At 41.8% G+C, this 144,179-nt stretch overlaps 2 protein-coding genes and 2 long non-coding RNA genes across 5 annotated transcripts in view; 1 reads left to right on the top strand and 3 right to left on the bottom strand.

Moving 5' to 3' along the window:
• Nucleotides 1–25,166, top strand: part of epas1b (endothelial PAS domain protein 1b) — an 81,340-nt gene extending 56,174 nt beyond the window's left edge. The window contains exons 7-17 of one of the 2 annotated variants that reach the window (XM_049600223.1): nucleotides 2,709–2,815; nucleotides 9,192–9,339; nucleotides 10,472–10,677; nucleotides 10,895–11,115; nucleotides 11,491–11,604; nucleotides 12,640–13,160; nucleotides 13,349–13,445; nucleotides 14,641–14,734; nucleotides 14,816–14,986; nucleotides 17,500–17,573; nucleotides 19,640–25,166. In XM_049600223.1, coding sequence (XP_049456180.1) covers nucleotides 2,709–2,815; nucleotides 9,192–9,339; nucleotides 10,472–10,677; nucleotides 10,895–11,115; nucleotides 11,491–11,604; nucleotides 12,640–13,160; nucleotides 13,349–13,445; nucleotides 14,641–14,734; nucleotides 14,816–14,986; nucleotides 17,500–17,573; nucleotides 19,640–19,648 — 1,762 coding nt within the window. In that variant the 3' untranslated portion in view covers nucleotides 19,649–25,166. Of the gene's footprint in view, nucleotides 1–2,708; nucleotides 2,816–9,191; nucleotides 9,340–10,471; nucleotides 10,678–10,894; nucleotides 11,116–11,490; nucleotides 11,605–12,639; nucleotides 13,161–13,348; nucleotides 13,446–14,640; nucleotides 14,735–14,815; nucleotides 14,987–17,499 lie in introns of both variants that reach the window. The other variant, XM_049600222.1, reaches the window with a different exon arrangement.
• Nucleotides 25,167–30,235: 5,069 nt separating this feature from the next.
• LOC125903358 (uncharacterized) lies at nucleotides 30,236–43,143 on the bottom strand. The gene is made up of 3 exons (XR_007451295.1): nucleotides 42,960–43,143; nucleotides 40,671–40,826; nucleotides 30,236–30,302 (listed from the first exon to the last, which is right to left on the bottom strand). It is a non-coding gene; the product is annotated as an uncharacterized LOC125903358 (long non-coding RNA).
• A 9,743-nt stretch (nucleotides 43,144–52,886) lies between these two features.
• LOC125903357 (uncharacterized) lies at nucleotides 52,887–53,941 on the bottom strand. Its single transcript, XR_007451294.1, has 4 exons — nucleotides 53,797–53,941; nucleotides 53,607–53,694; nucleotides 53,376–53,483; nucleotides 52,887–53,002 (listed from the first exon to the last, which is right to left on the bottom strand). It is a non-coding gene; the product is annotated as an uncharacterized LOC125903357 (long non-coding RNA).
• Nucleotides 53,942–60,375: 6,434 nt separating this feature from the next.
• bean1 (brain expressed, associated with NEDD4, 1) lies at nucleotides 60,376–124,926 on the bottom strand. The gene is made up of 5 exons (XM_049600231.1): nucleotides 124,289–124,926; nucleotides 109,597–109,719; nucleotides 77,468–77,671; nucleotides 76,878–77,019; nucleotides 60,376–63,358 (listed from the first exon to the last, which is right to left on the bottom strand). Exons 2-5 carry the CDS (start codon nucleotides 109,619–109,621, stop codon nucleotides 62,965–62,967), a joined length of 765 nt encoding a protein of 254 aa, XP_049456188.1. The 5' UTR covers nucleotides 109,622–109,719; nucleotides 124,289–124,926; the 3' UTR covers nucleotides 60,376–62,964.
• Between the last annotated feature and the right edge of the window lie 19,253 nt (nucleotides 124,927–144,179).

The following is a 144,179-nucleotide window of genomic DNA, read 5'->3' as shown; positions in this document are numbered from 1 at the left end:
TTTCTCCCAGTCACTCTCATCACTAATCCATACAACAAATCATTATTTACAGATTCACATCTCCTGACAGATAATGGAGATAACTGCGAGAGTTACAGAAAAATGTTATCAATCATAGATAATAAATAATGTCATGATAAGAAAATCATACAAAAAATGATGGTGTGCAGAGAAATTTTTATAGAGAAACATTCTCTATTTTATGCTGCAAATATTTGTATGTGTTCAATGATCTTTTGGCAGTTAGGTTTAAAGAAATATTAACATGATGTTAAATTATTAAGTAGTAAAAATGTGGACAGAGAGTTAATTTTATTTTATTTAAGATTTTTTTTAATTTGCTTTCACCTAGGACAGTCTATGTGTGACGGGTGGGAGAGAGGGCATAGAGCACAGCAGCCGCAGGCAGGAACCAAACCCGCGGCTGCTGTGACAGGGGCATTGCCTTCATATATGGGACATCAGCTCCAACCACTTAACCAGCGGCCACCCTGGAGAGCTCATTTTAAGTCTAATGTTTGTCCTCTTTAAAAATAGCCATTGGTGTGATGTGGGGGAAAATTAAAACAAGTCATAGATTTAATGTTAGACTGCTGGGGTGCCTTCAATCTGAAAACGGTGGGCGCCATTTTGCTATGGTGTCCAGGTTGATTCCTTGAAACAGTGTGAAACTGTGTGCAATGGGCTTCTCATTCGGTGGATGTGTCAGAGGTGTACCCAATCAGCAGCGACGTGTATACAAACCAAATTCTGGTAGATCTTTACTTATTAAACATACAGTTTTTCTTATGCCATGAAACAGGGTGGCCACAGGTCCTTAACGTTTTAAAATGTGTTAAATACATGTATACAAAAAAAAAAAAGGCCTTAAAAAGTATTAAAGTGTCTTAAATTCGGATTGAAGGGGTCTTAAATGTTTTTTAGTCACATCACCGATGTCATTTTTATTCTTTGACACAACATCTATATGTGCTCAATGCTCCTAGATGACGCAATGCATCTGCATCGTTAAACTAGGACATGCAAGCTATGGAAAAATGGGAAAATGCAAGTGTAGGGACAAATAGATTAAAAGAGTAAAAACAATTACTCGTTGTGATTAAAGCCAGGGCCTGGAAATGTTTATGAAGCAAACTGCGCCGTATGTCCAAGGTGTTTCAAATGTGGTAAAATGGGGATCAGGGAGGTGGAGTCTCACATGCAGAGCCATAAGCACAGAAAGTATCGTCAGGGTCATTTTTACTGTTTATTTTGAACTGACATCAATGCGTTTCCCTGGAAAGAGTATATTTTCGCTTTTGGTGTGTTTTTTCATCACAAATTTGGTCTTAAATTTTATTTAAACTCATTTTAAAAAGGTCTTAAAAGTCTTTAATTTAATTTGTTTACACCTGTAGACACTCTGATGAAGCCCCTTTGAATTGAATCCAATTAAAACTTGCTGTATTTAAAGGCAGAGCTCTTACGTTACACAACAGGATGTTCAACGTGCCGCTGTTTCTGTTTAAGTCAGCATTTTGCTACATTTTGTCGTGGCTCAATACAACCCTGGTTTAAAGCAGATGTAGATACGTACGTGTCATTATGGAGTCATTGCTGAATGCACAATGTAATAGCTATAGAATAAAGACGCCATCTGCATTTATATTGGTTTCCTATTAGCATCGCTTTCACTGTGCAGTTCTGTCGGCCACTGGGTATGATCCTCCAGGAAAATGAGGGCTCCATTTACGGCACAAAGGAAGTGTGTCAACCTTCGCACAACCATAACATAAAGAGAATAGCTCTTATTTTTCCCGAAAACCATCGGTGGCTGTTCCAGTTACCAAGGAGTATCAGTGGAAGTTCTTTTCAGTTACCACCATCAGCAGCAGAAACATAATTTGCACAGTTTGGTAAAACATCTGTAGGAGGTAAGACAGGTCTTTTGTGCAATCACAGGTTAAAATTTACAATAAAACACAATGGTATTGTTTTTTTGTTTCTTTGTTTACAAGCCAACCCGAACTCGTGTTATAGCCGCACACAACTCCCTTACTCAAGATCTATTTGGTAAACTTTCATCCTGCGAGGCTGGAAGATTTTGGTGGCTGGAGAAGTCGAATAAAATCACATTCAAGCCTCTAATTTAGGCTAAGCATGACGAATTTGTCTGCACTCTCTGTCCCAGTTCACCCTCTGTGGACTCTTATTAAACCTTGTGTTCAGGGGTCATTTCCTGTTGTTGGTTTGGATTATGTTCTCACAGCACAGTTTGTTGGGAAGAGACTCTCCTCTGAGAGTGAATAAAGCACTTCAGCTATGTTTGGTGTTAAGCCTAAAACCATTTATTTTCTAAATGACAAAAAAGGTAATGTACCTGAACGTTAAGGAGGAACCAGAATGTTTTTTTTTTTTAATAAAAGGGGAAAAGGAATTTTTAAAATGACGTAAGCCAGCAACAAAATCCTTATTAACAAAGAGAACTCGTGATGAGAGTGACGGAAAGAGATTAGTTGTTCCCAGAAACACAGGGAGGTGAAGAGTTCTTATTTTTGGAAGACTGTTCACCTCTCTGTTTGATTTCCAAATCGTGTGTGAAGCCTTTTGAAGTGCAGGATTTGTCTTTTGAGCAATGCATGATAGAAGAGAGAAGTTAAGATTAAAAACATGAAATCCTGTGCATTATTAAATGTGTGTGTGTGTGTGTGTGTGTGTTTGTGTTACAGGGTAACAGAGTTGATGGGTTACACTCCTGAGGATCTGCTGGGTCGTTCAGTCTACGACTTTTACCACGCCCTGGACTCAGACAGCGTCACAAAGAGCCACCACAACTGTAAGCACACACGTGTACACACTCAGATATAAAACTTGAATTGATGATAAACTATGACTTTTTTTGACATACTATTCTATGACTTTTTCGACATGCTACACTGACTTTTTTGACATGCTATACTATGACTTTTTCACCATGCTATACTATGACTTTTTCAACATGCTACACTGACTTTTTCGACATGCTATACTATGACTTTTTCACCATGCTATACTATGACTTTTTCAACATGCTACACTGACTTTTTCACCATGCTATACTATGACTTTTTCGACATGCTACACTGACTTTTTTGACATGCTATACTATGACTTTTTCAATATGCTACACTGACTTTTTCGACATGCTATACTATGACTTTTTCACCATGCTATACTATGACTTTTTCAACATGCTACACTGACTTTTTCGACATGCTATACTATGACTTTTTCACCATGCTATACTATGACTTTTTCAACATGCTACACTGACTTTTTCGACATGCTATACTATGACTTTTTCAACATGCTACACTGACTTTTTCGACATGCTATACTATGACTTTTTCACCATGCTATACTATGACTTTTTCGACATGCTACACTGACTTTTTCGACATGCTATACTATGACTTTTTCACCATGCTATACTATGACTTTTTCAACATGCTACACTGACTTTTTCGACATGCTACACTGACTTTTTCACCATGCTATACTATGACTTTTTCGACATGCTACACTGACTTTTTCGACATGCTACACTATGACTTTTTCGACATGCTACACTGACTTTTTCAACATGCTACTCTGACTTTTTCGACATGCTATACTATGACTTTTTCACCATGCTATACTATGACTTTTTCGACATGCTACACTATGACTTTTTCGACATGCTATACTATGACTTTTTCAACATGCTACACTGACTTTTTCGACATGCTATACTATGACTTTTTCAACATGCTACACTGACTTTTTCGACATGCTATACTATGACTTTTTCACCATGCTATACTATGACTTTTTCGACATGCTACACTGACTTTTTCGACATGCTATACTATGACTTTTTCGACATGCTACACTGACTTTTTCGACATGCTATACTATGACTTTTTTCGACATGCTACAGTTGCAATCAAAATTATTCAACTCCCATTGCATATTAGGCTTATTGGCAAAATGTACAATTTTTCAGCTGTTTGTAATAAACAAAGTAGACAAGAACAGTTGAAATAGTTTAATAAAATTAATATTACCATGGTTTTTATCCAAATTCAACACAAAATGCTACTTTTAATCACTACTGCAGTCTCAAAATTATTCAACCCCCTGTCTCAAGCACACCCGATGCAACTAATCACAATTATTCAACCCCCTGTTTCAAGCACACCTGGTGCAACTAATCAAGGCCTTCATTAGTTCAGGTGTGCTTGAGACAGAACACAGACAGTTGAAACCAGAAGTTTACATACACTATATAAAAAGGCACATAACCTTTTTTTTCTCACCGTCTAACATTAAATCAGACTAAACGTTTCCTGTTTTTGGTCAATTAGGATTACCAAAATTATTTCTATTTGCTAAATACCAGAATAATGAGACAGATCATTTTTTAGACAATTTTTTATTACTTTCTTGAGAGTCAGAAGTTTACATACACTAAGATTAGTATGCCTTTAAACAATTTGGGAAAGCCCACATGATGATGTCATGTCTTTGGAAGCCTCTGATAGGTTTATTGACAACATGTGGGTTAATTAGAGGCACACCTGTGGATGTATTTTAAGGCACACCTGAAACACACTGCTTCTTTGTGTAACATCATGGGAAAAAAAAAAGAAATCAGCCAAGACATCAGGAAGAGAATTGTGGACTTGCACAAGTCTGGTTAAACTTGGGTGCAATTTCCAGATGCCTGAAGGTGCCACGTTCATCTGTTCAAACAATTATACGCAAGTATAAACACCATGGGAATGTCCAGCCATCATACCGCTCAGGAAGGAGACGGGTTCTGTGTCCCAGAGATGAACGTGCTTTGGTCCGAAATGTGCACATCAACCCAAGAACAAAAGCAAAAGACCTTGTGAAGATGCTGGCTGAAGCTGGTAAGAGTGTGTCATTATCAACAGTGAAACGAGTCCTGTACCGACATGGGCTGAAAGGCCACTCTCCCAGGAAGAAGCCATTACTCCAAAGAAACATAAAAAGCCAGATTACAGTTTGCAAATGCACACAGGGACAAAGACCTTAATTTTTGGAGACATGTCCTGTGGTCTGACGAAACTAAAATTGAACTTTTGGCCATAATGACAATCGTTACATTTGGAGGAAGAAGGGGAAGCTTGCAAGCCTAAGAACACCATCCCAACTGTGAAACATGGGGTGGCAGCATCATGTTGTGGGGTTGTTTTGCTGCAGGAGGGACTGGTGCACTTCACAAAATAGATGGCATCATGAGGAAAGAACATTATGTGGACATACTGAAGCAACATCTCAAGACATCAGCCAGGAAGTTAAAGCTTGGGCGCAAATGGGTTTTCCAAATGGACAATGACCCCAAGCATACTGCCAAACTGGTTAGAAAGTGGCTTAAGGATAGCAAAGTCAATGTTTTGGTGTGGCCATCACAAAGCCCTGATCTCAATGCTATTGAAAATTTATGGGCAGAGCTGAAAAGGCATGTGCGAGCAAGGCGGCCTACAAACTTGGTTCAGTTACACCAGTTCTGCCAGGAGGAATGGGCCAAAATTCCTGCAAACTATTGTGAGAAGCTTGTGGAAGCATATCCAAAACGTTTGACCCAAGTCATACAGTTTAAAGGCAATGCTACCAAATACTAATGAAATGTATGTAAACTTCTGACTCTCAAGAAAATAATAAAAAATTGTCTAAAAAATGATCTGTCTCATTATTCTGGTATTTAGCAAATAGAAATAATTTTGGTAATCCTAATTGACCAAAAAACAGGAAAAGTTTAATCTGATTTAATGTTAGATGGTGAGAAAAAAAGGTTATGTGCCTTTTTATATGGTGTATGTAAACTTCTGGTTTCAACTGTAAATGCCTGGACTGGCTAGGGTTTTGTTGAGAGTGACGTTTGATTGCATGTTAGAAATATGGCTAAGTCAAAAGAATTGTCCAAAAAGTTCAGTGAAGAAATCGTTGCCTTGCACAAACAAGGAAAAGGATACAAAACGATAGCAAAAGCTCTGAATCTTCCTAGAGATACAGCTGGAAGCATAGTTCGCAAGTTCAAAGTCAAAGAAACAGTGGCTACACTACCTGGACGTGGCAGAAAGAGGAAACTATCAGCGGCTGCCACCAGATTCCTGAGGAGGCAAGTGTTCAAAAACCCTCGAGTGACTGCAAAACACCTGCAGCAAGACTTGGTGGCAGCAGGCACTGAGGTTTCAGTTTGTGCAATAAGGCGCATACTAAACACCGAAGGGCTCCGTGCCTGGACCCCAAGACGCACACAACTACTGACCTAAAAGCACAAGAAAAGTCGGCTCCATTATGCTCAAAACCATATAAATAAGCCACAGAATTTTTGGAATTCTGTTCTGTGGAGCAATGAAACAAAACTGGAACTTTTCGGGCCTATGGAACAGCGGTATGTCTGGAGGAAGAAGAATGAAGCATATGCTGAAAAGAATACCCTGCCTACAGTGAAGCATGGCGATGGCTCAGTGATGCTCTGGGGCTGCTTTGCTGCCTCTGGCACTGGAAACCTGCAGCATGCGGAGGGCACGATGGATTCAGTCAAGTATCAGGAAATCTTAGGTAAAAACGTTGTGCCGTCTGTGAGGAAGCTGAAGCTTGGGCATCATTGGACCTTCCAACAGGATAATGATCCCAAGCATACCTCAAAGTCCACCAAGGCTTGGTTTCAGAAGAAGAAATGGAAAATTCTGGAGTGGCCGTCACAGTCGCCTGACTTGAACCCCATAGAAAATCTCTGGTGGGATTTGAAGAAGGCGGTTGCAAAACGCACACCCAAGAATATTACTGAACTGAAGGCCATTGCCCATGAGGAATGGGCTGAGATTCCTCAGGAACGCTGTCTGAAGCTGGTGTCTGGCTATGCATCACGTTTGCAGCAGGTCATAACAGCAAAAGGGTGTTCTACTAAGTATTGAAGATGCTTGTCATGAAGGTGTTGAATAATTTTGAGACTGCAGTAGTCATTAAAAGTAGCATTTTGTGTTGAATTTGGATCAAAACCCTTGTAATATTAGTTTCATTGAACTACTTAAACAGTTCTTGTGTAATTTGTTTATTGCAAACAGCTGAGAAATTGTATATTTTGCCAATAAGCCTAATATGCAATGGGGGTTGAATAAATTTAATTGCAACTGTATACTATGACTTTTTTCAACATGCTATACTATGACTTTTTTGATGTAATATATTATGACTTTTTTCAACATACTTTACTATGACTTCTTTTGAGTTAGAGACACGTGCACACACACTTAATTAAATAAAAGTTATATTAATGCATGTCAAAAAAACTATGTATTACATTATAGATCCATGCAGGTGATGTTAGAACCAGCGCACCTCCCCTAGGTATGACTAAAAAAAAAAAAAAAATCAGGCTGTGTGTCTTTATAAGTTTTCTTTTCATATTTTTAGTTCCTTAATATGTGTGGTAAAACAGTCTGTTTGTGTGTGTGTGTGTGAGAGCGAGAGAGTACAGAGCAGGGGCATGGTATTAGGATGGCTTTATTAAATTAAGCGCAGCCATGGATGGCCTGATGAGGTTTGCACATCTGCTGCCACAAACACACTGGACAGGGGACCAGGTGGCCTCTATTACATTCTAATGACACGAGTGTGTGTGTGTGTGTGTATGTGTGTGTGTGTTTGCTAACAAGGCTCTGAAGTGTCATGGCTTTTCTCCAGTGACAAAACTATATCATTAGAAGCTCTGAACAACAGTGACAGTGCAAGAGGACAAGTGGTCATTTAGGTTCTTAAAGCCACACCTGCATCATAATGGCAGCATGTCTGTGTGTGTGTGTGTGTGTGTGTGTGTGTGTGTGTGTGTGTGTCTTTGCCTAAATATCCAGTTGCTACACCGGACCTTCCAAAAATATTGACCATTGTCCCCAGAGGCTTATCGTCATCAGACCAAGAGTCAGTGAGTTCAGAGATTGCTGCTACAGAATCTGTCATTGATTTGGTGATGATTTTAGTTTGACAAGTGCATCTTCTTAAATCATGTAGATTTGGTCTTTAAGAATTATTTGTCATGAAACAATAAATACACAGCATATATCAATCATGTAGGACGTTCTGGAAAATATTATTGTCGGTATTTTGAGGCTAAAAAACAAAATGAAGGAAATGACTTGAAATTAAGACCTGACAACTCAGGATGTCTACAGATGATGTGTTCTGTTGTATGTGGATTTAACAGTTTGTGAGTGTGTGTGTGTGTGTGTGTGTGTGTGTGTGTGTGTGTGTGTGTGTGTGTTCCTTCACTTCTGGTCCCAATCATCTGTGTCTACAGTCCTTAGTTGGCCAAAATCTGCTGAGATAAAGGCTTCTCTATCTATCTCTCTCTGTGTGTCGCATACACACAGACGGGCCGCTCTCACGGCCAACGTGACCAGCCTGTCGATCAGCACATGCTAACAGCGTTCTCTGCTACATGCAATGTTGCCCTGAGGTTCCTCAACACACACACACACACACACACACACACACACACACACACACAATCACTGGCCTTGTGCACACTCTCTGACCACAGATCTGCTTCTTTCCCACGCCAGTGCTGAACTTTGGACTGCAGCCAGAACATCTCCCTCTCAGCTCAAAGTCAAACATCCCACTTTCTCGTGCTAACCAACGTTTGGTTGATTTAACAGCCTTGTGGAAAATACATGCATGGATATTTACTAAATTAAAAAGTCATTTAAATAACCAAAAAACACAAAGCACATAAAAAACAGCTGTTCTGAGCTTTGACTGCAAATAGAAGAATAAAAAGTGAGCTCACGAACAGGAGGGTCAGTTTTCAGTGTTTACTGTAGTGTGCTGGCCAATGAAATGTAAGCACCTCATAACATCACACAAGATCAACAATGATAATTTTGTTAGTGTTCAATTACAATAAGAGCTCCCATGTGTGTTATCCAAACCTCACAGGAGCTGTAGATCTTTAATAATTGCTTTAGCTGAATGATAATACACTGGTCATTATTCAAAGGTCTTTAAAGGGTTTCATATGACTTAGCAGACGAGGAGTGAAAGGAGTTTTTACAGCAACATAAAACGTGGCTCAGCTCACACCTGAGTTGTCTTCATTTTCCAAACACAACAGCTCATTAACACGTCGCTCTTTCTTCCTCTCTCTCTCTCTCTCTTTGCAGTGTGTTCCAAGGGTCAGGCCGTGAGCAGTCAGTACCGCATGCTGGCCAAGAACGGAGGCTACGTCTGGGTCGAAACGCAAGGAACTGTTATTTATAACAGCCGCAACTCCCAGCCACAGTGCATCGTGTGCATAAACTACGTCCTCAGGTGAGCGCCGTCATCCAAGAGTTATGGCAAATGATAAGTGAAAAGATGCGTGAGTCAAAATCAGGTTGAATTTGGTCAAAAAGTGTCAATTGTTCTACATGTCTGGGTATCTGTAAACAGTCGTGTCACCTGTCATATGCTGGGCCAGTGACAGCCGTGGCCACAGCCATTGTGTTTTTGGGTTGTGCGTCCATCTATGTATTCCATTCCTTTAAAATTCTTCAAATTTGCACAAACTTCCACTTGGACTCAACAATGAACTGATTAGATTTAGAGGTCACCATGACCTCATCTGTCTCATTCTTACGAACCTGATATCTCAACAACACCTTGAGGGATTTTTTTTTTTTTTTTTCAAATTTGGCACAAACGTCCTCTGCGATTCAAGAAGGAATTGATTAAATTAGTTACCAGATGTGATAGGCCTGCAGAGGCCACGCTGGGGTTGTCCATCCTTCCCATTTTCATGAAATCAATATCTCAAGAACACCTTAAGGAACTTTAATAATTTGGCACGAACGTCCAGATGGACTCAAAGATAAACAGATTAGATTATGGTGGTCAAAACAGTGACCCCATAAAACATATTTTTGGGCCATAACTCAAGAGTTTACATACTAATTATGACAAAATTTCACTAATATGTCTGATAAATAAAATTATGACGTGATGACATTTTATATCCAAAACGTCAAAGGTCATCATTACTATGACATCATAAGGTTCTGCAAAAACACTTTTCAGGCCATAATTCAGTGTCGTATCTCCAGTTTAGGGGAGATATTTGGTCAGATACTGAATTAGTGACACTAATCTTGGTTGTCCACCTTGAAACTGTGCTGATTGTGTAGATGCTCTGTGCTGCCGGGGGGGAAGATGTGTGTGAAGCGTCCATGTTTTCACAGACATGGATGTAAACTGCAACTTGACTGGTTTACGGAGGCGCACAACTGTGAGGTGGTTATTTGAGTTTAAGTCAGTCATGTTTTTACCCTAAATGCTTAGATGTCTTTTTACCTGGGAATAACCAAAACATGGTTAACTCCAAATCCATCTTTAAGCTTTTTATACGCTCTGAGGCGTTCTCTGCACACACAACCCAACTCACTCTGCTCTGTCTCCAAACCTGCAGTGACATTGAGGAGAAGTCGATGATTTTCTCCCTGAAGCAGACGGAGTCCCTGTTCAAGCCGCGCCACATGAGCAGCTTCTTCACTGCTGGAGGTGCAGGCGTGACTGAGCCAGGAGAAGCCCTCTTCACCAAACTCAAAGAGGAGCCGGAGGATCTCGCCCAGCTGGCTCCGACACCTGGAGACACAATCATCAGTCTTGACTTCGGTCTGTATTTACTTCCATCCTCTGTTGGTTTCACTGTGTTAGAATAATGTCATGGCGACTTTAAATACATTTTAAATTTATTAAAATGTGCAACTACATACATACAAACCAGCATCATCTGGCGGTCTTGTGTTTGTCAACCCTCCCTCCACATGGCACATTTATTCTATATCCTGTCTTTTAACAACTGAATCTTATTTTGGCTTCTTTCTTGCAGATCGCCCTCAGTTTGAGGAGCCCCAGCAGCCAGCAGGATACACCCAGGCTTCCTCTGCAGCCATGCCCCCTCCAGGGCCTCCATCGTGGGCCAGTGAGAGCCACAAGCCTGCTCAAGCCACATCAGCTCCAAGAGACATGACTAACATGGCTGGTACATTTACCGTGCAGCAGAACCCGCCGCCCGGCAGCGCCACACCAAGCCTCAGCAGCTGCTCCACGGTGAGGACCAGACTGAGTGACTGAGTGTTAAATTGAAAGGAGTAATTAGTGAGCGAGCTACTGGTTGTTTTTTTTTTTTTTTCATAGTTTGTTCTTTCTGTGTTCAGTGAGGCCTGGGGGGTTAAAGTTCACTTACTGTGGGCAATGTGTGTGAGAATAACGGGGGTGGATATTTGGACGGCTCTTAGCAGTGAATAGGCCCTTTGTCAAACCTCATCTCTCGCTCTTTGTTTCTGTCTGTCACTTTCTTTTTACAATGTTCTGTCTCTCACATTTTGTCCCTTTTCCCCTGTGCTCATCATCTTGGTTCTGTCCTCCTCTGTCTCACACCATCCTTTATTCTCCTCTCCTCCATGCCCCCTCTCTCCCCTGCAGCCCAGCAGCCCAGGTGATTACTACAGCTCAGTGGAGAACGAACTGAAGGTGGAGCTGACTGAGAAGCTGTTTGCTCTGGACACAGATGGCAACAACAGTCCTGCAAACGCTGAGGTGTGTGTCCCATGAATATGCTTATGTCTAAAACTTTGCCCCTCTGTTAACAGAACATTAGTTTGATTTATGAGGCGACAATAACTGAATCTGACTGAGAGCTTGGTTTTCCTCGTCTCTCTTCCTGTTTGGCAAAAGTGTCTTTTAAGATGGGCAAGATTTTTCCCATGTTGAAGGACAATTTGTTATTCATAGGAAGTGGATCATTACTGCCTTTTTAAACATTCTCTGGTTAGAAATTTGTCATTTTAAACATTCTTTTCTAAGCAATGATGTTCACTTATCTAAACTATCATCAAAAAAATCACATCAATCTGCTTTCAGAAACCAAAATCTCGGTGGTATATGCAAACAAACTGCCTCTCTATTTTAAGAATCAAAATCCAGTTTATTAACAGTAGGTTTTAAAATACAAGGAACTGGCACTGGTAAATTCTGTGCTGTGCAGAAATGTCTTGCTGTAGCCTGGTACAGAGTTTTACATCTTAAAAATACATCTTTCTTTAGTTATAGGTATTTTAACAAAGATAATGAACCATCTGTACTTAAGTTTTTACATTTTAAAATTCTTTATTCATTACTCAGAGCATAGAATCGAAAACATAAACATTCTGTCTGCATTAAACGTATCAGGTAGGGCTTCTGTACACTTAACATACAGTGAGTCATAATGTCTTGAAGTCATCCAGAGAATCAGGACCCTGAGGCAATCTGGCACGCTGAGCACATCTGGTGCCTAGACCAGGCCTCTGTCACAGATCCGGGAGATCCGTCCCTGGACCTTATTTAAATTCAACGTACACAAAAACAGAAATATGCCCAGTGTGAATCACTTCAATTTAGTTGGGCAAGAGTCCATTTCAGTGGGGCTCTGGGCTGTATTGATAAGGCCAGCTGGAGTCTCTTTCTAGGTTTGAACAATTTTGTCTAAACGACATGAGTCTGCATTTATGTACCTCAAAATATGTACCAGTTCAAGAAGGCAAAAACATCAGCTGGGCAGCAGGGTAACATGCATGTCTTTATCTTCTCCAGAGGGACTTGAGTGACCTTGACCTGGAGACCTTAGCTCCTTACATCCAGATGGACGGTGAGGACTTCCAGCTGAATCCCATCATCCCAGAATCTGAGTCCCTGGAGGGAGGTTCAACAGGATCCATGGGGAGCAACAGCAGCCTGTCCCAAACACACCAGGCCAACCCACAGAGCTTCAGCAACATCGCCAGCCTCTTCCAGCCCCTGTCCTCTCCTCAGCACCAAGGCCACTTCCAACACCAGCAAGCTGCGTCCTGGGGTGCAGGGGAGAAGAGAGGCTCCAACCAGAGGACCTCAGACCCTCGTTTTATGAGGCAAGTGCACAGTCCTCCCTCAACGGGCTCCAGCTGGCGTTCATCTGCCCTGGAAGGGTGGCAGAATCTGCATTGGCCACCGGACCCTCTGTTAACCTACCAACAACAACAACCACGAGCCACCAAGGCCTGCCTGATGGACACTTTGTCAGGAGAGGAGCGCCCGTCCTGCCAACAGAACATGTCACACCTTATGCAGAAACAGAGGTGATGTAACAACCAACACAGTCACATTTTAAACCTAGAAATAAGATAAGAAATAGGGCTTTAAATACCTCACATATTTATACATGTAAACAAACAATGTTATGTTGATCCATCCTGTTAGTAGATCGACCATAGCTGGCTGTTTTAGCATTACATTTGAATGTGTGTGTGTGCTTGTGTGTGTGTAGGTCCATTGACAATTTTGTACAAGTCTACAGGGACATGAGTCCAGCCAGAGTGGCCATGGCCAACAGCATCAAGCGCTCCTTCAACCAGATGGTTGTGGTAAGTTTCTCTGATAAACATGCAGGAATTAATCTGTCCAGTTTCAGTTGGAAAAGGTCCTGAGAGGTCTTGAGAATCATTAGAGCATAAAATAGGGCAGATTATCCAGAGTAACTGTCTCATAGTGACAGGTTTGAGACAGTTTCACTTGTGTAAGATTCAGGGGAATTTAGAGGCATCTAGCAGTGAGCTAAATTATCCGCAGAGGTCTCTTCCTCTCTAAAACAAACACACCAGGGACTCATGTTTAACTTGTGTATGCAGGAAACAAGGCCTGAAAGAGGCGTACGCCACTTTCCATGCAGAAGTTGTGATCTATAAAAACAGACTTGATGTAGGAAACATTGACCCATGCTTACAAACATCTTAGAGACGTGATATTGTCTAATATTTTTCAGTTCACACCATTTTGGTTAATGTCCGTACGTACATTTTTAGTATGGCCCTATGCGCTGTTTTATAAATGAGACCCCTGGTGATTTAAACAGGTAAAAACACTAAATAAAGCAGTTTCACATTACAAATCAGTGTTTCTCCAACACTGTTTGGCAAGTCAGGTACAGGTTTGGTTTGTCCGTTCTGGGCTACTGTAGAAACACGGCGATGTAACGTTGTGGACTCCGTAGATGAGGACAACTCCAAAATCAGGGGCTGAAGTTGACAGCCACACTCACCACACTGCTACTAGTGCAACAACAGCCTGCTAGCATAAAGCCAATAAGAGTAATATAAATAATGTAGAAGACAATAAAGGCTACAGTTCAGTCAGGTAGGCTAACTCAGGCAAGGCTGCACTAAAGAATACTCTCTCAAAAGGAGAGAAACATCCCTCCAAAACAGCGACAAGGCCAATTAAAGAGATTATTTAAGGAACAGTTTGGACGCAGGGAACTTTTTTCCCAACAGCATTGCAGAGCAATCCAGTTCTCAAACATGTCTACTGGATTGATTTGAATAACTTTAAAGCACTTGACGTCAACACTGTGCAGCTGTACTATCTAGGAAAATACAAGTATCGGATCAGGACTCAGTATTGGCCGATTCTCAATATTAAATGACTCTGGTTGGGATTGGAACATCCCTAACATTTCCTTTTTTCATTATTTATACTTAAACAAAGCTGTGACGGGGAATTCACTCTTATTTTGTGGACAAAGGAGCTAATTAATTAATTAACCATGTAACTGTGTTTCAGGGTGAAAGCACGCCACCAGAAATCATATGGAAGAAGATGAGGGGTGACAGTTGCGTGGCCATGGATCGCTCCCTCAGTGCGGGATCACTGGCAGGTATGTGCGCAAAAACATGTCACGCTATCATCTGTTCCCACCAAGAGCTGTACCTGTAATCCCTCTGTTCCTCTGTCTCAGTGTCAGATATGGGCAGGATGATGCCAGGCAGCATGACCTCCTGTCTCAGCTCTCTGCAGCAACACAGAAAGTCTCAGTATCCTGGAAACGGGACAAATGAGAAGCCCTTTTCTCAAAAGAGCTGCAGCTACACAGAGTATAACATGCTGCCTTCCAACAAGAAGGGTGAAGGTGAGTTGATCTGACTTTACTCTTTACAATCCAGAGTTTTAGTGCCAAGAAGCTCAGATTACTATGTGATCATTTCAGTCTGTAGTTGTGTTGCTACAGTTGGTAACCTTTATGAATATAACTTTGTCACTATGTTCTGAAAGAAGTACATGAGACAGATGATGTTTGGAAAAAAAGTCATGTCCCTCCTCCTCCGATTGCTTTAATCCACTGTGGCTCATTGAAAACAACCAATCAGAGCCGAGGACTCCCTAACTACTTTCTAATTATTTTCAGATACATAATGTTAGTGTACTGTTGAGCTATAAAAAGCCAAAGTAGGTCCAGCCGTTTAAGTGAATCCAAAATGGCAGCCGGGTCGCAAACTTAATTATTTCACAGCTAAACAGTCACTGAAATGTTTCTGAAAAACATTTAAGGGGGAAATAGGAGCAGCAATATCAGAATCTTGATTCATATTTTATCAGCTCTGCCTAGTTTGACGGCAGTTCATGTTCGACAACAGTTTTCGTTCATATGCACAAAAGCCATTAGAAATGCTACAAGGCAATAGTGCAGGCAGAGGAGTAGGACTTTTTTCACAGAATATCAGTCTCATTTACTGCTGTGTTCATAAAGTGACACTTTCAGCAAATGTGAGAAGAATTGTTTTTCATAAATGTTTCCAACTGAAGCTTTAAAGGGATATTGCACCCAAAAATGAAAATTCAGCCATAATCTACTCACCCTCATGCTGAGAAACGCTCTGGTGAAGTTTTAGAGTCCTCACATCACTTGAGATCAACGGGGGGGGGGGGGGAGGCTAGCACACCTAATGGCAGACGGCGCCCCAGACTAACATCCAAGAACACAAAATTGAATCCACAAAGTATCTCCATACTGCTCATCCATAATGATCCAAGTGTCCTGAAGCCCCGACATAAAAAGTTGTTTGGAAAAACGTCATATGAACTCTGTTTTTAGCCTCACTGTAGCCTGTAGCTCTGACTGCCTCTCTGTGCTCCGCGCTCACGTGTGTGTGCTTGCACGAGACCAGCGAAAGCATGAGCTTTGCTCACCTGTGTTTACATCACGTGACACGTACACCACAGGGAGAGACAACAGTAACCACAGAGCTAAAAGATAATTTGCACTACGGTCTTTTAGCAAAGGACAGCCCAACATGTCTGAAGACTTTGAAATTGAGGAGGAACAGCATTTCTTTGTTGAGCCGTATTTGTTTGAGCCCGAGTATATGGACGGAACTCAGGCTACTGGACGAAGCAGCCGCCGCAGCTCATGAGCCTAACCCTCAGCCAGCCGCAGAATACCGGAGTAGAGCACTGGAAACCTGGTGGTGTAGTTGTTTCAAATGCAAAGCAATGCCAACGGATGAGGAAAGTCTTTGCTGCTCAGACTGGGAATTGGCGATGCCTGCACTTGAGAATCTGGACATCAGTACTGATGAGACTGCTGCTCTTCAAAGACCGTGCATCACTGATCACCCTGAGCGCGCACACGTGAATGCGGAGCACAGAAAAGCAGTCACAGCTACAGGCTACAGTGAGGCTAAAAACAGAGTTTTTAGCCTATCCCTTTAAAGTTGTATTTCATTAAAACAACAGAACTGCCAGTAAGTATATTTCAATCAGGTTCTTAAGCAAAGAAACTTAATTCATGTTTTCTCTGATTATTTTTACTTAGCCATCACATAGATGTTATTTTAAGGGATCAGTGTGTAAGATTTAAAGCGATATATTGGCAGAAACTTAATGTTTCTTTAGTGTAAAATGTAATTGTTGTGTTCTCCTTACCCTAGCATGAGCCGTTATTATCCACGTAGGAAGCAAGTCTTCGTTTATGGAGATCGCCATGTTCCATCACAGACGTTTCTACAGTAAACAAGAACAGAAACTGAACATTGGTTCTATTTAAGACTATTCACATTTTCATATGTTTAGAGAGGAAAATACCTTTTAGGATAATTCGGCTTTCGGTAAACTGTCTGAATGTTTGGTTAAGTTATCAGAAAGAAAAGGTGACTGCACATTATCATGTGCTGCACTAGCTGCCTGCAGTGACATGTCAAAGTCGGTCAGAAATACATGGACTCGTAACATGAAACTGTGTTTTTTGGGTCTGTTTGTTAAAGACTGAGAGAAACCTCTGCAATAGCATGTTGTGGGTGAGCCCCGAGATGCTGAATAGCGTCGGAGAAGCACTGATTTGTAATGTGAGACTGCTTTATTCAGCGTTTTTAGCAATTCTAATCACCTGGTCTGTTTGTTTTGGAGAAGAAGAAACCTCTGTGGATAATTTGGCTACTGAAATAAACTTTCTGAACAATGAACAGTGACGGATGCCACAAAATCCCCCTAAATTTTACACACTTCACCTTCAAGAAAATAAGGTTTTTAGATAATGTTACAGTCCAACATAACTTAATAGAATTGAGACTGTTACTGATGTCACTGCCTGCTTGTATTCAATCATTGGTACACACATTTTTTCACAGTTTTTCTTTCATTTTCTAGGCATTGCTAGTCGCTTGCTGGGCCCTTCCTTTGAGGCCACCTTTCTGCCAGAGTTGACCCGTTACGACTGCGAGGTAAACATCCCGCTACAGGGCAGCCTGCACCTCCTTCAGGGCTGTGACCTGCTGCGAGCCCTGGACCAGGCCACCTAAAGCCCCAGACTCAAATCTGCCATTGAACCGGACTTAATCCCAACCCTAAGCCTCAACCTGCAGCCTGAGACATAAAGTAGTACTCTCGAAGATTTTCATTTCAATAAGTGTCTGTTAGGTCACTATCTGTCGCTGAATGAGGTGGTGGTGACTGAGCCTGTGGCCCAATGATGAAAGCCCTTGCTTTTGCAGTATTACAAACAGGGTGTATGTGGCAACATTCCCAGAAGAATTCACAAGCCGCACATAGTCATTAATAATCCACTCACAAATACTCAGAAACATAAAAACACACACCGTCTCGGCTGTGGTAACCCTTTCATCTCACCAGCTGCAGAGCTCACAAAACGAGCTGATATAGAATAATTCACCAGCCTGGTTTCAAGCCTGAGTCTGCCAACAAACACACTGCAGTTACTGCCTATCACCATGGGTGCCACCAAAGACAACGCAATGAAGATCTTCGAGATTGTAACTTTAAGCCTTTCTTTACCTTCGTACCTCTGGGCCTCCTGAGAGCCCTGAGGCTAAGCTACCTATGGGGATTGGTATTCATGACCACATTCTGTTGCTGAGATATCAGGGTCAAGCCATTTAAACCCCTTTTTCCGCTCAACTCAAATGAGATGCAGGTCGAACAACAGTGTACAACCCTGCATTGAGCCGACCACACATATATAACATGGGTCACTCCGAGGAAAAAAAAGGTCAACGGGGGACAATTAAATGAGTAAAAATGATGCAACACTGTCAAAAACACACCCTGATTTATTGCAGAGCACTGGGTTTGGTGTAAATGCTCTGTGTTCCCGGGCCTTTGGTAAAAGGGGCATTAGTGGCATGGGATCCAATCCTACAACCTGTGTCTTATCCAGGCCCGGTCTCTGCCACAGACCTACACCCTGATATGAACTCTATGCAGCTCAGTTCCCAGACCTACCTTCTCTTTATTAGCTAAATCATTTGGCTCCGAGGAGAAGTACTATCTACCTAGACACTGTGTTCTTTCACTTTGTGTATCTGACCAGCAATTAGACCCAGCCCACTTTCCTAGTCCCAGTCTAAGCCTCAAGCAAAAGTTGGGTATCATGAACTGGTTCTGAACCAAGAATTCTTTACAAAGCATGCTCTTTGATTCTGCTTGTTGAATCCCCCCCCCAAAAAAAAGACGACTTAAAAGACACCGCTCCCAAATCACATAATGCTAGCTTAGGACATCTAATCTGTAAATGGCAATATTATGACAGTGTATTAGGGTAATAATAGAAATGTGATAATTTCAAAATTAAAGCTACATGTGCCATATTTGCTCAAACAGTTACTATATCTTGACAGTAGTACGTAAGACAGAAAGTCTCCTAACACCCAGTCAGAGCCAGGTGGAGTCCCTAATGCAGTGTCAGTTACAGCTCATGCAAACGCTCAAAGCCAAAAACAGCGTACATAACACAGACAAGAAGACAAAAGAGGACTTGTGAAAGTGAAAGCAAGCTTTTCACGCATCGTCTTCTGTTTTCTTGTCTTTGTCGTGTACGTTGTTGTTGGCTTTGAGCGTTTGCACGAGCAACGATTGACACTGCATTAGGGACTCCACCTGGCTCTGATTGGTTGTCGTCATTCAGGTGCACTGGATTCTAGCAAATGCCATTAGGAGCAGCAGGAGGAGCTAGAAAAACATGTTTTATCCCTCCATTATCCGTCTCAAGTACTACTGTCAGGACATAGACAGTTTCAGTAAATACGGCTTTAAAGTCGTAAATTTACAATTAAAAAAATTAAATATATAATCTGAGGTTAAAAAGTCATAAATTTGTAAGAAAAAACTCAGAAATTCTCTTATTTAAATTCACAAAATCTCTAGTTAATAATAAATAGAAACGACTGGACGTAAATGGCTGATTGCGGCTCAGATTTGAATATAGTAATACACAAGTTGCATGAACAGCCATGTGATGTTTTAACAAATGTATTTTGTTTGTGTCTTGCAGTTCACTTGACTCTGGTGTTTCAAAGCAGGAACGCCTGGCTGTTCAACCTCGTTGCCTGTTTGTATGTGACCGAGCAAATAATGCATCGACACATGTTTCAATAGTGCCAAAATATCTGTTAGCTGAGCAGAATAATGTGAGTCTCATGCTAAGCTAATTGCTATAGCAACCTGAAACCTGTCGGTGTCATGGGGGGGGGTGTAACCAGCCATATATACGCTCGATAAATATCTTACACTAATAAATATGTTCTTGGTCTTAAAAAAAAAAAAGGTGCTGTTGATCCAACCCTGCAAAGTGCAATGATGTGGTTCATTGCTGAAAAATGTAATTCACAAATTTATGACTTTATGATTTCAGAATTTAATAGAATCAATTTTTGACAATAATCTCAGAAATTCTGAGTTTTTTTTCATCAGAATTTCAGGCTACCCTCCTCCCCCTACTCCGGGGTTATCTTTTAATACTTACAGCAGCCTGTGTTGTTGTACCGCATAGACAGTATTTCTTTTTTTAAATCATAAAACACTTAATTATAACGGAGAGTCATCTTAAGATAGGTGTTTTTCTTTCAGTTCATTCTCAAAAACACCTGAGAATTTGCATTAATAAGCAGAATCAGAATACAAATGATACCCAACTCTGCTGGAGCCTTCTCCACATATACAGACAGACACACCTCTACAATCATCTACCTGCCTCTCTGCCTGAATCCATCCCATCTGAGTCACTATGACATCCTCACCTGCTCTGTTTGTTCATTCTCACAACTGGTGCACAGCAGCATTACTTCAGTTTGGGTCAAAATTAATGCATTTTATTTTAGTTCTTATAATTTGTCTTTTTTTTCTGTTATGAGACATTTTAGCTTTCTTCAGATCTCCCCACGTTATTTAATCCAAATCGACGGGATACTTTACAATATCAGCTTTGTTTCTCATTTATTTTTTATGTTCTTCTTACTCTACCTACAAGACTCTCATTTTTTGTGTCTAGCTCACAGACACACTAATAAACATATATTGCAATACATGTAGTCTACTGTAAGTTGAATATTGTTAAGTTTTGTTTTTCCTTTTTTTGTCTATTTTCTCTCCTTAAATCTGATTTATCTAAACTTGTTCCTCTCACGCTTTCTCGGTCTCTAGCGCCAAGTGATGACAGGGTTTTTCTTATTGTGCAATTATTTCATTAAGCTCGTTATAGCCAGCAACATAGCTCGCCTCATCATCAAACTGATAGCTTGTACAAATGATCTGACTTACATATTGTAGGCTTACACACTTCACACGATGTGACTTGGAAGTGGAGTGTACGTGTTATTCTTCATGATTAGGACGAGGCCAGTTTTTCTTGTAAGTGTTGACACGGAGCGGCTGCCCATATTAGAAAGCTTTGATACAGAATATTATTAGTCGACCTAATACACAATGAACTAGGAGCCAGGTCAGAGTTCTTATTTTCAACATGTAGACTGTAGTTTTCACCCAACTGATGTCAGTGATCACATCGACAGAATGCGTTGTATAAAAACAAGCTTTCCTCTCCTTTCCTGTACTCAAAGTATTTTTCTTATTCTCACTATTTTTTTGAGGTAATCGTCTTCGTGTGGTGACCACTTTAAGAGTATGAATTATAGAGCTTTGTCACATCTACGTTACGTATTTAAAAAGACAAAACTAATGTTGAAGATAGTGTTTTTAGTGTTTATGTGTTCTGGTACTTTGTCCTTATCTACGCCTGTAGATGCAGATGGATCAGATCTCTCGCAGTGCTGTTTCCTCTCGTGCTGTTTCTGTGTTGTGGCATTTTGTTCTGTTATTTTTTTTCCTCCAGAGTTTTATTCTTAAATATCCCTAAAATATCTATTGAATCTTTTGGCTGGGCAGTACTGTTTTTGTTCTTGCTTTAAAACTAAAAGATAACAGGAAAAAAAAAAGAGTTCAGATTAAAGATGAATATCAGTTTCACTTTTCAGATATGTAGCATTTTGAATATTGTAAAGAAGGTGAAGTTGCCACATAATTAATCACATAGTTTTCAAGTTGCATATATAAAAGCAATGGTGCTTTATAGACCATGTATGTGTCATTTTTAGAACCTGTATTACATCTCTTGGATCCACTAACACTATATTTTGATGTTCTCTGTTTTATGTTGTGCTGAAAGTTTCTTTAAAGTTTCTTTTAATCCGTATAAATGTGTCTTACGGTTGTCTCATCACATACTGAGTTTGCCCTTCAAGTGCACAGTGTGTTTCCTGCGACCCTGTAGATGACTTCCTCTGAACTCTGGGGGCTGTTACTGAATAAAACCCTAACTTGACATTGGATTTTAACACCTTAACTGTGTCTCTCAGCATTTGTCATTTAAAGGGATAGTTCAGATTTTTTCAAATGGGGTTCTGTGGGGCGCTTATCCATAGTCAGTGTATTACACACAGTAGATATCAGTTAGCACGCTCTTAGTTGTGCAGGGGCCTGCAACAAAACATATTATAGCCACCTAAAAAGAAAAACATCAATGTCAGTTAAGTGTCCACTATATTGAGAGTGTTTTCACTGCTTGTTTCAACAGAGGTGCTGTCAACGGCTTCAGTTCCCCATCTTTGCTCTGGTTAAAGCCACCAACCTCTTTGTGAGTCCAAACTAACCATGTCAAATGCCAAATTCACACAATAACACATACAAGCTAACTGATGGAGGCAGCAGTAGACCAGCAGCTCCTGTGTGCAGCGATGTTAAATCACAGTTTTTCTCAATGGAGTCTGGCTTTGAAGACAGCTTCATTACGGCTTCATTTTCCAGTTGAAAATCACTGTCTGACATTAGGGTGAAGCAGTGAGAATACTCTCAAGAAAGCATACACTTAACCTGATGCTGATTATTTAGATGGAACTTTTTTGAGTGGCTAAACCCCTTCTACTGTTTGTAATATACTCTCTATGGAAAAGTACCCCGTACAACCTCACTTCAACAAATCTGAACTATCCCTTTAACAACCAGCTGGCAGAGCCTGATATTAATGTGAAACTACAGTAGAAGCTTTGCATTTGTTGGGTCCACTTGCCTTTTGTAGTCAGTGTCACAGTTGGGATGATTTTCACAACAACCCCTCAGAGTCTGTAGCCAACAGCTCCTTCGTAGCCTCCTCTGATCGATCATTTAGATCCAGACAGAACAGCAGCCTAGTCAGGAAATATAAAATAGAAACCTTTTAGATTAAAGTAGAACCCACTGTAGACCCCCTGGTGATGACGAGTCAAAATTATTAAAAGGTTTTTAAGGATGTGGATTTCCCAGCTCATCACATGACCTGACTGTCTGTCGATGAAGCTGCTTGTAGGTGTTTTAGGTTTAGCTGAAAAAGATCTGACTGGACAGTGAAAGTTCTCCTGTGCGGGTCAGAGGGGACAGCAGTGTCCCTCAGAGTTAGTGCCTTGCTTTTGCAGACGCACGAAGCAAATTCGCCTGAGTTTTAGTTCGATAAATAGTGGCTCAACATGCTGCATGGCCTGCCTTAAAAACATGTGCACAGAAGCTTTAAAATTTGGCCATTAGTTCCTACTCAGTTACTGAGAGCACAGGAATGGAGTTCATTGGAGCACATGATAATTCAGATGTTTCGAAGGGTGAGAACCAAATCTGCTGTTTAAATAAATCCCAGTATCAGAAGTGAAAGGATGGTGCAAAGCTGTCTGGTAGCAAAATTGGTAACCAAAATGTTATAAGTGATGATAATACTGTCCAAATGTATGAAAATAAAACCCAGATTTTAAAGAGATTAAATGTTAACTACAAACAAACCAGCTAAGCAACCCAATCAACAGAGAAAAATGTTGGTTTTGTACGTTTCTGCACACCACTGGTATGTTACATTTGCTCATTGTTACGTAGCAGATCCGTTGAAACTTTACACTTCAACAGTGCTTTGTTAACATGGCAAGGTGTAGGCACAAAAACAATTGATTAAGGTTAGGAAAAGATCATGTTCTGGCTTAAAACAACCAGTTTTGGTGCCACAAACCCCGCTGGAAACGACCACTTACTGTGCTTCTGTCCCGGCAGGAAAAGCAGCAAATGTGACATATTCTTGATTTGCAGAAATGTACAATGCCAACATTTCCTCCTAGCGACATTTCCTCTAGCGACTGAGCTGAGCAAAGCCACGAGGTTTAATCAGACTGGAGATTGTTACGATCCTGAGAGAGGATGTGGGCACAGAAACAGTTTGAACAGTTACAGAGATGTGAAAAGACAAGATGTTGAGTAGAGTGACATTAAAAGGGAGATACATCCTGCTCAGCCTGCCCACTGACGCATATCTCTCAACTCCTCCAATCAACATCTTCCTCATCTGTTTCTGCTGCCACTCCTCCTCTCTCTGCACTTTCTTTTAAGACTTGAAAACCAAATTTTGTTTCCTCTCCTTATATGTGAGCGTTACTTGACACAAGAGGGCATTTTTAACACTGCTAACATTGGAAGTTCTTCCTGCACATTGAGATATTCCTATTTAAATGATTATTTATAGTATTTAAAGACTTAAAATTTATTTTTGCTCTGTATTTTAATCAATCATAAAAATCAAACTTAGATTAGGTTTCCCAGAAAAGCACCTTAAAGCATGTTCAAAGTTTTAAGTCATTATTATTTTCATTATTTTTTTGGAGACCAAAGAGGTTTTAGGATGACAATAAATGTTCTGAAACTTGCACATGGAAGAAGATCAGTACCTCAGATGGACTTTTTAGCAACTGATGAGATTTGAACTAAACTGTGTTAATGTATGTGAACAGAGTTGGCCAGATGGAAGTTGATTTAAATCAATCTAGGCAGAGGTGAAGTCCCGCTCCCATTTTACGATAGCTTCTGCTGCAGAAGCTTCAGCCAGACAATCTAAAGTTGATTAAAATGTGTATCGCTAGTCATTTTAACCACGACAAAACATTTACTGTATTTTTAGCATTCACAAACAACACCTCTCTGAGTCTTAAAGCTTCTTAGGAGGTATAGTTTTATATCTGAACAGAGGAACAGGCGTCAGCTATTTAGAAAGACAGAATAACTCGAAGAGAGACTGCTATCCAAAAATGGGCGGGGCTTCACTTCTCTATTTAAACCTCAGAAGGCTTATCACCAGTCCTAGTGCTCACACTGTGCTGCTTGAAGGGTTTCCCCCCCCAAAAAACAAAAAATGGCAAAACACGTCGGAGTTAATTCATTCACTGCACTTCCTCTTTAAAGACAATATCAGCATTTTTTCTTGTGTCTCGTGTGACAACAGGGTTTTTGTTTTTCCTTATGGGATCCATGTTGAGCTACGTGTATTCTGTTTTTGTCCATGTCATACAGTACAGTTATATTAGCTGATTCTTCATTTTTTTAATATGCTAAAAAATTCATATTGATCTTATTATTATCATATATTGTTATCATTGTTATTACTATATGGGGAATTTAACCCAATAAGAAGTTTGTGTTTCTGCACTGATATCTTATTATTAAACCATACTGATCTTACCCTCCCTTGGCTTCAGGTGTGATTTATGTCTGATGTTTTACTGATCACAGAGAAACTCACCCACGGAAAAATGAACATGGAGGCTATTAACAGTAAAACATGTTAATGTTTTATTGCTACCAGTCTCCAAATAATTACAGAAGCACGATGCTGGTTTGTAAAAATAATATTCAGTTTTACTGGACCTATGATGCAGTCATATTTTATATTCAGTTATACACATTTTTGCATTCTTTAAACATTTAGAACTTATTAAAGAGTTAAAGTTTGAATTTTATATGGTAAAAGCCTAAGTGATGTTACATATTTAGTGGGAAACAACAGAGGTACCAGTACAGAGCCCTGTGTCACCCCTCTAACTAAACTCTAGCATTGTATTAAATTGTTCCTGTTGGTAAAAAACCTTGGACCTGTAATCGTCCAATTTTAGATGAGCAGAAGGATTACATGCTTCTGTATAAACAACGCAACTGTCAGAAAAAGATATGGACTTGTTAGTTTCTGCAAACCAGGGATGTGTTACATTTCCATGTTATTATGTAGCAGGTATGTTTAAATTTTGGTTAAACACTTGGTTATGGTTAGGAAAGGATCAGATTTTGTCTTAAAATACCTGGTTTTGGGGCACAATGTTGCCTGATATCAGTCAGAATTGTCAACTGCGTTACAGTTGTCGACATTGTGTCCACTCGAACCAATTTCTGCTAAGGAGGAGGATCCAATTTCCCCTAACCAATCACAACAGATCCACATATCCATCTGAATCTAACATAATTTTAAGTCCACACTGACAGGGTGCCATGCCACCGTAACCATTTTGCTGGGTTAGTAAAGACAAAAGGATGATGTTGGGCGATAGTAAGAAGACATGTCAATTTAGAACAGCCTCGATAGCCTTATTTACAGCAGTCACCATTGTTGTAACTACTTCTCATTATCTGCTTGACAGCAGCCTGAGTCCCTCCTGGCTAATCGTTCCTCCACCTGCAAGGCTCATTGTTGTTTTTTTATTTTAACTGGGAAACTGCTGTTTCATGTCATGATGCCAGACACATCAGTCAACTCGAACTCAACATAGTGGGCGGACTAAAAGGTGCAAACCCAGGCAAGGCAGCAATGTCTCTGTAAAATCAACCACTTTGCGTGACACTATCCCTGATGCAAAAACAGCCATGGGGCCCATGCATTTATCTTCAGCAGACTTGACTACTATCTCTGTCTCTTTACAGATCTCCCTAAAAAATATCAATCAGACGGCTTCAGCTGATTCAGAGTCCTCACCAAGACCAAGAAAGTTGATCACATCACTCCATTTCTAAGGTCTTTACACTGGCCTCCTGTTTGTCAGAGAATCAACTTCAAACGACTACTGTTGGTTTTCAAAGCACTGAATGGTTCAGGGCCCAAATACATATCTGACCTTCTGCTACACTCCCAGGTCATCTGGGACAGGTCGGCTTTGTGTCAATACTAAACACGGAGAAGCAGCGTGTAGTTTTTATGCTGCACATATCTGAAACAAACTCCAAGAAAACTGCAGGTCTGCACCAGCTCTCACGTTAGGGGTCTGAAACGCTGCAAGAAACACAGCGACGGTTCCCCAAAACACACACGTTTGGTGCGTAAAAGTCACCTGAAACACAGCAAGTAGCTAAAAAACAACCCGCTGTGTTGTTTGCTGGTCTGTCTGCTTGGCAGACATCTTGCCTTGGTAACACACCATCCACCACCACCACCTCAGGAACAAAGTCAGCTCATATATTACTGTGTAAACGTTGATATATGTATGTAATGTGTAAATGGTTTGCAGAAACATAACAACATTGTGATTAAGGCTGTTTTTCATGGTTCCTGAAAAGATTTATCCAACATGCTGATGCTGAATGTAAAATCTTAATCTAAAAATTAACAGCGACACAGAACAAATTTTTCCTCTCAAATGAAGAGAAGAAAAAGTTTCCCAAAATGGACATGTACAGTACGTAAGTACATAAGTAATGAACATGCAACAGAAAGTTGTAGCTGATTAAACACACTTGGTTTCTTTCCACTCCTGGCTGCGTGCCAGCACTGTCTCACATTTTTTTCATCCATTTATCTCCCTTAAAATGTTACTGTGACAGGCCAGAGAGTGTGCTTACCAGATTATTCAAGTTTGCACAAGCAGGTCTGTGTGTGTGAGCCTGTGTGCTCTTTAGTGTTTGACTTGTTCCTCGGCCAGTACAGCGTTCAGTTCGAGATCATTTAGCAGTTTCAGACACACTAATTGAAGAACAGTCTGTTCCTACCCTTGAAAACTTTCTGTTTTACTTTTCCCCTCTAAATCTCACTGTTTCTGTGTGTGTGTACTTCTATCTTTATTTGCACCAATTTGAGTTTTAGATGTTAGGGGTGGGAACATTTCGTCTGGCCCTCTTTTAAGGGTCGTTTGAGGGTTAAGACATTGAAGTGCACACAGGTATAAAGGTTCAAATGTGTGTTGCTGTTTTTCTTCCTCTGTATTCATTCCAGCAACTACACAACTGCCATAAAACAAGAGCTCAGGTAAAGGATACAATGAAATAACCAAGTACAGTTACTCAAGTATTTTTAAGAACACCTTACCTGCAAAATGACCATGTCTATATCAATAACTCACTGTGTGTTACCTTAAAGTAGTAAAGAAAACTGGTTTTGTTGCACACATTAAATGGAAAACCTAAAAAATGATTTAATTCTTCATGAATTTAAGTAAATGGAGGCCTCGTTTAACAACAGCAAAATTATGTCAAAGCCGTTTGTAACTCTCACACAACTCGGGCAGTACAATTAAGTCTCTAATGTTACAACGCTAAAACGTTACAATATATAGGGGTGTGCGTAACAGTCCAAACTGTACTGACATGTTACAAATCATGACTTTTTAATAAAAATGCATGTTTGAAAGTGCTATAACGGGAAATATTAATAAAATCGAAAGGTAATCAACAATGTAAGAGACATTATGAAATTATGTAAAATCAATGCAATATTTAACACTTATCTGATGGGAACTTTTAGGCCTCTGTACTATGTGCCACAAAGCAGAAAGAATGTGAAATAATTGGCATTTTATGTCTTGTCAGGATATCACACTCACAAGTGCCTTACATGACGTTTACTCTCTGTCAGTGTGTAACAAGCTGTGAGTGCTTCACTTGATGTCAAAGGACATGACCAGATAAGATGGCCCAAACTGCTTTGTCACCCATCTGATGACGCTAGTTGAAGATCCCTGACCTCAGCAAGCATCTGACAACTCCTGTGTTCAGGGCTCACTGTTTGCACTCGGCTCATTCTTGACTGTTTGTGGTGAGTCCAAAGACCTTTTTCAATAGGAGTTGTGCAAATTTGCAGGAAAGCCCAATCAGTCTTTTTTCAGCATTGGCAGTATAAAAACAAAATCGGGGAGTGCAGCAAAATGCCGCCTACCTACTTTTGTTTATACAGAATGTGCCTTTTTCGGGGCAATGGGGGGCGTGAGCAAGTAACAAAACGTGTAGCTCAGCATGTGACGTAAACAGTGACATGGGAGGGAAGCCACAGCTGGTCAGTCCTTCCGCGATTCTCTCGTAAGTCGGCCCGTCCTTCACCGTCCCCGTCATCTGACGGTTAATGGCCTCTTCGTTTGCGAGGAAAGGGAGGGCGAGCAATTCCTTGTCTCCCCAGTTGCTCATCTTTACAGTGTCTGTCAGGTTTGTGTTTCCCTCTTGCTACTAGCTGCTTGCTAATTCTTGCTATCAGCTGTTTCCTGTTTATCCACCGCCAGTGGCTCGCACGTGCAGCGTCATCAACAGCTCCTCCCACAAGTCTTCAACAGCCCCTCCCAGGGCGGAAGGCCGTGTCGTTCTTTTTAAACCAAAAAGGTTCCGCCAATATGTCTACCCCTACATGGCGGAAAATTGGGCGCCTCGGATCAACTTGCCAATCCGGCTCTGTGCTTCTAAACGCTCACAGCTTGCCGGCAAAACGGCCAAACGTTCGCCAAAATCTGGCAGTGTAAAAGGGGCTCAAGTTTCTGACTCGATGTGTTTTGTCTTGTAGAAACTGCCACCACGGTACTGAGCATACGACTGGGTAAAGGAAACTTGGATTACACTGCACGAGTTGTGTGAGAGTCTGTAAATGAATGCTTTGATATAACGTTCACCTTTTTTTGGATTATTCGTTCACCGTGGAGGCATGCCAGAAAAACAAAGTTCTCTTCAGGAATTTAAGGTAACACACAGTGAGTAACTGAAATGCAAATTGTCTTTTTTGTGGGTGAAGTATCCTTTTAGGTGTAGTTGTAATACACTGGCCCTTTATCTTCACTACACTTAAGAGGAAAACATAATAATATGTACTCAACTTATACTCAACTTATTTGGTTACTTGCAGATTTTATTTAAAGCATAAAATGAGCTCATGTAGTATGATGCATTCTCAGAGTTGTGCAGATGGAGTTGCTGCCATGTTGTTGTTTTTCCCCCACCTTTTTAAATACTGATTCAAAAAATGTTTAAGCACTTTCAAAAGATTAATCATTTATTAATTAATCATTTGACAGAAGAGGAGACTGGGCCTGATGTATGAAGTTCAAGTGAATGATCTTTCAACAGCTCAACTGTGTTTGATTCTCAGCTTCAAAGGTGCCGTTATAATCATTTTAAATAAGGTACGGTAGTTTTAAACTTGTTGGTATGTGAGGCTCTAGTATCTGTCGTGAGCCTGTGTAGCATTGTATCTGTAATACTGTCAGAGTCGAAGCATCGATGTGAGCTGAAGGAAAAGAAAAGCCAAGAAGTCCATTTTGTTTTCACTCTACAAATGTTTGCTGTTGATTAAAAAGCTTTTTGATGAAGGTCTGGTCTGCTTTCCTGTTCCATGGAAAACATGTTTCAAAGCTTTAACTCCACCTTTGTATTGTGCTTGATGTTTTTGTTTTGGATTGTGACGCAAATCCTCCATTTGACTTGGATGGACGGACAGAAAGACAGACAGAGAGGCAAACAGATTGGCACAAATAAGCCAAAACTGGCACTGAAACAAAAACAAAGACACAGTGTCTCCCACCTTGTGTCTGCTCATCCAGGCACTGCTGGTTTTGGCAATTCAGGACACAACTTGGATCGAGGATAACCTGGAGAAGCAAACAAAACACAAAGTCAACAGACTATAGTGCCAACTTTTTTAGGTAGGCGTAGCTAATCATCACGGTAATGGGAACCCTCTGCTGAAGGCACTGAGAGCACCTGAAAACAATGCAAAGACCACGGTTGATGAGCCGACTGCCAACATGCGTGTAAGCTCAGCATTTTACTCATCTGGGAAAATGCTGGCAAAGGAAGCAAAAGTTTATAATCGGGTGCCAACAGATCCTGCTGGATCCTGCTGTCTGTTTGCCAACCAAAATGAAAGAGAAAAAAGAAAAAGCAGATGAAATTTTGTGGGGTTTTATTTGTTGTTCTTCCTTCCTCCCTCTGCAGGAAGACAGGAACCTAAACTTTACGGGCACACGAAAACAGGCACAGGGGACTTTCAGACTGCAATCTAGGACACACACACGTGTCTTGAATCCCTTTGTTCCAGCTGATTCAGAGCCTTTTGTTTCCCTCAGGTGGGGAGTCAGGAAAACATGGCGGAGGTAAAATAGGAGGAACCGGCGTCTCGGGCCGACCAGCTTCCTCTTGTTTCAGACATGGAGAGTCTTTATCCAGTGTCTGCTGCAGAACAATTCAGGCTGCGACAAAACCTTCGGAAAGCCTCCATGGTAACAAACAGTGCTAATATTTATGCCTTTCATGCGTCACACACTTCACAGACCTGCAAACTTTTGAATGCAAGAGGCGACATCATACTCTGCAAAAGACAGAAAATGGCGGCCACTGTGGCTGACACATTTGCTTCGCTCACCCAGCTCCACCGCTACAGGCCATGAGACTGCTGAATAACAACATCGAAAAAAAATTATATTGTATAATATTAGAATATTGTGATGAAAACATTGTGATAATATCATATCATGGAGCCTCTGGTGATTCTCATCCCTAATTTTTACTCATTATTTCATTACATCACAGCTACAATTCTGAGAAACATTAGACCAGACCCCCCTGTCAGTTGTTGTATAGAAAAAAAACCTTTTCATTTGAGAAATCAATAGCTTTCAATACTTTCCAGGACAGATGTGAGCTTCTTTGAGTTTGGAATAAGCCGATGAAACACTTGCTGTGTTACTACTGAGAAATACCAAACAGCCAGCTGAGAGACAGAAAAAGAAAAAGTGTCTCTGCTGAGTCACGCTGTGAGCTGACCCGGGCGTTTCTCCATCAAACCTCTGCTTTTCTGTCCACTCATATGTCTTGTTGTCCTTTGGGACCCCAGCATGTCTCGGGACAATTGTCCAATAAGCTGATCCAAGGACAGCTTGTTTATGTTCTGGTCCAATCCCAGGACACCGGGCTGTTTTGACTGGGACTGACCCCCTGATGCAGCTTGAATCTCACTGTAAACAAACATCCAGTTTCCCATGTTAGAATCACAGACTACTTCTGTTTGGACTCTGACATAGAAGAGCGCAGTCTACGTATGCAGTGTACTGAGTTTTTGACAATTTGTTGGGTGCATTCATCCTCCCAGAGGACAAAACCTTTTGGAAACTATATTTCAATTAAGCATTAAAGACTGAAAGACTGGTTCCCACTAACTCCCCAGTAAAATCTGTCTTCTTGAAGGCAAAACTTCCGCTTAAAAAGAACTGAGTGTCCAGCAAAGGCTGGTGTTCAGCGTTCATGTGGACACCAATCTGGAAATCCAATGGTTTAAAAAAAAAAAAAAACCTTGTGTGACTCGTGATATCACATTTTTCACGTCACTATATCACCGTGTAGACTAATCTGATGTTTAAGTCTATAAACACAATAACTGAACAAACGTTACTATTTCTGTGTGCACGTTTTGTAATTAATAACATGGTTATCGTAGATTAGCTGGGCTAACCGTTAGCTGTTAAGGTTAGCCATTAGCGGTGTCTGTAATAACCATAGACTGTATAAAAATAAGGTAATAACTCAATAAATGGTCCGTGAATAAAATATTTTTTCCAGCAGATATCTTAGTTACAACATGATTGAGCTTGCAAAGCAGTTTTGTGTTGCTATGTGTGGTATTTATTCAGTTATGGGAAATCACGATGTCTAGAAAGCATCAGTGGCTGCAGCTGACAGGGACAGCTAACAGCAGCAGCAAAGCTAACATCAGGACGTCATCTGTTAAAAGCCTCCCGTTGTCGGATACGACATGAAACTACTCCAGTTAGCTCAATCATGTTGTAACTAAGACATCCGCTGGAAAAAATATCTTTTGCACATTGACGAGACAGCGTTTTGGGTGGAGCGGTCGCTATGGACACGGAGCTTGCTGTTTCTGTAGGTACACATTTCCTGGGGACACCTGCATGTCTCGGCCACGCCCCCTCCATTGTAATTGGCTAAAGCGCACCATGTTCAAACTCAAAGCCCCGCCCTCCCCCCCTCTGTAGTCGTCTTTCACACAGGGCTGCCGACAGATTCTACAATGTAAATTGCAGAATCTGTCTTGAGAGATTACGTGGACACAAACTCCCCCTCACCGCAGTAGGACTTGTGTCCAGTTTTTGTGTCTGGTACTGGCAGCCATCAAACCAAACACACGAGGTACACACCATCAGAGTCCCCTTCAGGCTGGAGACTCAATATAATTCAACAGCACCACAAACTACATCCTCCAAAGTGGCCATAAAGTTGAATCAACTTCTCTGAAACAGCAAAAACTGAATGTAACAGCCTTAATGACGGATTTATAGCAGGACCTTTTGTCTTAGACTGCATTACTTCCTCCCAGGTGACATGAAAAGAACTGGAGACCAAGCAGCATGTCAACAGGTTTCCACAATTTCCCCTCTTACTCTACCTTTTAAAAGGATGCTCGGCAGCCCAGGCATCAGAGGAGCACACTGGCATTGTATATTTATGCACACCATGAATATGTTGCATGTTTCATATCCTATTCATGCATTTCATACAAGTGAAGCGTTATTGTTGGTTCATGTTACAGTAATAAGTTTCCCATGAACAGGTGATGGGAACATAAGCGGATCCTGACTTCATGCAAAGCTAGTGGGGGAAATGTACTCACAATGTATCGGCTGTTTGAACTACAGCTTCTGCTGAGGTACGGCAACACCACTCGGACAAACCACCCTTAGAAATTCAGTACACTGTAAAACTAGAATTGGTGGTAATAATTATGTCGATGATTGTATATATTTATTTCAGTGCTTTTGAAAACTGGGGGGGGGTCCCTAATATGGGGTTCCCAGCTGGTCCAGAAATGGGCTCCAGATTTCTCTTGAGGTCCGCACAGTTCAATGTATTCAGTGTCATACTTGCATTTGGCCATGTCGTAAAGCTAGTTTTCTGTCTCTGTAAGTATAGGGTGACCATATTTTGATTTCCAAAAAAGAGGACACTCGGCCCGTCCACGACATAGCCTACTTAAATGATACTCTCAGTTTACTCAAAGATGCCTTATCATTTTAATATATTTAAAATTTATATGTATGGATAGAAAATTCAGTTATATTACAAAATAATATCACTCAAAGACAGAAATTCAGATAGGCCTCTAGAGGGGACACATAGACACAACAGAGCGTGGCGATCCAAGCCCAACGGTACCCGACGGGTCGGGCCGGGTTTGGTCAAAAATGTAGAGCTACATTTTTGACCAAACCCGGCCCGACCCGTTATAGCTATATAAACTGTATTCGGGCTCAGGTCGGATTCGGTCAGCTTTCAGTGAAAATGTAGTGTAAAAATAAATAAAATCCTATTGTCTGTCCTGTTTATTGCTTGGGCACTGTTATTTACGTGACAACACCTGAACATAACACACACAGACACACATTGGCCGCTAGAAGCCTCGGACCTCCCGCTCCCGTCTCAAACACGGAGGTCTCCCTCTCAGCTGAGCACGCCCGGCCTGTTAAATAGCTTGTAACTGTAACAACTGTGTGACACAAACTCAGTGCTTTGGTCATTAAATAATGTCGGGCTCGGTTCGGGTACGGGAGAAATATGCGGCCCGTGCTGCACTCTAACACACACAAACACACGGAAAACCGGACATTATCATCAGTTTATAAACCCCCCCCCCCCCCGGGCGCCCCGGACGGGACGTGAAAAGTGGACATGTCCGGGCAAAAGAGGACGTTTGGTCAGCCTATGTAAGTAGGAAGTGGCACTTCAAAATAAGAGCTCTGTGCCAGAAATTCACTGTGCTTCAAAAACAAAGTGTGTTTTGTACAGAGTCACTTGCGGTCCATTCAACATAGACCTGCGACCCGCTTTTAGACCCCGACCCACCAGCTGGGGAACCACTGCCCTCTTGGTCTATAGCATTTGTGGATAATTTCCTGAATAGACAAAAAAGTAAAAATATCTCCTGTGGAAAATTCACACAGGTCTTCGGGACGCACCCGCCAGTAAACACATGGACACATGTATCTTCGGCACGCAGACGCGCGCGTCGTCAGTTTCAATGGCACAGTGCAGCAGTGAGAGCTCTGCAGTTCAGTTTAACACGGACAATTAACAACTTTCTCTTTCTCTCTTTTGATGTGTGTGCGTGAATGGTTAAGGTGAGAAGCTGCCCATGTTTCACTTCCTCACATCGCCCAAGCCGTGAGTTGCACATGTGCACGTGTGCTGTTGATGTTACACCATGTCAATCATACAGTGCAGCGGAAATTTGACCAGCATTTTAAATCAGCATGTTTTAGACTGACCGGCTGGTCACAGGTCATGGCCGACCACGTGAAAAACTGGCCCTATTCTGAGCACTGCTGTTTAATCGTGCAAGTTCAATATGTCAATGTGCCAGTGCATCCAGTGGCTTTTTAGGCACAAAAAGTGGTCTTTTTTTTTTTTTTCTTACTGGGACATCGCTGCTTTTCCTGCCGGGATTGCGTTCCACAAACCCGGTATTTTAAACCAAAACATGAACTTTTCCTAACCGTTACCAAGAGGTTTTTGTGCCTACACTTACCCACACTTTAACCACAGATTGTTGAAACGTTGTTTTAACAAATCTGCGACATAATAGCTTGCTAATTTAACGTATCCATGGTTTGCAGAAATTTACAATGCCAACATTTATTTCTGGCGACTGGGTTGTGTCTGACTCTGTACCACAGTGGTTCTGAACTGGTCCAGCAGTGGGATCCAGATTTATCCTTATACAAGCGTTTGGTCATGTTGTCGAGCTAGTTTGCTGTCTCTGTCAAGTAGCTCACCATTAGTTACTCATTCTACAACAGGAAACAACACTTCAAAATAAAAGCTCTGTGCTGGAAATTTACTGTACCTATAAATAAAGTGTGTGATTTACAAACTTGACATGTTGGCAAGTCACTTGTGGTCCATTCATACCAACCAGTCGGGAACTACTGCTGTAATATACTCGCAGAACTAATGTGGCTAGCTAGTGGATATTAGTGGGCATTCTTATGATATTATGATGCATGATAATCTCACCTGTTTGAAAAGGAGACCATGAATCTGTTGGATCTGTATTTATTCTATGGGCACACACAGTTTAACTGACTGTATCATAATCACTCATTTAGAATGTTAAATGGACCATGCAAAAAAAAAAAAAACATACAATATGGGTCCAGTGAAAAAACGTTTTGGAACCACTGGGCTACACGGTAAACACAAACCCACTTGACAGCCCCTTAAAATGTTCTATCTGTCCAACGCCTGATTCAAGCTTCTGCAAAGACACATGTCGACGTCTCTGTGGATCTGAACAGAGAACAGTGTTATGGGTAAACACTTCCCAAATCTCAACAACAGCCCATTGTGTGACCCTGATTTGTTGGGTTGTTTCTCTATCTGGGAAACAGACGTTTGTGAGAACAACAGCAGACCTTTATGAATCAGTAAATACAATTCGAGATGTGGGCGACACTGGAAACAGAGTACTCTGGCCCGTCTGTGATACAATGGCACAATGGATATCTTACATCATACAATTATTGACAAACGGATTGTCCCGTGTCTTTTTTCAGTCTTTGTCTTTCTGTGGGAATTCATTCAGAAATACAATTATTGGCCGAATCAAGCCTCTCCAGCTCACAATTGTGTTTTCAGCAATTGTTCTGATCTGGGAAGCACATGGACAAAAAGGGCGTTATGCAATGATTATTCAACCCTCCTTCAGTTTGACCCCTTTAGATCTCGGTTTGGCCTGATCAGGAAAAGAGCCAAAAATAAGCCTTGTGACAGGACGAGGTGGAGAGAGGATCAGCGATTATTCACTATCAATAAACAGAAAAACAACACACTTAGAGAGGATCCGACATCCCTCACTCAGAGCAAATAAATAAATTCTTTCCAATAATAAAATTACTGGTCAGGACAGATTGTGTTTTCTGTTCCTGTTCCTCGGTTACGTAAGTGATGAAGAAGTGTGGGACAGGACCAGGGCTGTACTGATAGTTTCAAGCTTTGTTAATGATGTTGATATTCAAATTATAAATGTCTTTTTTCATGTCTACTTATTCTGTTAAAACCTGGTATTTCTGCAAACTTACAGATACAGATTACACTAATATTGTAAGTATTACAGTATTTGTAGAATTAGATTCCGGTTAGGGATGCACCATACTGGATTTTTTGGCCGATATCCAATAAAACTTTTTTTTTTGGGCCAATAACCGATATAGATATATCCACTTTTCCCCACTTAACTTGAGTGATCATCAGGTCTCTTCTGTGGTGGAACTAACATCATATCATACATGCATACTCTCATTGTGATGGCCCACCAGGAGATGGAGACATGAAGTACAATACTGTTCAATGTATGTGACATTCATTCATTGTGTAAATTAAGAAAAAGAATGTTGGCCGATTATGAGTTCATTTTAAAGTTGATACTGACCGATACCAATGATGTGCCGATATTATCGTGCATCCCAAATGCAAGTGGTTGCTGTATAAGATTAGCCCCTTTTACACTGCCAGATTTTCAGTGAATGTTGGGCTGTTTTGCCGGCAAGCTGCGAGCGTTTAGACACACAGAGCCGGATTGACGAGTTGATCCGAGGTGCCCAGTTTTCCGCCTCGTAGGGTAGTCATACTGGTGGAACCTTTCTGGTTTAAAAAGAACGACACGGCCTTCCGCCACGGGAGGGGCTGCAGAAAACTTGCGGGAGGAGCTGTTGATGATGCCGCACCTGCAACCCACTGGTGGTGGACTAACAGGAAACTAGTAAACTAGTAGCAAGAGGGAACCACAAACCTGACAGACACTGTAAAGATGAGCAACTGGGGAGACAGGGAATTGCGCGCCCTCCTTGTCCTCGCAAACGAAGAGGCCATTAACCGTCAGATGACGGGGACGGTGAAGGACGGGCCGACTTATGAGAGAATCGCCGAAGGACTGACCAGCCGCGGCTTCCCTCCCACGTCACTGTTTACGTCACATGCTGAGCTACACGTTTTGTTACTTGCTCACGCCCCCCATTGCCCCGAAAAAGGCACATTCTGTATAAACAAAAGTAGGTAGGCGGCATTTTGCTGCACTCCCTGATTTTGTTTCTATACTGCCAATGCTGAAAGAAGACTGATTGGGCTTTCCTGCAAATTTGCACAACTCCTATTTAAAAAGGGCTATTGATTCCGACTCGTGCAATCCTAACATTTCAATAACTCCTACAACTCCTGTTGTAAAATCCAGAAGTTCAAATTTATTTTAAAAAAAACAAAACAAAAAAAAAACAAAAGATAGATGCAATAATTTCCAAAATTCTCAACAAGTTTCTATCAAACAGATGTTTTGCTTCAATTCATATTTGCTGGTGTGAAGCTTTTCAAAAACAACATTGTGTGGTCCAACAGCTTTTTATTTTATTTTTTTAGGGTGATAACGTCAAATCACCAGGAGGAATTGTCTGCACTGTATGTTTCTGCAAATGACACATAATTTACATTGGCATGTTTCATATGCATCATATTAACATTTCTAAGGTAGAGCAATATATGAGCTGACTGTCATGGGAGGTGGAGGTGGTGGTGGCAATTGACACCTGCCAAGCTGCAGACCACTGTTTGAGACCAACAAACAACAAAACCAGTTGTTGTTTAGTGAGTCATTGCCGTTTCCAGCAGCTTTTCACCCCCAAACCAGGTATTTTAAGCCAAAATATGATCTTTTTGTGTTTTTTTTTTTAACCTAAACCTAAACATACATTTAACGTATTCAGTACAGCCCTAGATACGGCTGGTCTCAAAGATGTAAATCTATTGATATAGTACAATACACGGTCATATTCATTTCTCTTTCTATAGTACTGCAGTCTGTAAGAGTTCTTCATAGTGCCTGTAGCCCACAGAGGGTGAATGTAAGATAACGTTGGCTTGTTGAGGCTAAACATGGCTTCAACTGAATTTTTTAATCAAAGCATTACTTTCAGAGTCTGTTAGTCATGCTTTGGGGAATTGCAGTCAGTATAACTCCAAAGTAGACACAGAAAATATGTTTTAATCTTTTTCTTTCTTTTTTGTTTTAATCATCTTTAAGAGTTTGTTTTACTTATTTTCTTTTTACTCCTATTTTTCATTATTCCATCTTTTGTTTATGTGAAAACATTTGAATTTGCCTCTCGGTCTATTTTTTGTACTTTTATAAAAGGTCAGCTGAAAGTACATTTAGGTATGTGCTGTTATGTGTGTGAAAGATGCAGTAAGTATGAATACAAGATTATAAAATATCAGAAAACAGTAACGAGGGCCAAAGGCTAAACGCATGACCTCATCAATCTGTTATCAACAGAGTAAGTTGACGATTAGATTTGTCCTTATCGACTGACCGTTTTAAACTGTTACTGCAAAGAAGTCAAGTCCTCACAGCAGCATTAACTGTGTGTGCATTCTGCATTTCTGATCTCTGAGAGACCTTTGGACCTTACGTCTGTCTGCCCTTTCCAACCTCTCAGTGACCCCGAGAGCACTTCCTGTGTGGAGGGGAATCGCACAGACAGATGGCAGAGACGCCGTTTCACCCTTCAGTGTGTGTGTGTTGTAGTGAAAGCCACAGACAGAGTAGGCTGTATAGCTTCCGGAGGGTAAACATCAGCTTTCTCATGAGAATGTTTTTCTGTTAACGGCTCAGACCTCTTCTGTGTGTGTGTGTGTGTGTGTGTGTGTGTGTGTGTGTGTGTGTGTTTGGTCTAGGCTTTTTTATACAAGTAACTGACATATGAACAGACTAAGAGTTCAAAGTGACAGGACTGTGCTGCTTCAGCTTCTCGCACAATCCACCTCTGAGTTACACAAACTTAGTTAATTGTGTTGCTCCGTTCAAACTTAAGAAATATCTTGGCTACAAAAGATCTTGGTCACAAGTTCATTAATTAACCTGTTTGGAAACGTATGTATCGCTGTCCAATTCCAATTATTATCCTTTGTAAAGGAGATTTACTTCATAGCAGGTACTAGTTTCTTTCATCCATCCATCCATTTTCAAAGGCTTATCCGAGACCAGGCTGCCAACAGGCTGAGCAAAGTACTCCAGACATCCCTCCAAGGCCAGATGAGATATATAATCCCTCCAGTGTGTTCTGGGTCTGTCCCGGGGCCTCCTGCCAGTCGCACGTGCCCACAACACCTCTAACAGGAGGCGCCCAGGAGGATCCTGATCAGATGCCTGAACCACCTCAACTGGCCCTTTTCAACACGAAGGAGCAGCAGCTCTACTCCGAGCTCCCTCCGAAAGTCCGAGCTCCTCACTTATTAGTCTCTTTCATATGTGGCACAACAAGAAACCTACAAATCAGCCATAACAGATCACTGCAAAAGAGAAGACCATCTTATGGACTGGGACAAGGCCAGAGTCATACACACCAAGGACAACAAACACTGACGCTGGATCAGGGAGGCTATTGAAATAAGGAAGAGGGGCCCAGGGACGATGAACAGGGACGAGGGGGCATACATGCTCTCCCACACCTGGAGCAGCGTCCTGGAGAAGCATCGGACGGACAGCAGGTGGCGTGACTGTCCTGTCAAAACTTACGGTGCCTCCCTAATATCAGCTGATTGACAGATCAGCTGATAAAGACGCATCACAACCACCACCAATTGACACTTCTGAGGAAGGCGGACCTTTCTGCCGAAAAATGTCAAGGTATGTAATATCCTAACATGTCTGAGATAAAAGAACAACTAAAGTCATTATATATGCTTATTGCTTTATGAAAGACAGTCAGGCTAAATTCGGCTAAATTAGGCTAACTAACCTCCCACCTGACAACCATGGGTCATGGCGTGTGCATCATACAGCAACTCAGTGTTTCCCATACATTGATTTCATTTTCATTTCATTGCAGAGTTACCCGCAGGCACAGATTTGGCCAGCACCAACCCCCAGCACCGGGTGTCACAGCAGTGTCAGGTCTTACCTGTGTAACGGCAGCAACAGAAAGTTTGCTGATCTGGTGGGCAGTCTGGGCTGCATGGTCTGCTGGAGCTGCGGTTTGCACTAGTAGAGTCTGGGTTGCTGCAGCCGCTGGCCGGGGCTCCAGAGCTGCTGCCTGCTCTCCTCCTGGCGAGGCAGTCTGTAGTGGCAGTGGACACACTGTGATTCAAGGTTTTAGCTAACGTTAGCTACATAAATGTTAACTTGAAGCTGCAACTACGAGTCTTTGGCTCCGGTTAGCAGAGGGCTAAACTAAAGTCAAAGATGCAGCATGTGCACGGCCCCTTAGACTCTTTTTGATGAGTTGCCTTTTTTCTGGGTTGCTCTACAGTACGGGCAGTTGTTGCTAATGCTAGAACGCCAGCAACTTTCTCTGCAGGACTCTCCCCCGTTGAATCAGACTTTCGCCAATGGGATGTGCACACACATCTGCATTTGTGAAACAGCCAGTAGGAGCGCCCTCTCTGTCTGACATGACCTGTGATTGGCCAAAGTCTCCTGACAAGAGCGAGACTTTCAAAAACCTGAAAACAGGGCCAAGAAGAACTGCAGGAGTCTAGTTTTCTCTCACCTGAATTAAAATATGTTCAAATTTTATCATCTGTTTTTTGTCCCAATACACTAAAATAAAGCTTCCTACCCCAGCTTCAACTTTCTAGGTGAATATAATCAGAGCTACTTCTGACAAGCTGATGCATCTGTCTGCAGATTACAGCACAGGTCACTTTAGCTTTAGCACGCATACAAACTAAGAAGGGTTTTGGTGCTGTGCCATTTACTACAAGTTAGCAAGGTACGCAGTTGATATTTATTCTGGAGCACAGTTAATGAGAATAATAATAAATTACTTTATTCTTTTCTTCCCCGCTCTGTCCCTGCTGTTGATCTTAATCTATAATTTATAACAAACACATTTTCATCACTGCACACAGCGATTTGAGATGATGAGATAATAATGAGAAACTTTCCTCTTGCTATGGACAACAGCTATTGCAGCTGTTCCTCTGTGTGATGCTGTTGTTCTACAGGCTGCAGACATGCTGAGGTTCATTCCCCTTTTCCAGATGAGTCTACAGCGTCATCTAGAGGACAGAAACATGGACTGCAGCAGAGCTCAAAAGGTCATCCTGACTGTTCTCTGGATCCTACCATGTTGTCTTTGATGGATCAGCCCTCTGATGATAATGTCTTAATTTTACTCATCTGCTTTCAGACAAAAAATACTTTTGACATTTAACCAGTACACACAGACTGTCTGAATCAACTGAATCAAATCGAGACTGAATCAAATCGGGACATCAGTAGTGATACCCTGCTCTATTACAGAGTGATAAAGAAATTCAAATTTCTGCAGAAATAATTGGTTTTGTTGGAGAGGAGGAAACTTCCCTTTATTCATTTTGGGTATTGGGCTTGATCTGAAGTATGTGCAAAACAAAATACTTGATGTCATGGCAGAGACTTGGCATTATAGAGCGGGGATACATATTTAGGCAGTCTGAGAGAACATGTCTTGCACTGTAACTTCAGCTGCGAAAGAACTGACTATGACAGGGGTTGCATATTTTGGCACACTGCCTGCCCAGCCTGGTAGGACAAGTACAAGCACTATATAAATGCATACATTATTATGATGATAATGCATGCGTCTAATGACACTGGTGATGTAGGCTACATGTCGAGTCAAGTAAATGTAATAGAGACGATGTGTTTAACTGATCACAGTGCTCCTGACGTCACAGTATCCAAAGTATCAAAGGGTTTGATCTCCTTCACGATTTCTTTCTTTCGTCACCTACTGAGCAGCTTATTGACGACATTCAGCACCATGTTTAACACCTCTAAATATGACCACAGAAAGTTTTCATTGTTATTACAGAGGTGTGTATTCTGGTCCAAGTGGAGAGGCCTCTGAGGCAGCATGAAGTAGGACACTAATAGATGCACCAATATAAGGTGTGCAGAGTGCAGAGTGATCCAGGGGGGCAGGTTGGACCCACAGGCCGTATGTTTGACACCCCTGCGACCAGAGATGCTGAGCACAGCTCCTGAGCTCCTGAGGCCTGTTTCACAAATCACTATCTGCAAACTGCAGATCCAGCTCCTGCAGCGCTCTGTCAGTGTTTGGTGTTTGTGTTGATGGCTCAGTGACACATGACACAATAAACATCAGAGGAAATGATCTCGTGCTGCAAACCGCAGCTTGCAAGTTGCTAATTTTGTGAAACGGTCCCCAGGTGTGGTGATGTTGCTGAGTGCAGGTCTGACTCACCTGTAGCTACAGGACTGAACTGTCACCCTCATGTTCCTGCTGCTGCCTCTCCTCCTCCTGATGCGGACACTATAGTTACTTCAGTCAAAGACAACACAAAGTGGATGTCGGAGCTCCAAAACTGTCACAGTCTAAGAAAATAACAGCTTGAACAGTCCGAGCGTGGCGCCGCCAAACATTTCCACCATTGCTCTCTCCCAGGTGTGTCGCATTAGTGACGTCAGTGATGACCCTCCAATCTCCTCTGGCACACCCCCAACCTACAATACAAAAAAAAAGTTTCTTAAAACTTATATTTATTCACTTTTTGATGTAACAGTTGTTTATTTTTGTTAACAGCAATTCTGTTAAAAAAATGAAATTATACAAACATAAAAAAATAATAAATTAAACCATGTTTACAGATTACACATTTTTATACTTACTTTCCCAAGGGAAACCATTTTGTTTAATTTGTTGAATTTATTTTTGAATACTTAATCCCTTCTTTATATTTAATTTAATTTAATTTTTTAATACATTCATTAAAATACTAAAGCCCCTGATCTGTATTTATCTGTATGAATTTTGTACTGATATAGGGTTGTAAAATATTTTTGTTTTGTCATGTTTACTGTATAAATTGTTAAATTCAGTTCTGCATTGCCAAAAAAGTCTGCTGAAAAACGTAACTAAATCATCTTATTTATTTATGTTGCATAAAGATCGTCATTTTGAAAGATGAGATGTTCCCAATATTAAATTGTTAATTTCATGTTATTTATTTATTTATTTTTTTAGATTAAATTAATTTAATTTTATACATTCATTTTTCAACACTAAAAGCTTCTATACTATAATGTGATGTTGCAGCTGCTGGTGTCTGGTGTAATGTCGCCCTCTGCTGGACCTCAGCAGGAACTACAAGCAGAGCTGCGACACTAATACACACAATAAACCACCTCACATTGAAACTTTTTTTTTTTTATCGTATTTTACTATTTTAATCTAAATGTATCCATGTAGTTTGCCCTCTTTTATTTTATTTAATTTATTCCTTTTTAAATAATAAAGCCATTTTTTAAAAATATCTGTGTACTTTTTAAAAAAAAAATATATATATTCCTTTTTAAGATACTAAAGCCCTTGTACTGTTTGTACTTGTATTTTTTTGCCAGCCATATTTACTGATATTGAGTTGTAAACAATTATTAATTTGTCACGTGCTGACTGTTTAATTCATTTTCAAATTACCAGGAGTTATTCAACACACATGAATAAGGGGATTTAGTTTATCTTCACTTTACTCTAAAATCAGTCAGTCTGCTATATTAGGTTATTTCAAAGTATTGTTTTAAATACTGAATCCTTTTATTTTATGTATATTGTATAAACAGTTAATTTAAAATGTATTAATTAATGTGTGTATTAGTGTCGCAGTTCTGATTGTAGTTCCTGCTTCAGTCCAGAAACCAGCAGCTGACAGGTAAAACTCAGTCAACTTTAAAGGTTTTGAAAAGGTTTTATCTTATTAATTATTTAAACATTTTGTCCTTTTACACATCTCAGAGGAAAATGTTACATATATATTATTACATAAATAAAATATCATACGATATGAAGGGATTTAGTGTAAAAAAAATAATGCATAGAATTAAATTAATTCAATTTTTGTGTGTGTGTGTGTATCAGTGTTTCAGCTCTGCTTGTAATTCCTGCTTCAGTCCACCAGAGGGCGACATTACAGCAGAAACCAGCAGCTGACAGGCAAAACTCATTCAGTCAACTTTAAAGGTTTTTAATGTTTTCGTTCTTCTTCTAACCGCTTCATCCTCTTGAGGGTCGCGGGGGGGCTGGAGTCTATCCCAGCTACATCGGGCGAGAGGCAGGGTACACCCTGGACAGGTCGCCAGACTATCACAGGGCTGACACATAGAGACAGACAACCATTCACGCTCAGATTCACACCTACGGACAATTTAGAGTCACCAGTTAACCTGCATGTCTTTGGACTGTGGGAGGAAGCTGGAGCACCTGGAGGAAACCCACGCCGACATGGGGAGAACATGCAAACTCCACACAGAAGGGCTCCCACGCCCGGGATCGAACCAGCAACCCTCTTGCTGTGGGGCGACAGTGCTAACCACCACACCACCATGCTGCCCCGTTTTTAATGTTTTGTTTTATTTATTTATTTTTTTTTTTTATCATTTTGTCTTTCACCACATCTCAGAGGGGAATATTATACTTTTACTACTGCATTAGATATAGATAGAATGTATTTAAATTGATCGATTATAGGCAAAATAAATGAAATAAGTGTGTGGAGAATAAACAATAAACAATACAAATGAACATACTTATGAAATAAACAAAATAAGGTCCTGCCCCTTTATGGCTGAACTCCCATAGTTAAAGTTAGGGTCACTGCTGCAGCGCTGACAGTGAGTCAGGATGAGTTATCTTCAGGTGGTGGGTGTTTGTGGAGCAGCCTGGAGGATGATCCCGCTGTGTGTTTACAGTGTGTGTGTGTGTGTGTGTGTTTTGTTGTCTTAACATGTCTGGATAACATGTGACCCACTGTGTATTTTCACAACAACACACAGAAAGGCAAAACACACCGTCACCTGCGTGAATGCTCATTTACAAGATCAAATAAAGATCAGCACAAAGTCAGAGGCTGCACTCTGGAGCTGACAGCAGCTGAGAGGAGAAAATAAAACAACAAGTAAGTACACTTTGTTTTATTTTATATCATATTAGATATCAGACATTAGGCGGACTTAAGATTATGGGGTCACAGTTGTTCAGAGCTGCAGCTAATAAATACTTTTTATTATTGATTAATTGTTTGAAAAATTGAAAAATGCCCATCCAAACTTCCCAAGCTCCTGTGTGACACCTTAAATCGCAAAAATTCAATTTACAGACATATATGACAGAGAAATCCTTCAGTTTCAGAAGCTGGAAACAGAAAATATTTGGCTCTCTTTTTTTCACCAAAAATGACTAAAACCATTGATAAATCATAAAAATAGTTGTTGATTATTTTTCTGTCAGTCAACTAATCGATTTGTTGTTATGACTCCATGAACATGTTGGATAAACATCCACTCCGCAGGCTGCACGTGCAAAGTATTTGTCTGATAGTAACACTACATATTTAAAGTACTTTTTAGAATAAATACAAAAAAGTGATATATATATATATATATATATATATATATATATTATATATATATGTATATATATATATATATACATATATATAGTCATGATATTGTGATTTAACAGCTGGTGTCTCAACCAAATGAGTTCATAACTATCACTTAATATTGATCTTTACACCTGCAGTAAACTGGGGGCCTGACTGAGAAGACCAGTATAACCAGTTTGAATATTGTTGCTGAGAAGTACAAATGAAAGAGGTACTGTATCTCCTTTATTTCTGCCTTCCTGTGTTTTTGTTTCTTTGTTTGTCTTAGAGGTGCTTCATAAAACTTAAAAGTTTCTCTTACTCCTTCTCTTACTAACAGATTAGCTGTTGCATGGAGGGAGGGATGAGTGCAGAGACGGAGATGGAGCAGGTTGAGTCCGGAGGCTCCGCTGAGGACCAGAGTGAAGACAGTCTGACACAACCAAAGGTAGCCATTAACACATGAAGTGACACACTGATAACTTCCTGTTAGTATCTCTCCACTGCAGATTAGAAAGGAAACGTCTGTTTAGGCACAAAGAGGAAATCTGGTACTGAAAATTTAGACTTTTAAATTTTCTATCTGTTTCACTGGAATTGTTTTAGGAAGCGATTCAGTCATGGAAGAAGAATACTGATCATTTACTTCAGTAAAAGGAGTAATACCACACTAAAATATAAAAAATATATATCATGTAAGATGCAGGCTAGGACAGTGTACACAGAGAGATATAACCAAGTGACTGGGATCATGTACAGGAACATCTGTGCCGAGTATAAACTAGAACAGTGGTTACCAACTGTTCCAGCCACGGGGTCCAGATTTATTCAAAGTCATTGGTTTACGGTCCACACAGTTCAATATATTCAGCGTCAAACTTGCGTCGGGCCATGTCGTTGAGCTCGTTCGGTCGCTAACACTACAGCAGGAAACAGCACTGGGGTCTGTTTACATTTGGCTGTCGCTCACGGGTCAGACACGTTGCATTGCTCTTATTGGTCTATCCAGTTGTGTCTGGAGGCAATTCGGTCTACACCAGGATGACACTTCTTGGAAACAGAAACTGAACTGAGGCTCCAGACTAATTCTAGTTATGCCGGATCTACAACACACTGAAGTGTTCTCTAGTCTGATGCCAAGATCAACAGAAGGACACTGGTCGTTTTCTGATCTCACACAGCTGCAGTTAAAGATAAACTATGCAGGATTTTCCCTGTAAAACAATGTGTAGACTCATACAGAGGTAATCCCTTCAATCATTATGTCCCACTCTCAGTGTGTGGTTGTGTATTTCTCTACCCTCTGCCTGTATTTTCTAATTTTCTGTGCTCGGGTAGTTTGTGTGAGTGTCCCCCCACAGCGCTCAGATGAGGTCGAGGCTTTATAAAAAGGTAGCAATGGGTTGCAAGACCATAAGCATGTCTGTGAAAGCATGGATGCTTCACACACATCTTCCTCGCGGCAGACAATCTATACAATTAGCACAGTTTGAAGGTAGACAACCAAAATTGGTATTTGACCAAATGTCTCCATTTCTGTCGCTGAGATATTGTGTATGTACGTTAAGTAATAGCCAGAATAGTGTTTTATGCAGAACATTATGATGTCACAGTGAAGGTGACCTTTGACCACTTCATCATTTTATCCGATAAGACATTTGTGTCAAATTTGTCATAATTAGCGTATGAATTCTTGAGCTATTGTGAGGTTGCACTGACCAACAAATTTTAATCAGTTAATTTGTGAGTCTAAATGGATGTTTGTGCCAAAGTTGAGGAAGTTCCCTCAAGGTGTTCCTGAGATATCTGGTTGCAAGGTCACAGTAACCTTGACCTTTGATCACCATGTTCTAATTAGTTCATTCTTGAGTCCAAGCAGATGATTGGGCCACATTTGAGGAAATTCCTTCAAGGTTTCTGGAGATATTGCATTCACAAGATTGAGACGAACGCAAGGCCACAGTGACCTTGATCTTGTCCTTTGATTAATGACTGCCAAAAATAATCAGTTAATCCTGGAACACGGCTATCACTGGCGCGGAGGCATAAAAACACAAATATAGGGGGGAAAACATAAGATAAGATAAGATAAGATAAGATAAGATACACCTTTATTGATCCCATAATTGAGAAATTCCAGTGTTACAGCAGTCAAGGAAAAAGAGTCAGATTAAAGATTTCAAAATTAGACTTAAAAAAAAAAAAGTGAAAAATGTGAAATCAGAGTGAATGTGGGGTTAGCGTGCATGTTTACAAACATAAACCACCAATTCTGCTGTTTTAGTCCAAGGACTTAATGCAGCTCAGCATGCCACGGTGATGCTGAAGCCAGAGACAAAGAGTCATAAATAATTTAACCGCTGACATGTCTTCACAACTAACTGACTGTCTGCCTAACTTGTTTCCCTCTCTGTCCAGTCCGTTTCAGGCCCTGAATTCCTCAGTCTGTCTCGCTGTACCCACTGCTACAACCTTCGCTGGGGGGACGACAGTGAGTCCAGCTCCTCAGCTGAAGACTCTGGATCAGAGGCGGACTGGGAGACAGAGGCAGAGTCTCGCTCTAGCTGCTCTGAGCTGGCTTTCTCAGAAATACGTAATATAAATGCTGAATCTGGAGGAAAAGATGGTGACGGAGGGGAGATGTTGGAGATCCAGGAAGCTAAAAACAAGAAAATGACTCCACTCATCAATTCTTCCTCCTTGCCGAATTCCCCTGTTCCTCACCTGACCCCTCTGTCCCTCCTGCCACACCCTCACACTGCCGTCTCCACCCTCCACCTGCAGGTGTTGTCCCAAAAACAAGACAACAATGATAACGCCTTCTACATTGTCAAACAGCAGCTGTCTGGGAGAGAGGAGGAGGAAGAGGTGGAGAAAACAGGGCAAAGCAAGGGAAAAGGGCAGGAAGGAATCAACAGTGTGGAGCGTCCACAGCCGTTTCAGTGGCAGCAGACGGGGTTACTGTGGCAACAGTGGTCACAACTAACATCGCAGCAACACCAGCTGTCATACCAACAACAACCTCAATGCTTTTCTCCTCCCATAGCTCGGTGTCAAAGGTCACCACCACCTCTGCACACACTTCCTGTCCCTTGTCCCTCGATGCTCCACACACCCCAACAGGCCCCTAATGCACCCTGCACAAATCTGCATGCACCCGGTCCACAACCCTGCTGGTACTGCTACAGAACGTACTTTCCTTATCCTCCTGAGACCCTGTGTCCTGCTATGAGGACATCACATTATGGGTTTCCCGGACCTTATACTTCATTCTTCTTGAGTTAGACCTGTTGTCCTTGTGCGTGGACACTTTTTGTGCCATCTAGTGGCAGTAAGAGCACAATACACTAATACATGTAAAAACAAGATGGCAGCCGTCTCTGCCAAGTCAGTCTGCAGCCAATCCCGAGACAAAGTGAACAAGGTCCAAAACCTGATCACATTTTATGATTGAAACTTGTTAAACTATGATTAGTAATGTTTGTAGTTTGATTCGGCAACAAATTTTAGCAACAGTAACAAGATAAGACACTTAAGTGCTCATTTGAAGACATTTTGAAGATATGAGGAATATTCAACTCGTTTGAGGACACTGGGACTATTATCGTTGACAATGTTTAGTGTTTAAACTTATCAGGTTCTAATGATCCCAAATAGTTGGGAGAAATTAAAAACGCATACCAAGCAAAAGTTCGGGTCTCAAAAGGATATGTATATATATATATATATATATATATATATGGAAGTAATTAAATATCTGCAAATGTAAACTAAAAAGATGCATTTAATGAAATGTTTGTACAAGAACCTTGAACGTACACTCAAGTTTTGTAGTTTGAAGTTCATTCCAATCCTAATTTAAAGTCCAAACTCTTAACTTGCTTATCTGTCACACTCACCTTACTTTACTGACATTAAAGTGACAACCTGCACTGTAGCTGCAGAGGGAGAGGCGGAGGGCTGAGGGAGGTCAGATGCTCCCAGAGAGGGGAGAGGGAGAAATATAGCTAAATAAGATGAAAATAGAAAAGAATGTCTCTGCATTTTATTTCTGTTTTCAGTGTTTAATTAAGGTGGGAGAGGCGGAGGGCTGAGGGAGATCGGACGCCTCCAGAGAGGGGAGTGTTTTCAGTGTTTAATCAAGGGTGGGGGATTGAGGTGGTGGAAGTTACTTTCTTTTGATGAGTAATTGTTGGCTATTTGTGACTCAGGTTTGTTTATTTATTTATTTCAGTTTGAAGTTATTTTTATTTAATATTTATTTATTTATTTCAGGTTGAATTTTTTATTTTATTTGACTCATACAGCCAAACTACTGTATCTACAGTACATTTGTTATTGCCAGTAAAAGTTGTCAAGTTAAATGGCAAGTTGTTGTACGGTCATTTTGTACCTATGATACATTTGGGATGGGGGCCTCCAAATAAAATTTCGCTTAGGGCCCCAATTTGGTCAGGGGCAGCCCTGCTAACATTATTGATGAACTGAAGTTTAGGGGACTGCAAAACTATATCGAAACATCCTTTTACAAATGCCCACACAAGGTGTGCAGCATAAACCAAGTGTCCTTTATCCAGTTGTACACTCTGTACTTCAACACTTCTAGGAGTTGCACGTGTGGCCCCGGGGCATGTGTGTTCTCTGCATGTTTAACTCTGCCCTTGAGTTGTTGAGGTGAGCTGCTCATCCATGCACCAGACTATTTATGCAAATAGTCAGTAGTAATATTTGAGTTAAAGGTGTTCAGGAAGTACTAAACAGATGTTTTCATAAAGTTTTGCTGTTGTTAAACGCAGTCTCCTTTTCACTTCAATTCATCAAGAATGTTTTTGGATTCTTTGTTCACCACAGAGACGTGCAAGAAAAATTAATTTTGTAACTGAAGTATTCCTTGAAATGTATTTTAATGCTCTGTGTTTCATCATCTTACATGTATATATCCCCTTGCTCACTGTTGATTTGTAATAGAAAAATAAAAGAATATTGTTAACGCTGAGGTGTCTGTCAAAGACTATTTTCTTTCCTGCTGCTTCACCAATCCACTGCAAAGACACTGTCATTAACAAGATAAATATAAATCTCGTAATAACCTCATGTCATCAGGTATTTATGACAATATTAGAAGAATATTTAAAAACTCTCACTTGTATATCCAACAGAAACAAAGCATTTGGACCATTGCAGCCACTGACATGAGTGGAAAAAGCACGTGACAGAGTTTTCTGTCTCTCTTTCACAGACCAAAGATAGACCATCTCCAACAACATACTTCATAAGTTAAGTTATAACAAATATAACTTTATTTCCATTGTCTCAGAGAATGCAGATATGTAGGATATGTTTTGAATGTGCAGAAAGTCCTGAACATGATCAGAAATCTGAAACACACATGAGCTATTAAAGTCCACTGAAATTAATGTATCCCTGAATAGGTGCAAATTTAAAGGTTATTCTCCAAACAAAAGACACAAATGAAGAGTAAATCACACCTACAGGTATGTTGACTCAGCAGCGATAACATTAAATGAGAGGAGTTGATCTCCAGGAGAATAAATATGCCGAATGTCTGAGAGCATTACTGCATTATATTCTATATTAGCCTATTTTCATATTTTAAAGTCACCTGAATTTTGTGTTTTTCTTCACATAAATAAAGAAAGTTCCACCCAAAATTTTCTGGGAAAAAGACCCTGAGACGCCCCACCCCCAATATGTGTCCCCACCAATGTTAAAATGAAACCAACACCCTTGCATGTCAATTAAATCTTCCCTCTGTAAGCACTTTTATTGCTCGGTATTTTATTTTGAACCGGAAACATAACTTTGGCACATTGCTTAAAGTAAAAAAACAACAACAAATAAAAAAGAATGAATGAGTCACTTTGACTAATCATGTAATAAAAAGAACACTCATATTTTAAAGTTTTATAACAGTCTCTTTCCACTGCCTCTACCTGTACGCCTGGACCCCCTCAGGCTCCCCCCTTTGGAGCTGGCTGGACCTGCGTCGGTCCCGGGGAAGATGACAGCAGGCAGTCCCGCTGAGGAGCGCATGTCGCCCCCTGCTGACAGCTGAAGAAGAACAGGAGAGAAGAAGAACCGGTGGTGGAACAATGTTGCGGTTCAGTTGGACGACACCGAGGAAGGGGGCAGTCTCTGACCGGCCAGCAGGCTGCAGATGGCGGCTACCGGCGACCAGCAACTTTCTTCAGGCCGAGGAGAAACACACTGATGACATGTGTGTAACTGTAACCTGAACATACAGCGACTTTAAAGTTTCCTGCTTGTTTTTCCGTCTCTGTCTCCTACAAACCTTCAGATCATGTCCCCAATAATTTGGCCCTCAACATACTGAACAGGTGTGAAGTGACTGAACTTAACTGTTGACAACAGCCGCAGTTTGTGAAGACATGATTGAGCCACCAGAGGGCGACAAATTAAAAGCCATGGGTTAATATTTATAAGGCTGTGTCATTAATGCCTCACTGGGTTACTGGGAAATAAAAAAATAATAATAATAAAAGTAAATAAAGAAATAAAATGAAATTAATTAAATTTAAAAAAGTAAAAACAAAATAAATAAACAAAAGTAAATGAATGAATGAATAATAGAGGTCTAAAATAAATGGCAACACATATTTATATATTGCAAATTAGCTAACTCGGTTTGTCTCTGGGTCTCTATCAATCTATCTATCTATCTATCTATAAGCTGTATGTATATAGAAACATAATCAACACAAAGACATATATGCAATTATTTTGTTTATTTATTTATGACATCTTTTGGCTGAAACAGTTTGGGGTTAAAGTTATGGGTCTGTTTTTAAAGCCATTTCCCTTCATCGTCACTGATGGACATCTTGTCCTGCAAAACAAGTTCAGAGCTTTTTGTTACAAGAACTATTTACAGTGAACACAACACACTCTCAAGTATGTTTCTGAGTTACTATCAGCTCTGCTGTGGAGACACAGAGAGGATTCTGCTTCTGAAACCCCCTCTCTGTAATGTACTACATCTGGTATCATCACATATTATAATTTACCTCATTTATGTGACAGCTTTAGTTACCTCTCAGATATTTACAAACAAAATATTTGATATTTATATAAATGATGATGCTGTGTTTGGATTTAATCACCTCAGATTATATAAAGCATTTAAAATGAGCTCCACATCAAACAGCTTTCACGTTAAAATACTGTTAATGCATGTTAATGCATGTTACCGCAATACTCACCATATTGCAAAAGGTTTAAAGTGTTGTTATTGTTGTTGTTATTGTTGTCCTTGGTCTTTGAGTTGGTTGGATCAGCCTCCCCTCTCTCAAAAATGTAATCTGGAATAACTGTAAAATGAGAATACAGGTGCCGTCAGTACCAAATCCACAAAGTTTTTGGTTTGTGCAACTCAAGCATATCGACAAGACTCAAACTAAGACGTTCTCACACAGGCACACACACATGAATACCTTTATGGTCCCTATGGGGAGCAGTTGGCATCGCTTGAAGCGCAACCACCAGAGCAAAGAGCAGGAGCACAACCTGAACTCTCATTTTCTAAAAGACAACACACAGGTTTAGCACAATCGTCTGCCAAGATTAACGATCCTTTTTTATTGTCTGTAAAAGCTTAAAAAGAGATTTAGAATAATAACTCACCTTCGCTGTTAAACGCAGCAGCAGGAGTCTGTGAGTCGGTCTTCAACAGGGAAGTTACAGTTTATGACGTGTCTGTTGTGACTTTGACAGAGACACCAGAGCGACAGGCCTGAGGCTGGGTGTGTCTGTGCCTCTGAAGCATCTCAACAATCCACCCGGTTCAGTTTTAGGAAAAACAGATTCCAAAAATAAATCTCTCACTCAATGCTCGTATTCAAAAGTACAGAGCGTTCAAAACAATTAACAGCTCACACTGATGTGGGGCTCAACTGAACTGACTGTGTTGGAGACACGCTGCAGTCAGACAGCATCAGTACAAAGTTTTTCACTGTGTAAAGATCATTGAATCTGAACTGAAACGACGACTATAAAGTTAAAGTGTCACGTATGTGCTTAAATCTTAGGCTTTTGACATTCATATCAGAGTGAATAATGTAGGATTCATTTATTTTCGTATGGCTATTTACTCTGAAATTAGATTTTTCTTTTTTAAAAAATGGTTGTGGAAAAAGAGAATAATTCAGTGTCAGCTTGCCACTTAAATATCGACACAATCACAACAACAAATGTTGGCATTGTACATTTCTACAAACCACAGATATGTAACGTTTCTTTGTGATTATGTGGCAGACATGTTGAAACTTTATACTTTATGTTTTGAAAACCTTGAGGTTAATGTGTGGTTGGGTTTAGATACAAACAACATTTGGAGGTGCTTAGAAAAGGATCATGTTTTGGCTTAAAATACCCGGTTTTGGTACCACAATTGTCTCTGGAAACAGCAATGACTCACTAAAACATCTGGTTTTGTTGTTTGTTGGTCTTCAACAGTGGTCTGCAGCCTGGCAGGCATCTCTCTGAAGTCTCAGGTGAAGTCACATGATATATGTTACGTCACTTAAGAAATGTTTATGATATATATGAAATGCACAAATGTAACAAATCTGTGGTTTGTGGAAACGTACAATGCCGACATTTGTGAACATTGTCCACCTGTTGCTGCAGGCAGATAAACACCCTGACAGGTCAGACTGCTTCTATGTAGATACAGTATATTCAGTTTGTGAAAGACTGCGCTCGGAGCACCTTCGCAGAGGTGTGTGGGCTCAAAGGTGTGTAGTGAGACACTCTGCATGTATAGCATGAAACTCTGTGTGAGTGTGCACCGTCATCTGAAATAATCATTCGCAAATGTCATCATAATCATCAAAAACCTGACAAATTGCCAGTATTATTACAAACACTAAGGTTTTATCAAGCTGATGATGTTCTCACGCACGTTCAGTTCTGCAACGTTGAAGCAAAAAATAGAAGAGTTTACTCTGTTTCAAGCGTTCCTGTTTTTGCACCTGTGTTTTGAGGTGACAGATAATCCGACTGCTGACAATAAGCTCTGAGAGTAAGATGCTGAAAAAGAGAGGAGCACATTGGGTCACCATGTGCTGGAAACTGCATGAGAAACATCAATGCTGTCAGATATCTGCGGCATAACAGCACACTTAGCCCTTAAATTACAGGACGATCGATGAGCCGTAATTATCAGTGACAGCTCAGTTCTTCATCAGGCCTGAAGGTCACACATGGCTACAATACAATGAATTCATTTGAATGTGTGTGTATGTGCGTGAACACGCAGGGTCATGAGAGGTTACCGGCGAAAACCTGCATTACATAACATAAACCAATGTGTTAACCCATGATATGACTCATCTGATTTATAAAAGGGAAAATAAATAGATTTATAAATGGAAGATAGTTCATATGCAGCTCTTAAATCACACATGTGAAATGTCTTTGTAAAGCATCAGAGCACAAATACTTAAAGTACGATTAACAACGATTTATCTCAACTGCAGAGATGTTGTTCTGAGACAAGGATAACAATGATTGTTTATCTGCACGGAGTACAGTAAGAGCAGTTTGTAGTCATTATGGTTTTTGTTTTAATGGTTCTGTTTTTGTTTGTTTTCAGGTCTTTTATTGGTCACATGGTGCATGTTGGTCCAAATAAGTTCTCTTTCCTTAGTTTCAAGCGTTGTTGTTGGTGTCTGGATCATGTTGGTTAAATTTTACCAGACTTCTCCTTCTTTTGGACCTTTTTCAGTTTGTTCAATTAACATAAATATGCCTGAATATATATGATAGAAACATTTAGGCTGCAGCAATCGACAAAGAAGTGAGCTCAGTCATTAGCCCCTTTTACACTGCCAGATTTTCGGCGAATGTTGGGCCGTTTTGCCGGCAAGCTGCGAGCGTTTAGACACACAGAGCCAGATTGGCGAGTTGTTCCGAGGTGCCCAATTTTCCACCTCGTAGGGTAGACATACTGGTGGAACCTTTTTGGTTAAAAAAGATTGAGACAACCTTCCGCCACAGGAGGGGCTGTTGAAGACTTGTGGGAGGAGCTGTTGATGACGCCGCACGTGCGACCCACTGGCGGTGGATAAACAGGAAACAGCTGATAGCAGGAATTAGCGAGCAGCTAGTAGCAAGAGGGAAACACAAACCTGACAGACACTGTAAAGATGAGCAACTGGGGAGACAAGGAATTGCGCGCCCTCCTTGTCCTCGCAAACCGTCAGATGACGGGGACGGTGAAGAACAGGACGACTTACGAGAGAATCACCGAAGGACTGACCAGCCGCAGCTTCCCTCCCACGTCACTGTTTACGTCACACGCTGAGCTACACATTTTGTTACTTGCTCACCCCCCCCCGCGCATTCTGTATAAACAAAAGTAGGTAGGCGGCATTTTGCTGCACTCCCCGATTTTGTTTTTATACTGCCAATGCTGAAAAAAGACTGATTGGGCTTTCCTGCAAATTTGCACACTTCCTGTTTAAAAAGGGCTAATGTCTTCTGTGATAAAGCACCAAGGCTGCACAAGTAGTAGAAATATTATCAAAACTGCAATATTGCCATGTGCAATATCAAAATCACAGGAGCTGCAGCAAAGGTCTTCACCCAGAGCTCGTGACAATAGGTGAGGGTTGGAACATAGGTGGACCAGTAAATGGAAAGTTTTGCCTTTTGGCTCAGCTCTGTCTTCACCACGACAGTACAGCACAGCCAAACCGCTGATCCACTGCAAGCTCCATTTTACCCTCCCTCGTGAACAAGACCCTGAGATACTTGAACTTCTTCGCTTGGGGCAGTAACTCACTCCCAACCCAGAGGGATCACTCCACTGTTTTCCAGCAGAGAGCCTCAGACTTGCAGGTGCTGACTCTCATCCTGACCGCTTCACACTTGGCTGCAAACCGCCCCAGTGCATGCTGGAGGTCACAGTGGGACGAAGCCAAAAGAATCACATCATCTGCAAAAAGAGATGCAATTTTGAGATGCACCTCTGCAGAGAATTGCATCTCAGAAACACCCACAACATCCAGAAACCTCCCAACTGCATCTATCTCGATTTACTCTTCCAGCAGTACAGTTAAAAACCGTCACAAAAAAGGCCAAAAACGTCATTTGGTCTGCTCCCTGCTGGACACAGGACAGACTCAGGATCTAAAAACAGATAATTATGTGTTAGGTGTTGTACACGTGTGTCTCCAGTTGATTCCTAATAGAGTGTTTGCTCAAAACCATTCACTCAGATTCATATAAGAGTTCAGCTTTATTCCTTCTTCTCTACAGAAGAAAATATCTAACAAAATCTCTAATACAGAACATAAAGAAACACACATGTCCTAATATATACATGAAGTCTGTTGTCTTGACAGACAAGGAAGGAAAGAGCGAGAGGAGATGGGAGGTGAGAGACACGTAAGATATTTAACACCTTTTACTTACAGAGAATGCACCCACGAAACAGTGCTGAGAAAAAGTCATGACATACAAACAAATGTGTTAAACAAGCAATGAGAAAATTACTTCTGTCTAGGTCTCAGTAACAAATACTATAACACCGACAACCCTCATCTTCACATTTTACTTTTCCTATAGTCTAATAAAGCATCAAAATACTCCTCACCTTTACACTGACGGTCAAGTCGGTCAAGCCGACCCAGCTGATCTTATTACTCAATGTGTAAAAACTCTGAATATGATATTGTAGCTCTGCATCGCCCCCTGCTGGTGTGTGATGGTAAAACTGAGTGTGTGTTCATTGTGTGAAGCTCTTCATGTGTGATGAGACAGTGTTTGTGAACATACATATGACACATGAATTCATTTATAACTTGAGCAACCTGGGAGAGTATGAGGGTTGGAAATATGTGTGTCAGGGTTACATTAAACGGTTTTTTTTTTTTTTTTTTTAAATTCCCTTTTCTGTACTAATGTTATTTTAATAACTCCTCACTCTTTATTGACAAATAACAAATTACAAATAAAATATGTCTTGAATCCACAGTTACGCAGAACGATACAAAAATTTGGGATGCTCTATTTTGGATTTTTGCCGATATCCGATATAATAATAATAATAATAATAATAATAATAATAATAATAATGATAATGATATTTTTCCCCGCCTAATTTTAGTGATCATCAAGTCTCTTCTGTAGTGGAATTAACATAATGTTATGCATGCATACTCTTATTGTGACAGCCCACCAGCAGATGGAGACATGGAATACAATACTTTTCAATGAATGTAATATTCATTCATTGTGCAAAATAAGAAAAAGCATGTTGGCCGATTCTGAGAGTTCATTTGAAGGCTGATTTTGGCAGATACAGATGATGTGCCGATATTATTGTGTGTCCCTAAAAAAATGAAATGCACTTTTGGGGAAGTGTTAGGAAAAAATGCATTATTGTTGATGGAGTTTATTCCAAGTTTGCAGGTTTGTCATTTGATGTTTTAAAAGCCTCTTACCCTCGACCAGAGGTCCAGCAAGTACCTTCTGACTGTCCATTTTAGGAACCCGCTACTAATTACTGTGAAAGAAATAAAATAAATGAATGGTTGATTGATTACACAGGAAGGTTAGGTTAAGGAAGTGATGGGTTGGTTGTCTGGCAACAATAAAAAGGCACCACAAAAGGCAGTGCAGTGCGCCTTGCGTTTTGCAACCTGCAACATGCTTTCCGGTGTGATTGGGGCCTTATTTGGACATGTATACAGCACATATATGTGTCTCAGCTGGGGTTTTACTGCAGTTTGCGACACACTGCCTCTTTCTAAATGGTCAGCTCTGTACATTTAACATGAACCATGTGGCCAACAGTTTGAAGGCTGCAGGCTTAAGATGCATGCCTAAGAGAAAACGACCTTTTGAAGAAGGTGGTTGAAGGAATGAAAGAGGAAGGCTGTGTGCACACAGTCCAACAAGTCCGCCCCTGGTGGAAATGTTTGAAAACAAAAACTGTTCCTCTTTTCCAAATTTCAGGTGATAAATGACATGTACGGACATGTGAATCAGAGTATTCATGGCTGCATGTGAACAGGAATATTAGTGGAATATTCATTGTCATTAGCCATGTAAACAACTTACTAGAAATATTGTTTTTTTTCAGCATAACGACAAACACTTAAGTATTTTGTGCACGTAAACACTGACTAACTTATGACTCTGCATGTCTAATGCAGGGACACTAAACTATGTCATGTGCAGTTAAAGGATAACTTCGGTATTTTTCAACCTGGGCCCTATTTCCCCATGTGTATGTGTGCGTATGATTCATAGGTACAACTCGTTTTAAAATTGGTTCAGTATTGAGGGAGGCGGATGCAGCCGGCAGCCGCGAAACGAGCTAAAACGGTAACGGGGGCAAATGCGTCCCCTATAAGTTTGCGCATTAAAAGTGCTTTTTTTCACCACTGACCAGTTCAGATCCCAGTGCTATCTCTGTAAATAGCATAGTCAGTGATTCCCTTACCTCTGGGCTGTGTGACGTCATCTCGTGAGAGCTTTGCTTCACTGTGTCTGTAGCTCTCTCTACTCGTGGGACAGCGGTTTTCTTGAGGAAGAGGTGTTTCGGGATTGGATGTCTTCTCTTCTTCGGCTGGCAGTAGTCATCTTGGGAGAAGTGAGCACTGCAGACCCGATGGTCTGCAAGGCGCAGTGTCTGGACAGGAGTGTTAGCATCCATTTGTAGCACAACTAGCCACAACTTCAGCATCTCGCCCTCCAACAAAGGCAGCCTATGAAAGCTGTACGGGGTGTTGCGCGACATCCTGTTCTTGCAATTCGGATAAGCACAAACACGAACCATTGTTTTCAATTTATGCAGTAAAACTCTCAGCTGTACTCCCGGACAACCAGCGCCACTCTGAGCGGCGCTCAGCATGGCTCCTGTGTTTTCTTCCAGCAACAAGCAAAGCTCTCGCGAGATGACGTCTCTCACACAGCCCAGAGGAGGTGAAGGGTCAGGGAAACGCTTAGTATGCTATTTACAGAGATTTCACTGGCGATCTGAACCGGTCAGTGGCAAAAAAAAGCACTTTTAATGCACAAACTTATACGGGACGCATTTGCCCCCATATCTACCTCGCGGCTGCCGGCTGCATCCGCCTCCCTCAATACTGAACCAATTTTAAAATGAGTTGTACCTATGAATCATACGCACACATACACATGGGGAAATAGGGCCCAGGTTGAAAAATACCGAAGTTATTCTTTAACTCGCCTGTAGCTGCAGACCTGAACCCAACACAAAGCTGATCACTGGAACAACAGGAACAGTCGACATGTTTCCCTCAGTAAAATCTGTCATCACAGCTCATTTAACAGGGATTCAGTAATGAGAAGATCTTCATATCACAGCAGCAACTGATACTTCGTGACATAACCAAACACACGACAGTGCAAAGCACAGAGTTAGTTGCATTGAGATTATCATATTATGGCTACAGTGTTCAAGCTAACAGTCGGAGGCCTGTCAGGCACGTCTTTAACACACACGCACAACTCGGATGACTTCCTGCTTCAGTGGTAAATTGTGATTTGTTGTGTACAGGTCGGCAGGATGACCAACACGCAGCTCATACTCAAACACTGCTCTGTAGCTTCTGTCTTTGTCAGAATATGTTAAATGATGTAACAAACAGAGAGCTGGGAGGTGATGGATCAGGGTGTCTGGCCACAGTGGAGGTACTCAGCTCTTGGGGACTTTTTTCCACTCATAATGCTGCCTGGATTAAACTTTTATTCAACTTGTCACCCTTTTACACACTCATGCACAAAATTAAACTAAACTATGATTCAGCTGTAGTAAAGGTTAGGAATCTGAAACCTCTCCACTGAGGTCAGGAAGAGTAAAATGTTCACTGTTGATGAAGACAGGACCGGAAGCTGTGATGCGCTACTGTGCACTTGTGTATGTGACCTTCATGCTGCTCCCTGTATAGACAGTAAATGCCTGTTGAATGTACTCAGTTTTTTAAATGTGCTCAGTCTAAATGTTTCTGAGATGCTTCACTTTTCCCCCTAAAATTCAATTTATTTGTTGTATTTGAACAAAGGTTTTGGAAAACACTGTTGGATTCTACCTGTTTCTTACATTTGGCCATTTGAAGAGGGAATTCAGAACTTCTCTTCTATTTTTGATTAGGAAATGAAACATTAGTCTCATCAGTGACTCATCAGTACATGTGAATTTGTTTACAATACCTCTGGGATGATTTACCCATTATTTAATTTGTCGGTCACACGTCGAAGTTTGGTCATGGACTTCCCATGTCGACATATGACGTCCAAGGTACCCTGGGTGTGTTGGTTGTTGATGTTCTGGGACGCCGTGTCAACTTCAGCCTGTTACATGCATTGTCTGTTTTCAAAATACACTTCTGTTTTCACAGGAAATGTACAGTTTGCATACAGTCTCTTTCAAAATAAAAGCACTACGGTACACTGCAAATTGACTTTTTTCCCTTCAACAACAAACGCACATGTGTATGTTTTACCAACACATGCATGTGAGTTTGGCTTTACAATCTCACAGGAAGTGAACACCGGCTGGTAAAAGTCAGTGGTTGTTGGACTCCTGTAGTGTGGACTTAATCTGGTTGAGGCTTAAATAATGATAAGTGGCCATGAGTACCACGTTTACACTGACATCAGTTTCTTTCTTTAATCAGAGGTACTCCACGTGTTAAGATGTCTGGAAAGCTACACCTTTTAGTGCAATAAAATCCCTTCTTAATGATAGTGAAACAGAGAATAAGACAAAGACAGAAGCATCCGTCTCTGCAGTAAACAGTGTGTTCAGGTCTACAGTTTAATGTGTAACTTCTCTGTTGCATCAACACGACCTCGTCAGGAGGACGGCTCTGAGCTACAGTTTGCTGCTGGGGTCCACTTACACAATAGTATATCAATGTACATATTAAAACCAGAGCCCTTGATAGAAAGAGTTGTGACAATTTGTACAACAGTGGATGAGTCTCCTCTCTGCTGATGACAGATGACAATGACTTGTATAACATCATCTTAGTGCCTTATAACTGGAAAAGTTGGAGAGTTGATGATTCAGTCTTCCCGTCCAGATAGTTTCCTAATTAGTTTGGATTTTATGATTACAACCATTTTATCACAAAGTCCTTCTTCTAACCACTAAAACAACCACACTGCTCTAAACGTTGACACACTACAGAGACTGGAGATCAGCAGTGGAGTTCCTACAACACAGGTGGTCATTGCACTTTCATTTAAAACACAGTTTAAATAGACTGACAGGTGAGGATCATACCAAAAGAAATGGGAGGGGGAGGGAGTACTCTGTGCTTGTGTGTACCTTAAACTACTCTAAATACCACAGACACTGCTTACACTCAGTTTTCAGCTTGCCGTCGTCGACAGTATGATGAACAGCATAATTCAAAAATGACACATGACAAGAAAGAGATTAAAACGTGGTAAAAACTGAACTAGACGATGGTGTTATTATAGGATGTGGGAGAGTCTTTGTCCAAGGGAGCATCGCTGAAACGACAAGCCTTTGTCTGAGAGAAGCTTCCAGAAACTTTACACAGTTAGTGAGTTCTGATTTTGTCCAGAAGAAACTGTAGTTAAGCTGGAGTCCTGGATTAATTTCAGTCCACTAGGAAGCTTTATTAGGTGTTAGCCGCTGTGTGGAAGAAGTGTACATCTCATGAGTGTTCACGGTTTGGTGTCACAGCTGCTCCTAACAGCCATTTTGTGCCCCACATCACAAGTGTTTGTTTAATTCAGCCAGGGACAACCAACAGCGCAGGTGAAAGAAACAAATTAATCGTCCTACGAGATCTGGTTCGCCCCCGGCTGCCGGGAGGTGCCATCGTCGCCCCGCTCTGATTGGTGTTTATAAAGGTCACATGGCATGAGAGGGAGGGGCTGCCCCTGCTGCTCGGCCAACACTGACTCATAAGGCGGCGCCGCCTCCAGAGGGAAGGAGATGGATGCGATGTGTTGGTGCTCGTGCTCCTGGAGTCCCGGCGGGTAGTGGGAGGGGGAGAACCAGGCAGCGCTGGCCGAGGTCTCTCCATAGTACGGAGATGGATCCAGACTGGTGTAGTCAGGCTGCTCCTCCTGATCTGCTCCTCTCTGACAGGGGTCCAACAGGGAGTAAGGAGGTGGGTCATCTGTGGGGATGTAGATCTGTGTCGCACCTGGGCCAACACACTCATCGTAACTACAGAGATAGAAACAAAAAGAAAACAGTCAGTGCTGTGATGGGACATTTCTGTTACTCTTTCTGGCCTGGATGGTGGCACCATTTTATGTTAGAAGAGCATCAGCTAGCAAATTACAGAGCAGCAACTCGGAGCAGGATCTTGGCCCCCCCCCCCCCCCCCCAAGCATCTACTGTGGAAGTGACATTTGTTATTTTGACTTCATTGGGCAAAATCCCATTATGACCTTTTAGCATATTGTAATTCAAGTGGTCTGAGAAAAATCTAGCCTGTGACGGAGACTTTGACCAATCGCAGGTCATTTCAAAGAGAGGGCCTTCCTATTGGCTGTTCTACAAATGCAGATGTGCGTGCATGTCCCTTCAAATGGTGAACATATGATTCAATGACAGAGAATCCTGCTAGGGAAAGGCAACTGGCAGCAACTGCTACACTGTCGAGCAACCTGAAAAAGGAAAATGGACTTGTCAAACAGACAGTCTGACAATAAACAAATAAAACCGAGGTGTTTCAGAGACATAGAGAAAATGTTACTAATAGTTCAGCCTTCTGCTGACTGGCTGTGGCTTCATGTTCACATTTATGTAGCTAACATTAGCTAGAGCTAGAGAGAGTTCTCTGCCTCACCTCACTACTACAGACCACCTTGCCGGGAGGAGAGCAGCTCCAAAGATGGACCCACATTCAGCGGCCGCAGTAAACTGAATCCAGCCAGTCCAATCCACCCCTGGAGCTGGGGTTTGCACTAGTAGTGAGTGAGGACAGTCTCGATTCACCGCCAGATCAGTAAACTTTCTGTTGCTGCCATTACACAGGTTAGACCCAGCACTGCCGCTGGCCACCAGCCTGCTGTGACACCCAGCCCTGGGGGAGGTTTGCGCTGGCCGAATAAAAGCCAATACAGCTGCTGACTGAAGGTTCATCTCCAGAGCTGCTACCTGCTATCCTCCTGGTGAAGCAGTCCACAGTGGCGGGAAGTGAGGTGGAAGAGCCATGGGTTGGCTAGCAGCTAATTTTTGTTTCATTTGTGGTCTGATGAACAGAGAGAGAGAAGGCAAGGAGAGGCTGAGTGAATGAGCTGCCGCTACAATGAAATCAGATGAAAGAAATCAGTGTACAGGATACACTGGGTTACTGTATGAAGCGTGTGCATATGCCCGTGGTCGTCTGGTGGGAGTCTGGGTCCAGAGCTTTGACCTGGAAGTTGTTGTAAAGTTGTCCACCATGGTACCAGTTAGCTGCTAGCTAACGGTAGCTAACTTGTTAGTCGATTGTTTGGTCTGTGACGTAATAGGTCAACTGCAAAAAAGGTCCAATGCTAACAAGCTGAAAGGGGACGTTTTGGCACCTATCGCAGCAGAGTCGAGACATACTTCGGTCAATACATTGATTCCCCTCCCATGCTTGTATACTGAGACAAGTACAGCAATCCAATCAAGCTATAACCATAGCTCTACTTGACTCTGCATGTAAACATACTGACTGTTCATGGCTCGGTTGTCTTGTGATAACGGCACATTAAGTTTGACATACTTGATGGGAATTGTTTGGTAAAATCGATGTTAAAATGCGACATGTTTCACCATCACGTGTATAAAAAAGAATTGATAAAGGCAGCAGCCTCTTGCTGCTCCCTGCATGCAGCCTCCGTCTTGCTGTTCTTGACAGAGTGCCAAAACGCTTCCCTGATGAACTCCTCCAGCAGCCCCAGAGGTTAGATTTCTACCAACATCCTCCCCCAGCCAGCCACAGAGAAGAGAGAGAGAAAAAATGGAACATATAAAATAGAAAATAGAATTAGAAAATCTTGGTGTGTGTGTGTGTGTGTGTGTGTGTGTGTGTGTGTGTAGCTAATGGTAGATGATGATGGAGGCAAAGGAAGCAGTAAATCAGTGTAACTCAATCAGCACAGTGGTTAACTCTATCAGTCTGGTACCACAGTGCTGCAGGTGTGTGTGTGTGCGTTTTACCCTGCCTTCTTTCTGTCTTTTATCTTTCTTTCTTCTTGTACTTTCTCCATCTCCTTCTCTACCCTCCGCGGGTGTGTGAGTGTGTGTATCCACTTGCCAGCCATTAAAAGCAGTGTTAGAGACTTTGAGTTTGTGTGTCTGTGGTTTCCTGTTCGATGTGCGTGTTTGCGTGTAAGAGAGCTATTTTCACCTCGATGTGAGGACAAGGCTCAGTCAGAAAGACCGAATATCCACTGCACCCACTGCTCTTCATCATACACTTCTCTCGCGCGCGCACACACACACACACACACACACACACACACACACACATAGAAGAGTACTGTTAAAGGAGACTGAAATAGGACTTGAGACCCTGTCTGTATGCCCAGTGATCAAAACACCTCTCACAGTCATCTCTACAAAGCAGTGTGTGCTCATTTCATTACTTTATTTAGGTAATAATTTTTTGGGTTTGTATCTAAACAGATGGAACAAACCTTTCTAAATAAAAACCTCAGCACCTGGTTTAGAGAACTGGCACTCTTTTTATACCAAGTGTGAACAAACCAACAGGGATATTCAGACACACAGGGGTCTGATGGTGACTGCTAATTGCGACGAAACTGACCCACATGGAGATTTAGTTACTTCCTCTTCTTTCAGGAAGTGTTTGTACTGCCACAATCCAGTCACCAGAAAAAAATGTTGGCATCGAATGTTTCTGTTGTAACTTTTTTACATTTTAACAAACAAACAAACACATTCTCATCCAAGCTTGTCAAATACCATCGCATCCATGTCAAACTATGACGTGCTCGGTACCCTCTTGCATCTGTTTTGGATGTTCTGGGATGGTTTGTTAATTCATGCTTGTGTTTTCTTAAAGTCAAATCAAGTCAAGTCAACTCCATTTATATATAACTTTAAACACAGAGTCGATCCAAATTGCTCTTAAAGGGATAGTGCACAAAAAAAAGAAAATCCAGCCATTATCTACTCACCCATATGCCGAGGGAGGCTCAGGTGAAGTTTTAGAGTCCTCACATCACTTGCAGAGATCCAGGGGGAGAGGAGGTAGCAACACAACTCCACCTAATGGAGGCTGACGGTGCCCCAGATTAAAACATCCAAAAAACACAGAACTGAAACCACAACAAGCAGTATGGAGATATTTTGTGGTTTCAATTATGTATTTTTAGACGTTTGAATCTGGGGCGCCGTCAGCCTCCATTAGGTGGAGTTGTGTTGCTACCTCCTCTCCCCTTGGATCTCTGCAAGTGATGTGAGGACTCTAAAACTTCACCTGAGCCTCCCTCGGCATATGGGTGAGTAGATAATGGCTGAATTTTCATTTTTGGGTGCACTATCCCTTTAAGCCCAGTTCAGACCAAGGATCTGCAATGAGATGAGTTGAAACTACTTGCAATGCTCTGTTCTGCAATGTTCTAAAAACCTGCTAGTTCACACCAAGGCAACTAGATGAGACGGTGTATCATCTCTAGTCAACAACTCTCTATACTTCCATTCTGATTTGAGATACTGGCTACAGCTGCATTTGTAGTTGTAATGAAATGGCAAAACACATAAACAAAATGAGCATCAGGTGGACTGTATTCATAATCAATATGCAACAATAATATAAGGTAGCAGCACCAATTAGTTAGTCAATGAGAATGTGTGTGTGTGTGTGTGAGGAGGCATAAGCACATACAGCAATACAGCTAGCAGTAGCAGCAGCGACCCACTGTCTGACACTGGCACACGTGAAATGGAAACAGAGAGCTCGGCGGCAATGGAGCACCTGCTGCAGCAGGCAAACACACCATCTGCGGTCACTTTGACTTGACCTGCAGGTGTTTACTACAAGTCGACTGGCTGTAGAAACAGGCGATGTGCTTTACGTTCTAAAACCAGCTGCTGGCCATTTGACCAGCTCAGTTGCAGTTGACATCATCAGCCGGCTTGAGTCAAGCTCAGACCGGCCAGTTCACACTGCTGCACATTTTGATACGTCCTAAACGTACATTTGGTCTTGTCGCGAATCTTTAAATCTCAGATTAAATCTTAGTCTTGAATCTCAGTTCTCTCACAGTGTGACATGGGAAGAGGAGCTCTTTGATATGAGAGGGGGTGAGGCCGTTTTAACACTTTGTAGACAGCTGGAGGAAATGAAGGCATGGATGACTTTCTCCAGGTCAGAGTTACAAAGAACTGATTTGAGTTTGGAGATGGTGCGCAGCTGCATGAAACTTAATTTTACTACTTGATTGATTTGTTTGTCAAACTTCAACTCCCATTCAAATTTGACTTGTCTGGCTCTAAGGGGAGGTAGCTCTGTGTGTCATCGGCATAACAGTGAAAAGATATACTGTATAATGTTTGTGAATAATGTGGCCTAACGGAAGTAAATAAATTGAGAAGAGGACTTGCCCAAGTATGGAACCTTGGGGTACACCACAGGAGATGGGAGGCAAGATAGAAAATGAGTTACTGACAGAGACAAAGAGGGATCTGTTGGATAAATATAAAGAGAACCAGTTTAAAGCAGAACCAGAAATACACTTAAAATACACTTCTGCACAGTTTCTGCTCGTCTTTTTCAAAAGAATGTTACAACATAGGTAACACACTTAGTTTTAAGTTCGATTTCCTTAAGTTTAGGCAACAAAAGTTGGCTTAAATTTCACACAGGAGCTGAACAGCAGGCTGCATGGTGAAGGTCCAGTGTTTATTTGACCAATCCATCTCCCCCTCAGCCCGTCCTATATGGACTTTCTCATTTTTTATTTAATGGTAGTTGCCAGTGGCATTGTCACAAACTGCAGTCAACCAGTGCGTATCATACCACCTTGGCAACTTGGCCTCATGTAGGTGACACACCATCCACCATCCCCTCTAACTCCCGATGACAAAGCCAGCTCATATCCTATGTCACTTAAGAAATGCTGATATGACACGTATAAAATGTACAAATATAAGGAATTGGTGGTTTACAGAAACCCACAATGCGGACGTTTTTTTCTGGTGACCGAGCTGACTGTCAGCCCTTTTTTACCTGTTTTTAAATTCAGTATTTCTACAGCTGTCTCCTTCTGTGAGACTCTTTTTTATGATAGCAGTTTTCTCCTAACACACACTCCCTAACGCCCCCAGGGATAGCTACAGTACAAAAATATTTATCCTGATTATTTTGTTTTGCTTTGGGAAATCCGACCTTGAACATTCATGCCAGTGTGACACATGTTGAGGTGAAAATTGGCGAGAAGGGAGCATGTGTGTTGGGTATGTCAGAGGTGTTGTAACACAGTGAAAATCTCTGCGTGTCTGGTCTCTCAGGAGTCACGAGCTCCTCGGCTCCCTGTGGCCCCCTGTGTATCTCTGCACAAAGCTCACACTAGATAATGAGTGTGTGGTGTTTATGTGTGCTCTGCTAACAAGTGTGAGTGTGTGTGATAGCTAGGTGTGGCTGAGTGAAAATAATTTGTCTCCTCTGAGACGCATGCTGGGAGTTACACAACTGCTTCTGTTTGTCCGTCCATCTGCATTTCTGCTTCATGTAAAATGACGGTTAAAACAAAATCAATAAGTCAGTCAGTTATTGCTCTGTGGCAGTTTCATGCTGCTGTCGAAGAAAATCCTTTACTAAAAAAATGTTAAGTTTCCTCTGTCCTCCTCTTCTTTTCCTTCCCTTCTTTCTTTGTCTCAGTCCTGCACCATCTATAAATAAAGCCTAAAGTGTGCATGTTGTTTCCTGTTGAAGCCACACCACCAGTAATTTCGTTTGGGTTTCTCATGGTCCTGCAAACAATATTCCCCCGACTCTGTAGCTCCATATTGGGCTGTTTTCTCATATAAACTCTGGACAATGACGGAGAATCTGAGTTGTTCTTTCACACATGTAGCACACAACAGGAGATGATAATTCGCCTACTGGAAAGAGTGTTTTTGGTGAAGTGAGTTGTAGCGCCTGGGCAGGACATGATGCAAAAAAGAAGATGGTGGATGAGGCTATCACTCATTCGTAGTGATGACTATATTTTCTGTCGGTGCTTGTTGATATTGGTGCTAAATGTTGTCAGATAAGTCGACATGGTGCAGTTGTTAGCATCCACAGGTCCACATTCGTATGTCCACGTTTGTATCCCACTGAGGGCAAAGTTGTATATGGTACTTACGTTACCTAAAAAAGACCAGTTACCGACGTATTTTTTGCGTATTGGCATCGACTTGGTACCGAAGTATCAGTTCTCATGACAACCCTATTCATTCATTCATCTTCTAACCGCTTCATCCTCTTGAGGGTCGCGGGGGGGCTGGAGCCTATCCCAGCTGACATCGGGCGAGAGGCAGGGTACACCCTGGACAGGTCACCAGACTATCGCAGGGCTGACACATAGAGACGGACAACCATTCACGCCTACGGACAATTTAGAGTTATCAATTAACCTAGTCCCCAATCTGCATGTCTTTGGACCAGAGTGCCTGGAGAGAACCCACGCTGACACAGGGAAACATGCAAACTCCACACAGAAGGGCTCCCACACGCGATATAAAGGCAAGCAGGAAAGCGCGAGCGTGAAGCAGCTACACTTTGTGCACAAAGATTCCACTGTTAGATCTGTTGGATCTGTGTCCAGCAGCAGAGTGAGAGAATGAGTAGGGAACATTCTGGGCAGATTTTTGCAGAACTTTGACAATGTGCAGTGAAAACATCAATTTCGCATGTCCCGGGGACTGCAAATGTGACTGCATGTGTTAAGGCAAAAACCACTTAATGGCTCTTTTTTGTCTATGCCAAATGCCGGATTTCGATGACTTGGAGACCGGGTTGGATTTGTACACCTACAATACACCCTGACCAGTTACAATAACCTTTAAAGGAATGAAAACAAAAGGTTTTTTGGGGAAACTTTAAGTTTGTGTAAAAAGTCTTCCTTTTATAAAATAATAATAATAATAAAACTAAAGGTAAGATCCTTTGTCTGGCTGCATTTTTTTCAGTGTTGGATAGGCAAATCTGTGTTGTATAATCATCAATTTTCATTTCATAAAACCATCACTGCAACCCTTCTCTAAAAATAACCCAGCCAGCAATTGCATTTGTCACCATGTTGTAATCAGGAAAACAGTTCAGTCAATATAAACACAATTTCTAGAGGACAGGCTTCTGCTACCAACAGTCAGCGTTGGTGTCTTTGAACAATGCCACAATCTTTCCCCACCTGAACGAACAATTTGTGTGGCTTAACTTTAACAGATATTTGTCATGATAGAGGAAGAAGTAAAAGTCAAATACACACAGATCATGAGAAAAGGAGGACCTCTGGCATGTTTTCATGCGATGGTTGTGACGCTCTACAGAGCTGGATGCCGGACAGCTCGAGATACAGCACGGACCATATGGTCTCTGTGTGCGTGTGTGTGGAAATGTGTTTACGTGTGTGTAAAGCTGGCATGTTCCTGCTTGCTACCACTGTGAGGTACTTGCCTGTGGAGCTGGAGAACCATATAGATGCTGCACTCACAGGTGTGTGTATCTGATTTCTCAGCATAAAGTAGCTCACAGGATGAAGCCCACAGCCACAGACTTCACATGTGAAGTAAAGTTTCAGATGACATTCAGCAGCTCAGGTTTCCTCAGATCACAGTGAGTCATGCGTCTCCTCTGACTGTACTGTACTGTAAACCTGCCTGCGCTGCATCTCTTTACATGTCTGTGATAACATCACTTTGATCCTACAAGATGACAGGATAACATGGTACACTTGTTCTGGAGATTTGATTATTGAGCCCTCTCTCTCTCTCTCTCTCTCTGTCCTCATCCTGCTGTCTGCTGTTATCATTTCATCTTATCTCTCACTGCTCCCTGACTCAGTGTTAAGATGCTGTGAGACATCCTGACCTGAGTATGCTCTTCTTGCCTTTGTCAGTGACACTGACCGTTGGTGTCATACAGTATGACACGGCAACATGTTACAAGCTCATTACTGTGACACGTCTGCTGCTGAGCAGGTCATTTATTTCTAGGATCTTTTCATACTCGTTATGCCAAGAAATACTGTGTGTCGACCCAATCACCAGAGTAAATGAGGGTATTGTATGTTTCTGCAAACCATGGATTTGTTGCATTTGCACGTTACAGGTTGAACTTCACGTTTCAACAATGCTATGGTTAATGTGCGGTTAGTTTTAGACATAAGAACTATTACATCGGGATCTGTAATATAAATGTCCGATTCACACAGGACAAGAAATCTCTGTGATTCTACCAGAGATGGGAGTGGTAACTCGGTTCGCGCCCTGGCGTCACCTCCCTGTCGGCATGTGTGCGCCACATTGCTTCCTTTATGTGTAATAATAATTAATGATTAGCCCAATATGAAATATTGCCCATGATCAGGATTGTGTGTACACAACCATTAGCAATATGGATTTACATTAGGCCTACCTAACACAACCAGACGTCTCAGACGTGTCCACTATCATGACTGCCGACAACACCAAATGCTTCTTCAAGCGCCTCCATCATCAGAAAAAATGTGGAAAGCTAGTTGTAAACGCGGAAATATGGTTGTAAACAGGATGTGACGAAATATTTAGATACATTTTGTTACAGAGGATCGCATTCGCACAGGATTAATATTACCTGAGGTATTTTCTCTGGATTGTTTTGCAGAAAGTAAAAGTCATGGTCATTTTTACTGACGTTATCTGTAAAGATTACAGACATGGCGTTCGGACGGGCCTAAAATCCCTGGTAATAATTACTTTCAATTCTAGTCAATTTGTGTGCGGTTGTGCTGCGTTCCGGCTCCGTCACAGCTGCGGCGCTCCGGAGCCCTCTGCAACAGATACACAGGACTTCTATTTTTCTAAGACGCTGGAGCACAACGCAGCAATTCAGCACGGAGCAGATCGTGCGGGGCAGGAAGTCGTGTACAGAAACAAAATAAAACATCCGGTTAATTTTCAAAATAAAATATGCAGTGTTCACGGCGGATCATATTTCCCTGCACTACACCTTGAAAACTACATAATGGGCGGAGGCAGGCCTGAAGTCAACAGGTCAGAGGTTTTCAGACATCATTTCACTGCGTTGACACCATGGACGAGGAGATGTTAATCATGGAGGTGCACCCAGATGTCTTCCTACTACTCCTCTGGTTTTGTGGTTCTGTTTATAGAAACTACATCTTGTTATATTGCGCCATTATGTGTGAATTCACAAGATCTCCTGGGTCCTCGTGACTCCCGCTGTCCAGCGCTCTGCACACAGTAAACGCAGCTGGTGGGTGTTGACAGACGGCGGAGCACGCAGCGGATAACCAGCGCAGCCGTTCTGCAACGGACACACATCCAGTGGAATTCCGGCGTAATTTTCAAGCCTTGAATTTGACATTTCAGCCGTAGCCACCGTTTTTTGGTACCAGAAGTGACCATATTTGAATGAGAGGGTGGATCTGACCCATAGATCAACACTCTGACCTCATGACATATTGACAACTGGTCATGGACTTTCATGTCCACATATGACGTCCAAGGTACCCTGGGTGTGTTGGTTGTTGACGTTCTGGGACGCCGTGTCAACTTCAGCCTGTTACATGCATTGTCTGTTTTCAAAATACAAAATGTGCAGTTTTTTTCCTTCAACAACAAACGCACGTGGTTGGGTTTAGGAAAAAACAGGGTTTGGCTTTACAGTCATACGGGAAGCGAACACCGTCCTCCAGGGTGAAAGTCGGTGGTTGTTGGATTCATCCACCACCCCACTCTCCCACCGTACTGGGACTTTCGCCCCCTTCACTTTCGTTGTGGTCCAGCTGCGTTTCCTCCTGACACTGCTGAATGACCGGCACATGCAAATGTGAAAGGATGTCTTTTTTCATGTCTGATGCCAAAAAGTCGCTGACTAAGTGCTGGTATTCGATGACTTCAGAGTGAGACCGGGTTGCACAGACTGTGGTGAAGCCTTGCAGACAGCCTGTCACAGAAGCAGTCACGTCCTTTAATACATGTAACTTTGAGCCTTAATAAAATGTATGCTATAGTTACATATAAGGCACTACAGTGGACTCAAGTACATCATGTCAACCACTGGCCAGGTGTTGCAAGCTCAACACAAATTTCTCAAAAACAAAATGGCCGATGGAATTCAGTAGACAAAAATCCCAAGCAGTCAACACACTAACTTTATCAACTTTGTGCAACAGTTTCCCTCGTCTTGCTCCCCGAGATTATCATGCAACACAAATCGGAAAGCAAGCAGTGTGTGTGTGTGTGAGCGTGTGTGTGTGTGTGTGTGTGTGTGTGTGTGTTTGTGTGTGAGCCAAAGCTTCTCCCTGAGAGGAAGCAGAAGCTTTCAGTCTCCACAGGTGAGCAGCTGATCCGTGAGTGTGACTTCTTCTGGGAGACAGTGTGTGTGTGTGAGTGTGTGTGTGTGTATGTCGGAAGCGCAACGTTCACATTCTCGGTAGGTGAGCTGTTGATCCGAGTTCTCTGAGTTTCCCTCAACCATCTGTGGCCCACACACACACACACACACACACACACACCCTGCAGAATCATCACATGACTGCAACTACCTGCTTGTTGACAGGGTACCAAACAACGACTTGTCAGCACTATGGTAAACAAAATGTGCAGTTTGTATTAATGTATGTATGTGTGTTTATTTGGATGTGTTTTTGTGTGTGTGTGTGTGTGTGTGTGTGTGTGCGTGCGTGCGTGCGTGCATGTGCATTGGCTGCTGTCCCATTGTCCGGGCCAGAGAGTCCGGCTCTCACACAGGCTGTCCAGAACGCTGTGGTTTCCTGCCAGAACACTGACGTAGCTATCTAGCTCCCCTCTCCTTTCTCCCCTCTTGTGTCGATGCTGTGGTGTTTAGCGTTACTCCATCTCATGTTAAACTGAAGTAAAGACACAGTATAAATGTAGTAATCTGCAGGGAGCTGCTTTAGTGCGTGGGAACATTTTCTTGGCCCATCTAAGGACCCTGCAGCACCGATAATCATTCAAACACATCAGCAAACATGAAGCCTGCTGCTGACCAAGTGTAATCCTGCTCCAGCACACCTTCAGCATCAGTTTAACGTGATGAATGTGACTTAAAACACCATGAATCAACATCAACCTTTACATATAGTACTGATGAGAACTGGTGATTACCTAAATTAGAAATGTGTGAACTCATCTGTGGCTTTCATGCTAAATTTGGGGCTATCCTAGCATGCTATTCAAAACTGACGGACATAAAAAGATTTCTGAGAAATTAAGTTGGTAAAAGAAAACTTTTAAATAGGAATTCATTTTATTTGCATTGATACTGATAGTCGTTCAGTTTGAGTCGAGGCGGCTGGTGAGCGAGGACATCGGAAAGTCAGAAACAATTGTCTCAGTCAGTAATGAACTCCTTTTTAATGAACAAATAGGAAAGATAAGATACGATCCAACCTCAGATCGATTCATCGGGGTTAAAGCGAGGGAATGTTTCTGAGGCAGAGAAAGGAGAATGAAACACACATACACACTGCAGGGGAGGGATGTATGTGAATTATTAAAGCTGCCAATTAGACCAGCTGACATTTAGATCAAAAACACCATGACATTGGCCTTTAGCGAGCGCTTTCTTTCTCTCGTTCTCTCCCTCTCTCACACACACAGTGCACAAACACTTATCCCTGCACCCTCACAAAGGGCACCAAAGGTAGCCGTGCTCCTTAATAACTGAATAAGCGGAGATGAAGGGTCAAGGCGAGTGCACAGAGAGCAGCGGGGGACACGGGCTGAACGGTCAGTTACGGTTTAGATTTGACATTTGACATAATTGGTGAGTGGTCTGCTCACTCCTTCATATACGGCAGCTGGTGGTGGGTGAGAAAATTCCTGCTGAAGATTTTCTTTTGATTCCAGGTAATTTTTTGAATATTTTTGCTCAAGTGTCACGTGAACATGAGCTGTTATATGATACCAACAGTGTCTGTCTGTAAAAACATAAATCTGCAGGGTAAAGTCAAGTGGACATGGCTCCAGATGCCACCTTTTTTCATCTGTACACTAAAGATGAAGTCACCACTAACAGCCGGCTAACTTAGCTTAGCACAGAGACTTTGATTTGAGGCTACATCCATACTGATCTAAACACATTCTGCGTATGTACACAGAAGATTCTAGTAATAGAAGCGTCCCAGTTACCATTTGTTGTCTAGTAGTATTAACCAATCATATGGGAACTGCAGCACGACGAGTTGGCTTTGTCATTAGCTTTTTCAAAAAGAAGAAATTGAATTTTTTAAAACAAAAAGAAATTGGTTTGTATAGATTAGGCAAAATGACTGGGGTACTGAAGAGGAAGTTTTGGCTCGGATATCCGCTGGCATCCACACGTGTACACTGGTCCTACGCGTGCTGATGTAAACAGGAAGCAGACGGTCTACTCTGCAGTTGGTTGCTCAGTTGCAGAAAATACAATGGAGGAAGAACAGCAATGGCAAAAAGCAACACCAGAATTTTTTTTGCTTGGACTGACGACAAGGTGGAACTGTTACTGAAAGTGTTTAAGGTGGTCAAGGCAGTGGAAAATGATTGGGACTCTTTGCAAAGCAAATACAGTGGTGTATTAGAGTGGTACATGGGTGTCGGCATCATCATTTTCAGTCTACGTTTCTGTCCCCCCACACAAAAATGCAGTCCTGGATTTCAAACTATAGCAACCCATTCTCACACAGAAGTCATCGAATACCAATGCTTGGTCAGTGATATCCAGCGTCAGACATGGATGAAAAAAGCCATCCTTTATGCCATGATATGCAGACGGTCACTCAGTGGCGTCAGGGGGGGACAACAAAAGTTAAGCGGGCAAAAGTCAGAGTAGGGCCGGGAGGGGGTGTCGGTGGATGGGTCCAACAACGGATTTTTACCCAGGAGGCCAGGTGAAGGTTGGTGTTTGCTTCCTGTAAGATTGTATAGCCAACCCCTGTTTTTTTGTTTCCATAAAGCCAACCACATGTGCGTTGGCTTAACGTAACCATGTGCATTTCTCATTAAAGGAAAAAACAATCTGTATGGACTACGGACGTAGTGATTTAATTTTGAAAGAGACTGTATGCAAACTGTACATTTCCCGTGAAAACAGAAGTGTATTTTGCAAACAGACAATGCATGTAACAGGCTGAAGTTGCCACGCTGTCCCAGAACGTCAACAACCAACACACCCAGGGTACCTTGGACGTCATATCTCGATGTGACAAGTCAGAGTGAGAATGTGTTAACTATAACGGGGTCAGAAGGGTTTTCAACAGTCTCTGTTTTAGGGGTTCACAAACATTGGAGTCGTGCGGATGCTCAGCATAAACATGGAAAAAGATACTCAGGATTATTCAACTATGCTATGTCTCGCTGTCATTGCCTACATGAGCTGCACCTCCCAATTTTTTTGGGTTCAGATCAAAATGAAAAGTCCAAAAGTATGGACACAACAAGATAGGTGTAAGAGGGCCCTACGTCTTTGCAAGATGGCGAACAGTCAAACCTTTAAAAACAGGATTTCGTACCTGAACAAGGAACTTACCGTGGCGGTGAGTCGGGGTACAGGCTGTTGACCTGAGACAAAGTCTCTCTGTATGAATCAAAGTCTAAACCAGGAGGAAAGTCTTCTAAGCAGGTAGATCTCAGTTCTCCTACTGAACCTCCGTAAGAAAAACCGTCCAGACCTGCAGAGACAGAAACAGGAAGGTAAACACCTGTGTGAATGGAGAGTTTGGGGACATCCAGTTGTATTTTAACAACCAAGGTGATGGATGCAACTGTAATCTCATTATTTTGACAGCTTACAAAGACATGGCAGCTACAATTATTTAATATTCAGCATCTTGAAGTATTTACATTCTGCAGGGACAGTGGAAACCTGCTCAAGATTTAGGAAGCATGTTATGTGCATGAAGGTGTGTAGTGAATTTCAGACCAAATAAAACACACATTTCAGCAGATATTTGAAGCCCCCACATCTTAGCAGTGACGTCATGTTCTGATGACGCTAATCTGTGGTTCCTCTGTTGACTTCAGTGTGCTGCTACACAACACCTATGACCTCAGGTGCCTGGCAGCTCCATCACGGTTGGTGAGTTAGTCATAAAGTCAACAGTTGAGACGCAGACTGACCGTAGCTTGCTCGGAGGTGTGGGTTTCGGAGCCGACTGTCTTTGCGCAGGCTGCCGACGATGATGGTGATGCAGGAGAGGAAGAGGACCAGGCCTATAACGATCCCCGCCACCACCAGCGGAGACACCAGGAGAGACGCCTCCCCTCCGGACTCCCTCTCACTCCGGCAGTCTGGGTACTCCCCATGGCTCTGGTTGGAGCTCACTGCAGGGAGGTGGAGAGAGATGGACGAGGTCAGTGTGTGTGAACTTGTATGTTCAAATTGGAAAATACTTTTGGCACAGTGAGATTACAGATGGGTCACTATAGAGAGATTTTGTTTAAGTCAAATTTTCAACAAATGTTAAAGAAAAAATTGACAACACTGGTCACCTATCATTGAAGAAATATGAAGCTGCATTATTTGCTTTTTTGGCCACTTGCTGCAGGTCTCATATTTGTTCTTCTTTAATGGAAAAAAATTAAAATGACATATTTTTCTTTACATATAGTTCTGTTTATCAATCTAGATAGTTTTGGAGTGAGTTGCTGAGAGTTGGCGATATCGGCCGTAGAGGTGTCTGCCTCCTCTACAGTATAATGGAACTACATGGCACTCAACTTGTGGTGCTTAAAGCACCAAAAAGTACATTTGACAAACTCATCACCATGGTCTCTTTCCAGAAATCATGATCCGGTTACTCAAAATAATCCAAAGACCTTGCTGGGAACAGTTTCATGTAGGAAGTATTTTCTTTCTACAAAACTAAACCTGCCAGTCAAATCACCACGCAGAAGGAAACGTGCGTCTAGCTCACCTAGCACAACTGAGCTAACTAAGCCGAGGACAGCACTAACATTTACATCTTTCACTATCACGAGCACCGGTTTCTCATCCATCAGTAGATGACATTTCCCACAAGGTCCTGTTTTAGTCCCGACATATTGGGACATAAGAGGGCACCCTTGCCTCATGGACCCCAGTGCAACCACCCTGCCTGCACTGTCTATAGTCACGCCCCTGCATAGGTGGAAACTACAGTCACACAGTGAGATGGTCAAAATTAAGCAGTGTATACTGGACTTTACTTCGAATCACTCCGCCAACCTCAACCATAACTAAGATAAAGAGGGGGAGATGAACACTGTCATATTCCCCATCTAAAATAAGAAACAAAGTACAATGTATATATCATCAATGATCTCAATAAACTTGAGAAAAATTAAGGTGATAATTTGTTAACTATCACATGATATATTGCTTAAATTAATCAATTAATTAATACCCTGACATTTACAGAGGATATAGAGTGAATTTTTCCCACAAATAAATCAATAAAAATAAAAGATAATTAAAAAAAAGAACCATCTGTCTGTATGTGTGTGTGTGTGTGTGTGTGTGTGTGTGTGTGTGTGTGTGTGTGTCTGTCAGGTCTTATGACAGTAGTGCAGCAGGGGGTCGTGTTACATAACTGCAGTCTTGCCCTGCACACATCGTTCTCCCACCGTCTTCTCTCTCCTTCTCCTCCTCTTTCCAACTCTCTCTCCCCGAGGACTTATTCCATTTCAGTGTGTGACAGATAATTAGAGCCAGAGTCAACACACACACACACACACACACACACACACACACACACACACACACACATACACTGTCTCTCAGTCATCATCATCATTAGATTACAGAACGATCCTGTTCCTCTCCATTTCTGTTTGTCTGATCCGTCTGTTTACTCTGTCCGTCCATCCTCTGCCTGTTTGCCTGTCCACTTCTTTATCTGTCTCACTGCCCGTCACTCTGGATCTGTCTGTCTTCATCACATCACAGCTGAGAGAGGAGGACGCTCTGATTTGTTGGTTTATTCTTTCTCTGTAACCAAAGCATTCTGATGCTGTTTCTTCGTGCCCTCTAGATGTGACACATGCCTAATGTGTTCTCATGAATATAAAGAGCACAAACCTGCCTGCTTCAATCTTGGACCTCATGGTATGGGATACTTAATATGGTGGTGCATCATTAACACGGCCAAAAGTTAATTTTACGATACCAGGCAATTTTCTGATGTGTGCAACCCAAAGCAGTTAGGCAGAGGAAGTGTTAGCATCAAGGACAACTGCTGCTTTTAATGCAGGCTTCAAATATGTGTAACATTATATATAAGATATAAGATATGAGCAGTTGCACAGTCCAAGTGATCTTACAGGAGCTTACAGTGTGAACAGAGGTTTAGAGTAACACCTGAAAAGTGCCAAGAAGCTACATTGTTTCCTCATTTGTTCATGTATCATGTATTTACGGCTTGTTTTCCTGAAACGTACAATGCTTTCACTGCACAATAGGACTGCAACTAACGATTGTTTTCATTGTTGACTAATCTGTTGATTATTTCTTCGATTAGTCGACTAATCATTTGATCAAAAAATGTGTTAAAAATTTGAAAAATGTCGGTCTGTCTCTCCCAAACCCCAAAATGATGTCATCAAATGTTTGTTTCGTATTCACGGCAAAGGGTTTTAGTTCACCATCATGGGAGAGTGTGTAACGCTGCCAATATTTGAACGTAAGAAGTAAGAGTATTTTGGGGTAATTTTATAGTACTTTTCTATGAAAAATGACTCAAACCAATTAGTTGACTACTAAAATACTCACCAATTATTTTAATAATCGATTAGTCGACTAATCATTGCGGCCATACTGCAAAAATTATTTTACAGTCAGGACTTCAATTAAGGACGAAATCTAAAAAATCTGCAAAACTTTACGTAATGCAATTAAACTACTGAAATGTATGTATGTATCTCTTTTGATAGCTTAGCATCTGCATATTTACAAATGACACCAACATAACTTACAGGGTGCAACAAGTGCGGAACAAAACTGCCACTGACGGACCCAAAAAGAGACTGCGTCCTTCTGTTGGAAGACATGTTCTCTGCTGTCTCTCTTTTTGTCATATCACTGCTCTGAATATAAATCAGGCGAAACAATCAAATCACTCCCAATATCATTTTCATTTCGGCCTCCTCTCGATTGCTCATTTCTGCTCTCTTTCCCTCCTGAACGTCTGCGTCTGTAATTCTGTTGTCTACAGTAATTTGGTTTCACACAGATTCCCGAGAAGAGGAAAATGTTCTCTCACCCCAAACGATTCCCAGCAGACCTCTCTCCTCTCTCTGTAGCGCCTCTTCTCTCACACACGTCTTTGTCTCCTCTCTCTCTCTCTCTCCCTCTGCTAACATGATTTTCTCTTCATTTCACTTCTCATCTCTCCCTCATAAACTCCATTTTCTCTTGTCCTCTCCAGAGAGAGCTCTGAAGGAAATCTATAATTATATAGATTTAATTTCACATAAACCTTGCTCCCTTTGCAACACTAACACACACTCACACACACAAGCAACAGACAAACTCATAATAATCTTGATAGCTCTGCTCATCATCCTAGTGACTCCAGGGACAGTGTTGTCTGTCTGTCTGTTGGTCCAGACTGGAACCAACTGAGAAATCTTCACAGCTGTTTGATGGGTTACCTCAAAATGTTGATCCCCTGATGATGAATCCTTTCACTATGATGGTCCTCTGACTTTTCTTCTAGCCCCACCATGAGCTTCACATTTGTTGTTTTTATTGGAATATTTCAACAGCTGTTGCACAGATATCCACGAAAACTGCTACAAGCATTCAGGATACATTGTTATCACTTTGTTAATCCACCTGACTATTAAAGTAGCTCCTTCAACAGGTCAAAATTCTGCCACAGTGTGCACTACTGACCTGCCATACGTGCCATTCTCTCAGTTAACATAAGAATTTCATTTTCTTAAAGCAAATGGGTCGAACCAGTCTAACTCTGAAGTCACTGATCAGTGACTTCCAGCATCAGACACTGACGATAAAAGCCGTCCTTTCACGTTGGCATGATCCATGTCTGGTTGCTGTCTGAGTGAGGTGGGCCGGAGGGGTCAAACAACCACTGACTTTCACCCAGGAGGCTGGTGTTCTCCTCCCGTAAGATTGTAAAAGATTGTCTGAAATACTATTAATTAAATGTCCGACAAATATTAATAAATTGTCTGAAATATTATTGATAAAATGTCTAAAATATTATTCATTAAATGTGCGAAAAATTATTTATAAAATGTCCGACATATATTAATAAAATGTCAAAAAAAATCTTAATAAAATGTCCGGAAATTATTGATAAACTGTCAAAAAAAATTCTTAATAACATGTCCAAAATATTATTCATAAAATGTCTGAACAAATATTAATAAAATGTCCCACAAATAGTAATAAAATGTCAAAAAAAATCTTAATAAAATGTCCAAGAATTATTGATAAAATGTCAAAAAAAATTCTTAATAAAATGTCTGAAAAATACAACCCAACCACATGCTTTTGTTGCCTAAACCCATTAGTGTGTGTGTTGGCCAAACTTAACCATATGCGTTTGCTGACGTCAATTTGCAGGGTTACACCAATGTAGTGCTTTTATTTTGAAAGAGACTGTATGCAAACTGTACATTTCCTCTGAAAACTGAAGTGTTACAATGCATGTAACACACTTCGTGGCTAAAGTTGACATGGCGTCCCAGGACATCAACAGCAGACACACCTAGGGACAGGATAACTTGCACGACATATCTAAACGACCAAATGTCGATATGTGACAAGGTCAGAGAGTGAGAATGTGTTGAATGGATTTTTATAGGCTGATAAATGTTTACATATTGACACATGACATATTTGCCTTGCTGTGTTGGGTAGCGTTGGTCAGCTATAGACGGGCCACTGCCATCAATCATAGTGTATTTCATGTCTTCAGGATCGCCATAATATAAAGTAGGTAGTATTTAATGTATTTAAATGAATTGTATTGAGCAAATAAGCAAATAACATATTTTGAATAGAAATGAAGAGACATGATCAGACTATATTACCCATCAGCCAGTCACAATAGCGACTGACTTCTCGTGGCCACAGAATTATCTTCTTGTGTGTGGCTGTATGAGCTTACTATGAGGCCACTGGCCAAAACCAGACAGCAGATTCCGTTTTGGTTCCTCCACTTCGATGTGATTTAAGACAGAGGAGGAGAATTTAAGAGATACAAAGAGTGGAGTGATGGTAGAGGGAGGAGGCAGCCCCTGCAATGATTCAGGCAGAGTGGGAAAGAAACACAGAGAGAGAGAGAGAGAGCTGGAGAAAGATTGTAATAAATGGTGATAGTGTTATATTTCCAAAACCTGAGGGGACAGGACCCAGCTGCAGAGAGGAAGAGGAGAGAAATGTTGTTTGTGTGTATGTGTAGTATGAGTCTCTGAGTGTAAAAATATTAGCCTGACATGCCCGTCCCATGAAATAAATCAGTGTAAATGAGCCAAGGGAAGCAAGCTAACAAGAAACCTATAAATCTTGAGACGACCAACATTAGAAAATGTCATAAATCTTTTGTGCGCTATAATATCACATGTTGTTAACATTAATTATGTAACTGAGGTAAACTAGGGAGAGATGACCATGATGAGATGTTAGATGACTACCATAAACATACAGTACATCAGATGAAGCCTCTGTAGATTCACTTCTGGAGAAAAAATTAATCGCCTATTCCTGGAGAGAATTTATGAATGACTTCACTAAACAGCTAATTGTGAGACTGCATCCGGAGGTCTTTCTGCATTGGCTTCGGCTTGTTAGAGATTCAGTGTTTTGCTGAAAAGCATCTCAGTGGGCGTCATGCTCGCAGGCCTCACGCGGTGACCTCTGCAGCAGTCGGCTGCTGCTGTGTGAGGGTGTATATGGTACATGTTCATATATAATGTAACAGCAGCAGTGGTAACTCACTGTGACAGCTTGTCACTAATGCTTACTGTTTAACATGCACCCACCTCCCACACCATATACCATATTATGCTACACAAAGTCAGCTCATAGTCCTGATGGTGACACCAACCCTAAGCTGAGTGTTGACCCGAGGGTGATTCACTGCCTTTAAATCTTTTTTCTGTTTTTGTATTTTCACAGGCAGAAGTTGTTTTAGTGTCTGTGAGAAGAACCACACGATCTTCTGTTGCTAGACTGAAATAAAGTTGGGCCAGCATTAACATTTAAAACCAGTTTGATTAACGCATTCTCACTCTGACATCATCATTTATCAGCGTTTGGTCGTGGACTTTTCATGTCGAGATACTGTACAAGGTGCAAGGTACCCTGGGTGTGTGGGGTGTTGATGTCCTGGGACGCTGTGTCAGCTGTTACATGCATTGTCTGTTTTCGAACGTCAGTTTTCACAGGAAATGTAGTTTGCATACAGTCTCTTTCAAAATAAATGCACCTCATTCCAACACCGCAAATTGACGTTTTTTTTTCCTTCAACAACAAATGCACGTGGTTACATTTAGCCAACATGCATGTGGCTGGGTTTAGGTTTAAAAGAACAGGCTTTGGCTTTACATTCATACGTCAGGGAACACCGGCCGCCCAGGTAAAAGTCAGTGGTTGTTGGACCCATTCATCATCAATCCCACCCACCCTACTCAGACTTCCCTGGACTCAGACTACGCTGCATTTCCCCCTCATGCCACAGGGCGCCATTTAACAATAACAGCGACCAGCTGCGAATCATGCCGACATGAAACGACAGCTTTTTTAATCAGTGTCTGACGCCAGAAGTTACTGCTCAAGCACCAGTGTTTGACAACTTCAGAGTGAGACCAGATTGCTTTAATAAGCCCAATGCTGACTGGCCTGTTATAACAAATTGTACCACTAGGTGTGGCACTTCATTCAGCAGCCGCTCCCGAGTTGAACATAATTAGACCCCGCTCTGTTGCGACTTCTGCTGTCAGTGAGGAATAACAGGAACAACAATGCCCCCCCTATTCTGTGCTCATACATTTAATACAGAATCATGGGGCTGAATAATGACACAACATTCCCGCCTTGCAAAACTGTATAAAAGAAGCTTAAGAGAGCACTCCTGTCTTGTCTCATCACCCCAAAAAACATGAGAACTGTCTGGTAAACAAACAGCCTTCATATTGCTGTGCTCAGCTCACAGCTTGTCAGACGCTTGTGACACTGTTAGCTCTTTTATCAACAATCATAATATAATAATTACATAATCATATTGCAATACATGTTCCATTTAGTGCCGTGACACTGTTGGCACAGGGTGCTGATGTAGACTACCTTTCGATTTACCAGATTGTGTTGTTATAATGCTTGTTTAGCTGGTTTGCATAACATCAAACCAGTTTAAGCTTGTGCGCCTGACCAGACTGGTTAAACCCAAAATCAACCCTACAATGAAAAAATATTCAAGGAGTCTGATTAATTCCATTCCGTCATGAAGTATTAAACTACAAATGCGCCCTGCACATATCTGGTTACCTATTTTTGGTGGCACAAATCCTGCAGGTAACACAGCGGTCTCTGTGAAAAACGAATGCTTTTGGTGGCCCTATCCCTGCTGGAAACATGGCGATGACTCACTAAATCACAGCCAGTTTTTTGTTTGTTGGTCTCAAACAGCGGTCTGCAGCGTGGCAGGCTTCTTGCCTAGGTGACACACCATCCACCAGCCCCTCCAACTCTAAGTGACAAAGCCTGTTCATATCCTCCAAAATTTAATTGCTTTATCTAGTTAAATAGCTCCTAGAGTTTAACGACCAGAGCAGAGTGCAATATGTAATAATAGGTGAGTTTCTATTCAGCTTGAAGTCGAGATGAAGCTTATAGAAGGATTGTGAAGGGTCACCAGGAGGTTGAAGAGTATAAATACAGTGAAAATGTAAATCAGTAGTGTATCGTGTTAAAATATTAATTTTAATGGTATTTTCTGGTATTAAAGGTTGATTCTGCTGACACTGCAGTCATAAATCAAGAGAGAGAGACGCACAGGGGAAGACAAAACTATGTGGTGTCAAAGATCAACATAAAGGTCCCATATATCTGTATGTGTATCTGTGTGTGTGTGTGTGTGTGTGTGTGTGTGTGTGTGTGTGTTTGTCCACATTGGGGAGTCACTAGCAGTCATTTATTTTGGGGTGTCACAAGCTATAAAGGTTAAGAGGCTGTGATATTGACTGCTGCTGCATCCGCTGCATCACTTTTTACATTAGCTGCATACATTATAGAGAAGCATCAAGCAGCCACTCAGATTCAATCTGACAGCTTGTCATTATGAGTTACAGCCACCTTCTCTTCAATATGAAATATACCATAGCGCTGGCTGACTGTACATCCACTGACATCCAGGCAGAGAGAGGTCCTGCGGGCAGGACGCTCGATAAGGGCCGGCGAGAAACTCGATTCCAGCCAACAGTGGCATCAACGTCCATTTTCAGTGAAGGATAAATCATAAAAATAACTGGAGTCTTAAAGGAGCAGACAATCTAAATCTAACACCACAAATTATATATGTTTTACATTTCTACTGACCATTTTCTAAAGCATGCTGCAGCACAAGTTTTTGAATGCATTTTTTCCATTAGTATAATAGGAAAATCCAGAAATTAGGGCATACATGCAAGTCCTTGTGTTTTAGCTTTTGTCAATGTGTGACTGCATGGTGATGATTCAAAATGTAATCATAAACTACAACTACTGCCTCATGGCTGTGAACCAATCAAGTAGCAATTAGAGTTTACATCCATGTCTGTCCAGACTCATGTGTAGCCATGACAGCTGACAATGTTTTAAATATGGATGTTGCTGCAAAGAAGCAGCAAAAGTGTTTTTGCAGAACATTATGATGTCAGAGCAACCTGGTCTCACTCCGAAGTCGCCAGTGACTTCCATTGTCAGACACCAACAAAAAAGCCGTCCTTTTACACTGGCATGATATATGGAAAGTGTCATGCTGCCGTTAGCGTTTGATGGTGCCCAGAGGTGTCGGGGGGAAACGCAGTAGGACAACAACAAAAGTGAAGGGGGCGAAAATTTGAGGTGGGGCAGGTGAGAGGGGCGGTGGATGAAACAACCACCGACTTTCACCTTTTTGAATGTAAAGCCAAACCCTTTTCTTTTTTCCTTAACCCAACCACATGCTTTTATTGCCTAAACCCAAGCATGCACATGTGTTGGCAACATGTAAACAAAATCCACAAAAATCTAATCAGTTTATCACTCAGTCCAAGTGGACATCTGTGCCAAATTCTCAGACAATCACTTAAGGGGTTCTCGTGTTCACAGGACAATCCAAAAACATAATGCCTCTGCCCACTGCTGCAGGCACAGAAGCATAAAAACACACTCGGGCTTGTATTTGTTGTAGAACATGTGAAAGAGTCATGGCAATATATAACAAGCAAGAACATCCAGAAAAACCTTCAACTGTCATTCATCCGTTCAGCTATCATCCATCCCTCCATCCCCCTGTCCTCTACATCTTTTCCTCCTTCAGTCCTTCATCCTCCCATCTCTTTACATTCCTTCAGGCTGCGCTTCAGTAATCGCGGGACGTTCAGAGCAACCCAACAAACCACCACAGACTTTCCTTTTTTCATGGCTGACAGCTGGACTGCCACACACACACACACACACACACACACACACACACACACACACACACACACACACACACACACCCTCCTGAGACTTCAGCTTCATCTTCAAGGTCAGGACACTCTTCAGGCTCTGTTTGTACACTGGGTTAGTCATTAAGAATTATCTGCACAGTAGATATGAAAACAATATAAAACTGTTTGCTATTATGCGAGAAAAATGAGACTAAACTAAATGAGAATAAATTCTGATTAACTAATCAAGAGCCAAAATAAATAAATAATACATGGCAGCTTATATCAGCTTTGGTTTTATTTCACATTTCAAGCTGTTTACTTTAGTATGATCCCCACATTAAATATTATCACTCCTCTGAATACATGTCATGAGTGATTTCAGCCTCACAGATATAGCTTGGAGGGTCCAACTACACCTACTAGTAAATTTAATCTGTACTGGAAACCCAATTTTGCCCCTGAAGTGTAGGCTCTCTTGACCCGAACCATTTATGGCCAATGCCTAAACCCAGACTTCTTCACTGATGGGTAGAACCAGTACGATGAGCAGCAACAGACTGGTCAAACAAACACAGGGCTTTAACCCAGGAGACTGCTGTTCAAAACCCAAACCATGCTATTTTTGCTACACCTGATCAAGTAGTTTTGGCACCTACATCTCACACAATGAAAGCAAAATGTAACAGGTCCTGATGAAAATTGATAACAGCCATTTATCGGGGCTGATAATGGCCTTCTGGAGCTATCTATCGGCCTGATAATGCCCAACAAAAGAGGTGTTTTGACCTTGATAAAATATCTAAGCCAAACTTTCTACAAGAAATTGTGGTTTTAATGTAGGACTGCCTAAAAGCTATTGAGACTTGAGAGCAGTAAGACTTGGGAACCGCATTGTAATTATTGCGTACATGAATAGCCCCTTTAATATTCTGCTTACTGTTTATTTAGTATCCAACTTTGAGTTAGCTGCTAACCACTGTCAGCTACTTTTTAAATCTGTGGTGGGCTGCATGCATAACACGTCATCAAAACATCACAGCTGTGCCGCCCATGATCCTGCTGACTTTCCTGTTCATACAAACATCGTTCCAGCGCTGTTACTGCCTCCATTCCTGGTTCAGAGGTGAGACAACTCTGTCCCGTTATTCCGTGATTGTACCATACAGAACGGCGAGGTGCATAATGGTGCGATATTCCTGCATAGAGCAGGCTTAAAATAGTATTTAGCAAACACATTAAATCATGAAGCAACATAAAGTATTCAGACCATGACAACATCTGTGTCTCTGAGCTGATGTTTTAAACAGGCGAGGCTGTGTATGTGTGTGTGTGTGTGTGTGTGTGTGGGCTGCAGAGCTTCACTGACCTTCAGTCACCTTCCTCTTGTTACTCTCATTCACTATGGAAGCATGTGCTGCATGTGTTTTGTGTTTTTTCTTGCATGGACTCAAGGAAGTGTTGTTGTTGCCAAGGAAACAACTCATGATCCAAAAAAAGAAAAACAACCAAATTTCTCAGTATTCAGACAAAACTTTGTTTAAAAGGTTACAAAGGTTCAGTGCAGTAATATGAGGTGACTGACTTTTTGGAGTCAGTTTGGCTCTGTGTGTTTAAGAAACTTGTTTAAAGTGCACCAAATCCTAATTAGCTAATGGACAACATTTATCACATCTGACACCGGAGGCTAATTAACATAACAATCAGTATCAATGCAGTTGGAGCAGGATTCTCATTAGGATGCATTAACATCACTGCAGATGTCTGACCACACAGCTGGACTTTAAGCCAATCAGCCAAAGTGATATTGAAAACATCTCCAGCACAGCGTGAGGTCATTTCTCAGAATGATACTGCAGTCAGGGAACTGTTTTCATTCCTGAAATATTCATTTATAAGGATGCAGATTTTTTTCACTCTCTTTCATCTGTTTCTTTTTTTTTGGACTGTTTCTCTTGTGTTCACCTCCGAGAGCCCAGAGCATTGTTACAGCAGCAAATCATTAGCAGTTTTACACTTCTTAAAAGATGTCTGTTGCGTCAAGAAAACTTAACAGTCTTGTGGGAAATGAATAACAGCCTCCCGAGTGAAAGCTGCTGGTTGCTGGACCCATGTACGCCCACTCCCACCTACCCTACTTGGACCCTGCCGCCTAAACTTTCCCCCCGATGCCACCAGGCACCATTAAACAAAAATAGCAAAAGGCTGCGTATCATGCTGGCTTAAAAGAATGGCTTTTTTCATTGGTGCCTGACACCAGAAATCACTGACCAAATGTCGGTTTTGGATGACTTCGGTTTGGAGTGAGACTGGGTTGATCTCCCGGGTCGAAGTCCTATGTTTGTTTGACCTCCTCTGTATGCAGACTTTGCTGCTCTTTATACTACGTTCACATGACCTCCTCTTTTGCTCTTACAGCCACTAGAGGCCACTGCCTGACAATAAACATTAATGAGGGTCATAATAAGCTGCCTGTACAAACAACCTTTAGTGTCATTTTTGGGAGGAGGAAAATAATGACCAAATGACAGCTCAACAAGAACAACCAATTAATTCCATAATCATCCTTTTGACCTGAAAAATGGAGAATAGTTTAATCCACTATGGAAGTGAGCCCAAAGTGAATAAGAGTTAAAACAGTGACTATTCTGATCAAAGGTTTCACTTCCTCCACACTCACCAGCTCATTTGTCAACTATGGAATTCTGGTCTTCAGCATATCTAACAGCCAAAATCTTTTCAGATGGACATACCTGGAGCTAAATCTAATCAAATGGGGGTCTGTGACCCCATGAGTATCAATTTAGGGGTCTTGGACATGAAAAAGGGTGCGAACCACTGTTTTAGCGTGTGTGTGTTCAGCATCAGAAGCGGCAGGATAACCTCCAGTCTCTGAACCCCTCAGGATGGCAGAGCTATTCACTGCTTGCAGAGACAATGTTGTTCCTCCTCTTCTGACACGTGAGCAGTCTTACCTAAAAATATCCCTTTCACAAAGACTTGAGTAAAACATGACTGTTTCTGCTGAATATGCAGGGACAAAGAAAACCAAGTGTACCTGTAAGTACAAGGAGGGAGGCACCACTGCACAACCACAGTGTGAAAGGACAGAAAGAGAATTATTTAAGGTTTCCTACGTGCAACCTCTTTGCAAGCCCACACTGATTATAACAAGATATTTTAGTTTCATCACCAATGGCTTTCCAGTAAAAGGATGCACGGTATGATTATTTAGCAGATGACATACAGTGACAGATGTTATCTCATCACATGTGCAGTGTGCTGGAAAAACTCCAACCTTCCTCCAGCCTGGTCAAAGGACAACAGGAGGCTCAAAGAGGACATATCTCTTTCTTTTTCTCACGCACATCCTCCCGTCTCTCCTTCCCTCTGTCTTTCACTTCTGTCTTGCTGTTCCCCTTCCTTTCTCTCTCTAATCCTTCCTGTTGTTGTATTGAACAGATGCCAGGAGGGCTTTCGTGTGTGGAGAAGGGAGGACACTGGCCATTAAACCATCATGTTGCATTACCACTGGAGCAGGGAAACTAGGAGGAGAAAAGAGGAGGCCCTGGACTCAGCTCTGATGAAAACAACAGTAAAATCCCTCGCATCAATGGGGCTAAAATATAATGTTTCGCCACATCACCAGGTGCTGCAGTACACCTGTACATTACTGTAGCAAGACGTTAAACCAGTGGAGATCAGCAAGGGAAGTCATGCAAAACACTATACTGTATATGAGGGGTGCCTCTTTTCCTTTGCCGCTTTTGACATGCCATCCACCTTCCCCTCAACCTCCAGATCCAGATCCCCTCCAAATATCCATAATGTTCTGTCATGTCTGGTTAAACCCATAAGGAACATTTCCACACCTGAGTGACAAAAAGTCCTTACTTTAACAGATACATGAAGCCAGCTATGTCAGGTATTCCATATATGGAAAGGGTTATAAATGCTGCTCTGTAATTCCTGCCTTAAACCTCGACTTACGTGAATGATTTATTTTAGGGCATAAATAAAAAGCAGTAAAGTGAATGGACTATTGAGTGTTAAGCTACTTTAATTTCCTGTGGGATGTCCAGCAGTGAGCTGCTCACACAGTGGAGTCAGAGTAGCTATAACATTGGAAAGCATAAAGAAACAAAGGCCTTCAGCAAGGTACATCTAAGACGTACCAAGAAGATCTTTGAAGGAAGATGTGTTCCCTGTTTGTTTCTGCAAGGCCTGTGGAAGCTTTACTGGTTCTCTGAACCTCGGGCCTGATGCCGTTTGAAGGTTGACAGCCTGTCATGATGAGTGACGAGTGTCACTCGGTGGTACGAACTGAGTGACAATGAAGGGGCCGAGACGAGCACACTTTGCTGACTGCCGGCAAAAAGCTGCATACAGTAGATTTATTTCATCGTAGGTGATATTTGAGTTGGCAGACAGCAGTGACTTACAAAACCGCAAAATGTAATCTTACATACTCCAACTGGGAATGGAGTTCACTGTCCCAGGCCAAAGCCAAAAAATAATCTAAGAAAAAAACAACAACAATGCATACATTAAAGTGTACTCCTGTTTGATGTTCAGCATCTGCTCTATTATACTGGTAAGGGGGTTTTATACTAAGAACATATACTTTACTTAAACTGTATTTTAACCAGCTGACATGCAAAACAACCACAAAGAGAAGCAAAACAGCTGCAGAGATTACAAAAGACTACAAAAAGATTGAAAATGACTACAAGAGCATGACCAAAAAGAGCTGCAAAATGACAATAAAGATGCAAAAGGGAGGCAAAATGGCCACAAAGAGACATAAAATGACCACCAAGAGATTGAAAACGACTACAAGAAGACACCACATGACCACAAAGAGACGCAAAATGGCCACAGAGAGATGTTAAATGACCATAGAGTTGCAAAATGACAATAGAGGTGCAAAACAACCACAAAAAGACCCAAAATGACCTCAAAGAGACACAAAACGACAATGAAGACACAGAATAACCACAAAGAGACGTAAGGTGACCACAAAGAGATGAAAAATGGCCACAAAAAGACGCAAAGTAACCACAAATCGATTAAAAATGACTACAAGGAGACACCACAGGATCACAAAGAGATGCAAAATGAAAATAAAGATGCAAAACAACCAGAGGAGATGTGAGACAACCACAAAGGGAAGCAATATTGCCTCAAACAGACATAAAATGATCACAAAGAGATGCAGAATGACCAAAAAAAGATGCAAAATGACCACATGCAGGCGTAAGACCACCACAAAGAGACGGCAGATAGTCTCGCTCACCAGACCTTTCTCAAGAAAAGAAAGGTCTGGCTGGGCCGACTCTCACTTTAAGATTGGAGAAAAAAATGCCCCCAGCTGCTTGTATTTCTTTCAACTAATCACAATCGTTCTGGGCGGTGCCACAGCAACGGTGTGCTTGCAAAAATATTGCCAGGGGGAAACAGGTTTTGGTGTAACGCGCCCACAAAAATATCGCCTACAGGACGCAAACCATGGCAGAAAAATGGCTACATCCCCGCAAGATCACACCGCAAAAGTTAGTAAAGGACGTGTTGAAAACTGTTACACAACCAGAGGTGGTAGGGCGGGACTTCAGCGGGTGGCTCGTTCCGCCCAATGAGAGGCTGATCTATGCAGCAAACTTCCGCCCACTCAGACTAGACGGCAGATGACCCTAAGGAGACGTAAAATGACCACAACAAGATGCAAAATGACAAAACAGACACACAATGAAAACAAAAAGACACAAAGTGACCATAAAGAGAACAAAAATAGCCATAAAGAGATGTAAAATGACCACAAAGTGACACAGAATAACCAAAAGGAGCTGAAAAATGACAATAAGAATGTAGAATGACCACAAGGAGACATAAGATGACCACAAAGAGATGCAAAATGACAGTGAAGACATAAAACGACCACAAACTCTCTTACTCCTGTAGAAAGGGTGGGGGCCTTTCACTTATGTGTGTCTGATAATATATCATATTATAATACTTAAAATTGTTTATTTGGCATCAATGTGCTACTCTGGAGAAAAACAATGTACTTATTATAATAATGAGCAGATTAACGTCGCCAAGATCTGAGGCTTTGGACCAAGGTGCACGCCTGATTTAACACTGTGCCAAAGTCTGGCCCCCTCCTCTGATTTTACCTGCACACATTGTGAGTGTAAATGAATGTTACAGCTCCGACATTCAGTCGAAGAATAAATGATATTCACTGTCATCCACTGAGCTGTCAGGATCCTCAGACTGCCAAACCTGAAAGTACACTGGCCTCCATCTACGATGTAGGTTAACCAGTTAAAACATGATCATATCACAGTGCTCGTCTCAACCTACAGCAGTGCGTTTATCCTCAATGTGACACACACTGACTCACACACACATATCAGTATCAAAACTGGGATGTGTATTTAGATGAGGTAGTATGTGGGTCACAAAACATCACAGTGTGTGTGAATATGGGTCAGAATACATCATACATCCCCTTAATCTCTTCCTCTCTCCCATGTGGAATAGATGGCAGAGAGACAGATTATCACACCCTGCTGGCCCACATTCCTGCCTTCCTCTCATTTAATCATCCTCCCCTCTCCTCACCCGTTCGGCTCCCAGCGTCCCTCGCTGTTGTTGTTGATTGCATATATTGTATGTATCTGCATCAAACAATTGCTGACTCTCTGATTCTGTTGACGTCACTGCTCATGAATCATGGGAATTATGATTCAGAGGAAGTGATCGTTGGGTGCAGTGTCATCGCATTTTGATAACATGAAAGATTTAGTCTTTAGTTTGAGTGCTTACTTGCTGTATGATGCAACTCTTTAGGAAAGTGGACAGTGGAGAAAAAGAGGATCAAGGAGGTGGATCACCTTGGGTACAGGTGTCTGTAACCTGTCCCAGTTGTTTGACATTCTAGTTTGTTTTGTTAAACCCTTCCTGCAAATCTGACGATAACGTCTGTCATAGGCAGGGACACATTTGCATCACAGGTCTGAGTGTTTGGGAACTGCCCATTGGTTCGACATCCCATCATTCCGACCATATTAAACCCATTGTTCCGAAGTCCGTTCTGAAATCATCATGATGCCCTGTGGTTAAGGTCTGGTTAGGTTTAGGCACAAAAACCACTTGGTTAGGGTCAGGAAAAGATCATGGTGTGGGTTAAAATGAAAAAGAAAGTGACAAACACATAAGCCGTGAGCCTGCTCCGCCTCAAGCCGGTCGCGGCGCACCATACGCCCGCCGCAAGCCGTTCAGCACCATGGACAGTCGGACTAATGGGATGTCAAACCAATGGGCTGTCGAACCAATGACATGGACCCAGTGATTGAACCCTTCTAGTAATCCTTAAAGAAATGCACTTGTCTGCTGTTTTACCAGATGGCGCTTGAGTAGATCAATATCAATCAATATCAATCTCTTTGTATTCAGAGCTGAGATGTTGGTCAGTCAGTCAGGTTAAAGGTGAAACATGCTTTTCGACATTTTAAGCAAGAGTAAAGTATTATTTTTGTTTCTACAATTTTAGAGTGGAAAAAAAGGAAAGGAGCACTATGCAAAAGTTTGGGCTCTCAGACAACTTCTCCCAGGGTCTCAGGCCTTAATGAGCTTGTTAGGGCTCTGGCTTGTTCACAGTAATCATTAGGAAAGGCCAGGTGATACAAATTTCAAAGCTTTATAAATACTCTGACTCCTGAAACCTTGTTCCAACAATCAGCAGCCATGTGCTCCTCTAAACAGCTGCCTAGCACTCTGAAAACTAAAATAACTGACGCCCACAAGAACACAGCAAAGTGTTTTCAGGGAGCTGTTTCCTCTGTTACAGTAATTATAGTGATGTAAATTAGAAATGGCAGTTAGCAGGAACTGTGGAGGTCAAGCTGAGGTCTGGAAGACCAAGAAAACCTTCCGAGAGAGCTGCTCGTAGGATTGTTGGAAAGGCCACACCTGGACAAATATGACCTTCATGGAAGAGTCATCTGAAGAAAACCTTTCCTGCGTCCTCACCACAAAAGTCAGCATCAGAAGTTTGCAAAGGAACATCGAAACAAGCCTGGTGCTTTTTGGAAACAAGTCCTGTGGACTGATGAAGTTAAAATAGAACTTTTTGGACACAATGAGCAAAGGTATATTTGGAGAAAAAACTGTTAGACACGTGGGTGGATGGATGATGCTTTGGGTTTGTGTTGCAATTCTGGAAGCAAGCATCACAGCATCTGTAAAAAAGCTGAAGATGAAGACAGGACAGCTTCTACAACAGGACAATGACCCTAAACACACCCTGAAATCCACAATGGACAACTTCAAGAGGAGCAAGCTGAAGGTTTTGCCGAGGACCTCACATTCCCCCGACCTAAACATCATGAAACATCTGTGGATAGACCTCAAAGAGCAGTGCGTGAAGACGACCCACATCTCAATGCACAGGGCTGACTGTAAAGAGACAAGAGGCCTTGTGTTGCAAACTGCAGTAAAAACCCCAGCTGAGATGCGTATTCTGAATATGCCATATATGTCCAAAGAATGCACCTGAAACCTGAATAATAATGGCCTATCCCACGTCTTGGCATGAGACCTAATTCAAGATATCCAAACATATGCTGTTTACATGACCCACATCAAATTCAGAATTTCCCAAAAAGCGTCAGGCTGCATTCAGACCTGCAAACTGTCCTGACTTCGCCTCAGAGACGGATGACTTCAACTGAAAGCCTTCACTCAGATTTGAACCCATTCTTGGTTAGTCAGTTCCACGTGCAGCTGTTGGTTGTGTGTGTTTCACAGAGAGAAAGAACAGAAATCTTTTAATGAGCAGGTGCACTGAGGCCTGGGAGGTTTACTGGCTGTCCTGTGGTCTGATTGTGTCAGTGCACAAAGTTACAGAAAAACCTGCACAAGTAAATGATGCCTAAAAATATGTATTTCTATTTAAAAGATGCAAATATAGATCACAGACCCTCAGTGTGGCTTCTCTGTGGCTCAAACTGAAAATAAATCCTGGCAGTGAGTGCAGAATATCCTCCTGTGATTGGAAAGTGATCTCTTGTAAATCCAGCTTTGATTGATCGATAAACTCTGCAGATCAAGATATGATTGGTCGATGCCCAACGTCAATGACGATTGGTGAATGAGCCTCGGAGAATCAACCACAAATGGTCAGAGAGCACTGTAAATCCAGCTGTGATTGGTTAATCAAGACTTCAGCTGTGCAGAAAATACACACGCAGAGATACACACTGTACAGTAGGCTGTGTGTGCCCATGCATGTACACGCTTGACCATTTCCATAGAGGCCATCTGCTAAAATTCAAGAAATAAGCTGTGATCTCATTTCACCAGAGGGTTTCTAGGGACAGTGTGACCAGTTTCCTGTTGCTGTCTCACCTCGCAACAAGTCAGAACATGACCCAACCCGTCTCCTCCTTCTCCTCACCTCACAGATGGATAGTGGAGATGGATGGTATTAAATGCACTGCGAGACAGTGACAAGTTTCACAGCAGCTGTCTGCAGTAACACAATAACAGCTGGAAAAAATAAACTTTGAGTAAATGCTGAAGCTGTTGGCACTGCCTCCTCACAGGTACAAGTCTGTCTGCCTTTCTGTCCTGACTGACAGCTGTCTCAGCCTGTCATATTCACCCTTCATCTCCTTTAAGTCTCGCCATGTTGCTCCTTGTTTTCTCGTCCCAAACAACTGACAGGATGGAAAAAGCAGTAAACCCAAACTCCAGACTTGATTCTTTCAGTCTATTCCGAAATCTCTGAGCAGCTTCACAGATGTTTGGTCTGTTTTTATCCATTTCTGCTCTGCTGCTTTCCATGAAAAGGAAGAGATGCCCCTACATGCATGCTGGGATAAACAGCAGGGTATCTGAAAAGGCCAGTGGAGCAGGTGAAAAGACTACACAATAATTCTTTACAATATACACTACCTCACACTACCCCTTTCATACATATTATATCAACATTTCTGACTTTATCATCGGGAAGAGGAGGGGGAGATAACTGGCATGAGCAACAACACTGTTTTAGAAAGACATTGCAGCATTTCCAGCAGTCGTGTCGTCATAACAGCGTATTTTAAAGGCGAACTAATGTTTTTTCAACCTGGGCCCTATTTTCTGATCTACTTTTGTCTAAATGAGTGATAGGATGTTCAATATGTGACATTTCTCCAGTATGAAGCTAGGGCTGACCTGCCTGCAGCCCGTGAGCACGTGCTATATTAAATAATAGGGCACTCAGACAGCATCAAACAACGTCAAAATACGTCCACTAAAAGTACATTTTTTTCACACAGATAGGCTCGGACTGTTAGTATAATTATCTGACAACATAACGGAAAGGAGAAATGAACGTGTGTGTTTACCTTTAGCTGGATTCAGACATGTTCCTCTGCCTGTTGCTGCTCCCTCTCTCCTTGTCCGCTCTTCAGTTTCAATGAGCTCTGCGTCCGTGTACTCCGTGTTCAAATAAATACGGGCGGTCGTCAAATTCAGATGGCTCATCCAGATCCAGTTGGTCAAAATCAGGTAAAAATTCAGACATGACTACCCCAAACAGAGTAACTCCTCGCATTTGTAAGGTCACTCCAGTGGTAACTTCCTGCAACAACTCAAGTCTTGCGAGACGTGAGATTTCAGAGCCAGACTTTCACTCTCTGAGTGAGTGTTTTGACTTGCCACAACAATCATGTCTGAATTTTTACCTGATTTTGACCAACTGGATCTGGATGAGCCATTTGAATTTGACGACCGCCCGTATTTATTTGAACACGGAGTACACGGACGTACACAAATGCAGAGCTCATTGAAGAGGGACAAGGAGAGAAAGGGAGCAGGCAGAGGAAGCGTTTTGACTTGGCCACAACAAATATGTCCGAATCCAGCTAAAGGTAAACACAGACGTTCATTTCTCCTTTCCGTTGTGTTGTCAGATAATTATACTAACAATCCGAGCCTATCTGTGTGAAAAAAATGCACTTTTAGTGGACGTATTTTGACGTTGTTTGACGCTGTCTGAGTGCCCTATTATTTAATATAGCGCACGCTCACGGGCTGCAGGCAGGTCAGCCCTAGCTTCATACTGGAGAAATGTCACATATTGAACATCCTATCACTCATTTAGACAAAAGTAGATCAGAAAATAGGGCCCAGGTTGAAAAAACATTAGTTCCCCTTTAAGCCAAAACATGATCTATTCCTAACCGTGCCTTAACCTAACCAAACTGTAACCACAGCAGTGTTAAAATGTAAAGAAATGTAAAGTTTCAACATATTCATACATATGAAATGTTCCACAGATGTTCCACATCCATGGCATGCCAAGATTTATTTTGACGATTCGGTTGATGCAAAAACATCCATTTTTCTTTTTTCTTTTTTTTTTTTTTTTTTTTTTTACCATTTTATACTAACAAGAAATGATAAAATACAGCCTTTCCGTCCACTCATTAACATCTGGCATTTAAATGTAATGGGAAAGGTAACATCGGCATTCACACCTGGGCCAAATGACTCTGCAGTAGTCACAAGTATTTATCGGCTCTGATAGGCATTGATGGAAACACAACACCTTTGTGAACACGCTAAATTTAGCCCTTTAACCGGGGAGATGCGATGACAGGAAAACACCACAAAATACCATCTGTCTCCACAAAGCACCACTCAAATGTCGATACAAATTAGTCTGCACTGAGTTTGAAAGAAAGTGAGTAAGAGTTGTATAAAAAGAAGTAACCATTACGTGTCTACAGACCTCCATGCTGCTTTCTACCATGCATACTCGTCTGTTGCAGACACATGTACACAGCTCTGGTCTACCGGCAATGGGAAGGGAGTCTAGACTGTTGTTTTCAATTGGCCTGTGTCCCTGTCACATGACTGCCAAGTGTCTTTATGTGAAAGCAACAAAAAAGGCGAATTTTACTGATGGTGAAAAATGCAACATATCTAGCAAGAAATGTGCACTTTATTTTAATCTTCCGTCAGTGAATAAATATGATTTTGGTTTGCTATTACCGAGATATTTCAGGTCTTGTTGGAAAATAATTTTAATGATATGCTTTCTATTCTTTGTAAGGATGCTGCTATGCCGACATGGCGTGCACGTTGTTTGAATCATTGTCCTTCTGTCCCGTCTCCACATTTACTCAAGTGTCCTCGATAAATCAGCAAAAGGATGGGTTGATGTTAAGGCCATCAGTTTATATATTTCTCCTTTGATTCTGAGAAAAAGCTTTCTTTGGTCAGTTGTGGACAGTAGAAGGTTAAATTACCCATGATCCTCAGCAACTGTTGCTAAAGAAAGGGAAAGAAAGACTGAACAACAACAACCCCTCTGACAGTCGTCTGCTGCCTTTCCTGTTACACAATAATCTCTCTAACAACATTCTCACCTTTGTGGCCTGACCAGACAGCTAAAAGCTGTGAAATTGTTTTGACATTTCAAAGAAAGACGCGGAGGACGAGGTGTCCACTGACAGGACAGCTGACAGGCAGCCACAGGCCCAACTGGACAAGTTTAATCTCAACCAACCTGCACAACAATTTCACATAAAGCATCGCAGCGTGATGAAAAATGCAGCAACTTTAGAAACAATTCTAAAAGATATCACAATGTACTGCTTCGTTTTCTTTCCTTCACAGTATCATAGATGTTATATATCATGGTGTCTGTTTAATATCAAGGAATTGTGGTCTGTCAATTCGTCCAGTAACAAAAAAATCAGCAGGATCCCGCACACACAGCATCTCACACTAATCTGCTGAAAATGTGTCTGTTTGTGCCGACCCATCAGACAATCTGCCTCAAAGTGTTTCCATCTATTCACCCGTCGGGTCGCTGAAGGAGGATAACACCCAATCCACTGACGGAGGCTCAGCGGCAACAGTCAGACAAATAAAAACCAAAATAGTCATAACATCATATCACAGGAGCCCATTTCAGACAGAGCTCTCCCTTTTGAACGATCTCCCCCCGATCCTCCTCCTCTCTTTGTCTTTCTGTGTGTGATTCCCTGTGTAGCTCTTGGCCTTTTCCTCATCCCTCTCTTCCTCCCTCCCTCTCGCTGTCTCAGAAGTGCTGCGTAGGGGATAACGATGGGTGAGAAAAAAGGTGGAGGAGATGATGAAAGAGGTGGAGAGGGAAGGAAGAAGTGATGTTTAATCATGTTAAAAACAGCTCCAGCACACACACACACACACACACACACACACACACACACACACACACACACACACATCTCTGTGTAGCCTTCTGCCCTCTGCACTGCAAATTATTTCCAGGAAGTTACAATATGTAACTGTAATATTTCACCATTGATTGCACTTACCAACAGAGCCTTTTACCGTGATTTCAATTTTTTTAATAAAGGTTTCAAAAAGGTGCAGACCAAACAAAAGTAGACATAACCCTGAGGCCATTACAATAATAACTTATATGATCCAACAGCCTTTCCCTCCCACGCCACAAGGCACAACAGCTGTGTCCGGGGCTGCAGCCTTAGAAGGCTGCATTTGAAGACAAGACTGATTGGGTCACATCAGCGTGAACAAGGCTGTCCAATTTCAAAGGCTCCTTCAAATGCGGCCAAGAAATGCAGCCATCTTTGCCAGAATGTGGAAGATGCAACGGATGAATCCTTCCTGGCCCAACCTATCCCAAGATATATTGCAGGCCGGTGATGATTATTTTTTAAGTTAATGTAACTAACAGTTGTTAACGGTTAACTGTTTACCTGCAGACAGTCCTCTATCAGCCTGAAATATATCAAACGGTGGCGTCTCCAGCTGTGAATCATCTCCTCAAATATTAGATAAAAAATATATATATAATCACAATCTCTGGGTCCAAGATTGAGGGCCAACTGACTTACTAGCTCACTCCTTCTTTCGGCAACTGCATCTGGTTGCTACGTAACAGGAACGCCAACAAGTGAGACGGGCAAGAACAACTGGTGACGCAACCAGGAAATCCTCCACAGACCAGACCGTCCCATTTCAGAGACCGTTCGCTTTGGTTGACGCTGTCTTCACGGCCGATATCGACTGTGAAGGCCACGTCCTTAAGAGGCTGCAGCCCCTAAATTGAGACACACCTAATGTTTAGACTCTATATGCAGAGTAGCAAGTGAGTCAGATTTTACTTTGGGGGAAAAAAAGAAATGTCAAGAGCTGAATTAAAATTACTCATTGACAGCTGATGTTGTTTGGGTGTTATGAAAAGAAAACACAAAGGGTAAAGGGTCTCCAGGTTTTATAACTTTTTTTCTCTGAACTACTGGCGGGGAGGCGCAGCATCTCTAATTTTAGGCAGGACGTCTCAAAGCCATTGGCCAGATGTGGGCGGGGCAGCCTCCTTCCATTTTAACAAGATGGCGCAAGTCACCATACAGTGCTTTGTAGATGTCAGGTTGGGGTTGTCACCACCAGCAACGGCAAACATGGCAACAGTAGGGTCTAGTTCTAAGTTTTTATAAGGATTTTAGACAGCTTATGGAGGATATCTTTCCAAAATGTTTGTGAGGGCACAGCCAGTAGATTGGATTGGCGTGGCATCATTGTTTTTTGCATATGTCACAGGTAGGGGTTGTATCAGGATAGATGGTAGATAGCTTAACCTTAGACATGTGAGCCCTGTGGACCACCTTAATCGTAATAAGCAATGTCTTGTGCAAAGTGAGGATTTATGTGTTGTTGAAAGAATAGAGACTCATTGGTCCTCTCATAGATCCCAGATCTTGTTCCCAGGCTACTGTAATCCTGTCTGGGGGTGAACATGTCAGCATTTAGTTGTTTCTACATCATTTTGAGAGTGCACCTCTAGACAGTGGATTAAAGGAAAGAAATCTGTCAGTTGAATTGGGAACAGGTTCAGCAGGAAAACAAAATATGTTTAAATGGACATATTGTCTGAACTGTAAATATAGAAAAAATGTGTCTTGGGTAAGTCGTACCTTGTGGATAGTTTATCAAAAGAGACAAAACAGCCATCTTTGAACATGTCCTTGAACCTCCTGATGTCTTTTCCGTGCCAAAGCGTAAAAGTTGAGTCAGATTGAGATGCGGTAAAGAGATGATTAGAGGCAACCACGCCCCACAGGGAGAAGTCTCTGTGGCCAAAGGACTTCCTATACTGTGATATTTAATCAAATTCATAATTTCATTGTGAAATTCATGCAGTTAAATATAGTGACTTACAGAGGCATACTGCTAAATCACAGCAATATATGGAATTTAACTGTGAGATTACAGTAAAACACTAATTCTGTGGGGGCATATTGTTAAATCACAGTAATCAGTTGTACATAAACTGTGAAGTTACAGTAATATACAGGAACATACTGCTATATGACAGTGATGTAATGGCATTTAACTGTGAGGTCAGAGTTCAATATAGTAACTTAGAGGAGTATTGCTAAATCACAGTAATGTAGTATACACAGTATACAACTGTCACCTCACAACAATGTACTGTAAAAATGACACAGTAATTAGCTGTGAAAGTAATGCAACTAGTAGCCAGTAATTTACTGTAAATGTACAACAAAAAAAACAAACACACACATTCACACATCACATATGCTGTAGATGAAATGTAAACAGAACAATCCATCCATCCTTTCTTTCTCACAACTAACTGACGGCTACGTCTTCTTTCCTTTATTCATCCTTCCCTTTGATTTGTAAAAGTGTGTAGGGTGTCACACCTGCTCTGGGTCAGGCTAATTGGCTTGGGACAGCTTAAGGCTGCACCCAAACAGTTTAAAAAATTACACCCTTTGTTTTTTTTTCCTACAAACTTTTTGTCAACATCAATTGAAAAAGTCATGAGTTTGTGGAATAAAGTGAAGGAGAATTCATAAGGTCTTAGAAAAAGACAACCGTGGTGCAAAGAGAATCGCGCTGCACTCACACTAGGCTCCATTATTAAGTGACGTCCAATGCTGACGTTGGTCTTTTGCGGCAATATTGGATACTTCACCTTGTGTGTTCTTAAGGCTCATCTATACTCCCCATTATGCAAACAGATACATCCCTTTCAGATGTCATAGGCGTCCTCGCCCTCATACTTCCATGTGTCCTTTTAGGTCTGCATCGACACAGCTGATAGATGGCACTATAGGGCGGAGTCAAAAGTTTCACACAGCAAACAAGGAGAAGGGGAAGGTAACACATTTTCACTCTGACCTCGTCACATACAGTTTGCATACAGTCTCTTTCAAAAGTACTATGTCAGTACAACACAGCAAATGCATGTCCTTTCCTTCAACAACAAATGCACAAGGTAATGTTTTGCCAACGAAAGCACATGGTTGGGTTTAGAAAGAAAGAACAGAGCTTGGCTTAAAAATCTTGCAGGCAGTGAACACCGGATCCCAGGGGAAAGGGGATGTTGGGGGTGTTGTTGGACTCATCCACCACCCTACTCGGTCTTTCGCCCTCTTAACTTACGTTGCTGTCTCACCACATTTCCCCCTGACACTCGCCGGTGCCACTTACCAGTAACGGCAACTGGCCACGTATCATGCCGACGTAAAACGATGGCTTTTTTCGTCAGTGTCTGATGCCAGAAGTCACTGACCAAGCACTGGTATGACACATAACAGGCTCATAACTCATACTATTCATAGAAATGCACATTTTAACCAGATGCGGTACATTGCTGGCGACTGTGCTGCTGGCTCTTTACTGTTATTTTACAGTGAAATTATTTACAGTGTGACTTTGACTAAAGTTAAAGCTGCCCAGAAGGAATGAAAACATCTTCATCAGTCTAAACAGAGTATCAGTGGTATGCTTTGGAAAATCAACAGAGTAATAAAGTATTACATAAAGATAAGCAGTTTGATCTGTCAGTGTTTGATACTCTACAAATCCATCTGTCCATCCATGGTGACATTGGACAGCTGAGCCAATATGTCCATTTCCAAATGACAGAGTTAATGAACTGAGGAGGAGGAGGAGGAGGAGGAGGAGGATGCAGCAGCCAGTGTGCTGAAGTCAGAGGGAGCCGGCGATAGTCAATACTGCCACTAAAGACATTAGCAAAGACATTTACCCTTCACTTCTCCTTCCTCTCCCCTCCCTTCCTCTTTCCTTATTCTTTCAAACGTTCCAAGCCACCTCCCTCAATTTCTCTCTCCGCTCCTCTCCTCTCCCCTCCTCTCCCTCGGGAGTGACGCTGTGTTCCCCTGACACTCATTTCACTTCCTGTACTGTACCTTGCTCCTGTGTCATCTCTCCCTCATCCTTCCTTTCTTTTTTCCATCCATGCTCCATCACCCCTCTCCTCCATTCATTCAGATGTTTACTTTGGATAGATGGATGGATAGATGCTGCTTTTTTCCCCTCTCTTACACAAGCACACACACATTCACAAACTTGACCACCTGTGGTGTGTATTAATTGTCTGTGGGTCCTGATGGGGGGTTAGTGAGGTGGAACAGCCTTGGTATTTGCTGACCTGCTGGGCCGTGAAATCTCCCTGCATATGCACACGCCTCATATCCATTTAAATAGATTTAAATAAATGTGTTACACTGTGACCAGATTGGACGTGAGCACAGACGGACGGACAGGTGGACGGACAAAGAGAGACAGGTGGATGAGATAGAAGGTAAAATGCTGTTAAATGAAGTTTTCCCTCCCATTTCCATAAAGCATGGGAATGTGATGATTGATGGCTCGGTGGCGGGAAAGCGAGGCGTCGCAGTGAAGCGCTGAGAGATGGATGGGAGATGTGTGCAGCGAGGGGGAACAGAGGGAGATTCCATTTCAGATCTGCCCTCATCTGATGCTGCACAGACATGCCAGTGCTCTTATATGTAGATTGTGTTTAGCCTTTATCTTTTTGCACTGATGTGAGAGGGTGGGGCGTGAGCACACACACACAAATACACACACACCAACACCCGCAGGTCCTTTCAGTTAGTGCGTGCACGGCATTCACACAGTTACTCATTGTTTAATTAATCTGTAACTTTTAAGGACACTGACAAATCTTTCATTTCTTCTTGATTTTAACGTGTGCAAGAAAATGTCCGAACAAACCAGAAAAAGAAAAAAAACTCTTCACTGGCAAAGATGTTTACCCTGTAAATATGTTTACTGAGTGACTTTCCCTCTCTTCTAAACATGCGGACAGATGTGGATGTCTATGCTGGCAGTTGGAGACCACATTCCCTTCTCTGGGGCAAAGCGGCAGCAACCCTCGAGCACAAACAGCTGCCATGTGGTTAATGTCAGCCTCCGTTACTCACTGCAAAAGCACCCAAAGGTGAGTCAGGGTCAGAGTTTTTAGAACCCTAGGAAGTTATTTTTTAACTCTCATACCTAGGGCTGAGTATAGGTACTTGATATTGTTAACATATTGACTGAAATAACTTGGTACCAAGTAGTATTGAAACTTCCCACTGTTGAATCAGCAGACATACTGATTGTGTTTGCATACTTCCATTAGTAGACTTTAATGTGGTACACTATGAAAACTATGTGCTTTTTCCATGGTGCACTAATTTCAGTTGTCTCAAATCAAGCACTGCTGTTTTGCACCTAACTGCCTCTACTTCCTCTTCGTCTTTTTTTTTTTAAACAGAGACTTGCTAACAGACAGTGGAGCATTATCGCCAACATTTGGCCACTATTTCCGCCCACACATGAACTAAACTTACACCACAACATCAATGCTGTTCTTGGGATATCACATTCAGGAGAACAACAGATGCAAGGTCACACTGACCTAGACCTCTGACCACCAAAATCAAATCAGTTCATCGTTGAGTCCAGGTGAACATTTGTGCCCAACTGGAAGAAATTCCCTGAAGGTGTTCTTGACATATCACGTTCACAAGAATGAGACAGACCTTTGACCTTTGAACACCAAAAACTAATCTGTTCATTGTCCAAGTGAACACTAGTGCAAAATTTGAAAACTTCCCTCAAGGCATTCTTAAGATATCGCGTTCACAAGAATGGGATAGATGGACGTACGTACGGATGGCTGGACAACCGGAAAACACATTGCCTCTGGCCACTGCTTTCGCCCATGCAGAGGCATAAAAATGTCGGCATTATACTTTTCTGCAAACCACAAATATGTTACATTCGCACGCATATGTTGAAACTTTATATCTCAACAACACTGAGGTTATATCTCAGCAACACTAAGGTTAATGTGGTTAGGTTTAGGTACAAAACACGATGTGGTTATAGTAAGAAAGATCATGGTTTGACATAAAATACTTGGTTTTTGTGGCACTATCCCTGCTGGAAAAACAGCAACGTGTTGCAATAAACAGCCGTGTTTGGTATCTAAAAAGCCACTGAAAACATGTCCTGTCATGTCAGCATGATACGCAGCCGGTTGCCATTATTGTGTAGATGGGTCCAACAAATGGACTGCATGGTAAACGGACTGCACTTGTACACCGCTTTTCTAGTCCTGCAACCACTCAAAGACTTTTTACACAACAGCACATTCAGCAATTCACACACATTCACACACTGGTGGCTAAGGCCGACATACATGGTGCCATCTGTTACTCAGCAAGCATTTAAAGGCATTCACACACTGATGGATGAACAGCCGTCGGGAGCAATTTGGGGTTCAGTATCTTCCCTAAGGATACTTTGAAATGTGGACTGGAGGAGCCAGGACAACTCGCTCTACCTCTGAGCCACAGCCACCCCAACAACCAACTTTCACCCAGGAGGCTGGTGTTCGCTTCCTGTATGATTGTAAAACCAAATCCTGTTCTTTGTCCTTAACCCAACCATGTGTGTGTCTTGGCCAAATGTAACCATATGTGTTTGTTGAAGGACAAAAAACATCAATTTGCAGGGTGAACTGATGTATTTGCATTTATTTTGAAAGAGACTTTATGCAAACTGTACATTTCCTGTTGAAACAGAAGTATATTTTGAAAACAGACAATGCACGTAACAGGCTGAAGTTGACATGGTGTCCCAGAACGTCAACAACCAACACACCCAGGGTACCTTGGACGTCATATGTCCATGTGGAAAGTCCATGACCAAACGTGGATATGTGACGAGGTCGGAGTGAGGATGTGTTTGCTGTCTCTGTCCTTTCAGTGTCTGATGTGATACCAATCCAGTTAAATCTGACATGATTTGTTTCTGCTGTTTATGAAGGTATTTTAAAAAGCAACCAGGTGGAAAAGCAACACTTAAATTTCAAAATAACTTCTGGAAAATCAGTGTCTGCTTATATCCAACTCACCTGCAGAGTAAATTTAGATTTAAAAAAGCACAACAGAGCTGAAGTCACCGATCTGTCTCAGGTGTGTTAAAATATCTGTCCTAACTGAATCTCACATGGTCGGCGTCAGGAGCGGGCCTTTTTAAAGGACGACACAGGACTGTGTAAATGTCAACTGTATACAATAAGCCACATGGAGGAACACCTTGACATATCTATAGAGCCGCCCATCCTGAAGCTTTTTATCTGTCTCTTCACTCTGTTCTTTTATTCATCACTCTATTTCTTTTCCTGGGAGGGAAGCACTGTTGGTGGAGGTCTAAACGCCCTGCAGCGGACGGAGGGATTTCAGGTGTCAAGGGAGGGAGAGAGAGAGTCAGCGAGGGATGTGAATAATAGATCAGAGAGGGGAAGAGAAAGTGGGGAAGGACAGAATGAGGGAGGCCTGAAAAGGTGGGAGATGGAGAGAAAGAGATATAAAGAGGGTATCAAAAGGACGGAGAGACAGATAGGGAAGGAGCCTGGGAGCGAAAAAGACGACAGAGGTAGGATTGAGTTTTCTTGGAGGGACACCGTGACAAAAAACACTGATAACAGTCATGCATGCATCCGTCTATCCATCCATCTGTTCCTCCTTCCTTCCTCCCGTGTCTTCCCTGCCTCCAGTGTGGTCAGGAGTCGTTGCATAAGACAGCGATTCATCTTTTATTGAGATGGGAGGCTTCCATAAATACGTCTACCTTGAGTTTAAAAGCTCAACCTGCAATCCAGCTAAAAATAAACAAAGGATACCCACAACAACAGCAAATCAGATCATACTGTAGAGGCACACACGACACGACTTCGGCTCTTTGTTACCTCATTTCAGAAATGAGCAGTAAGTTATATTTCCAGAGTTTCCTTTAAACTGCTGTGCTCATAAACACAAGTTGCAATAATGTTGAAATCAAAGGATGACTGATGTGTGATTTTAAGGGCCAGTGACTGTTTTTGCACTGATGCATCTATATATCTTAAATGTAATGTTTGACACACAATGACATGCATGTGTTCCCTGCAAATTTTCACACAATCAGGGACTCAAAAGTGGATGATTGCTGTTTGCATGATCCTTTTTAAATCGATCTAAAACAAGAACCATAAGAGCCAGAACATTTTTGCAGGAGAAAGCGAAGGCTTCTGTCTTCCTCGTCACTGTCTCACATTGTCTTATCTTACCCTACCTTTCATGCTAAGCTAAAGTAGCATTTTGCCATAGTTACACTGGTATTTTGCCCATAATGCAGGAAATCGTTGTTTGCATAATCCTGTTTGTATCTAAAATAAAAACCATAAAGGTGAGAACATTCTTCCTTTTTTTGGCAGCAGAAAGCTAAGGCTTCTGCGCACTGTTTCACGTTGTATGCTCATGATGATGTCATTACGCTGCAGTACGTGTACTAAACTGCGCAGTGGCGGCAGAGGAACAAATGAATCTATCACAACGTCTTTGAACTCTGCTCATAAAAATTAACGTATCTCAAAAACTAAATTATGCACATAGTATATTTTCTTTATGTTTCTGCATTTAAAAATCATTTGGATAAACATGTTTTGTGTTTTTATTTTGTAAAATCTGATGAAAAAACATGCGATTTTTGCATTTTTTTTGGTCTTTAATGGCACAATTTCAATACTTTTATCGATCATTATGCTTTATTGACTTAAATAACCTTTTATCTTAGGTTGTACAGATATTAGGGATATGAAACACTTGAAGATACTCGGAGAAATTATATCACAATAAACAAAAATACCAATGTAGATACTGGCGGACCATTGCAAATGCAGAGTTCAAAGGCTTAAGAGAATAAAAATGTATAAAAAGTATGTCATTTACTTTCTTTCAACCTAAAACTTTTGACAGACAAATACTTACTAAGTTTAATACGACAGTAATCATGTTTGTTAATCACTACAGGACATCTGGTCTAACTGTATTCATATGTAGCCCCACAAATATCTGAGTGTATTTGGTTTAAATATGGAGTTTAGGTAGTGTTTATAACACTGTATGTTCTCACCGTTTATTTACACTGACAACTTTGCTCTTTTATTATAAAGATCAGGTTTCATATGATATTAGAGTTTGATATTATATTCCTGTAAACATAGATACACATCTTCCTTTGCTGTTATGTAATTTTGTTTTCCACATGATGCTCACATGCAGCTGTTCTTTGTCACGTCACATTACAAAGTAGGAATCACACAGCGTGTCTTTCAAGAGAAATGCAACTCCCCTCTTAGTAGCTACACAACAAATACATATCCAGAGACCAATTAAAGCCTAAAAATATCATGATAAGAGAGAGGAAGGACAACAGGGTCTTACCTGAGCAGATCAATTTCATCAGCATGAACCCCTGTTCACAGTGTTTCCTATTGGCACATCTCAACAGGCAGGACGCCAACGTCAACTGGTCTCTGCCACACAGTGCTGCTGCTGTATATGTAACTACAAAGACAGAGAGAGAGAGAGAGAGAGAGAGGAGGGAGAGGAGGGAGAGATCAGCACATTAGTGAGGAGACAATGTGTGGAGAGCAGGGAGAGAAAACAAACAGCAGGCAGGTAGATGGAGAGAGAGATGGAGGGAGGGAGGGAGGAGAGACTGATGTGAGAGTCACAACCTCCGAGCCCGGCTGTTTATAGAGCCCCAGGCAGTGTGTGGGCGTCTGTGTGTGTGTGTGTGTGTGTGTGTGTGTGTGTGTGTGTGTGTGTGTGTGTGTGTGTGTGTAAGAGAGGCAGTCAAGTGGCCACCCACGCCACCCTGTGTGTGAATTTGTGTGTGTTCGGACGTGTGTGTTCATTGCTCTTTTCCGGAACATGGCCACAGGGTTCAAATGTTCCAATCAATACCTGAAACACACACGCACACACACACACACACACGAATACATGTACGCAAATATGAGTGCTTTACTACAGGGGAGTAAGAATGAGTACAACAGAAGTAAAACACACTTGAACAACACTGAAGAGAAAAGAAATCTACATGTGTAAATAAAGGTCTTTTGAACTGAATGCATTTTAAAGCAGCGTATCTGCAGGCTTCACATTTCCTTCTCCCAAGCAAACTTGCAGCTGCTGTCACGGAAGCTCATGCAATCTTTAATATTGATTCAAACGGTCTTTATTCCCTGTGTTTTTGTTATCATTATTAGCTAAAGTTATAGTTTCTGTGATGCAGGAAAGTGGCAGTGCAGTTTGACGTGACTTAGTTAAGCATGAATCAGTTAGAGCCTCCCTCATCTTTCAAGCTACCCTCCAAGTTGTTTGCCCTGAGACTGTCCACAACACATCCTCCATACTGCCCTGTCCTTTGATTGCAACGCAACTGCCAGAATAAATGTAGGCATTGTACATTTCTGCAAACCACATGTAACCACCGTTACATTTTCACAACATTTTGTAGCAGACACGTTGAAACATTTGACTGTCCCAAATACCAGTTTTCAGGCATTGAAGTTTCCATGAGAAATGTTTGTGAATAATGCTGGTTCGAGAGACATGACAATTAGCCACTCTATTTGCACACAGGTCATACATTAGCCATAATAGCTATAAAAAATGAATCACTTTACAAGCTGTTACTTACAGTTTTCAGGTGAACTCGTGGATTTGTAGCAGTTTCCTTTGACATATCTGGCACTCGACTTTTGGGAGCTATCTTTGCAAATTTTGAAACTGAGGTGTTTGACATCTTGCTTACATACAGTATGTGTCAGCCCGTCATGTGTCATCAAAATGTCCTAGTTTAAGTAGTGCTGGACTGCTGGTGACTAAAAGTAGATGAGAGCGAGATGGAGTCACCAAACTGTCTGTTTGAGAATAACTAAAAAGACTAATGAAAAATTTTGGATAATGCCGTCTTTATTCATGGGATTTTTGGGGCAATGCATCCATTCATCCATGCATCCATGCACCGATATTCATCTGCTTGCCTCTCTGAGCAAAGTACTCCAACACTTTCCAGCTCTTCCTGGGGGATCCTAAGGCTTTCCCAGGCCAGACGAGGTAAACAACACCTCCAGTGTGTTCTGGGTCTGCCCTGGGGCCTCCTACCACTGGGACTTGCACAGAACACCTGTAACGGGAGGCGCCCAGCAGGATCCTGATCAGATGTTGAACAACCTCAACTGGCCTCTTTTGATGTAAAAGAACAGTGGCTCTACTGCATGTCTGAGCTACTTTTCAACTGTTTTCAGTTGAAATCGTTGTGGTATAAATGGGACCGAAGGTGAGGCTTGGGACATAGATGGACCAGGAAATCAAAAGCTTTGCCTTCTGGCTCAGCCCTCTCTTCACCACGACTAGCAGTGCCCAGTCACTGCAGACACTGCAGACGCGGCACCAAACTGCAGATTCATCTCATGCTCCTTTCTATTTACTTGTTAAGAAGACCCTGAGGTACTTGAACTCCTTTGCTTATGGCAGTTATTGTCTCCCTCCTGGAGGGTGCAATCCACCGTTTTCCGGCAGAGAACCATGGCCTCAGATTTGGAGGTGCTGACTCTCATTCATCTCATTCACACTAGGCTGGAAACCACCCTGGTGCATGCTGGAGGTTACAATGTGATGAAGCCAACAGAACCACATCATGAATATCAAATGCAATTGGAGACAAGGGACAACCCTGGAGGAGGCCAACACCCACCGGAAATGTGTTTTACTTTGTGCCAACTATGCGGTCACAGCTCTCACTTTGGATATAACAAGGAGTGGATGGCTCGTAGCAGCATCCCCGGTGGGACATGGCTGTAAGCTTTCTCCAAGTCCACAAAGCACATGTAGACTGGAAGGGCAACTCCCAGCTGTACGAGGGTAAAGAGCTGGTCGAAGCATTTGATTACTGTTTTTGATGTTGATTACCATGGCAACAATCCAAGCTTCAAACCTTCAAAGCATTTGAGTCAGCCCTAATTTCAACAACACTGTGTTTTGTTCTGTTTATGCATAAAATATCACTTGGTTATGGTTAGAAAAAGATCATGTTTTGGCTCAAAGTACCTGGTTTGGGAGGGAACAATCTCAGCAGTATGAGTAGCAATGTCTGAGTAAAAAACAACTGCTTTTTGTGCCTTCAAAAACTGTACAGGAAACACAGTGAGAGGTCGCTACAAAACACCCATGTTTGCTTGCTATAAAGCAGCCGAAAACACAGCAGTGATTCACTAAAACACAACCTGTTGTGTTATTTGTTGGTCTCAAACACTGGTCTGTGGTTGGCTTGGCAGGCATCTTGCTGAGGTGTCATTTCAGAAACATTAATATGATACAGATGAACTTTGCAAACATAACATATTCGTTGTTTGCAGAAACGTACAACACTGAAATTTTCTCTTGGTGAGTTGAACCCGACCTCACCCACAGGCACCTGTTAGTGATGCTCACAGATATTGGACTCGGTTCAATTACTTAATTTTACTTTTTTTTAGAGTTGTAAAATTATTGTATTTATTTGTTTAGAGAAGTTTCCTGAGATCCAGTATCTTCTGAGATCCAGTATCTTCTTGTTCATGTTCTTTTAATTTGTGATTTTTCACACAGCTCCTGCAGCAGCTCTGCTGAATTTCCTTGGCTTCTTTCATTTTATTCCCACATTCACTAAAGCTTTTCTGTGCTGTTTGTTTTCTAATGAATGTCTTTGTCTTATGAGAGACCATCACCTTCAGTTCAGATTCTTTAGATGTGAGCCTATAAAGAGATATACTGAGGCACTGTACATGCAGCGGTCTCTACCAACAGCATGGAGTTTGGTAAACCTGTTCCAAGTAGTCTAACACTCCATCACTGTCGAGTCACGGCGATGAGATGTCGTGCTGCACTTCCTCTAATTCTGATCAATCATGAGCGCTGTGGAAGATCTAATCCCTCACTTCCTGTGTGTGTGTGTGTGTGTGTGTGTGTGTGTGTGTGTGTGTGTGTGTGTGTGACTCATGTGAACCTACGATGCATTCTGCTTTGTTGTTACATAACTGTCCCTGCTCACACAGACAGATATTACAGACAACACACTCTGGCAGCTAGACTGAACTATCGCTTTGCTCTGCCACACACACACGCACACACACACACACACACACACACACAGTGCAAGCCTGGGATGAGAACAACCCAGTGTGTGTGTGTGTGTGTGTGTGTGTGTGTGAGAAAGAACAGAACTCAAAGGATTTGTGTCAACTCCAACCCGACTGTGCTTTGCAGGAAGAACTGAAGCTACAACATGAAGGGGGAGAGAAGAAACACAAAATGACCTCTTCTAATTTACACTGCATGAGAGTTTAAAAAGAAAGCATAAAATAAGATAAGGTCACTTTCTCTGGTACCTGTGTTGGTGAGTAACACCTGCTCTGCTTCATTGATTTCTATTTTAAAGGTCCAGTGTGTAGGATTTGGGGGGAAATGTTGCCAGAAATGGTAAATAAACACAATAAATATGTTTTCTTTAGTGTATAATCACCTGAAAATAACAACCATTGTGTATTTTTTACCTGAAGCCCAGTTTAGAACAAAGATTTGCAATGAAACAAGTTGAAACAGGCAACTACTGGCAATGTGCTGTTCTAAAAACCTGCTGGTTCACACCAAGTCAACTACATGAGACGGTGTATCATCTCTAGTCAACGACTCTCTGTGCTTCTGATCTGTAACGTCGACAGGAAGTGACCACCATGAGACGGCGTATCATCTCTAGTCAACAACTCTCTGTGCTTCTGATCTGTAACGTTGACAGGAAGTGACCACCATGAGATGGTGTATCATCTCTAGTCAACGACTCTCTGTGCTTCTGATCTGTAACGTCGACAGGAAGTGACCGCCATGAGACGGCGCATCATCTCTAGTCAACGACTCTCTGTGCTTCTGATCTGTAACGTCGACAGGAAGTGACCGCCATGAGACGGTGTATCATCTCTAGTCAACAACTCTCTGTACTTCTGATCTGTAACGTTGACAGGAAGTGACCACCATGAGACGGCGTATCATCTCTAGTCAACAACTCTCTGTGCTTCTGATCTGTAACGTTGACAGGAAGTGACCACCATGAGACGGCGTATCATCTCTAGTCAACGACTCTCTGTGCTTCTGATCTGTAACGTCGACAGGAAGTGACCGCCATGAGATGGCGTATCATCTCTAGTTGACGACTCTCTGTGCTTCTGTTCTGATTTGCAGCTTTTCAGACTTATTTTGTGGCTGAATATAATTTGTAGCTTCTTAAAGTCTGAATGAGGATAGTGATAGTGAGATACTGGCTACAGTGATGAAACAAAACCAGCATCAGATGGACTGTATTCATAATCAATACACCACAATAATATAAATAACCAGCGCCAATCCATCAGTCAATGAGAATGTGTGTGTGGGCGGGGCATAAGCACATACAGCCAGCAGCAGCAGCGACCCATTGTCTGACACCAGCACACCGTGAGGATGGAAACAGAGGGCTCAGTGGGGACGGAGCACCTGCTGCAGCAAGCAGCACGCGGTGTGTGGTCATTTTGACTTGACCAGCTTTACGTTCTAAAACCAGCTGCCGGTGATTTGACCAGCTGAGTTGCAGGTGACACCATCAGCTAGCTTGAGTCGAGCTCAGACGGCCAGTTCACACCGCTGCTACTTTTCTCTGCTACGTTCTGAAGCGGTTTCATCTCATTGTGAATGATTTGTCTGCGCTGGGCTTTAGAATGAGTCGTTTGAATCTACATAGTGAGCAGGTCCCCGTCCCTGTCTACAGAAATTGCCATGTTGCATGATGCTGTGCCGCCATGCTTCTACAGTAGCCCAGAATGGACAAACCAAACACTGGCTCTAGATAAAGACATTCTTGTTTGTCGCATCAGTCACCAGCGCGACAAGAGCATCTGAAAAACACAGACTGTACAACCTGACACTGCTTTATTCTGTGTTTTTACTGGTTTAAAGCACCTGGTCTGTTTGTTTTGTAAAGGAGGAGACCTCTGTGGATAATTCAGCTCACAGTAAAAACCTCCTAAACAATGAACACTGAAGATTTTCTAACCAGGGGAAGTTTCAGCTTGTTGCAATCTGCAGCAGTCACCACTAGATGCCACTAAATCTCCTGTTATCTTTCACACTGCACCTTTAATCTAATCGTTGTTTACCAAGCAGCAATATTTTCATTTATTGGAATCTGGTATTATGTTGACTTCACTATTACTTTGTTGTGTTTATATTTTTCATATAAATACAAGTGAAAACATTTCAAATCCTGGAGAAAGTAATCAAGACAGCATGTTGCTGACTGGAAAAACAACCATGACCAACTTCGGGTTTTGGGTTCGATAAGTGTTGTTTGTCGTTTAAATGACACTTTATCTGGCACTGCACTTTGAAACTATGATTTAGAATATTGCTCTCTGTAGAGCCCATATTTGCTCCTTCTGGTTAATATAGAACTGATCTGACAAATGAATCAAATGTTTCAAGGTAAGTGATGAAGTTATTTGAGCCCAAGTGTTGCTCCGGCTCCACACTGCAGAGAGACGATCTCTGCAACAGAAGCTTCTTAAGACAACTTTCAGGAATTTCAGCTGCTGCACTGAAGCATCATTAAAAGCTGATTACTGTCACCACAAACTGAGCCTTGCCTTTAATAGAAGGTTACTGCTCAACAGGGAAAACCTTTTTAACCACTTACACGCTGACCCCTGTTCCTGAGACTCTGGATAAAGCTGTGTGTGTTCGAATTATTTTATTTAAACAGATTTAACCAGGGGAGGTTAATTCAGATACAAATCTTACTCATAAACAGCCTGGCAAGAGATATCATGAATTAGAAAGTGTGCAGAAACGATGAAGACAAGACAAAAAGGCAAAACCAAACAGCTGCAGAGGCAAATTTGCATGCGGCCCAGGCTTAAAGTCAAACTCTCTGCATCATATAATGCATTTCCAGGAAGATTAGGAGACAGGGTGTTCAGGAGGAGTCAGATTTTTATAGACCTGAATGCAGTTTTAAAATGGGAATGATGTCATTTCTCCACAGACTTGCATTGCTTACAGTTGCCAACAGGAGGCTACTGCCAATTTCTCAAAATTTCTCACGTAGAGATGTCCTCAGAGAGAGTTTGGTTGGAGATGAAAGGCTCCTGAAAATCCCACCAGGACAGGAAGAGCAGAGGAAATACTGTACATACAAATTTCACATACAATTACACAAACCCTGCTACTAGTGTACATGCAAGACAGAGACGGGACTGTTTAGGCAGAGCACGGCACTTGATGATATTTGATATGATGATGTTAACTTGATAATTACTGTTCTCCCTAAGACGCAAAGGCAGAAGGAGAGGGACATTGTTATACTGTACAGGCTCATACTTGCTTTTTAACCACGTGTTTGCACAGACAACCAGCTGCATCAGGAACATAACTGTTCACATCCTTTCCTTTCCACTATGGGTACTTCTGGAGGATTCCACTACAGGGCATACCAGAGAGCTCACACCACAAAGACCTTTTAGATTTGGATGATCTAAGGAAGACATATCTATATCGTTAATTCTGAGATCACAGCGGAAAAGCAACAGCAGCACCATCATAGATGTAAGGCACCTAAGCAAATGTCATGTCACATCACCACATTGTCGTGACTGTTCATGTGCATCTTGTGGATGCATAGTGTTGATTTCGGACGATGTGCGCAACCAGTGCTCCAAATGGACGCAGGGTACTTGAGACAACCCTCGAAGCCAACAGGAATATGTGGTGTTAAGCAAGTACATGGAAGACAGGAAGGACTTAATTGTGAAAGGGAGAGAGAAGCTATGACATGCAGCAAAGGGTCACAGGCTGGGATCAAACCCACGGCTTCTGGGGCAAGGACAATGCCTTTGTGCATGGGATGCCTGTTCTAAGCACTGAGCTACTGGGCACTACTGGACACTAGGCTTGTCATGATACCAGAATTTCAGTAGTCAATACCAATACCAGTGAATTTCCACAATTCTTGATACTCATTCGATACCATGATAAAAATCAAAAAACAGAACTCATGTATTTCTAAATTCACTACTTTATTAAAACTGTTTCAAACTTTAACTTTAACTCTATGGCCTCATTTACACCGCAAGCGATGTGGCAGCACACGTTTATTCACACCAAAACCGAACAGACGCGTTGCCCAGCAGCCACTGCTGTCCCGTCAAAATACAAACCACACCCAAAGTTGCTGGGTGGTGGCGGTAATGCACTGCGTTTGTAAATCTCCAGTAAACCCCAAAGAAGAAGAAGTGAGTTTGGACCCAAAGCCCAGGGTGGACAGGTTCGCGCGCTAGTGATTATTCCAGTGCTTATAATATTTAGCACTACAAATGGATAAGTACATGAAGCATGTATAAGGCGGAGATGTCTATGGTGGCAGAGAGAGGTCACAACACACACAAACTCGTGTTTTTTGTTGAATACCGCGACCATTCGCTTGTGACTCGTGCAAAAAATTGGCATCTCTTCTATTTTCGAGCTTGATCGCGAAAGCAGCGCGACTCGAGCAGCGCGTAGAAAGGATGCGGTGTGAATGCTCTAACCTGCCTAACATGCTCACTGAAATGAAACCACGGGTAAACAGCGACCGTTTGCGAGCGCCACACAAACGCATCGCTTGCAGTGTAAATGAGACCCTCTCCACACACGACTTCTACTCCCTGACTTTTCGACAAGCCGAGGTGTTGTGGCTCCAGCAGCACTTGTAAAAGCCATTGTTTCTAGCAAAGACGATGGAGATCCTCGTCGGCGCTTGTCCTCAGCACCGATTGACACGCGTATACTGCCCCCGTCAGTTCCGACAGGAATCGACACGGCCTGCTGAGGGAAAAGTTGTATCCGGTACTTACCGTACCGACAAAAAAAAACAGGTACCGACGGATTTTTTGCGTGTTGGCATCGACTTGATACTGAAGTATCGGTTCTCATGACAACCCTACTGGACACCACAATCATCAAATGCCAACCATCAAACACCAATGCTTGGTTGGTGGCCTGTCACTTCAATTTCTGATGCTCTTTGAAGCCCTCCTGCTTAGTTTTCGACGTTTAGGGACAACGTGTCAAGTTACATGTAATATGCATCGCCTCTTTTCAAAATAAACTTCCGTTGTCACAGGAAATGTACAGTTTCTGATTGTTAAGTGCATACAGTCTTTTTCAAAATAAACTTAAACACTTCAGATGTGTTTTGAATTGCAACATACTGCAGCTGGCCGTAAAAAGTACTTAGTGTTGCATGCAGTACGCACATGATACTACCACTACTTTATCATAATACTGCACTCTGAACTTTGACTCTCTTCTTCATTTATCTGTTGGAAATCAAACAAAATGCCATTCAAAGCATACATGAGATGTTTGCGCTGGGAATATGCTCCATTATAAAACTGTTATGTTGGAGCAGCATCCCTGATCCAAAAGAGCAAAACATTCAAAGTTCATAATTCACTGGTATTTCCACTGGTAGTTCATAAAGAGCTTGTGTTTGATATTTATCATGTGACCATCTGGGTTACCAAGCACCAAGCTCTACCTGAACACCAAACATTACACATAGTTCATCCACAACACACCAATAGCTTCTGTAACACATCTCTGAGGTCTGGCACCATTAATGATCGCAGGACAGCTCGATATACTTTGCAGGTTTTGTAATTCTCTTCAGATGAGACAAAAGCAGGTGAGAGAAAAGAAGGAGAGAGTGAGGGACAGTCGGAGACAGAGGAACAGAGGGAGTCAGATATTGCCTGTAGCCACAACAGCACTCCATCATTTCTTCATCTTTGTATCTGGTATTTCCTCTCTGTTGCTTTCTCTGTCCCTCCTCTCATCCATCTCCTCCCAGCTCTCTCTGACAGTCTATTTGGCCCACACAGCCCTGTCATCCATTCCACATGTCAGCCCCGACGACGGCACCAATCTCACGCTGACTAGTGTTTGTAGCCGGGCAGGCGGGACCCGCGGTTATAGAGCATCCATGCCATCGCTGAGAGCCCCCTGGGTTCAACTCGCATGACAGCTGGGTCACAGAGTCGACCCAGCAGTGAGAGGGTCAGAGGTTCAGTCCTCGTGGAACAGAGTGTTCATCACTTGGTGCTGAGTTTATCACACAATCTGCAGTTACTCCACTGTGTTCATGGAGCTTTTAAATGCTTTAATGTGCTAACCAGTAATTTCTTTAGTAATCTGGATCTTTCCTTTATAGGTTTTGGTCATCATTAATATCAGAGTTAATCACATTTTACTCAGCAGCTTGTAGTTCGGCTTTACAACAGAGTGGATGAGACGACCAAATGAATGATGAGTCCACATTTAAAATCAATATATTTGAAAGAGGGGAACAACACACATTTTGGTTATTTCAAACTTCCCTTTCATTTTCCAGCCTAGTCGCCAGAAGAAAATTTTGGCATTGTACATTTCTGCAAACCACAAACACGTTACACTTGCACAAATCATACATATCAACGTTTCTAAAGTGACACAGTATATGAGCTTACTTTGTCATCTAGAAGTAGTGGATGGTGAATGGTGTGACACCTAATCAAGATGCCTTTGAAGCAAACAAGCAAGCAAACAAACATCAAAATCAGTTGTGTTTTATTAGCCTGTCACAGTTTCTACCAGGGATAGTGCCATGAAAATCATTTGTTTTTTACCAAGACATCACTGCATTTTCTGCCAGATAGTAGCATTAAAAACAGTTGTTTTTTGCAGAGACATCACTGCATTTCTTGCAAGTTAGTGGCATAAAAAGTGTGTGTTTTTCACAGAGACACTGATGCATTTTCTACCAGATAATGGCATGAAAAAGTGGTTGTTTTTTACCAAGACATCACTGGATTTCCTGATGGATAATGGCACGAAAAGCAGCTGATTTTTACTGACACTTCACTGAATTTCTTGCCAGACAGTACATTTTAACATAGACATCCCTGCTTTTCCTGCAAGATAATTGCATGAAAAGTAGTTGTTTTTATACCAAGACATCAATGCATTTCCTGCCAGATAGTGGCATAAAAGCTTGCTGTTTTTTACCGAGACATTGAAGCATTTTCTGCCAGATAGTGGCGTTATAAACAGTTGCTTTAACCCAAACGTCGCTATATTTCTTGCCAGATAGTGGCATTAAAAGTGTTGTTTTTGACTATGACATCACTGCAGTTCATGTCCCCAAAACTGATTATTAGAAGCAGCAACCAAGTGGTTTTTGTGTCTAAACAAAACCACACTTGAACCACAGTGATGTTGCAAAGTAAAGTTTAATTGTATCCGCTACATAATAATGTACAAATTTAACATACCTGTGGTTTAAAGAAACACAATTCCAATGTGTTGTTCTTGCAATTTGGTTGCATTTTCTTTAAACAGATCCTGCGTTATTTCTGTAATTTCTTAAAGAACGGGGCTGTTTCATCATCCCAAAATTATTTTGATGCAAACAGAACAATATTAATTAATGCTTTGTTTATTTGCTAAATGTGCACTAAGCCAAAGTCTGCTCATTACACCACTGTTTACACAGACAGATAAACCTGCACCATAGATCCCATATATCCAGTTTTAGCATGTTGAATTTGTCACGGTTTAAAGAGTCAAACATGTTGCATAAATCTGTCAGTGTCAGACTAAAGTCAAAGGGCTTCTTGTAGCGTTGACCTTCACAGCTGAGTGGAGAGAGAAAGGCACTTAGATAACACATGGAAGGGCTTTGAAATCCTCCGGGGAGCCCAGCACGAAGACTGTATGTACTCCTGACACTGTGAGGCTCTTTAGATCAAACTGCTGTCACTGAAACACTCGCACGTATTAAAACTGGAAGTATGGCTTTTAACACAACGACACAGTCGACCACACTTTCACTGTATCATGTGACTTTTATATTTTCTGTGGATGCTTTGCACTTTATTTTTGTAAATATGTTTTGAGAAATGATTTTCAGAAATGTTTTCTGTTTTTATCTTGACCCATATGGTTTCATCACGTCACCTCCTGCACCTGTTTGGATTTCCTCTCTTTTACAGGCCTAAACAACTTTATATAACTCTATGCATGCCGATCTGAGTGATGAAGTAACCTGCAGAAACATTTGGCCAGCGTTCCCTCCCTGCACTCATACTGTTACTGTACGGCTTCTGTATCCACTGCTGAAACAAGAGAGTTAAAGTGTGTGGGAGGAAAGCTGAGCGAGAGAGAAAGAGAGATGAGCCTCTCCAAAAATCACTATAACACGCCTACGGCAGCCCTATAGAGACCTACAGTGTGTTTGTGGTGCGCAATAGTAAATTCACTTTATGTTACTTTTAATTGCCTCAAAAGGCGCTGCTGCGAATCCCTTAGATGAAGAAAAAGATGTAAAATCATTTAGTAACATAAGTTTAGGGGGCTCTTGTTGGATAGTGTGTGTGTGTTTCTTTGTATTTATATTGACTCGCTGATTCTGTTTCCCTCCTGTGTCACACTGTCCATCAAAACTTGCCCGTAGCTGAGGTGGAGATCCGATGACTGCAAGGGACATTTAAAACTCATCGGAGCATTAAGACCCCTCACACCCTGTATGCATCCGCATTCATCATGTTTCTGCACTCATTTGTTCAGGTTGCTCCAGTGATGGAAGAGGAGTTTAGACTCATTTGTAAAACTAGTAAGTTTTTTTTGTTTGTTTTTTTACACATTTACATGTAAGAGTGCTGCATTTAAAATGTTTTGCAGCAAAATGTAGGTTAATAAACCAGTAAAAGACCTCATTAAGCAGCAGATTTTCTCTTCAGTTCAGTTCAGTTATTGGATTATTACCACTGATGCATTCATGCATAATCAGCTTCTTCATACTGCAGCAGGTCGAGGTGGAGGTCATTCTCACTACTTTATTTACAGCCCAGCCGTCGTAAATAAAGCCCAGTCACCATGGTTCTGCAAACCACGAATATGTTACATATGTTTGTATCATATCAACGTTCCTAACGTGACGTATTTTTTGAGGTGGAGGGGAGACACCTGCCAAGTTGCAGACCACTGTTCACGACCAACAAACAATGAAACTGGTTGTGATTTAACGAGTCACCGCTGTGTTTCCAGCGGCTTTTAAGTCTCAGAGCATGGGTGTGTTGTAGAGACCCTGCATAGGTGTAGATTTTGAGGGGGGACACAGGTAAAACATCCCTTCAATATGTAGGGCAAATGCATTTGTGCACTCCGATACAAACAGAGAAATGGCTGAGGACTTTTGTATTGACAGGTGTAAAGATATTTACACCATAAATGATGCAGAAAATGCACAATATGGTGCATAAAACCTCTCCAGAATGTGTGAAATAAGGTGTTTGATGCTTAAAATGTTCTGGTGGAGTGCTCCCTATTCATGTTTCTGCCCCAGTGTTGAAAATGAAACCTGTGCCCTTGCCTTGTGAGGCAGCAAACATGGGTGTTTCATCGCGACCCATTGCTGCATGGGTGTAGAAATTGGCGGGATGTGGTGGGGACATTCTGTGCTTAATTGTACATGTTATAAAATAATATAATAATAATATAAATACTAAAATAATTATAATATAAATCACTGTTTATTCTGCTTCATTTTTTAAGGTTTAATGCTCTTTAAATATCTGGTGTCCCTAATTATTTTTCCTAATCTGAGCATGATGGGCAGAGTGAGACTTTGCTAAGAAAATCATATTGGCACACGTGAGGTAAGAAAAGAATGGAGACAAACAAGAGGCATCCCAATTAAGGGGCATGGGATCCCAGCACCATTTTACACCTTACAATACAATATAATAAAATACAATAGGTGTTAACTTTAGGCATGTGGCCCACCATTAAGATTCAGTTTTGGCCCTCTAAGCGAAAAAGTTTGGGCACCTCTCACAAAAACTGGTGCATAACAACTCACCAGACTGCAGGAAATTAGGTGTTTGATGCTTTAAATGTTCTGGTGGAGGACCACCAAACATCATGTCTCATATGTGTAGCCCCCAAAACTAAACCTATGTCCTTGCCTTGCCGCCTTCTGGTGTTTTGTCACGACCTGTTGCTTGGATGCGTAGATTTCAAAGGGGAACACAGGAGAGACATTTGCGTCAATATTTCTTAAATGTGCATGTGTCTTCCCCAGTAAAAACAAAAATAAGAGAGGACTTTTATTTGACAGGTTTAAAGACATTTACACCAAAGATTGGTGAAGAAAAGCACAAATTGGTGCATATAAAATCCTGTTTGATGCTTAAAATGTTCTGGTGGACAGCACCCCAAACACCCTTGTATTTGTCTCCTCCAGCGTTGGAACAAAACCTGCACCCTCAGCTCACTGCGTTTCCACAGACTTTTTAGGCACCAAATGTGGGAGTTTTCTTGGCGACCCGTTGCTGTTTTTCCAGAGAGAATAGTGCCACAAAAAGCGGCTCTGTTTTTACAGAGACATCACTGCTTTTCCAGCTGGGACTGTGCCCAAAACGTGATCTTTTTCGAACTGTAGCCAAGTGGTTTTTGTGCCTAAACCAAACAGATACGTAGCATATCTGTGGTTTCCAGAAACATATAATGCCAACATTTATTCTAGCCAGTGGGTAGTTGGAAAAATAAATCTGTGGGGGTACATTTTATATTATAAGCCAGTCATGTTCTTTTAATCTAATAATTAATTATAGTAGAGTGAAAAGTATTTGTAAATACAGATATTGTGCAAATACCTCAGAATTTAAGTACTTAAAATGAATGTATAAATGCATGCCACCACTGGATAAGCTTGACCAACAGTGTTTTATCAATCTCCTGTTTCAGTGCACATACTGGATTATTACATAATATCACAGTGATACTGTAGGAGGTGAAAATACTCTGAGGATATTGTCAGTAGAAACTCACTTTAAAAGGTATGAACTGCAGCCATACCTCCCTCTAACTCCTATATCTGGAGTGGTGTGGCTGTGTGCTGTATGTATTTGGATTATTATTATGACCAGAGGCAGAGTTCTGATGGGCATGTGGAGAGACAGGAAAAGAGAGATCAGTTTCTTACCTGCAAAGATGTAGAAATATGTGTCCACGCGCGGGCAGGAGTCCTTTCATCTGCTCCTTAATGTCGCTTCACATCACTGACAAACAGCAGCAACAACATCACCGAGTCAGTCCGGAGGTCCTCTGTGTGTGTGTGTGTGTGTGTGTGTGTGTGTGTGTGTGTGTGTGTCTCCTCCTCTCTCTGTCTCTCTCCCGGGACTTGGCCCACCTCCTCAGAATAGCGCTTCGTTAAACTCTCGGTGATACCCGAGATTTACCCGCACGACGATCAACACACTGGGCAGAGACGCATCCTCCCTCCGAGCGGTCCCGTCCTCACAGCATCCCCATCATCATCATCATCACTGTCACCATCCACTAACCCGCAGAGCTTTATTTATTGTTCTCCTCTCTCTACGAGCATTGCTCTGTCGATAGCATCATCATTAGCTCTCATCCGCTTTCCTCTCCCGCATCCTCCTCCTCCTCATCATCATCGTCGTCGTCGTCTTCGTGTGTCCTCGCGGCTTCCTCTCCGTGTCTCTGTCCCGTGGCTCGTCCCGTGGCTCGGCTCTGCAGCCCAGTAAGTGTGTCATGCTCGGGAAGAGAGGCGCATCATCCAGAGCAGGCATATGCCGATGGAGAGACAGCCAGCCAGGAAATGCCTCGCCGAAAAAAAGAGAGATGATGCTTTGAGTGCAACGATTTAAAGTGCAGGAATCACCCCGGCGCTACAAGTCAGACTGTTACTGAGCTGTGAAGATTCAATCTACACCTTTAACTCTTAAAATCAAAACATAACCATAAAGACATCTTCAGTATATTCAGTTCAGATACAGTTTAGCTTCCAAAACACAGATATGTGCAGGAAAGTTTTAATGATTGTATAGTGATGCCACATATGTACACAAATCATTTACAGTAAGATAGGAATAGACAGAAATAAACAAAGATGCTATTACATGCACACACACTGTTAACCCCAATCCATCCATGACACAGAATTTAATGTAAAGACACACACAAATGCCCCAGATTGTCAAAATGGCATCAAAACTTTATGTCTCACTTGACACACAAAGTCCACAACTTTTTGATTTTGAGTTAATTTGACTAAAGTTTATGAAGCAGATTTTGCCTGATTAATTTAAGGCCAATAAACATCGTGAACGTAACCAACACATTCTCACTCCGACCACGTCACATATTAACGTTTGGTCATGGACTTTCCACGTCCACATACAACGTCCAAGGTACCCTGGGTGTGTTGGTTGTTGATGTTCTGAGACACCATGTCAACTTCAGCCTGTTACATGCATTGTCTGTTTTCAAAATACACTTCTGTTTTCACAGGGAACTTAATGTTTACACACAGTCGCTTTCAAAATAAAAGCACGACTGACTTGGACTTTCGCCACCTTAACTTTCGTCCTTGTCCCATCCCCGGGCACCGTTAAACTATAATGGCAACCAGCTGCGTATCATGCCGATGTTAAAGGCCGATTTTCGTTTGTTTCTGATGCCGCAAGTCACTGCCCATGCGCAGGATATCTGTGACTTCGGAGTGAGACCTGGGGCCTGTACCACGAAGCGAGATCAACCTTTCCTGGGCTACCCAGATCTATCCTGGGTTGACTAACCCTAACAATGGCAATCAGGATAATCGGTATCACGACGCTGGATATCAACTCGGTAACTCAACCCAGAGTTGCAATAGGTTCATTCGAGATGAGCCAGGCCTGCGCAGATTCGATCACCGGCGATCGGCGCACAATGCATGCCGGTTAGTTTTGTGTCCGACTTCATCCCGACTTGCTCTGACGTATTACAAAAGTGGACGGCGATAAAACCGCGAGAGCACGGCGGCCTCAGTTTTTAGAGCCAGGCGCTGCAGTTGCTCTCCACCGACTGCACCGCCTGGCTCTCACCTGATCTAACAGCTGATTGGTTCAGATGTCGACTCAACAATACGATGTTTTAGATAAACTACTCATTTTTGTTGTATTTTAGAGATTAAGATTGTATTTGTCTGATCTGAAGGTTTATTCTGTGAACAGAAAACATGTGTGACTGATGGTGAAAACAAACTGATATATGGGTCTGACCACTTTTTTAATTCCAGACAGGATGTTAGTGAGTGTGTGACTTCCTGCACGGACTGAAGGCTGCTGGAAACTGTCGGGAAACTGTCCGACTTCACCGCAGCTTTTTGTCACCGCCCCCTCGCTGCGGCCGCCTGCTCTCGTCTACTTTCCAGGCGAGGCGCAGTTCATCTCGAACGAGCCTATTATCAAGAGCCGTGAACGCGCACGCAGCGGACCAATCACAATCATGAGAGAAGCGCAGCGTCACTGAGCGTCCTCACAGAGCGCCGTATGTGAGGGGAAAAAGTATTTCTCGTGAGGATCAGAGATTAATTCTACTAAAATATGAGGAGGAGAAAAGCAACATTAGAGAAAAGGCCAACACCGTGGCAGCTGCAGGAGGAGGAAACATGCGTGGCAACGCATAACGGGATGAATAATGTTTAGTTTTAGTTTAGATTAGTTTATTTGCACATAATGTTAAAAACAGACAGTATAACATTTACAAGATTAAAAAGAGAAAAATGCCAGAGAGGTCAGAAGCCACTGAAAGCTTATCAAAGAAATTCCCCTGTCAAAACATCAATGAAATCACATAATAGAGAAGAAAAAAAACGGGTCAGGAAAGAAGAAATAGAGGAGGAGAGAGGGAAAAATCAAGACAACACAAGGCAGCAAATAAAATAATGTGTAGGTTAAATGACTCATCACTGGTTCAAGTAGCTACAGTACCTGCACCTGTACATCTGACACTGATCACACCCTTGAATCCCATGAAATCAATGCTGCGCAGATGAAGTGCGTGTATTACAATTACCGTCTAACATCATTGCGTCTGATAAACTGGTCTTCTTTGTCATAACGTTATATATGCTACAATAAAGCTTAAAGCTGACGCCACAATTAAATCATATCAACACCAAACTGATAGTCTGAATAAAATCATCCTGATATTGAGCTGTGTTAGAAATTAACAGCTGTGCAGAAATATACCTAGTGTCCCTCTTTAAAAACAAAAAGGAAAATCCCTCAAACACCATGAAGTGTAGACATGATAGGCTACTTTCCACATTTCCAGCAGCAAAGCTGTCAGTTAGGCCCATTATCTTTAACAGGGATCATTTCCTCCAACAAAACAAAATGGTGGCACTAATTAATGGTGCTATTAAGTGTCCGCAAATGATCAGTTTCTTTCTTATGAAGGGGTGGGATGAAAGTTCCACTTCTTTCCACTCCTTTGTGAACAGACTTTTCATTGTCTGTTGTTATTGCTTTCTTTTCTTTTTTAATGTTCAAAATAAACTTTCAAATCAAAATCAATCAAATGAATTAAACTTCCCGTCATGACTGGGCTGCATTTCTGTCAGCGGAGTCATTTTTTTCCCAACAGCTGATTGGCCAGTGGGTGGTGCTTTTTATAGGATCAGATTCAACCCTGAACTTACCCCGGTAGTTACCATGGTGATCTACCCCGATAAGAACTGAACCGGCTTCGTGAGACCGAAAACCCAGGGTTAACCCTGAAGTTACCTCGCTAAGACATTAATCCTGCTTCGTGATACAGGCCCCAGGCTCACTTAACATAACGTTATATATGGGTGGAGTTTCCCAGCATGCCCTGAGACGTGTTTAAGGCCATAGGCTGATGAAAACTGTTTAAATGAGTTTTAAATCACTAACGTTACCTGTTACGCAGTGATTAATGTTTATGTATTTCACAATGGTTCTGATGGATTACAGTTAATACTGTGGTAGACTATCTACACACACTCAATGTTCAGTTCTGGTGTTCTCTGGTGAATGATGGGGCTGCACGGTGCTGGGCTGTGAGCACAGGTCCCACTAGAGGACGTGGGGCCCTCATACCACCCTCATGGGGTCTGTTTCTGACAGTGTGGTCAGAAACATGCACACCAGTAGCCTGCTGGAGGTCATGTTGTAGGGCTCTGGCAGTGCTCCTCCTGTTCCTCCTCACACAAAGGAGCAGATAGCGGTCCTGCTGCTGGGTTGATGCCCTTCTACGGCCCTGTCCAGCTCTCCTCGTGTAACGGCCCGTCTCCTGGTATCTCCTCCATGCTCTTGAGACTGTGCTGGGAGACACAGTATGGATGTGCAATCCTGGAGGAGATGGACTACCTGTGCAGCCTGACTGGGCTGCAGGTACGGCCTCATGCTACCAGTAGTGACAAGGACACTAGCAGAAGACCAAACTAGAGAAGAATCAGCTGGTGAATGAACAGCATCAGTTTTAGAAATCCAAGATAACATCAAACAGCATTACATAAGTTCAGTACACTGTGTCAACAGTTTTCAATAATGTCTTAAAATACTGTGCACATATCACTAAGCACCATTTCAGTTTTCAGATAGTTTTTGTGTGTAAAATGTCTGCAGGGAACACAAGTGTGTTGTCAGGTGCACAGTGCGCACTGGAGATATTGCAGTACTCTGCTTCTTACCTGGCACATCTTCATCACCTGCACATATGGGTTGTATATCAGCAAAGACATCAGGGTGCAATTCTTTCTTTTCTTGGTATCCACTTAAATTTTATTTTTAAAAAATCAGGTAGAGTCCTGTTTAATGAACTGACTGCAATAAAAACAGCAGCATGTTCCCACCAGCTGCCCCCACTGCCCTCCAAACAATAGGCCATGTGCTCTCTGACCTCCAGCTCACCCACAAGCACCTCGATTTCTGCATCAGGAATATCTTGGTGTCTTGGTTTTCCTCTCGGTCGCTGCCATAATTTACTGTAAAGAACCACTGATGAGCCAGCTCATGTCTTTGCAGTGCTGTGCACAGACATTTTGCTGGGTGCACCCCTCCTGAAGGCATCTATCTGCCAGGACCGAGGGTCTCCTGAGGCTTTAGCCTGTCTGTCTTTATATATACACCCATCAGCTGCTACACATTATTGACACACTGATTACAGACAACAACAAAGACACAACAATGCTACATTATGCACATTTTAGTGCTCTATAAAGTAAATAACCATCACAATCAACATATCCTGCTCTGAAGAAATTAAATCTACCCTCCAAACTACAAAGCAGGCCTGTGTTCAGCTTCATCAGTCAGGGTTAGTGCATTCTCTTCTCCTCTTCCTCATAATTATCTTCTAAAAAATCTTTAAATATTCCTAAACAATCCCACAAAAGAGACACGCGTAGCTCCTCCTCTCATCCTCTTCTTACTTTCAAACTGCATGTCATTTTTCTTTAATTTAATTATCAGAGATGCAATATTATTTCAAATTGAGTTTTGGTTTAACAAGATGCGTGGAAGTGGGAAGGCAATTCGGTGTGTGTCTTCACTCACACATGTCAGCTGGTGCCAGATTGAGGGGAGATTGTGCAGTTTGACACCAGACTCGCTTTGTTAATGGTGGGTTACTGCCTAATTCAGAATTCTGTACTGAAATGTTTTAATATTGGTTTTATTTCACAACAGACACACGATGCTGAGGCTGAGGGCAAACACTATCCTCACCTGTCTGTCCATGATGATAGATAACGTGATGCTGCTCTGCAGGGTGCAGGGCAGGGCCCCCACTCAGGTGCAGCTGCGCAAACATCATCATTTTTACTCAGAAGTGATGCCATGGGCCACATTTAAAAACTTATATAAAATTATTAGAAGGAATAGAAAAAGACATGTCTTGCAAAAAGGGTCCCTATAGTCACAGAGGGCCAAAGGACAGATGTTCGAGCACCACCTGTGGTCTATCTGTGCACGTGCCTGCATCTATGCATCAGCATTAATGAGGTGCTCACAGACTGAGGTGCTTTGCATTGGCCATTTATGGTTACATGTGGGTGTACAGAGGGCGGGATATGAGGCTCGTCCACGTGCGGAGAACTCCAAGGTGATTTGGGATTGTTGAACGAAAATAGCGCGCTGGCAGGCTGCGCTCATTTCCTCATGTGTACATATGCAAACATTTAGTGTGGATTCTCTGCAGAGTTTTAAGAAAAGTGAAGGCTGTCATGGCTGCACATTCATGCTCATGGTTATGTAATCACATACGGTGTAATGTTTGGGTGTCCACAGACTGTAGAGTATTTTCAGGCTCTGCTGCATCCTGAATCCACACAGGTGATTTTAATTCCTCAGGCTGATTAAACTCAGGACTCGTGTCTGATCGACTTCTCCCTCACTCTCCTGTTAGGCCTGTTACAACAGACATCTTAAAACAGATATTCTGAGATGTCACAGTAGGAAATAATAACATAAATGATGGCTAGGTTTCATTTAATTGCCTTTGAACAGTTCTGAGCCATCGTCATCATTATTAGTAGCACCTGTGTTTCCTACAGGGCTCATCAGAGCAGAGGTTCAGTCAGTCAGAGTAGGAAACACCTGTTGAGGTGTACAGAGCCTTTAAAGACATGTGACTAGTGAGTGTTGTATCACTACATGCAAATCATTTAATCGCTGTCTATAAATCATTTAAAAAAAAAAAAAAAAAAAGCATATTTCCTTTCCTTACTGCCTACTTGGTGTTTGGGTTAAAAATTCCTGTAAAGTTTGAGATATACTGGTAGTTTAATTGAGTATTTTGGGAGACTTTGCACTGTATTTTGTATTGTGTCAAGAGAAGAGAAGAGAAGAGAAGAGAAGTACTTTACTGATACATCACAGTTGGTCTTACACATATAAGCACAGAGAAATTATATGAAAATAGAAAATAAGACCATAAAAAAGCATTATGTAACAATGGACAAATATGAATACACAAAATATAAAAATGAAACAACAAATATTTGCATCATACTGCAAAGTATGTTAAATGCAAGAATAGAATAAATATGAATTAAATATTGTACAAAAAATATTGCTCAAATGATGCAAGCATACACTGATCTCTACAATTTATCAAAATTATTTTAGAAGGGGGAGAAGTTACCTTATATCTAAAGCTTCCAATGCAGTCATAGGGGCTGTTATTCCAATTTAATACTTTCAGTTTTGATTCTGAGTTTAAAACCCAGCATGAGTGGAAATGATACAGGTTGTAGTTCGTGTTTTAAACCACAGGGTGGCGACAGAGCACTGCCAGCTTTTAACCAGTTGTCAGTTTGGCTTTTTTATTTTAGGTTGTGCTATTTTCTCTCTTTGTTGGCTAATAAATGATCTTATGTCTGAAACACAAACTGATTATCAGAGAAGGTAATTAACATTTCAAGCAACAAAGTTAAACTCACAAACAGACCTGACGTAAAGATTCTTAGATGGAAAGTCTCAGCAAAAATGTTCACTCTTGACCAGAAAACTGCAGTGAGGTGTTTTTCTTTTGTCTTATTGAAAGATCTTTCTGTCATTTTTTAGAATATTAGCGTCACAATTATTTGAGCATAAAGATACATGTAAATCATTTAACAAAATATCCACCTGTTATTAAGTCCTATGGCACCAGGTGAATTGTAAACTGTCCGAGCCTCTTCACACTGAATGAATAAATCATTTTTTTTCTCGGTGACAAACATTTGGAGAAACAAAGATTATTTCACACAAATTTTCTAATAACCGAAACAGGAGTGGGCTGGAGCCCCAGGCTTATCTTTGTCTGTCTGATATCTACCAAACAACAACCCAGAATATCAACAATACCAAAGAAAGGAAATAAATAAATTAATAACTAAATACATTATACTCTAAATATAGATCTGGTAATCTTTGATTACTTTACATTTTAATAATTTTATGTTATAATCTGTAATCATTTTACAGTCCATAGTTTGATTCCCAGAACTGAAACGAGTCTGTAGTTTACAGTGATTCTTAGTTTACATGTTTAATAAATAAACAACCCTCTTAAATTATAATTTCATTCTCCTAATATAAGAATTTTGAACACAGACAGCAACTCTTTTGTTCACAGCTCAGTATTTCCATTGTATTTAAATACACAATGTTTGGAGATTCTAAGATGTAGGATGCTATAAACAGTCGATTAATAGATTCACGCTAACCAGCTTTACATATTCATTTAAGAGCTCTTTCCTGAAGTTTAACTACAGTGTCTTTATTTGTTTCATATGCCCCAAATTTCAGCACAGTAGGACATATATGGTGTTACAAGTGAACAGTACAACAAACATTCTTCTTCCACAACTCCCTTGTTTTATAAATGGCAGCGCAAGATTTAGACAATTTATCTTTTATATGTTCTATATGTGGCTTTAAATAAGAGATATGGCTGCACCTTTCTACTTCATGCTGCTCAGAGTCTGGATCTGTAGGCTCATGCACACCTTTAAAAACTTGCGGACAGGTGCGTAGGAGGAAAAACTTCCTGCATACTGTCCTATTACTCACAAAAAACTGCAAAGAATACATTTTCTTTGTTCTTTTGTTTAACTTGAAGAAGGTCTGACAACCGAAACATTTGCTTAACAATGTTTTTTGCACGTAATTGGACAGTGTGCAGGGATTCTCTTCTCTTACTACTGCTTGTAAAGAGGCAAACACAGAGGATGAGGAGGATGAAGAGGATGAGGGAAGGGGAAATCCTCCTCTTCACAGTGTCGTGAGGTATTTACCGTTCAGACAGGATGTTAGTCAAACAGCTTCAGCAGCAGTCATTGTTGAAATCACCCTTTGTGTGTATGTTTCACTGTACATTACAGCAGCTGAGGCATCAGTCTTCCACACTGTAGCATGAAACGCCAACATCTCCCAGCTGATTAGTCACCAGAGCATGTCTCTCTTCTCAGGTTCCATCAAACGCTCAGCGAGATGTTGGACCTCGGCGGCGTCTCCATCTGCAACAGCTCCTGCTTTTGTAGCGGTTGTTTTGAACTCGGGTTTGTTTGTCAGTGTGTCAGTGGGATGTTTGATGCAGCTCTGCTTTTGTGATGGTTGACTGCAGTGCTTTTCAAACCGGGAATGAGGACCAGGCCTGTTTCCAGTGGGCAGCCATATGGGAGGGGTACTGGTGCGTTTGAGTAATCCTGCTGTACCGTGACTTACACGTAGGGAGCTGAAACCCCAAAATCTGGCAATGCCATGTCCTACCTTCTTAGCTACACGCCACAGCTTTATTTCTGCCTCTGACAGAGACAAAACCACATCTGCTCTACAGACCAACAGAGGACGAGAAACAAAAGAGACTCAAAGGCGAAGCCTGATACGCAGCGTGAGGCCCGAACCTGTGTGAGCCGCAGTGTTTAGTCGGTAGATGTTTGTGTTCCACCACAGTGACATATTTTCACAGACAACCCAAAGAAAACAGTTTTTCTCCTCCTGCAAAAACAATAGACAGAGTTCTTATTTATGAGATTTTATCGATAGATGTGGGCGAGGAGACAAGTTGGCAGTTTTTAGAAACAACATCAGTTTGTCTCTGACAATGGAAGACATTCCTCCTGTTCAACTGGACACGCAGACTGTTTAGTCTTTAATCCTTCAAATCCTTTTTTAGAAACCTGTTCTCTTGTTTAAACCGCCGGTTAAATCTATTCTGACTTGTTTAAATTCCAGCGTTCCCAAATATCCCAAATATTGTACATCAGGTGTAGTTATAGGAAGATGTGCATCAGATTAAAATATTTTTACATTTACTGAAACAGGTGAAGGAGACACAACATTTTTTTTAAAGTGATCCAATAATGAGAGAGGCCGCTGTAGGGCTGCACGATGGACAAAATAGAGCATAGCATTAGTTCAGGCAGGACACGATGTCAAGCTCAGCTCACATCCCAGCTACATCAGCTGATCTCAAACAGCCCAATCAACTGATGGATCAGCTGATTGATGGAAGGGAGTCAGCTGATAGATCACATGATTCCTTTCTATGCAACTAATTGGCAAATCTCATTCAGGGCGCCCTATTTAAACTGCTCTGGGCTGCCTGCTGTTGCTGCTTCCTCTGCAAGCTGCTTTGCAACCTGCCTCCACCCCAGCTCCTCCATTTCATGCTGTGTCTGACTTATCAATGTCATTTCTGTTTGTTATTGATGCTGCTCTGTTCTTTTCCCGGGGGGTCTTTGCTGCTGCTCTCCTCTGCCTCAGGCTTTCCATGTAGGCACATGGAAGGGCAGGGAGGCCCCAGAATAGAGCCATACTGCCAAGTAATAATTCTGCAAAAGGAAATAAAATTTTCTTTGACTTAAGTGATGATCATAATAACTTTGATTAATACTGAGATCACGATCATTCATTTTTAGGGACTTTTTCTTTATTGCACTTTCACATTTAAATAAAGAGAGCTCTGCTTTCGCCAAACAAATCTTTGCATCAAAATCAAATAAGGTTCCTCTTTACCTGAATTCAATGCATCTTCCATGGATACGCTGGAAAAGGATGGGGATTAACAGTAAAGTTAGCAATGTTCTTCTTGGCCTTCATCGTACTGCAGATTGTGTGTTTCTAATTTCTATATTTCAGGTGGTTTAACACATTAGTTGTGTTGCTTTGCAATGCAGACACAAGTCTCATGCACTCTTTGCATATGATTTATTCTCTCCTAAATCTGAAATACTTCCAAACAATAGACGATGACGGTTATTGAAGGAATGATTTTCCCTTTGTGGGTCTGCAGTCGCAACACTCAGGAAAGTCCGTCAGTGTAGAGTGTGTGCTTACCAACGTGACAAATCTACAAAAGTGCAGGCTGACTGTTGAAGGCACTTGATTTGAAATGCTGCAGAGATTTCTTTAAGTGGAGTGCACATTTTAAACTTTGGTATCACAGTCGATCATGGTCATTTAATTGTGACTGTGGTTATTATTTGATTAAGTGTGCAGCCACAGTGGCAAAACGTAATCCCCACAGTTATCCATGCACTGTGAATTTACCACCACTAAAAGTGTTTGTTTATGCCACCGACAGACTCAGATTGTTATCACCAGTGTCTAACAACATTATGGACAGGATCCCCACAGGACCCCTGCTTCTGTATCTTTCGTTTGATCTGGTCTGTTTGTCAGCGTGTGTAACCGAGTCTCACTCTGAAAGCCTGCAGACCTTTACACATTGTCGAAATCAGCTAAATATTTTCAACCATGACACTGAAACTTTTTTAGATTGAACTGAGATACACTCTCCGTACTCCAGCAGTCCTCTCTCCGATTCACTAATGTTTCCACCGTTGTTTTTCCTGCAACAAGTCACTTCTCATGAGATTGAGACTTCTCCTTGTGCAACACTTGGTCACAATAACAAACAGACCAGCGGATGATAAAGAAATGTGATTATTTCTCTGTAGGGTTCTTTCTGTGATAATGTCAAACACAATATTAGACCAGTATCCAAATTGTTGTCTCCATTTGTCACTTAGGGTGCCAGAGGGAAACACACTGTTCACACTGACTTTTGCAAACCAAGTGGAGTAAACCTGAAGTTTTTCTGACTGACAGGTAAACGTTGACTGGACAGTTTTAGCGTTTGTTATCCTGCATCATCTGAACCCATGTAGGGAAACCAAATTCTGACGACTGACAGAAATTTATGCAGCAGCACTTTAATGCTTCTCAAGTGTTTATATTTATGTTCTTTGGTTTCAAAAAGAGCTCATAAGGAAATACCTGATTGTAAGCATTATTAGGAATCTATTATCAGACTGCAAATCAATCACATGTTCTGAATAATGACTAACACAGAGACAGGATGAAAAGAAGCCGTCTTGCACAGTAATAATACAGGGTTTAATACTGTGGGATCACTGTCACACACCTTTAAATGGACTTAATGAACAGACAAAGTACACAGGTCAGGTACAATGACAGCAGTTTTAACAGCTCTTTAATCAGGGAAAATACCCAGACTGACGTGCATATGTGTCCCCGCGGTTACATGTATGCATTAGCATAAATGGGTTACGGAATATACATGGTCTTTATCAGGATCAGTTATAAGCTTGTGGGCAGATGTCACGATCAGCAGATGGATTTATTATTGGTTTAGCTGTTGAAATCCTGCTATAATCACATGTCTGCTCTCATAAAATCCAGCGGTTGGTTCACTTTTTTTCCCACCAGAAACGAATGGCACTAGAGTCCGTTTGACAGCAAACCGAGACCCCCCTTTTCTAGCCGTCTTGGTTTGGTTGTTTGGTACATACCAGAGTTCAACTGATAACTTTCACACAAACGAACTGTAGGCTACGAACCGCGCAAGTGGAGCTGAGTTTGTTTCAACTGAACCTAACAGGTTAGGTGTGAAAGCACCCGTAGACATAAAGACATGGGACAATAGGGTCCAGCCTGGAAAATGTTGACGTTTCTCTTTAATGAAACATTATCTTACTATATGTGTGTGTGTGCATCTGTGTGTCTGTTCCAGGTTTTTCTCCTCACTGACTTGGTCAATTCATGTGAAATTTGGCACAGTGGTAGAGGGTCATGGGAGGATGCCAATGAAGCAATATTACATCAATTGGCCAAAGGGGGGCGCTATAGCAACCAACTGAAATGTCAAACTTTGAATGGGCATATCTCATGCCCCGTATGTCGTAGAGACATGAAACTTTGCACAGAGATGCCTCTCCCCATGAGGAACACATTTGCCTCAAGAACCCATAACTTCCGCTTATATAGATTTTCCGCCATTTTGAATTTTTTGAAAAACACTTCAAATGGATCTGTTCGTAGGAAGTTTGAGCGATCTGCATGAAACTGGATGAACATAATCTAGGGAGCAATATCTAAAGTTCCCTCTTGGCAAAAGTTGGAAAACTTCCTAAAACTGAGCTTCTATAAGGCAATGAATATTGTGGAGGGCGTGGCTCATCACATAAAGGTGTAGAACATCTCAAGGGTTTCACCCATCACCACGCAACTTTGTAGGCATATGACCACACATAATCTGAGGGGACCCCTCCATTATTGACCCCATCAAACAAAATGGGGGCGCTAGAGAGCTAATTTCTTATCTAGGCCTAACTGCCATATGGATTTTTACTAAACTTGGTAGATATGTAGAACAGGACGCCTCAAGGTGACTGGAGAAAGTTAACTCTAATTGGCAACTGGGTGGCGCTATAACAACAGAAAAATGCTTCAAAATGGCTAAAATGTGACCGATCGCCGTGGCTCCCCCTGTGGACCAATGTTGTTGTTTTTTCTTCTAATTTTTGGTATGACTAAGTCATGGTATGGTATGCTGTACTCAATGGGTATGGACTAGTCATTTATATTTCACTCTTTATGAGACATTTCTGTATAATGTGCAAACAATAGTTATTTTTTTAAGGCTGCAGAATCACATAAAAATTCAAGGTGATTTGTGCTCCATTTTTCTTCAGAACCCCCTGACTAGTTTGGGATCACAGTGCAAGTAATTTTGAGGGTTTTGAATACATCTTGGGTGCACAACAGAGACAAAGGAAGTGCATCTATTCACTTAAATGTCTCACAGCTATGATCGGTCAAACACTGACAATACACTGAGTATAAATGAAGACATATTTTGAGACAATTCAAGATGAAAAATACCCCTTAAAACCTTCACATATCAAACGCCATTACACAATATCACATGACGTGCATGTAAGTCATTACATGTCTGTTGTTGCACTGTGCACAGGTAGCTGTTCATCTCTCTCACACACTCATCTGTGCAAACAGACAGTAACATAACTGCTTGTGACACGACGCAGAGCATTCTCTAACTGGATTACATGCTGTAGTCATGTAAACAGCACCCATATCAACTCCTTTTGCATGTAAACACACACTGCAGCCCACTTCAAAATTCAGACTTTCTTTGATCAGGCTTCAAAGGATTATCCATTCGCAGTCTCCATGTAATCGTATTCAAGGATAAAGCATGCCTCAGTTTAATAGTCTGGTTTTGTAGTTTGACCATAACGCAGTGTTTAGCATGTTGCTGCCAGCTGGTCCTGCCCTGTCCTCGCCACAAGTAGACCAAAGTTGAGCTTGAGGAAGGAAGATGAGATGGAAGTACGCCTCTCTCCGTCACCGTCTCTCCTTTCCTTTCAGTCTCACTCCTTCCTGCAGACATCCGTCACATCTTCCAGCCATCCTCCTTCGCCTGAATAACTGATGACTGGGTGAATTTGGTGTCTGTGCAGCTCACAGGACTCAGTGAAAGCTTTTTAAAAGCAATAGATGGTATTAGAGAGTGTTATCATGAAGGAAATATGAGAAATTATCAGGAGTTGGATGGTGGGCCACATGGAGTCAGAGAGTTCTGGGTGCAGAAATGTGCAACCCAATCACCAGAGTAAATGTTGGCACTGTATGTCTGCAAACCACTGATATGTATGGCCCACAGATATCTGCCTACTCTACATAAGCTATAAATAAAGTATTAAAAACGATTAAATTAATCGAATAATTCCTCATTTTCTTTCGTAGTTTTTGTCATCTATTAATGATGTTTTTTTGATGATATGTATGTTGGGGTTATCCAATGTCAAGTCTCTATTTGATCATGCGACAATAAGATTATACAGTAGCTAGTTTAGTCGATAACAAGTAACTAGTGTGCCATGGGGCCCATCATAATAGTGTAACTAATATACGCCACAGGTAGTGGATACATTGAAACCTCACATATATTTACACTTGAACAACACTGTGGTTAAAAAACACCTGGTTATAGTGAGGTAAAGATCATGTCTTGGTTTAAAATACACAGTTCTGAGGGAACAGTTTCCATTGGAGCACACTACACAGAGCAATGTCTTGGTTTTTGTGCCACTTATCGCTACAGGAAATGAAGCAATGTCTTGGTTAAAAATAAACCCTTATCGTGCCACTGTTCTGGCAGGAAATGCAGCAATGTCTTGGCAAAAAAACAACAACCACTTTTTGTGGCACTATGGTGGCAAGAAATGCAGCAATGTCTCGTCGCCTTTTGTGCCATTATCTCGGCTGTACAAGCAGTGATGTCTCAATAAAAAAAAAAAAAAAAAACTACCATTTTTGTTGTTTATTGGTCTTGAACACTTGTGTGCAGCTTGGCAGGTGTCTCACCTTAGTGTCATGCCATCCACCAACCCAAAATGTTTATATGACATGTAGGACACGCATAAATGTATTTGTGGTTTACAGAAAAACACAAATCGACATGACTAGTCGATGAAAATCTGCTTAAAAATACATATATATATATATATATAATATCATTTAAAGTTTTGGATGATATGAAGATTAACACACTAGAGTATCATCTGAATGCATATACTTTCTCTAATGGCTTTTAATTGCTCAGAAAGGTAAGGTTGTGTTTTAAACATGCCCTCACAGGTGGAGTGAGTTTAGCGGTGCAGCTTCAGTCTACCTGAGCTGAGCTCGTTGCCTCCCTCTGCAGCCTCCCTCTGCAGCAGCCTGCAGGCTCATCAAAGTAAGTGGCTGCACCTGAGAGATGGGAGCCACTTTGGATATTTAAGGCCTGTTTTCCGCCACAGGTTTTACTCTCTTCCTGGGCAGCCTTCACATACTCCAACTCCTTAATCAACTTTAGGTGCATGCCTTAAAGCAACCTTCATATATACTTTAGAGTCTGACAGTGTGATGTATAAAAGTAGGTGATAAAACATGCTAGATAAATAAACTCCAGCTGAGGCCGGCTGGAGGAAATGCATCAGTTTGCTTCAATAGCAGTGAATATGAGATAAAAAATAATCTGACCATACCTTATACCGACTCTTTTCAGATCTCCACACCACATGTTATTTTCCTTTGTTAACTTCAGTACATTTAATTGACATTTATAAGCTTTGTGTGTGCAAACACTTTAACCAGCTTTGTAACATTAATAAGTCTGGATTCTGTTTGTAACTTTTACAAATACAACTGCTCACAGAGATAATTCATGAAACAAGAAAAGGGCCAGTTCTCCCAGTCCTGTCTTTGATCACCAATTTAATGCTTCACTATGAGACATTTACAGCTCTAATTGACATGAAGTAGTTTTCTTTGCCTCGGGTCAAGCAAACGGCACGACTGCACTGGTGAGGAAACATCAGCTTTGGCTGGGATTAGCAGCTGCTCTGTTGTCTCAGTTGTTGTTAGTGCCCTCTCCTTCATTAAATGGTAAATGGACCTGCACTTCTTACTACACACGAGTCGCATTCACCCATTCACACACAGGTGGCTGAGGCTGCCATACAAGGTGCCACCTGCTACTCAGTTTTTAACACCCTCACACACCAGTTGAACAGCCATCAGGAGCATTTTTGGGGATCGGTATCTTGCTCAAGGATACTTCAACATGCAAACTGAAGGAGCCAGAGCTTGAACCACTTTTCTGATCTTCCAATTGACCTATGGCTAAGCCCCGCCCTCAAAGGTGATGAGCCAATCACAGTGTGTATAGCCATTCCCATACACTGGGACATTCTCTGCCTGGACGTCCATTGAAATGCATTACAGAAAGTCAGTTTGTTCGGTTTTATGAGCTTTTTCTGAGATTTGAAGTTTAAAAATGGTCAAACGGTGTGCATGGGGTACATGCAACTCTGACACAAGGTATCCTGAGAGGCTGGGCGACCAGGTGTATTTTTACACTTTAAACCACATCTCAACCGAGAAAAGTGTCTCCTTTGGATAAAGTTGTGTGGTAACGTTAGACCACAACATCAACTCAACGTGAATAAGATTAACAATGATGTCTACATCTGTTCTAAGGTAAGTCAACATTGTGTTTGAGGCAACATATTGTCACTTTGCTGGAAAGAAATATAAAGTTATCTTTAACATCTCTAGCTAACGTTAGCTAAAGTTAGCCTAACGTTAGCTCCTAGCTGCGTTGTTCATCATGTCACCTTGTTTGCTGGGAGTTCATTAGCCTATTTTGTTCTAGTTTTGTACTTTGGTGATGGTACATCATTGTTAGCTGTTGTCCAAAGGGCTCTAGTTAAGCTAACGTTAACTTCTGGAGCTTAGCTTCATTAACTTATCTGTAATGGCAGAGATAACAAAGGTTGGCAAACGTTATGCTGAATGATTCAGTGTAAATACTGTAGCACCAAACTAACGGAGAGACACTCTTGGTAAAGATGGTAAAAAGGCCGTTATCCTTTTCTCATATTCTGAGCCAAAAACCTTAACTTCAGTGGCACTTTAACTTGTTGTCTTTGATGGTGACGGCAACCAGATGCGGTTCACAAGCGTACACTGTGACCTGTAAATGTTGGCTTGTAATTTAAGCTTTTCATCGACCTTCTCAACAATAAAATGATGAATATATCCCTCCAATGCGTAGTTTAGGCCCTTTTGGTTACTTCTCAATGACATTCAATCATTATGTCTCCAAAAATCACCCATTGCCTCCTGCGAAATGCCGTGTACTGTGACACCCGCCATAGCGCCGGTCACTGAATGTTGATAGTTTGTCCGAGTGAGTGGAGGGGGCGTGGCGTAGCCATAGGTCAATTAGGGGACCGCTCTACCTTCTGAGCCGCCATCCTACCCACTGATGTCCCTTTTCCCTGTGATACTTTATGACACAACAACAGGTGGTTGCTGTGATTGAACAGAACTACAGTTCAGAGAGGAAAATATCACAAAACATTAAGGACATCTGCTTCGGAAATGACCCACACAATGTAGGGTTGACACTTGATAGCCTAAATGAGCCAAGTGGCCAGAAGAAAATGTTGGCACTGTTTGTTTCTGCAAACAACGAATATCACATTTGCACATTTCACAAGTGTCATATCAGTGTTTGTAAAGTGAGGTAGTATATGAGCTGACTATTTAGATGGTGGATGCTGTGACACCTATAGATGCCTGCCAAGCTGCAGACCAATATTCATGACCAACACACAACAAATCCAGTTGTCTTTTAGCGAGGAATCGCTGCTGCTTTTAAGCCACCAAACACGGGTAATATGTAGCGACCCGTTTTTTTTTTTCAGTGGCTTTTAGGCATGGAAAGTGATTGTTTTTTACTGAGACATTGTTGCTTTTCCAGTAGGATGTCCTGCCAAAACCTGGTATTTTAAGCCAAAATATCTTTTCCTTAAGGTGCGCACACGCACCAAACCGACATCAAAGAACTAGCGGCGACGAAAGCCTACTGTTGGGTCGTCTACGTCGCCTCACGTCGCCCTGTGTCAGTTGCATTTGAACACACTACACGGACTACATCTGACGGCCAAGTAGCATGTACTTTCTGCGCCTGCGTGAGAGAGAGCGGAGTGAGAGAGTGGTACATCCTGTCAGCCGAGGGGTTTCCTATCTGTGCAGCTGAGCACCGCAGCACCTCCACGGACTATTACATCCAGACAGTCCAGGTGTTTCCTCTGCAGTCTCCACTTCACTCAGCTGCCCGATAAACCCGCTGCTTCTTCCCACTTTAACCTGAATAACAAACCAGGGCTTGGTGCTCAGTCATGCTGCGGCTAATGCTCCGCTAGTCGCTCCCAGCCGACCCCGAAGTGCCAACAGTGCGGGACACACCACAAAAACTAGGGCAACAGACGCTCACCGACGGCCCAACTTTGGTCGACGCCCAACCTTTAGCTTGGTGTGTCAGGGCCTTTAAATATAAGCAAATGTTTTTTTGTGCCTAAAAACACTGCATCAACCACAGAGTTGTTGAAACAAAAAGATTCAACGTTTCCGCTTCGCACGCAAATGCAAGTGATTTGCAGAAAAGTATGATTCCAACCATTTTTTGGTTTGTCTGAATTAGTAGGACCATTATCACTAGAACAAAGACAGAGAGTTTTTAATGACGACTTAGGCTACTGTCTTTTTTCAGAGGCAAAGATGGAAGTAAGGTGACATCAGACTGAGCAGTCATTTGAATTCTTTTCTTAAGGCAGTTAGACACATTAAGGTATCAGGAAATTGAGCTTCCTGAAACACACAGATGTACATCTGCAGCCTCACATAACAACTTTAACAATGAACACAGCCTGAAGGTGTGTGGACACCTGGTCCTACTTTAAAGTGAGATTTGTCAAACAGATCAAAATCAGAAAATCTGTATGTGTGTGTGTGTGTGTGTGTGTGTGTGTAGTCCCAGCAGGGTGTCAGCAGGGAGAATTGACGTCACTCTGGTATTTCCCTCTCTCTGTGATCTTACACACTCGGTCAGGTCTTCATGTCTCATATGGATATGATCACATAAATACCTGGAGATGTCCGACCCCTCAGTCCACCGGCCCTTACAATAATAATACAGCATGAACCTGTGGTGAATTTACAGTTGGTTTGAAGCAGAGGGAAACACAGGATGTCCTTCGACTTACATGTCAAAGATCAAGGTGGAAGAGATCAGAGCTTTTCCTCACACCGCCTCACGATGTGTAACATTTGACATGTTGGATCATTTTACACAAAAGAACAGAGCTGATCTTCACCACATGGACTCTTAGAAAAACACTTAAGAACTGGCTGGTAATATTTACATTATTATGTTTCTCAGATCCACATCAACACTCAAACTTTATTGGTGAAAATCTGTGACAAATCAAAAACCTGACCCGACTTATTGTTGGGTTATTATCAGCACGGTCTACCTTCTCCTTCTATGGGCTGGACGGAGGGATGTTGCCATGATGTCATTGCTTCTCGACAGGCCTTCAAAATCCCTGAATTGTTTTTTAAACTTACTTTGAAACTAATGTTATTGTGAATTGATATATTTACTTTTTGAAGACAAGCACAATGTAATAGCTATAGAATAATGACATCATTAGCGTTTAGATTGGTTCCGTATAGGCCTCGCTTTCACTAAGCAGCTCTGTTTCTCCACTGTGTACGATCTCCAGGGGAAATTAAGACTGCATGTATGGCACAAAGGAAGTGCTTCAACCATTGCACAAACAAAGCAGACGATGATCAGTGACTTGATGCATAAAACACTGACAAAAAAACCCTGTCCTTAAGCGTTGGCATGAT

Source organism: Epinephelus fuscoguttatus, linkage group LG16, assembly GCF_011397635.1.
Source record: "Epinephelus fuscoguttatus linkage group LG16, E.fuscoguttatus.final_Chr_v1".
Taxonomy (NCBI): domain Eukaryota; kingdom Metazoa; phylum Chordata; class Actinopteri; order Perciformes; family Serranidae; genus Epinephelus; species Epinephelus fuscoguttatus.
The sequence above is the reverse complement of the archived record's forward strand: the minus strand, read 5'-3'. Positions and strand labels throughout refer to the sequence as shown.

What these genes read in the sequence shown, in the direction of transcription:
- bean1 (XM_049600231.1), bottom strand. Translation starts at nt 109,621, where the DNA reads ATGCTGATGAAATTGATCTGCTCAG. An exon ending in ACACCTCCGAGCAAGCTACG is followed by an intron (nt 77,020 to 77,467) that starts GTCAGTCTGCGT and finishes CTGTCTCTGCAG; the next exon opens with GTCTGGACGGTTTTTCTTAC. An exon ending in TACCCCGACTCACCGCCACG is followed by an intron (nt 63,359 to 76,877) that starts GTAAGTTCCTTG and finishes CTATCTCTGTAG; the next exon opens with TTACGATGAGTGTGTTGGCC.